The sequence below is a fragment of the Scyliorhinus torazame genome, chromosome 13 (genome assembly GCF_047496885.1).
Source record: "Scyliorhinus torazame isolate Kashiwa2021f chromosome 13, sScyTor2.1, whole genome shotgun sequence".
Taxonomy (NCBI): Eukaryota; Metazoa; Chordata; class Chondrichthyes; order Carcharhiniformes; family Scyliorhinidae; genus Scyliorhinus; species Scyliorhinus torazame.
In genome coordinates, this window is record NC_092719.1 from 29,333,332 (window position 1) to 29,446,352 (window position 113,021).

Sequence of the window (113,021 nt, forward strand, 5' to 3'; positions counted from 1 at the left end):
ACAAGCTCATCTACCTTGTTCCGTACACTGCGCGCATTTAAATATAGCACCTTTAATTCTCTATTGACCGTCCCTTTTTGTTTTCTTAGTGTGGTGGACCTTGGTTTACTGAGCCTTTCCATACACTGTGTCATATTTTGTGGGATGGGGACTATCGTAACCTCTCCTGAGTTTTGTCTTTTCGTGCTTTTTTGTATTCCTAAGCAGCTACGCTTCCCACTGATTACTTCACCTCTTGGTTCCCTGACTTTCTCTTCCCCCCCAATCTTTAGTTTAAAGTCCTATTGACCGCCCTATTTACTCTTTTCGCCAGAACACTGGTCCCAGCTCGGTTCAGGTGGAGACCATCCCAACGGTATAGGTCCCCCCCTGTCCCAAAACTGATGCCAGTGTCCTATGAAAAAGAACCCCTCTTTCCCACACCACTCTTTCAACCACGTGTTAACTTCCCTGATTCTTGCCTCCCTATGCGAATTTGCACGTGGCTCGGGCAGTAATCCGGAGATTATGACCCTTGAGGACCTGTTTTTTTTAAATTTGAATCCTAGCTCTTTATAATCTCTAAACAGGTCCTCTTTCCTAGACTTGCCCATGTTGTTGGTACCGACATGGACCACAACAACTGGATCCTCCCCCTCCCTCTCCAGTATCCTTTCAAGCCGGTCAGAGATGTCCCGCACCCTAGCACCGGGCAGGCAACATACCATGCGGGACTCTTTATCCTGCTCACAAAGGATACTATCTATCCCCCTGATAATAGAATACCCTACAACTACAACTTGCCTATTTACTCCCTCCCCTTGAATGGCCTGCTGAACCATGGTGCCTTGGTCAGCTGACTCATCCTTCCTGCAGCCCTGTTCGCCATCCACACAGGGAGCAAGTGCCTCATAGCTGTTGGACAGAGTCAAGGGCTGAGGCTCCTGAGTTCCTGACTGCTGGTTCCCTTTACCTGCCTGACTTGCAGTCACACCCTGACAGCTAGGACCCGCCCAGCCGCCGAGGTATCCGCCCACTAATTGGCCAGAATCAATGAGGGTGATCGTAACCCTATCGATCCATTGGATCTGGAGTTAGGACCGCCCAAAAGGGCGCGAAAGAGAAGAATGATAAGAAGCCCTGCACACTAGGTATCGGCCTCTTTTGGACCGGCCTGTGTGCGACCAATTGCAGCATATCAACCAGCCAAGTTCAAGGACCCGCGAACGCTACCTGAAGGACGAGCCCAGCCGAGACGAACCAGACGACTTCCAACCGACCCACATGGACACAGATAAAGGCCTTATCTCTCGCACAGAGCCGGTCACCCCGAAGTTAAGTAAAGGTCATCTTAATTATTAGGTCTAGTTTAGTGGGTAGCCGCGTGTATCATTGCATATAAAAATAAGTCTTGTGTTTGTTAATAAACTGTCTTTTGAACTAATATACTGGTTGTGTGGTCATTCGGTCAATATAAGAAACAGCTTGTGGTTAACATAGAAATAACCAACTGTCATGCAAGAGTGCCTCACGTCAGCCATTTTGCAGGTTTTAAGTTTCAGTTTAAAAGCAGTGTTTGTCTGTGTGTTTCCAGAGAGCTGCAAGTTTTGCAGTTTGGTTTTTCAGTTTTGAAAAGTGCCTGGCTGTTTTTGCTGAGAGCAGTTTAAAAGTGCCTGGCTGTTTTGCTGGAGCTGAAGGCAACCAAGCTAATATATCTCTGCCATGCTACAGAAAATATATATATGCTTTAACCCGCTGTGATACTGTTTAAAGGTGCTAAGTCTCTTGGAAGTCTGAAGGAACATTTTAAGGAGTTATTTCCTGGTGCAATATTTTCTGAGTCATCTTTGAAGTAAGGGGTGTTAAGAGATCCAATGTTTATTTCAGATGTTAAGTTGAGTTCATGGAATAAACAATGTTTTGTGATTAAAAACCCACGTGTCCATAATTGTAATATCACACAGAGGGAAAAAGCCGTGTGCTCGGAAAAACAACAAATACATTAAAGGGAGAGGTTGGTTGAACTCTATGATACATTTTGGGGTTCTGAAAACGCCTCGCCCATAACAATTGGGGGCTCGAGGTGGATAAAAGTCGATCTATTGGACTGGCTTTTGTGAACTTAAAGACAGTGAAGGATTGTTGCTTTTCCGGTGTGGTATTTTAGTTTAAGTGGGGAGAGTGTTGTGAACCATGGCTCTTTCAGAGACTCAGAGGTTTTTGGGGGTGGAGAATGTTACACGTAGTACCTTACGGACAGAAACAAAAAGCAGACTTTTAGATTTGGCAAGAACATTGCAGTTAACATTACCTGACAAAATGCGAAAATATGAGGTAATTATGGCGGTGGTTAAGCATTTAAAGTTGCCTGAGTTTGACTCATTGGAAATGGCAAAAATTCAGTTGCAAATTAAACAAATGGAACATGAGAAATAATTAAAGCGGCTGGCATACGAGAGTGAGAGAGAGGAAAGAGAAAGAGAGAGAGAGAGAGGAAAAAGAAAAGGAGAGAGAAGAAAGGAGAAAAGAAAGAATAGCCCGAGCAGGACAAAAAGAAAAAGAAAGGGATATCCAGATCAGGGAAAAAGATAAAGAGAGGGAGTTTGAACTTCAGAAAATGGCCATGAAACATGACAGTCAGTTAAAATTGGCAGACGTAAAGGCAAACGTACAGTTGGATGATAGTGATGAGGATAGTGAGAAAGAGCGTCATAGTCGAAGGCTTGGTGGGGATCTATTTAAATATGTCCAAGCATTACCAAGGTTTGACAAGAAGGAAGTGGAAGCCTTTTTCATTTCATTTGAGAAGGTAGCTAAACAAATGAAATGGCCACAGGACATGTGGGTGTTACTGATTCAAACAAAGCTGGTCGGTAGAGCTAGTGAAGTGTTTGCATCACTACCGAGGAGGAATCTGGAACGTATGAGGAGGTGAAGAAATTCATCTTAAGTGCATATAAGCTAGTGCCTGAAGGTTTAGAAATTTAAGGAAAGAATTTGGTCAAACATACATACAGTTTGAAAGGCTCAAACAGAGTAATTTTGATCGGTGGATTAGGGCTTTGAAAATAGACCAAACGTATGAAGCTCTCAGAGAAATTACACTTTTGGAGGAGTTTAAAAATTCAATTCCTGATGTAGTGAGAACTCATGTGGAAGAACAGAGGGTTAAAACTGCGAGATTAGCAGCGGAAATGGCAGATGATTATGAATTAGTTCATAAATCAAAGATTGGTTTCCAACATCAGTTTCAGCCGGTGAGGGATAGAAACTGGGGACATGAGAAATACTCAAGTGGTAAAGGTAAAGGTGATCTGATGGGAGACAATAAAGAGAGTGTACCTCAGATTAAAAAAGAAATCCAGGAGTGTGGAAAAGAAATGAAAAGTTTCAGATGTTTTCACTGTAATAAACTAGGCCATGTAAAGTCACAGTGTTGGTGGTTGAAGAAAAGCTCTGGGAAGGCTGATGTGGTAAAACAGGATAAGACAATGGGGTTTGGTAGAGTGGTAAAGGAAGGCCCAAGGGAAGCGAAGGAGGTGCAAACGATTGTACAGCATGTTCAAGAAGTAATCGTTAAAAAAGTGTCAAGTGTATTTAAAGAATTTACTTGTGTGGGTAAAATTTACTCATGTGCATCAGGAGGAGCAGGTAAAGAAGTCACAATTTTAAGAGATACAGGGGCTAGTCAATCTTTAATGGTAAGAGATGAGGAATTATGTAGTTTGGGAAGAATGTTGCCAGAAAAGGTGGTGATATGTGGAATTCAGGGTGAGAGGAGGAGCGTTCCATTATATAAGGTAAGGTTGGAAAGTCCAGTGAAGAGTGGTGAAGTGGTAGTAGGAATAACAGATAAACTATCTTGTCCAGGAATACAGTTTATCTTGGGTAATGATATAGCTGGATCGCAGGTGGGAGTGATGCCTACTGTGGTTGATGCCAGTGGAAAATCTGAAGGGTTGAAGGACGAATATCCTGGGATTTTTCCGGATTGTGTAGTAACAAGGTTGCAAAGTCACAGGTTAAGGCAAGAGGAGAAATCAAAGAGAGAAGTTGAAGTGCAATTATCAGAAACGATTTTTGATCAGATGGTTGAAAAAGAACAAGAACAGGTGGAGGATGAGGCGGATATCTTTAGTTGAGGAAAATTGGTAGAGTTTCAACAGAAAGATGTAGAAATCAAACAAATATATCAGAAAGCATATACGGAAGAGGAATCTGAGAGTATACCTGAGTGTTATTACCGTAAAAATGATGTCTTGATGAAAAAATGGAGACCTGTATATATATATGCAGGCGGATGAAAAGTGGGCAGAAGTTCATCAAGTAGTATTGCCGGTAGGGTATAGAAAGGAGGTGTTGTGAGTTGCACATGAGGTACCAGTGGGAGGTCATTTGGGAATAAGGAAAACTCAAGCTAAAATCCAGAAACATTTTTATTGGCCTGGACTACATATAGATGTAGTTAAATTTTGTCAGTCACGTCACACATGTCAAGTGATAGGGAAACCTCAAGCAGTGATAAACCCAGCGCCCTTAATACCCATTCCAGCATTTGAGGAACCTTTTACAATGGTCCTAATTGATTGTGTAGGACCGCTTCCGAAAACAAAAAGTGGGAATCAATATCTGTTGACTGTAATGGATGTGTCTACTAGGTTTCCAGAGGCCATTCCAGTACGAAATATTACAGCTAAAAGGATTGTGGAGGAGTTACTTAAATTCTTTACTAGATATGGACTACCCACAGAAATTTAATCGGATCAAGGATCAAATTTTACTTCAAAGTTATTCTAAGAAGTTATGGATAGCTTAGGAATAAAACAATTTAAATCAACTGCGTACCATCCAGAATCGCAGGGAGCATTAGAAAGGTGGCATCAAACATTAAAGACAATGTTGAGAGCGTATTGTCAAGATTATCCAGAGGATTGGGATAAAGGAATCCCATTCGTATTGTTTGCAATTAGTGATGCACCTAATGAGTCAACCAAATTTAGTCCTTTTGAAGTAATTTTTGGTCATGAGGTGAGAGGACCACTTAAATTGATTAAGGAAAAATTGGTGGATGAGAAATCGGAAATTACACTATTGGATTACGTGTCAAATTTTAGGGAACGATTAAATAGAGTTGGTGAATTGGCTAGACAACATTTGAAAGTTGCACAAAATGTTATGAAACGGGTAGCGGACAAGAAATCCAAAGTTCGTTGTTTTGCCAGTGGGGATAAAGTTTTAGTGTTGTTACCAGTGGTAGGTGAGCCTTTAAAAGCTAGGTTTTGTGGACCGTATCAGATTGAAAGGGAATTAAGTGAGGTGAATTATATGGTAAAAACACCAGATAGAAGGAAGACTCACCGAGTGTGACTCACCGAGTGTGTCATGTGAATATGCTTAAAAGGTACTTTGAAAGGGAAGGAGTGAAAAAGTAGGTTTTAATGATTCTAACTCAAAGTGACAAACCAAATCCAGATGACTGTGAATTTGACATACCTCAAATTAAATTGGAAAATGAGGCTGTTCTTAAAAATTGGGATGAATTGTTAAGTTACCTTCCAGAGGAAAAACGAACTGACCTGAAAGAGTTATTGATATCACATGGGCAAGTCTGTAGAGATAAATTGGGAAGTACTAAAATGGCTATACATGATGTAGATGTGGGAAATGCTGTTGCTATCAAACAACATCCATATAGACTTAATCCTTTAAAATTGGCACAGGTTAACAGAGAGATTGAGAGGATGCTGAAGAATGGCATAATTGAAGTGGGTTGCAGCCAATGGAGCTCACCCATAGTGATGGTACCTAAACCAGATGGTACCCAACGGTTGTGTGAGGACTACAGAAAGGTGAATGCAGTTACAAGAACGGACTCTTATCCTGTCCCACCATTGAAGGATTGCATGGAGAAAGTGGGACAATCTTTTATTTCCAACTTCCAGACATGGAAAGAACATTTAAAACATCGTATGGAGTTCTTCGATCGACTTCAGGAGGCGGGTTTGGTGATGAACCTTGCCGAAAGTGAATTTGGAGAAGCCCAAATCACTTTCCTTGCGGAGTTTCCGATACCCTCAAGACGAAGGAAAATAATGTGATTTCTTAGCATGAGTGGATTTGATCGAAGAGCTGTGCAAAAGTTTTGTGGTGTGATAACTCCACTGACGGAATTGCTGAAGAAATGTAAAAAAGTTCAATGGACAGGGGACTTTCAACAGGCATTTGACTACCTGAAAGCTGTGATCACCAATGTTCATGTATTGGAGAATTGCAAGGGACTCTGGGGTCAGATTGAATGAAGTTATCTGATTCTGAAGAGAAATGCCGAGGAGTAGAGGAATGGATGGTTCGTGCAGAGACTTTGTTCAAAGAGACTGTCAATCGAGAAGGATTTTGGTTGGAGGAGGAAGAACAAAGAAAAATGGACTACATTATTAAGCCTGTTTGCGTGTGTTTTTTTTGTGAAACGTAAAAGTATTTTTGTTGTGTACATTTCTTAGTGGATGTTGCAAATGTGAAAAATGAAACCATCTTGAAGTTGATGGGGTTTTTTTTTCTTGGGGGTAGGTGTCATGCAAGAGTGCCTTTAAGAAATGGATGTATAAGCAATGTACCTTTAAGAGAAGTGATGTCAGAGAGTAGGTGGAGCTCAGCTCAGGTCAGTCATTTTGCAGGTTTTTAGTTTCAGTTTAAAAGCAGTGTTTGTGTGTCTGTGTGTTTCCAGAGAGCTGCAGGTTTTGCAGTTTGGTTTTTCAGTTTTGAAAAGTGCCTGGCTGTTTTTGCTGAGAGCAGTTTAAAAGTGCCTGGCTCTTTTGCTGGAGCTGAAGGCAACCAAGCTAATATATCACTGCCATTCTCCAGAAAATATATATATCCTTTAATCTGATGTGATATTGTTTGAAGGGGTTAAGTCTCTTGGAAGTTTGAAGGAACATTTTAAGGAGTTACTTCCTGGTGCAATATTTTCTGAGTTATCTTTGAAGTAAGGGGTGTTAAGAGATCCAATGTTTATTTAAGATGTTAAGTTGAGTTCATGGAATAAACAGTGTTTTGTGTTTAAAAACCCACGTGTCCATAATTGTAATATCACACCTAGGGAAAAAGCTGTGTGCTCGGAAAAGCAACAAATACATTAAAGGGAGAGGTTGGTTGAACTCCCATGATACATTTTGGGGTTCTGAACATGCCTCGCCCATAACACAAGTCAACAGAAAGTTTGATACACACTAAGAAACAGGTGAGTGAGACCTATGAGCGCTACATGTTCATAAAACGTCTGTCTGCAATTAAGAGGAGAGTCAGTAGAATCCTTCACCACAGCTCTAAAGTTGTGAGCACAGTCCTGTAATTTTTCCTCCACCTCCAATTCTATGCTGCGTGATCAAATTGAGGTTTAGGATAAATGATGAATGTTTGCGTGAGAAAATGCCAAGACGTCCGGTTTTATCGCTTGAAAACGCGATACCATTCTGAAATAAGCAATACAAAGAACACCACAGTCACCACTCCTGTTCGGGTTCACTGAGGGAGAAATCAGAATGTCCAATTCACCTAACTCCATGGACTGGATTCTCTGCCGGCGGGATTCTCTGTTTTGCCGGCAGCTCGAGGGTTTCCCGACGGAGTGGGGCTGCCCCACAATGGGAAACCCCATTGACCAGCTGGCGAAATGGAGAATCCTGACGATGTGCTGAACCAGAAATCTGGCACGGCGGGACGGAGAATCCAGCCCCATGTCTTTCGGGACTTGCGGGCGGAAACCGGAGCACCCAGAGGAAACCCACGCCCACACGGGGAGAACGTGCAGTCTCCCCACAGACAGTGAACCAAGCCGGGAATCGAACCTGGGACCCTGGTGCTGTGAAGCAACAGTGCTAACCACTGTACCTCCGTGTCGCCCGGTGCTAGATGGAACACTTGAGCTCTGTCTTATTACTGGCCATATTTGGGTAGGAATCGGAAGAGTCTACTCCCAAAGGTCTGCTTTTAATTAGCTCTACTTGTAGTAAACGGTCCCTGTCCAACTGACGGGTCACAAGTTTGTCACTTTAAGCACAAACCCAGTGATAAATATTCTTTAGTACCTTCTACAAGGCCCGACAATTCCTGTTTCTCAATGAACCACCGACCACCGTTTGATCTTTGGTCACTTCACAGGTTTGTGTGGTCTACACTGCTGCCAGCAGAACACCTCACAACATGCTATGTTTTGTTTGGAAAGTGTTTAGGATTGTGTATGGTATATATTGTTGGTGTATATTTATATATGTGACTATATATTTGCACTGATATACATTCAGTATGCGTACATACATTGCAGCAGCCTCTGCCCCAGACCCACACCTACATATCAAACAGACCTGACACTGGTCAGAACACTGAATATGCAGACAATGAAGTGAAAGGAGCTTAACTGAAGCCAGAACATGCCTTCTGCCGGCAGCAGCTTCCCCATTTGATTCATCGGAGTAGCTGCTGTCTTCAAATTCATCATCTTCAAAATTCTCCTCCCCTGAGGAAATGAGTATTTCCTCTATATCTCCCGGAGGCAAAACATTCTCCCTCTCAATATTATATTGTGGAGGGCCCAGCAAACAATGATGATGATGTGGGGGTGGATTTACAATGAAACACACTGTGACCCGGAACAACAGCTGGGACTACAAAATCCAGGGATTTCTATCCATTTATGGCCAGTAATAAGACAGAGCTCAAGTGAGGACAGGAGTTGTTCCTCATGTTCCATCCAGCAACCAGAACAAAACCTTGTCGATAAGATGATAAATATCCGATTTCAACTTTACTGCGTGGTTAGGTTTCCTGCGAGTGGGACTCAAGTCGCACAATGTTTAGACCTTCAATCACCGTTTAGATCAAATAGAAATATCAAGAAAAAAGCTAAATTCAAAAAGACGGACCTTGGGTCATTGAGAAATTAGGAGGGGGAGGTAAAGTGTCCCTTCTCCTCGCCAGAGGTGTTGCTGCCTAATTGAGACAATGTGTAAACAGGGTGAATTCTAATAGACTCTGCTGTGCAAAATAAAACTCAAACAAGCTCCTTCAGGAATACCTGAGGATGGTAGTACCCCTTGCTGTGGTGCAGGTTGCTGACTGATCCCTCCCAGAGGCTAACACCGTGCAAGTTAAAAATTGGTAAAGTAAATGATTGATTGAGTTGGAAACTAAACACGGGCTTGTGAAACAATTGTTAGAACCAATCTGCATCAAGGTCTGTCAGCTTGCGATTTGCCAGCCGAGTCAGCTTTCCTTCAAACACTAAAATATTGGAAATAGAAATAAGTTTAAAGACCACGAAAGAACAGAGGAAAGAAGTGCAAGCAGAATCAAAGGAATAGAACAAAATAGGTTGTCAAATCACGGAAAGAGACGCAGTGGTGCCAAGTTGTTCTGCCCACTCTCCACCCCATTAGATTCTGGAGGAAAATTAACCATTTCAGCAGACAGTTGATTTGTTCTAAATCGCCCGAAATACCTACCTATGATTGTGTGTCGGTCTATGTTAATTTATGTAGATGTTTGTACAATTGTATTATACACATATATACACACTTGCTAAGGTTTATTTTCCCGGGGCATTAACCTTGAGCATTGAATTACAGGCCCTTTGGAAGATTAGAACAAAAACCACAAGGAGGCCTACGTAATTCATTTGGTCAAAGCACTGAAGTGTCACGTTCTCCTGTTGGTGTGTGTGTGGGGTAATATTTGTGCAGTAAAATTGAGCAAGTCACCTTAAAAAAAGTTGTCATTTAAGACAAATAACTGGCAACCAAAATGTTATTGCCTGGTATCAAATAGAAATGTTTGATGTTTTAAAGATGTTGAGAAGATATTTTATAACCGGTACCTTCCAAAATGAGCACAATTGAAGTGAAAGTGACATTTAACACAAGTTATTTGCAGAGTGAACTGGAAAAAGAAAACGGTAGATATTCTCCCTGCACAGCTACTCAAGGGTTAGGGAAAGAAAATGATCAGAATAATAATGGAACAAGGCGTGAACGAGTGAAATCTCACCCTGTGAAAACAAGAACCGTTATTATATGTAACTCACAAGTTGAAATTGATGCAGTGATGCGAGAATAATCCCTGGTACAAAGTGTCTACCTCTGTCAGATATCTACCTCCGTTGTGCTCAGGTAAATAAGTATTGAAACATTCAGCCTTGTGGATTAGTGCAGTTTAACTTGTGATACTGAAGGGAAGGGACATTGTTCAATCATTACTGCGTTTTGTAAGTTTAAATTACCTTTTGTAATTCTTCAGATCCTCAAGTTACTGAATGTAATTCATTACGGAATCACGTTCGATTTTATGCCGACTCTGTGTACTTTTAAAAGGTAAGAAACTCATTCCAAGTCAGCACAGAGAGAAGTAATAACCACCTTCCAATAAACCGGTGCGAAACATTGACAGCATATTGGCAAACATATTCCTCCCATTCTGACCAAATGGGAAAGGTGCGTGAAATAACACAAACAAACGTCAGAGGGATGGTCCCACAAGTAATTACATGTGCATCACAGATTGCTGGGTTTATTTGGTTTAATTTACTTGGTTTGGCACAAGATAGTGGACAATGGGAAGTTGTATCGAGACATGACCTTGACTAGTTAGACCACTCATGGACACCTTAAAACAATTAGGAATTAATCGCACCTCATTGGGGGAGGGCTGTGAGTTGTCTTCAGGTGGATAACTAAACAGGCACAAGCACATCGGGGGCGGGTTCAAGTGCAACAGAATCAGCCCTGTTACCTCGAGGAAATAGAAGTGATAAGATCAGAGAGAGAAATGACACAATTATAGAACCGAGTAATGACACCTGAATAACAGGACCTGTTCGGCACCTACAGTGATGAGTAGGCAAGAACCTAACGGCTGGTGCCGACCAGGTTATTCTGTTTAAAGTTTTCAGATGACCACTCGACGGGATGGGACGTCAGTGGCAGTGACTTTGGGGGCGCGTGATAATACTTGGCACCTCGAGACGACAGCGGGCACATATGAGTGCGATCCATCGCTGGAGTTACAACGGACACACAAAGAATATAATTACATAAACTATGGGGCTCTATATAATTTCACCGATGGGATATGTATCCCAGCAGTTAAAGAGTGGAGCAAGGACAGAACATATTTGAATGCATGGTTGCAGGTACATCGGGGAGGAGGAGGGGGGAGAGGGAGGGGGCAGGGTGTGTGCACAGTGTTCCACTGACACAAGGGTCAGCTGTGTTAGACAACGGAAACGTGGAGAGCCCAAGGTGTACATTTGGGATAAACTGTGCGCTCCCTGCTGGACCCCAGCCAGTACTTGTCATAATATGCACACAGGTATATGATGGTGCACAGTCGGGCAGTGATTGACACACAGGATGACCAGTGAACGCACGAACACAGCAGCCAATCACCAGACAGGACACAACCACTATAAAGCCAGAGGGCACTAGTTTTCCCGCTCTCTTGGGATCCAGCTTCTGAGACAGTCAGAGCCCATGAGCAGCAACTAGAACATACACCATGTGCTCGTAAGATAGTCTGGTCAGTACAGCCTCAGGTCTCCAGTCAAGTCAGCATAGTGTCAATCCACAGTTAAAGTATGTATGATAGTTAAGAGTTCAATAAAATCGAGTTGCATTTCTTCAAGTGTTGGAAACCTGTCTCTCTCACTGCTGCAGGAAACGCAGTCCTCGCAGACCCAGCATACCCAACATATCAGTACTCACCAAAAGGGAGAGGGAGAATGTGGCTATTATGAAGATATGGAAACAGCTGCTTTGTCTTTATATATCTGCTATCCCCCACTCCCGGCACCACGGCCCATGATAACAAGCAGCCGACCTGAGCAGTTGCCAGAACCTTGTGGCCTGTTTGGGTGGCCCCCAGGGAGTGAAATAGGACAGGGTGGCGGAACCGCGTGCCCTGTTTCAGTGACCCCCACGGGGAGGGAAATCTGAAGCTGTCGTAGAACAGCGTGCCCTGTTTCGGGCAGCCTGTTAGGGTGATTGAAAGTGGTCCTCGAACTGTGGACCATGGTGTTAAATGTTGAGAAGGCAAAAGCTGACAAGGTCGAACTTGACCAAATGAGGAAGGGGGGTGGGCAATGCCCCTTTTGCTTGCCCAAAAGCACTCAGATTGACAAAATGTAAAAACGGGATGAATTCCAACAAACACTCTGCTGTGCAGGAAAAAAAGGGCTGGAAAGCTCAATAAGCTTTTTAGAAATATCTGGGGATGGTAGATCGGCGAATCCACCCCTGGACCAGAGGCCCCTTTTCAAATGGAGGTGAAAGCCGTGCGCGAACCGAGCCAGATAAGGAATGCCAATACCGAGCCATTTACTGCCGCAGAAAGACAAATGTTATAACAAAATTGATAAAATAAAAAGTTAATCAAGTTGTAAATGAAATACAAGCTTGTGTTAAACAATTTTCAATCCAGTTCTGTGTCAAGGTCGGATATAAGCATGTAGTTTGGCACCAATCCAATTCAACTTTCAAACATTTGAATTAAAAAAAACTGTTAAAATATCTTTCAAACTTGGTTAAGTAACGAAATTGCAATCGGTTTATGGAAAATAAAAGGATTGAGGAAAATAAATAAAAGCAGAAAAATTAACTATTTCAGCAGCCGATTGATTTGTTTTTAAATTGTCCTAAAACTTGTGTGTCTATGATATATGTATCCAAATTACTTGATATATGTTTGATTGTGGATTCATGGGAACTCAATCACACCAGTTAAAAGTGGAAATTCTAAGCATACTCTGGAGGAATTTGGAACAAATGTGAGCACTTCATTGTGTTATCACATCAGCCCTTTTAAAAAATAAAAGGTTTGGATTCTCTGTAGCCCGATGCCGGAATCCTGATTGGCGATTGGGCGGAGTATGGGTTCCGATGCCGGAAGGGGGGCTGGCGCAGGTTTGACGCCGGTCCACCATGCTCCTCCTCCTCCAAACCGGCGTCATTGTGACGTGCGCCACGTGCAGTTGCAACGCTGTTGCCACGTCATCAGCCGGCCACGTGTGGTCCCAGCGGGCGGGAACCCGGGATGCCGGCTGCGGATAGTGTCCAGCGCCACCACACTTGTCTGGGATCCATGCCGGGGTGGGGGGAGGGAGGTGGGGGGGGAGGGGGTCACCTATGCTAGGGCTGGGAGGACTGGTGGGGCCTGGCCAGGGGATGGGCTGTGGGGATCCGGTTGGCGGGTTAGGGGTCATGCACGGCTGGCGCCATATTTTACGGCGCGACCGTTGCAGGTCGTCATTCTCCGACCATTTTCGCCATCATCCTCGGGGGTTTCACGGGGTGCCAGTGCTAGCCCCTGACCGGTACTGGAATCGATGGGGGATTCGCGCCGAATATCGTGTCGTGAACCTCTCACGGATTCTCCGTTCACGCCGGCACAGCCTCAGGAACGGAGAAACCAGCCCAAAGGTTTTGTAGGTTGCAATGTGTTTGGGCGAGAATGCTTTTCAGAAGTTAACAAAGAATAGGTGATGCCGTGAAATCAGTGGTTGGAAATTGGCTTAAATGGAACAAAAAAGGATCAATAAGTCAGATAAACAATTTAAGTTTTATCATGAAGGAGAATGGAAGATCTTGTTTATTATTTTAACCAAGAGATTGTGAGCCTGCAGTGCTCTATCTCTTTAATAATCTGTAGCCAGGAGAGAAAGCTGATGATTAACTGTTTGAAATTCATGTGCCGTGAGAATCTGTATTGTGTTTGTTTCATGTGGATGTTTGCAGATTTTTGTCAGCGTTGTTGTGGACTACACTTGTTATGGTTTATCTTTCTGGGGGAATTAATCTTGTCTGGAGTTTTTAACCACAGACACTCTGGAAGTTTACAACAAAACCACAAGGACTTAAGTAAAGAATTTTGGTCAGTGTTGTTTTAAAGAACATGATATATTTCACTGCTTTTGTATGAATGATATTCGGGTGTTGTCTGTTTCAAGCTTCAATGATACTGTGATTTTGAGATCATAGTTTAAATGATTTAAGTCAAACTCTCTAGGTGCAGAAATTATTGTCACTTTTTGTTCTTTCAGAAGGGGTGAAACTAGACACCGACAGGCCAATCAGTTTATCAACAATTGTGGGGTGGCAGCTGGGATCTGTCGCCAGGGACGCGGTGATAAGGTTGGAGGAATAGCAACTGATCAAAGAGAGATGAGAAAAACAACACTATGATCCTATTTGTATGGAACAGAAACTAGATCTGGTTTAATGATACAGTGGATGTGGAGCGGATGCTTCCTTTTCTGGGGCATTCTAGAACGAGAGGTCATAGTCTTGGGATAAGAAGTAGTAAAGTTAAAATAGAATTGAGAAGAAACTACTTCTCCCAAATGGTTGTGAATCTGTGGAATTCGCTACCCCAGAGTGCGGTGGATACTGGGACAGTGAGTAAATTTGAGGAGGAATTAGACAGATTTTTATTTGATAATGGGTTGAAGGGTCATGGGGAATGGGCAGGACGGTGGAGTTAGGCCCAGGATGGGATCAGCCATGATCGAATGGCGGAGAAAACTCGATGGGCCAAATGGCCTAATTCTGTCCCTACGTCTTCCTGGCTCTGCCATATTGTTCATTGTATTTGTGTTCAGTGTCTGAGGCACAGGGCACAGGTACAACGTATATTTGCTTCTGCTTGGCTCTGTATCCCCTCACTGGTAACTCTTTAATGGTGATTTAGTGATAATCGGCAGGCCTGGTCAGGCAGCATGATAACACAGTGGTTAGTACTGTTGCTTCACAGCGCCAGGGTCCCGGGTTTGATTCCTGGCTTGGGACACTGTCTGTGCATAGTCTGCACATTCTCCTGAGCACCACACTGCTGCTGATGTACATCAGGTGGAGGTAGGAACCCCCAGGTGAGACTGCAGACGGAGGGCTGCTGGATCCCAGAACCCAGCTCGGTCCTAGCCTGATGCTGAACCTGTGGTATAGAGTTACCCGGAGCTGATGGAGACGATAGGGAGCAGCCGGGACATTCAGAGGGAGATGCCAGAATTACTCCAGTAGATCCATAACCGTTTGGAGGAGTTCCAGAGGCTACAGGTGCAGGAGATGGCAGCGGCAATGCATGGCACTGAGGTCAATACTGCGAGGGTGGTGACCGCAGTGGAAAGCCTGGTGCACGACGTTGGCACCATTAGTTAAGGTGTCCAAGGCGTCGCGCACTCGGTGACGGCCGTGGCTGAGGGTCTCAGCAAAATGTCTGACTCGCGGGGGGATGTCACCAAGCACCAGGCTGACCTTGATGAGGTTCTGTGGCACATGTCCCGTTCTCAGATGGGCATGGCCAAGGCACTGCAGGGCATGACCAGTCAATGAGGATCATCGCCGAGGACATCGACATAATGAGTCTGGTGGATCCAGGGAGCCGGTCACCTGGCTCTCACCGGCCACACTGCGCCGAGGCGAGCTGCTATTCTGGGGCATCATGTTTTGATGCCACTCTCACCCTCAGCAGAGGAGTGGCCGTTTCTCTCGCTGGCCCACTGGAGGGCTCACTCCTTGAACTGAGAAAGGACTTTATACTCGTGTACTCGTGTATCCCTCCTCCCTGGGATCTCTCCCATTTATTCTGTGCCAACTTGTCCTGCAAGAGAGCAGATGGAGAGAGTGTAACCAGGATGCATGCCAGGACAGATGGTAAGGATGCCTTGCATCTGTGGTTGGTGAGCGGGTGCAGGGAGGTGATGAGCCACAGGGGAGATGAAGATGTGTGTGGGAGAGTGAGTGGTGGGATCGCTTCAGCTGGCAGTGAGTGAGCTCCCTGGGGATATGATGGGTGTGGGTGTGAAGAATGATGAGAAGAGTGACATACCCTGGCTGAATGGAGGAGATCATTAATCCTCTTCCTGCACTGGATGCCACACACTGCTGCAGGGAGCTAGCACTGACCAATGCAGCCACAGCCTCCCATGCGGGGTTGCTGACCTTACTCAAGTGTTTCCTCCTTATGCATGGGTACCGGAGCCAGCATCTGCCGAGAGATGCCTCCGCCAATTGAGGCGCTGATTTCTCTGCTGCCATCCTTGGACCATGAGGAAGTGGTTGGGAGGCCATTAAATGGAGCGTCCTGCCGATTGAACTGTGCAGCTGATGGCAGGGTGAGCGAATCAGAGGGTGCCCTCCATGCAGGTGGGGTGATACGTCTTGGAGAAATTATTTTTTCTTCCCAAGTAGCTAGAAATACGGCGCAGAAACCTGGCACCACCTCCAGCGGGCTAAACTGCTTTTCCTGCCCAAAACCACACTTTACCAAAAAAAGGGAAAATTCAGTCCATTTTGCGTCACTGTGAGCTTGGACTGGCTGTGTGTGAAATATTTTGCAAGGTGTTTTTGTAGTTAGAATGCCACCACATATGGTAACTAAGTGCCTGTGCCATCCCAGCGTGTGTGTCAACATTGCATGTCCTGCCACTCTAGGTACTTGTCTGGTGAGCCGTGCCCAGCTGATGAGGTGGAGGATTTCCCTCCGTGGCACCATGAGCCGTTGCTTGTGTAATATCAGACAGAGGGCTGTGTTTGTTGGCCGAGTGTTTGATCACAGCCAATCCGAGCCCTACATTGAGTTCCATTGTAGGAGTACAATCCTCACAGGTCATTGGACCGCTTCATCAGGATGAGCACACAGCTCGGACATCACACACCCATTCCCGTCTGGCAGACATTTCATATGTTACCGAGTTCAGCTAACCTCCATCGCTCAGTGTCTTGTACGGGAGAGTGGGACTAATAAAGGAGCAAGGTTCAGACTTAGACACAGAGGTGAAATAACATTGCAGGGAGGGATGGAAAGTGATTATGCTCAACGATGAATAATACTTTTACCAAAATCTCAGTCACAAAACAAAGGTCATTGCAAAATGCACTTGGGTGAAAAGACTCCCAACGTGGCAATGATTAAACTCCCCCGAGCTTCGCCGAATAGGAGATCCCTTGTTGAAGGGGCGGGGAATCCTCAACCATTTAAAGTTTCTGTATAAAGTCGGCCAGTTTGGGAACCGACGGCAGAGATCCGGCTGGGATCTTTCGTGCTGTGTAAATATAGTTATTGTAATAAACTTTCTTTCCCTTAACAACTCGGTGTGGACTCTTTCATGGTCTGAAAAGCAGAAGCAAATGGAACACAACAATTCAGACTTAGAAACGGAGGTGAAATAACGTTGCAGGGAGGGATGAAAAGTGATGGAGCTCGACGATGAATAATACTTTTACCAAAATCTCACAGTCAAAAATCAAAGGCAATAACTAATAGCACAGAGCAATACAGGGTGCATCGTTAAACCAGGTAAGTTTGAGTTACCTATAAACCGGATCACAGTATTGTTTTTGATGAAAATCCTGTCCTTTCCATTTTCTCTGTGACTTTGTTTTGACCTTTGCCTCCCTGTTAGCCAGAGGCAGATTCTGTCGAGCTGGCGGGACTCGGAGCCGCAAAGGGGTGGGTGAGACCTGGCGGAACTCCTGCACTTCGAAAGGATTAAGTTTGCCTTACGGGTAACGGAGAAGGGATCACCTGGAGGTGGAAGCATTTATTGACATCTTTAAAGTGAATTTAGCCATCAACAGCGACGGGGGGAGGGGGGGGGGGGGTTACTTTGTTTCTTTGTTTCGGGGTCGGAGAGGGGAGATAAGGGGGAAACAATAAGGGGATGGGGTGAGTTGCAGGGTTGTTATCATTGCCGTGGGCGGCTTGTATTTATGTGTCTGTTCTTTTCATTTTAAAAAAATATTTCTATGTATATATGCAAAGTACCTTTAATAAAAATATTTTTTAAAAAGAGAGTTCACAGTTGGAAGTGGTTGACTTGGGTCGTGCTTGTTTGCAGAATTTACAGTACAGAAGGAGGCCATTCGGCCCATCGAGTCTGCACCGGCTCTTGGAAAGAGCACTCTACCCAAGCCCACACCTCCACCCTATCCCCATAACCCAGTAACCCCACCCAACACTAAGGGCAATTTTGGACACTAAGGGCAATTTAGCTTGGCCAGTCCACCTAACCTGCACATCTTTGGACTGTGGGAGGAAACCGGAGCACCCGGAGGAAACCCACGCACACACGGGGAGAATGTGCAGACTCCACACAGACAGTGACCCAAGCCGGGAATCGAACCTGGGACCCTGAAGCTGTGAAGCAATTGTGCCAACCACTATGCTACCATGCTGTGGACGGATGAAAGGCGTCCTGCAAGGCGGTCACTCAGTCTGCGTTTAGTCTCTGCAATGTAGAGTAGACCCCACTGGAAGCAGCGAATGCAACAGCCCAGATTGAAGGCGGTGCATGTGAAACACTGACTCACCTAAAAATTGTGTTCAAGCCCTTGGATGGTTAGCAGGGAGGAGGTAAAGGGGCAGGTGTTACACCTTCTGAGATTGTATAGAAATGTGCCATGGGAAGAGGGTGAGGTGTTGGGGGTGGTGGAGGAGTGGTCCAGTGTATCCCGGAGGAAACGGTCCCTGCGGAATGCTGACGGGAGTGAGTGAAAGATGTGATTGGTGGTGACATGTCGGAGTTGGCCGAACTGGCGGAGGATAATTCTTTGAATGTAGAGGCTGATGGAGTGAAAAGTGAGGACAAGGGGGCCCCTATCCTGGTTCTGGGACGGAGGGGAAGGGGTGAGAGCAGAGGTGGGAGATAGGTCAGACACGGTTGAGAATCCAGTTAACCACAGTGGGTGGGAAGCCACGATTGAGGAAGAAGGAAGACACATCAGCAGCACCATTTTGGAAAGTGGCATCATCGAGACAGATGCGATGGAGGCGACGGAACTGGGAAAATGGGATGAAGTCCCAAAGGACGTGCTGTTAGGTAATTTGGACGTTCTGAATTCTCCCTCAGGGTACCCGAACAGGTGCCCGAATGTGGCGACTAGGGGCTTTTCACAGTAACTTCATTGCTGTGTTAATGTTAGCCTAATTGTAAGTCCCTACAGAATGTGGGGTCTGAAGAGCTGGCTTCGAGGTAACTGTGGGAGTCAATGGGCTTGTCATGGATATTAGTGGACTGTCTATTCCCTGAAATAGAGATAGAGAAGTCAAGGAAGGGAAGGGGTGTTGGAAATGTCCCATGTGAAGGCGATATGGGATGGAAATTGGAAGCGAGATTCATACATTTTTCCAGATCCAGTCAGGAACATGAAGCGACATGAAAACAGTCATCAACGTTCTGAATAAAGATTGTGGGAGGGGCTGGACTAGGACTGGAACTCGGAATGTTCCACATATCCCATAAAGAGACAGGCAAAACTAGGACCCACACCGGAATCCATAGCCATGCCTTTCGAGTGGAGGAAGTGAGACGAGTAGTTCATGCCTGATTAATCTAGTTGAGTTTTTTGAGGCCACAAACATGGTGGATAGGGGAGTGAATACAGATGATGTTGATATGGATACAGAGCAAAGGCAGATAAAAAGAGTTGATGTTCAGATCAGCTGATATCTAATAGAATAGTGGAACAGGTTTGCGGGACTGAATATCCTCGTCCTGATCTGATGTATTTGGAAGAGAACATCTTGAAACCAGTTCTAAGATGGGCGCATTGTGCAGTTCATAACACAAAACATTTCTGGGAACAGTTAACTTCTCCACAGACTTGATTCCAGTGACACAAATGGAGCAAACGCAAAGACTCACAGCACTGAGACCACCACCAGGCTCACTGGATACTGGGCTGTCAAGAACGGCAGGGACACCACTGAGAGCTCCACCAACAGTTTTTGATCAAAAGAAATGTCTGATCGTCTACAGTGGGAATGCGATTGAAACTCTAGGGGTATGTGACCTCGAAACATGGGTGCACAATCAAGTCACATCGTGCAATATTCCATTGTGGACACAGAGCGAGAGTCCATATTGGGAACGAAAGCATGCAAAGCCCTGAACCTCGTTAAGTGACTGTATGTGCCAGACAGTGTGAAGGCAGTGGAACTTTGTAACTGGCCACAAGATATGATACCACAGTCATCCGATGATGATAGTTAAGAAACAGATGATGAGCAAGAAGAAGAAGACTATTAAGGTCTATCTAGTTTATTTGCCAGGCGTGACGACGTGATCACAAGTAGCATACAAGCTGTGCAGCACAACGGGGAGACTGACAGATCTCAGCTGGACTGTATAGAGGCTGGCAATGAAAGTGCAGCAGTGAACAGATCAAGTCCGAGCACACCAATTGTGAACAGCCATCAAGAAAATTAAGACATCTTGGAAAAGTTGATTCCAGATGAGAAGCACGAAGAACTCAAAGAGACGTCAGATAATCCAAAGGGAAATGATAGTGGAATGTTCAAAGATGAATCAGGTAAGCCAAAAGGAACTGATCTTGAGTACACAAAGAGTAACAACAGAATTTACACACAGGTATGACCCAGAAACCAAAGAACAACTAACTAACGCATTGCAATTCAATGGAAACAAAGTGTAAATTTGCAGTCACACTTGACAAACTACGTGCATCGAAAGCAATACAGATAGCAAATGAGAACGGCACTGCAGGACATTGTTTAGAAAAAAAGCATCATTCCAACAAATTGGACGAGTTGGTATTTGCTCAAAGACCAGGAAACAAACCTGTTTTTCCGCAAAGGAGACAAGAAATCGACACCACAAGCACAGAAAAGACCACGTCAGGCAACAAAGGTGGATCAACCAGCCGAAAACCTGATCGATTGAACTGATGACTGTTTGGTAATGTACCACACTACCATAGTGGATCCTGACTACAAACGGAATTCATGAACCGTTAAAAGTTAATAACAGCATTGTTAACCAACCTTTTTAACTGTTGACATGCTGTGTGATAATCTGTATAATAAATGTATGGACATTCAACCTTGTATGTAAAACCATGGAACATTTTTGTTTCAAAGAAAGGGGGATGTGACATGATACAAATGTACAGCATGTGAAGAGTGAATGTTATGTTAAAGCTAGCCACTTGAGGGAGCTGAGGGACAGGACTATCAATTGCATTGACTCTTAGATTTCTGTGACAGTGAGCTGGAGAGTAGAGTAGAAGATGGTTAGGCATAGGAGACATCAGTTGTGTATTTGAGAGTTCTGTAGTTAGAGATAGCATAGTTTAATATAATCTTATACTTTAGGAATACGTATGAATCTTATTTAGTAGTGTTAATAAATTTGTTTTGTTGGCTAACAAAGCTTTTTGTTCTTTGTTCAACATGACACATCCAAGCTATGCAGGTGGCGCAAAGCAGAGAACAACACAGGTAAGAGCAAGGTATTCCCGGTGAAGCCAAATGGGGGAGGGATGGAGCTGGAGGGTCTATCATTCAAAGTAGCCCCAAACAAATTCCGCTACCTGGGGATTCAGATAAACCATGACTCGACACGGATCCACAATATGGGCGGCACGGTAGCACAGTGGTCAACACTCTTGCTTCACAGAGTCCGCGTTCCTGGTTCGATTCTCAGCTTGGGTCACTGTCTGTGCCGAGTCTGCACGTTCTCCTCGTGCCTGCGTGGGTTTCCTCCAGCTGCTCCGGTTTCCTCCCACGGTCCAAAGACGTGCTTGTTGGGTGTATTGGACATTCTGAATTCTCCCTCCGTGTACCCGAACAGGTACCTGAGTGTGGCGACTAGGGGCTTTTCACAGTAACTTCATTGCAGTGTTAATGTAAGCCTACTTGTGACACTAATAAAGTTTATAATTATTAATAATTTCTTCAATCCATTCATTTCCAGTCTGATTAATGGGGTTTGGAACATTGACTGCAGTTTCCATTCCTCACTGAGGAGTTACAGAGCCACGTTAAACAATCTCAGATGTGGTACAGGAAATATTTGAATATCTTCCAGTCCCTCCTGTTGGCTCTCAGACACCAATTGGTCAATAATTCATGTGACATCATTACTGATCCAGCCAATTGGATTTGATTTCAGTGGCTCCACTGCTCTTCAGGCTGCTCTATATATTCACAGTCACACTTGGAACCTCATCACATCAGACAACTGGGAAAGAGAGAGGTAGGAATGGGAGCAGGAGATTCCCACCTTTCATTGGAAATCTTGATGTTAATGTTGAATTGTTTTTGTATTTCAGGTTTGAGGAGAGGAACTTCAAGCCAGATATGATGCTGATTGGAGTTTTGCTGTTGGCTGCATTATTCAGCAGTGAGGTGGCAGGTAAACTGATTCTATTATCTGTGGAAATCAATGACTGTGAACAAAAAATAAAGATTAAAATTGGCAGCACAGGAGGTGTATCCGGATAATAGAATATGGGAATTTGGGACAATCAGACTGTCCGGGATGGCTACATCTGTCGGATGTGTCTCTTGCCTGAGACACAGCAGCTCAGAGTCATTGAGCTGAAGTGTGAGTTTGAGACTCTCCAACACGGGGGAGGAGGGGAAATACCCACACGGCTCTCTCCAGATCACAGTCACCTCATAGTGAAGCACATTGCAGGAAGAGGACGGTGTGTCTGTCAGGACACAAGAGGAGGTAGAGAAGGAGGCCCTTTGGATACTGAGAACCATAGAATTATTACAGTGCAGAAGGAGGCTATTCGGCTCATCGAATCTGCATTGACCCTCTGAAAGCGCACCCTACCTAGGCCCAAACCCCTGTCCTATCCCCGTAACCCCACCTAACCTGCACATCTTTGGACTGTGGGAGAAAACCAGAGCACACGGAGGAAATCCACGCAGACATGGAGAGAACATGCAGACTCCACACAGACAGTCACCCAGGACTAGAATTGAACCCAGGTCCCTGGCACTGTGAGGCAGCAGTGCTAACCATAGTGCCGCCATATTGCCTCTAGAACAATTCTAGAACTTCCTGCCTGTGAGGATAAGAATGGAGGCTGCAGGGTGAATACAATTACATAGGATATACAGCAGAGAAACAGGCCATTTGGCCCAATCAGTCCATGCTGGAGTTTATGCTTCACTAAATCCCTGCCCCATTTTCCTTGTCCAAATCTGTTATTGTAACTGTGGTAACTCAAGACAATAGACTGGAGACTTCCAGTAACAGCAGAGAGGGTTTATTAACACTAGGCAAAGACAACTATATACAGGCACAGAGCAACAATGGCTGTGGGAAAGATTTTACGCCGCATTGTACTTGAGCGAGAGATTGTGAGAGATCGGTTTGCAATCGAACTGGCCCGCTCCGGTTGACGTGATCAGATCCCGCCGCGACTTGGCTACAAACCAATAATCACCATTTAAAGCCAATCTCCATACAATTAACGAGGACGACCCTCTTTATACCAGCCTCCCGGGATCTAACCGCCTCCCAGCAAGTGGCCACGCGGGCACCGATTTGGACACCTTTTTAAAAACGTGAAGCTGGCAGAATGGCTGTTGTGGTGATCTGAGGAGGGGACAAGCCATCTTCACCCCCGGCCAATGAGCCCGGAAACACTGGGGTTGCTGCCCCACTGCCTGGGGAGGGGGGACTGAGAAAACCCCCAAGGGGAGCGGCCTGGGCCGGAAGGGCGGGGGGGGGGGGGGGGGGGGTGGGGGGAGGGGGGTTTCGGTCACAATTGGTGGAAGGGTCACCCCTGGGCTTGGGGGGGGGTGGGGGGGGGGGAAATGTGTCAGTGTCTCAAGGGCTAGGAGTCCGCCATGCCACTCCTGGATAGTGTGTATCCATAATGGGGGCAACCCCAGCACCTGCCTGTCTGTACCACTGACCACCTGTAACTACCACTGACCGTGGAGGCCCCTAGCCGTGTGGCTGAAGACTATTGCTAATGGGAGTTGGCAATCGTAGTTAAGTGAGCACCACACCTCCCAAGTGGATTCTCATGGGGGTCAGTGCCAGGGGGCCGGTGCCAACTCACCCGTGCAGCCCGGTGTCGGTCGTTGATCTCCTTACTGCGTGACGCTCCCCGAGCTGACAACCGCTACCACCTCCCAGGCGATACTGGCTGCCCTCTGGCTGACCCTCCGAGCCCCTCGGGGGAACATGACATCCTCTCTGGACTCGGCCGTGCCCAACAATCTGGCCAGACCAGCATTCCCGAATCGCGGGGCTGTGGTATGGCTGCGAGCTGCGTGGGGTTTGCTCTGCAGGATCGGTTTAAATGTCGCTCTCCCTTGTTGGCGGGGAGCTGGCAAGCGCAGTCCCGGTGAATCAGCTGGCGGGATCATTATTTGCGGCGTGAAGGCCCGTGGGGCGTGGTGAAGTGGACAGATTAATATTTGATACCAGTGACAGCCTCGCCAGGTTGAACACCGGGACGCTCACGGCAGTTCCCACATTGGAATCATTTCCGTTAGATTGTGTTCAATGTCTTAACTCTCTGGCTCCAAGGTCCCCACTGCCCAGGCCCCTGCTCCCAGGGCCCTTGTCCCTTGGGGGATTTTCTCTTCATTGGTCAGAGTTCACGCACTGCTGCATGATTAGCCCTGAGCCGGTCACATGAACTGCGAAGGCTCTCCCATTAAAGGGGCCACGCTACCACTCTTAAGGCCTTTAATTACATTTTGCAACGCGTGCTAGATAGATGTGTTAGATACATGTGAAATGGTCAAGAGACATAATGGAAAAGAATTATTCACCAAGTCTGTCAAAGGACACCTTTGAGTCCTTGTGGATCGCCTCAGTTCCCCAACCAGTACCTCTGATGTCATCTTGTTGTCCGCAGAAGGCGCCGGTCCAGGAGACTTCACCACTCCTGTAGGTCAAGTCCTTTCTCCAGCTCCCACCGGAGCTGCTGGCTGAGTCATCTCTGAATGTCTCGGCTCCCTCTGCCCAGGACAGCCTGTTTGATGTGTCTGCGTGAGAAACCACACCGGGCAGTCTGACTGCTGTTTCATAACATTATTAACATTTTGGTCGGCTGTTGCCGCCAATTCGTTTGACGTGGGTTGATCTTGAGCCATTTTGGTTTGTCGAATTCCATTGAATGAAGTGTTGGAATCCTCCCCAGCGAAAGGGGTGCCGATGTCAGAGACAATGGCTTCTAGGAGGCTGTGTATGGAAAATACCCAGCACAAGGCTTCTACTGTGGCACCAAGGTCATCACTCCCATCTCTTGGAGGGATAATCATTTGAAATGAGCATTTACCAAGATGAGGAACATCCTGCCCAAGAAAGGGCCTGCAATGTCTCCGTGCACTCCAGTTCATTCACGGCCCGGCCACTCGCAGGGGTGGAGGTTGGCTGTAGGAGACAATGACTGTTGTGTCTGACAGTGGATGCATTGGCACACTATGTTTTCAATATCTTTGGGCGCTATTTAATGGGGAAACTCTTAAGTACCGTAGCGGATGGGACTTCCCGGCAGCTTCCCGAAGATCGGGCTGGCGAGACCGCTGCCGGTATTTCATGGCATGTAGTACCGGAAATGATCCCCCACGGGCTCCACGCCAGAGCTGACTGTCTCACCAGCTAATCCGCTCGGACCGCATCCAGCGTCTCCCCCCCAGACAAGGGAGAATTGCTGATAAACGCTCCCTCCGAACACACTGCACTCAGCTCACGGCCATGACACCGCGTAGACCTGCTCCACGCTTTGGGGATACTGACCTGTCCAGGCTGTTGGATGCTATGGAGGTGAGACAGGGCCCACTGTTCCCCACAGGGGGAGTCGGAGGAGCAGCCACACGGCCGCCAATGCTACCTGGTAGTTAGTGGCAGTGGCCATCAGTTCGTCCAGTAACACGAGGCGGACCGCTGTCCAATGTTGTAATAAGGCAAGCGACCTCCACAGGACTCCCTGGCTAGCACCATGGCTGAGGGCCTTGGCAACATTTCCCAGTCTCTGAGCGACGTGTCCCAGACGCTACACAGGGCGTGTCCAGGGCACAGGTGGACATTGTTGTTGCTGTACAGGGGGTGTCCAGGGCACATGTGGACATTGTTGATGCTGCCCAGGGCGTGTCCAGGGCACATGTGGACATTGCTGATGCTGTACAGGGCGTGTCCAGGGCACAGGTGGACATTGCTGGTGCTGTACAGGGCATGTCCAGGGCACAGGTGGACATTGCTGATGCTGTACAGGGCGTGACCAGGGCACAGGTGGACATTGCTGATGCTGTACAGGGCGTGACCAGGGCACAGGTGGACATTGCTGATGCTGTACAGGGTGTGTCCAGGGCACAGGTGGACATTGTTGATGCTGTACAGGGCGTGTCCAGGGCACAGGTGGACATTGTTGATGCTGTACAGGGCGTGTCCAGGGCACAGGTGGACATTGTTGATGCTGTACAGGGTGTGTCCAGGGCACAGGTGGACATTGTTGATGCTGTACAGGGGGTGTCAGGGTACAGGTGGACATTGCTGATGGTATACAGGGCGTGTCCAGGGCACAGGTGGACATTGCTGATGCTGTACAGGGTGTGTCCAGGGCACAGGTGGACATTGCTGATGCTGTACAGGGGGTGTCCAGGGCACAGGTGGACATTGCTGATGGTATACAGGGCGTGTCCAGGGCACAGGTGGACATTGTTGATGCTGTACAGGGGGTGTCCACGGCACAGGTGGACATTGTTGATGCTGTACAGGGGGTGTCCAGGGCACATGTGGACATTGCTGATGCTGTACAGGGGGTGTCCAGGGCACAGGTGGACATTGCTGATGCTGTACAGGGGGTGTCCAGGGCACAGGTGGACATTGCTGATGCTGTACAGGGGGTGTCCAGGGCACAGGTGGACATTGCTGATGCTGTACAGGGGGTGTCCAGGCACAGGTGGACATTGCTGATGCTGTACAGGGCGTGTCCACGGCACAGGTGGACATTGTTGATGCTGTACAGGGCGTGTCCAGGGCACAGGTGGACATTGTTGATGCTGTACAGGGCGTGTCCAGGGCACTGGTGGACATTGTTGATGCTGTACAGGGCATGTCCAGGGCACAGGTGGACATTATTGATGCTGTACAGGGCGTGTCCACGGCACAGGTGGACATTGTTGATGCTGTACAGGGCGTGTCCAGGGCACAGGTGGACATTGCTGATGCTGTACAGGGGGTGTCCAGGGTACAGGTGGACATTATTGATGCTGTACAGGGCGTGTCCAGTGCACAGGTGGACATTGCAGATGCTGTACAGGGCGTGTCCCAGACGAAAGTGGACATTATTGATGCTGTACAGGGTGTGTCCAGGGTACAGGTGGACATTGTTGATTCTGTACAGGGCATGTCCAGGGCACAGGTGGACATTGCTGATGCTGTACAGGGGGTGTCCAGGGCACAGGTGGACATTGCTGATGCTGTACAGGGGGTGTCCAGGGCACAGGTGGACATTGCTGATGCTGTACAGGGGGTGTCCAGGGCACAGGTGGACATTGCTGATGCTGTACAGGGGGTGTCCAGGGCACAGGTGGACATTGCTGATGCTGTACAGGGCGTGTCCAGGGCACAGGTGGACATTGTTGATGCTGTACAGGGCGTGTCCAGGGCACAGGTGGACATTGTTGATGCTGTACAGGGCGTGTCCAGGGCACAGGTGGACATTGTTGATGCTGTACAGGGCGTGTCCACGGCACAGGTGGACATTGTTGATGCTGTACAGGGCGTGTCCACGGCACAGGTGGACATTGTTGATGCTGTACAGGGCGTGTCCAGGGCACAGGTGGACATTGCTGATGCTGTACAGGGCGTGTCCAGGGCACAGGTGGACATTGCTGATGCTGTACAGGGCGTGTCCAGGGCACAGGTGGACATTGCTGATGCTGTACAGGGCGTGTCCAGGGCACAGGTGGACATTGCAGATGCTGTACAGGGCGTGTCCAGGGTACAGGTGGACATTGTTGATGCTGTACAGGGCGTGTCCAGGGCACAGGTGGACATTGTTGATGCTGTACAGGGTGTGTCCAAGGCAAAGGTGGACATTGCTGATGCTGTACAGGGCGTGTCCCAGACGAAAGTGGACATTATTGATGCTGTACAGGGTGTGTCCAGGGTACAGGTGGACATTATTGATGCTGTACAGGGCGTGTCCAGGGCACAGGTGGACATTGTTGATGCTGTACAGGGCGTGTCCAGGGCACAGGTGGACATTGCTGATGCTGTACAGGGCGTGTCCCAGACGCAAGTGGACATTGCTGATGCTGTACAGGGGGTGTCCAGGGCACAGGTGGACATTGCTGATGCTGTACAGGGGGTGTCCAGGGCACAGGTGGACATTGTTGATGCTGTACAGGGCGTGTCCAGGGCACAGGTGGACATTGTTGATGCTGTACAGGGCGTGTCCCAGACGCAGGTGGACATTGCTGATGCTGCACAGGGCGTGTCCCAGACACAGGTGGACATTGTTGATGCTGTACAGGGCGTGTCCAGGGCACAGGTGGACATTGCTGATGCTTTACAGGGCGTGTCCAGGGCACAGGTGGACATTGTTGATGCTGCACAGGGCGTGTCCAGGGCACAGGTGGACATTGTTGATGCTGCACAGGGCGTGTCCAGGGTACAGGTGGACATTGTTGATGCTGTACAGGGCGTGTCCCAGACACAGGTGGACATTGTTGATGCTGTACAGGGCGTGTCCAGGGCACAGGTGGACATTGCTGATGCTGTACAGGGCGTGTCCAGGGCACAGGTGGACGTTGTTGATGCTGTACAGGGCGTGTCCAGGGCACAGGTGGACATTGCTGATGCTGTACAGGGCGTGTCCAGGGCACAGGTGGACATTGTTGATGCTGTACAGGGCGTGTCCAGGGCACAGGTGGACATTGCTGATGCTTTACAGGGCGTGTCCAGGGCACAGGTGGACATTGTTGATGCTGCCCAGGGCGTGTCCACGGCACAGGTGGACATTGCTGATGCTTTACAGGGCGTGTCCAGGGCACAGGTGGACATTGCTGATGCTGCACAGGGCGTGTCCACGGCACAGGTGGACATTGTTGATGCTGTACAGGGCGTGTCCAGGGCACAGGTGGACATTGTTGATGCTGTACAGGGCGTGTCCAGGGCACAGGTGGACATTGCTGATGCTTTACAGGGCGTGTCCAGGGCACAGGTGGACATTGTTGATGCTGCACAGGGCGTGTCCAGGGTACAGGTGGACATTGTTGATGCTGTACAGGGCGTGTCCCAGACACAGGTGGACATTGTTGATGCTGTACAGGGCGTGTCCAGGGCACAGGTGGACATTGCTGATGCTGTACAGGGCGTGTCCAGGGCACAGGTGGACGTTGTTGATGCTGTACAGGGGGTGTCCAGGGCACAGGTTGACATTGCTGATGCTGTACAGGGTGTCCAGGGCACAGGTTGACATTGCTGATGCTGTACAGGTTGTCCAGGGCACAGGTGGACATTGCTAATGCTGTACAGGGTGTGTCCAGGGCACAGGTGGACGTTGTTGAGGCACTGCAGAGAATGACCCAGTCACTGAGATGCATCGCTGAGGACGTCAGCACCACGCAGGCTATGGGGTGGGGGGGGGGGGGGGGATGCTATGGCTGGTGGCATTGTTAATTAGAGATAGTGTAACAGCTGCAGAAAGGCAGTTCGTGGAGTATCTGCCTACTGAGGTAGTATGGGTTGAAGTCAGAAATAGGAAAGGAGCAGTCACCTTGTTAGGAGTTTTCTATAGGCCGCCCAATAGTAGCAGCGATGTGGAGGAACCGATTGTGAAACAGATTTTGGAAATGTGCAGAAGTCACAAGGTAGTAGTCATGGGTGACTTTAACTTCCCAAACATTGAATGGAAACTCTTTAGATCAAATAGTTTGGATGGGGTGGTGTTTGTGTAGTGTGTCCAGAAAGCTTTTCTAACACAATATGTAGATTGTCCGACCAGAGAAGGGGCCATATTGGATTTGGTACTTGGTAATGAACCAGGGCAAGTGATAGATTTGTTAGTGGGGGAGCATTTTGGAGATAGTGACCACAATTCTGTGACTTTCAAGTGAAATGTGGAACTTGTTCAAGGAACAGATACTATGTGTCCTTGATACGTATGTCCCTGTCAGGCAGGGAAGAGATGGTCGAGTGAGGGAACCATGGTTGACAAGAGAGGTTGAATGTCTTGTTAAGGGAAAGAAGGAGATTTATGTAAGGCTGAGGACTCAAGGCTCAGACAGGGCACTGGAGGGATACAAGATAGCCAGGAGGGAACTAAAGAAAGGGATGAGGAGAGCGAAGAGAGGGCATGAACAATCTTTGGCGGGTAGGAACAAGGAAAACCCCAAGGTCTTTTACACATATGTGAGAAATATGAGAATGACTAGAGCGAGGGTAGGTCCGATCAAGGACAGTAGCGGGAGATTGTGTATTGAGTCTGAAGAGATAGGAGAGGTCTTGAATGAGTACTTTTCTTCTGTATTTACAAATGAGAGGGGCCATATTGTTGGAGAGGACAGTGTGAAACAGACTGGTAAGCTCAAGGAAATACTTGTTAGGAAGGAAGAGGTGTTGGGCATTTTGAAAAACTTGAGGATAGACAAGTCCCCCGGGCCTGACGGGATATATCCAAGGATTCTATGGGAAGCAAGAGATGAAATTGCAGAGCCGTTGGCAATGATCTTTTCGTCCTCACTGTCAACAGGGGTGGTACCAGGGGATTGGAGAGTGGCGAATGTCGTGCCCCTGTTCAAAAAAGGGAATAGGGATAACCCTGGGAATTACAGGGCAGTTAGTCTTACTTCGGTGGTAGGCAAAGTCATGGAAAGGGTACCGAAGGATAGGATTTCTGAGCATCTGGAATGATACTGCTTGATTAGGGATAGTCAGCACGGATTTGTGAGGGGTAGGTCTTGCCTTACAAGTCTTATTGAATTCTTTGAGGAGGTGACCAAGCATGTGGATGAAGGTAAAGCAGTGGATGTAGTGTACATGGATTTTAGTAAGGCATTTGATAAGGTTCCCCATGGTAGGCTTCTGCAGAAAGTAAGGAGGTATGGGATAGTGGGAAATTTGGCCAGTTGGATAACGAACTGGCTAACCGACAGAAGTCAGAGAGTGGTGGTGGATGGCAAATATTCAGCCTGGATCCAAGTTACCAGTGGCGTACCGCAGGGATCAGTTCTGGGTCCTCTGCTGTTTGATTTTCATTAATGACTTGGATGAGGGAGTTGAAGGGTGGGTCAGTAAATTTGCAGACGATACGAAGATTGGTGGAGTTGTGGATAGTGAGGAGGGCTGTTGTCAGCTGCAAAGAGACATAGATAGGATGCAGAGCTGGGCTGAGAAGTGGCAGATGGAGTTTAACCCTGAAAAGTGTGAGGTTGTCCATTTTGGAAGGACAAATATGAATGCGGAATACAGAGTTAACGGTAGAGTTCTTGGCAATGTGGAGGAGCAGAGAGATCTTGGGGTCTATGTTCATACATCTTTGAAAGTTGCCACTCAAGTGGATAGAGCTGTGAAGAAGGCCTATGGTGTGCTTGCGTTCATTAACAGAGGGGTTGAATTTAAGAGCCGTGAGGTGATGATGCAGCTGTACAAAACTTTGGTAAGGCCACATTTGGAGTACTGTGTACAGTTCTGGTTGCCTCATTTTAGGAAGGATGTGGAAGCTTTGGAAAAGGTGCAAAGGAGATTTACCAGAATGTTGCCTGGAATGGAGAGTAGGGCTTACGAGGAAAGGTTGAGGGTGCTAGGTCTTTTCTCATTAGAACGGAGAAGGATGAGGGGCGACTTGATAGAGGTTTATAAGATGATCAGGGGAATAGATAGAGTAGACAGTCAGAGACTTTTTCCCCGGGTGGAACAAACCATTACAAGGGGACATAAATTTTTAAGGTGAATGTTTGGAAGATATAGGGGGGATGTCAGAGGTAGGTTCTTTACCCAGAGAGTAGTGGGGCATGGAATGCACTGCCTGTGGAAGTAGTTGTCAGAAACATTAGGGACCTTCAAGCAGCTATTGGATAGGTACATGGATTACGGTAGCATGATATAGTGTAGATTAAGTTGTTCTTAAGGGCAGCACGGTGGCATTGTGTATAGCACAATTGCATAGTTCGATTCTGGCTTGGATCACTGTCTGTGCGGAGTCTGCAGTGTGTGTGTGTGTGTCGTAGGCATACTGGGGGTTCGCATGGAGCAACTGCACCCTCTCCACCAACGGGTCCGCCTTGTGGAGTCGGACGTGCCTACGGAGAAGGGCGGGTCCTGGAGCTGTGAGCCAAGTCGGGAGCGACACCCCGGATGTGGACTTCCTGGGGAAGGTGAAAAGACGTTCAGGAGGTGTTTTGTTAGTGGCGGTGCACAGTAGTGACCAAATGGAATGTAGTGCATCAGGGAGGACCTCCTGCCAGCGAGAGGCCGGGAGGTTCCTGGACCGTAGGGCCAGTTGGACGGCCCTCCATACCGTCCCGTTCTCCCTCTCTATCTGCCCGTTTCCCCGGGGGTTATAGCTTGTCGTCATGCTGGAGGCGATACCCCTGCTGAGCAGGAACTGACGTAGCTCATCACTCATGAATGAGGATCCCCTGTCACTGTGGATGTAGGCGGGTGTTATAACCTGCCTACTTACCATTGGCTGGGGACTAATGACTATCCCACAATCCTGTGGGAGTATGAGCTTCCCCAATGAGTCGGGCGGAGAAACTCCTAGTATAAATAAGCTGGCCAGTTCAGGAACCAGGAGGAAGGAGTATGTAGCAAGGGAAGTTACTGCTACTGTTATGTATATATGTTATATTAAATAAATGTTATTACTTTGTATCCTTAAAACTCGTGCTGGATTCTTTGTGGCCCTTACAAAACTGGCGACGAAGGTAAAAGTGAATAGCTGTCTACACTGCTGAAGCCACCTCCCTGGATTTTTGTTGGATACAGGTTGGAAGTTGTTTTCTATTTCACTGTGCCTCTGTCCGGACGTTTGGATGTTTTTGATGCTGCGCTGGAAAGCTGGCACCAGTACACACAACGGATGCATTACTATTTCCGGGCAAACAATATCACCAAAAAAGAGCGCCAGGTGGTCATATTGCTCACCGCCTGCGGCCCGCATACGTTTGGGGTGATTAGGAGCCTTACGTACCCAGCTGCGCCGGACACCAAAACGTTTGACGAACTTGTGAATATAGTGGGGCAACACTTTAACCCAACCCCGTCCACAATAGTCCAGCGTTACCGGTTTAATACCACTGAGTGGACCCCTGGAGAATCCCTTGCTGATTTTCTATCCAGGCTACGCAGGATTGCGGAGTACTGTGACTATGGTGAGACCTTGTCAGAAATGTTACACGACCGTTTGGTTTGCGGTATTAACAATGCGGCCACCCAGAGAAAGTTGTTAGCGGAGCCAACATTGACTTTTCAACAGGCCATTCAAATAGTCTTGTCCCGAGAGAGCGCAGAGCGAGGAGTACAGGAGCTACAGGGAATGGAAGTGCAAGCCTTGGGGCGCAACCCCTTCCGTCCGAAAACGTCCCCCCGCACTCCTGCGGTACCTTGGGCGAGGCAACGTCCGGACCGACGCCAGTGGCCACCGGACATTCCTCCCCGAAGGGAGCCTTCTCCAGAGCCAATGGATGAGGAGCCATGTCCGTGTCAGACTTGTAGGCGCCAGCCCCGTCGCGGACGGCAGTCCTGGGGACGCCAGAGGCGCTGTCGTATCGACCGAAACTGGGACCAGCCCAGGGGCCGTAACTGGGACCAGCCCAGAGGCCGTACCTTCCATGTGGATGAACCTGCGGCGACTACTCCTGAGGACGTGGAGACGGAGGACGACTGCCTGCAGCTGCATTGTGTGGCAGCTCCCCGTGTGGTCCCCATTAAGGTGACAGTACGGGTCAATGGCCACCCGCTTGAGATGGAGTTGGATACTGGCGCAGTGGTCTCCGTGATCGCCCAGAGGACATTCGACCGCATCAAGCAGGGTATACAGACCCTTACATTAACCGACTCATAGGCCAGGTTGGCCACCTACACGGGGGAACCACTGGACATTGCAGGAACTACAATGACCCCTGTTGTCTATGGACGCCAGGAGGGGCGTTTCCCACTTATCGTGGTGCGCGGCCATGGGCCCAGCCTGTTGGGTCGGGACTGGTTGCGCCATTTGCGGTTGCAATGGCAGCACATCCTCCAAACAGTTTCTGAAGGGTTGACTGAGGTGCTAGGACGATACCCAGATGTATTCCAGCCTGGTTTGGGGAAAATAAAAGGGGTCGTAGCCCGTATCCAAGTTGAACCAGGAGCCACGCCGCGCTATTTCCGGGCGCGCCCAGTGCCTTACGCCTTGCTCGAGAAGGTAGAAGGGGAGCTCACTCGTTTGGAGAGTTTGGGTATTATCAGGCCCGTCCGTTTTGCTGACTGGGCAGCACCAATTGTACCTGTAATGAAGCCAGATGCCACAGTTCACTTGTGTGGCGACTATAAACTTACAGTGAATACAGTTTCCCGACTTGACCGATATCCAATGCCTCGCATAGAGGATCTCTACGCGAAACTTGCAGGTGGACTCTCGTTCACAAAATTAGATATGAGTCACGCCTACCTGCAGTTGGAGCTCGACCCTGCCTCCCGACCGTATGTAACGATTAATACACACCGGGGCCTGTATGAATATACACGGTTGCCCTTTGGAGTATCCTCTGCCTGCGCAATTTTTCAACGTGTTAGGGCATTTTGAGAGGTTTACCACGTGTGGCTGTCTACCTAGATGACGTTTTGATTACAGGGACGTCGGAGCAAGAACATTTGGAAAATCTGGAGGCTGTCCTTAGACGCCTTTCGGAGGCTGGAGTCCGTTTACGTCGCACAAAGTGCGTATTTCAGGCAAAGGAAGTAGTTTACCTAGGTTATGGGGTGGACTGCGAAGGTCTGCACCCCGTCGCAGAGAAGGTGCGTGCAATTCAACATGCCCCCACCCCGACTGACACTTCGCATCTTCGTTCTTTTCTCGGTCTCGTAAACTATTACGGGAAGTTCCTCCCCAATCTGGCAACTACGCTGGCCCCTTTGCACCTTCTGCTAAAGAAAAATCACACCTGGGTTTGGGGTCAGCCGCAAGAAACTGCTTTCCGGCGGGTAAAGCAACAATTGTCGTTGTCTAGGTTACTAACCCACTATGATCCTGGAAAGCCTTTGCTCGTCACATGTGATGCATCCCTGTATGATATTGGGGCCGTCCTGTCCCACAAGATGGAGAACGGGGCCGAGCGACCGATAGCTTTCGCCCCCCGCACATTGACTGCAGCGGAGAAAAAGTACGCGCAGATCGAGAAGGAGGGCCTGGCAGTGGTTTTTGCGGTGAAACGCTTCCACCAGTACGTGTACGGCCGCCATTTCACTATCGGGACCGATCATAAGCCTCTGCTGGGACTTTTCAGAGAGGATAAGCCAATACCGCCCATTGCTTCTGCACGGATCCAGCGCTGGGCTTTGTTGCTTGCTGCATACGAGTATTCTCTGGAGCACAAACCAGGTACGCAGATAGCAAATGCCGACGCACTGAGCCGATTGCCTTTATCGACCGGCCCCATGTCGACCCCCATGAACAGTGAGGTGGTTGCAACCCTAAATTTTATGGACACCTTGCCTGTCACGGCATCACAGATCCGTGAGTGGACCCAGACGGAGCCAGTCCTGTCAAAGGTTCGGCACATAGTCCTGTATGGTGGGCAGCATAGACAGCGCCCAGGCGAGTTGCGGACTTTTTCCTCCAAGCTGTCAGAATTCAGCGTGGAAGACGGCATCCTCTTGTGGTGGACGTGTGTGATTGCCCCGGAAAAAGGCCAGGAGCTGATACTATCAGACTTGCACAATGGGCATCCAGGCGTGACCAAAATGAAAATGTTGGCCCGGAGTTATGTCTGGTGGCCAGGCCTCGACACCGACATTGAGAAGGTGGCCCAAAACTGCTCCATTTGCCAGGAGCATCAGAAGCTTCCGCCGGCCGCGCCCCTACATCACTGGGAATGGCCAGGGCGGCCTTGGGCACGCTTGCATGCAGATTTCGCAGGCCCTTTTCAAGGATCCATGTTCCTTCTACTAATTGACGCCCAGTCCAAATGGCTAGAGGTGCATAAGATGCAGGGGACAACGTCCTGCGCAACAATTGAAAAGATGCGTTTATCGTTTAGTACGCATTGCCTCCCCGAGGTGCTGGTCACGGATAATGGCACTCCATTCACGAGTGAGGAGTTTGCTAGGTTCACAAAGATGAACGGCATCCGCCATATCCGCACTGCCCCTTACCACCCGGCTTCAAATGGGTTGGCACAGCGCGCAGTGCAGACATTCAAAAGAGTCCTAAACAAGCAGTCTTCCGGATCAATGGACACGAGACTGGCTCGCTTTTTGTTTACGTACAGGACCACCCCCCATGCGGTGACTGGGGTAGCTCCCGCAGAACTCCTAATGGGCCGGAGACTTCGCACCCGCCTTAGTATGGTTTTCCCGGACATTGGCGCAAAAGTACGCCGCACACAGGAACGGCAGAGACAGGGATTTTCTCGGCATCGTCCGATTCGGCAGTTTGCGACGGTGACCCAGTATTCGTTTTGAATTTTGCTGGTGGTGACCAATGGGTTCCTGGTGTAATCTTTCGCCAAACGGGCCCTATATCTTACCAAGTGCAAGCCCAGGGTCGTCTCCAGCGAAAACATGTAGACCACGTCCGGTCCAGAAGATCATCCCCTCAAAAGATTCCCCGCCCCCGGAGCTCATTTCAACAGCCGCAGAGACCAGAGACAAGGGAAGGTATTCCTCACAATCTTCCACTGGTGCCTCACTCGAAGCCTGCGCAGGTCGTTACGGGACCGAATGGAGATAGAGACGCTGTCATGACGGAGGCAGCAGACTCTGACTCCGAGATGGAGACACAGGATGCATCAGAGGGGGAATCCTCGGGTCCACGGACCGTGGATGTACAACCGTTGCGCCGTTCATCACGGAAGCGCCGGTCTCCGTCTCGTTACACGCCGCCTGATCCAGCGCCGCGTGCAAATGGTGTCCGGTATGTGGCAAAGCGAGTCCGACGCCTTCTTTCGCCAGGGTCTTCGGTAGATTCCTTGGGCTTTGGGGGGGAGGGATGTTATAACCTGCCTACTTACCATTGGCTGGGGACTAATGACTATCCCACAATCCTGTGGGTGTATGAGCTTCCCCAATGAGGGGGGCGGAGAAAGGGAAGTTACTGCTACTGTTATGTATATATGTTATAGTAAATAAATGTTATTACTTTGTATCCTTAAAACCCGTGCTGGATTCTTCGTGGCCCTTACAAAAGCGGGGAAACCGAACAGAGCGAAGATTGTGTGACTTTGATGACAATGGCAGACGTCATGTCGGGGCATGGGATGGCGAAGGGGAATCTGAAGTAGGCATCGACCACAGTGAGAAAATACGTGTTACGGTTGGTGGAGGTGAGGGGCCCTTTGAAATCCACGCTGATCCGCTCAAAGGGCGGGAGGCCTTCACCAGGCGCGCGGGGTCCGGCTGGTAGAGGTGCGGCTTGCACTCTGCACAGACCTGGCAGTCCCTGGTGATTGTCCGTACTTCCTCGACGGAGTAGGGCAGATTGTGGGCCTTCATAAAATGGTACAACCGTGTGACTCCCAGGTGACAAAGGCTGTCGTGCAGGGCCCGGAGTCGGTCTACTTGTGCGCTGGCACATGTACCTCGGAATATGGCGTTTGCGGCTCGTTGAGCTTGCTGGGGCGATACAAAATCTCGTAATTGTAGGTGGAGAGCTCGATCCTCCACCTCAAGATCTTATCATTCTTGATCTTGCCCCGCTGTGTGTTATTGAACATAAAGGCTGCCGACTGTTGGTCAGTGAGGAGAGTGAATCTCCTGCCGGCCAGGTAATGCCTCCAATGCCGCACAGCTTCAACGATAGCTTGGGCCTCTTTTTCGACGGATGAGTGCCGAATTTCTGAGGCATGAAGGGTGCGGGAAAAGAATGCCACAGGCCTGCCTGCCTGATTGAGGGTGGCGGCTAGGGCGACGTCTGATGCGTCGCTCTCTACTTAAAAGGGCAGTGTCTCGTCTACTGCGTGCATCCCGGCCTTGGCGATATCGGCTCTGATACGGGCGAAGGCCTGCTGTGCTTCGGCCGTCAGGGGAAAATGGGTGGACTGCATGAGTGGGCGGGCCTTGTCCGCATAGTTTGGGACCCACTAGGCATAGTATGAAAAGAACCCCAGGCAGCGTTTGAGGGCCTAGGGGCAGTGGGGGAGGGGGAGCTCCATGAGGGGGCGCATGCGGTCGGGATCCGGCCCCAGAACACCGTTCTGGACCACATAGCCGAGGATGGCTCAGTGGTTCGTGCTAAACACGCACTTCTCCTTGTTGTAGGTGAGGTTTAGGAGAGTGGCGGTGTGGAGAAATTTGGCAAGGTTGGCATCGTGGTCCTGCTGATCATAGCCGCAGATGGTGACATTGTCTAGGTACGGAAAGGTGGCCCGCAAGCCGTACCGGTCGACCATTCGGTCCATCTCCCTTTGGAAGACCAAGACCCCATTGGTGATGCCGAAGGGAACACTGAGGAAGTGATAGAGGCGACCGTCTGCCTCGAAGGCAGTGTATGGACGGTCCGCTTTACAGATGAGGAGCTGGTGGTAGGCTCTACCGTTGAGAAGACCCGGTACTGTGCAATCTGATTGACCATATCAGATATGCGTGGGAGGGGGTACGCGTCGAGCTGCGTGTACCGATTGATGGCGGTGTAGAGATTCTGTGTTTCTCCCCAGTTTTAGCTCCTACCGCTTGGGCTCTCCAGGGGCTGTTGCTGGCCTCGATGATGCCTTCCCGAAGCAGCCGCTGGACCTCTGACCTGATGAAGGTCCTGTCCTGGGTGCTGTACCGTCTGCTCCTGGTGGCGACGGGTTTGCAATCCGGGGTTAGATTTGCGAAGAGGGAAGGTGGATCGACCTTCAGGGTCGCGAGGCCGCAGACAGTAAGGGGTGGTAGGGGCCCGCCGAATTTCAATGTCAGGCACGGGAGGTTCCACTGGAAGTCCAGGCCGAGTAGTAGGGCAGCGCAGAGGTTAGGGAGGACGTAGACGCGGAAGCCGCTGAATTCCACGCCCTGGACCGTGTGTGTGACTGTACGGTAACCCTGGATCACCACGGAGTGGGATCCGGAGGCCAGGGAGATTGTTTGATTGGCGGGGTGTACCGTGAGGGAGCAGCGCCTTACCGTATCCGGGTGTATGAAGCTTTCGGTGCTCCCAGAGTCCAGCAGGCAAGAGGTCATGTGTCCGTCGATTTTAACGCTGGTTGATGTGGTGGCCAGGTTGTGCGGACGAGACTGGTCGATGGTCACTGAGGCGAGTCGTGGTCGGTCGTCGCTGGTGTCGGATAATGGGGTGCCCGGGGGGCACGGGTCCTGGAACGCTGGTGGTGCCCAAGTGCCGTGGGAAGGACAAGATGGCGGCGCCTGAAGATCCTGGGGAGGACAAAATGGCGGCGCCCATGTTCCGTGGCCGTAACGGCCTGACAGTCACGTGGCGGCGGTTGAAAAAGATGGCGGTGCCCATGGGTCGCACGTGTTGCGCAGAGGGGAAGATGGCGGCACCCACTGGCCGCGCTTGGTCTGAGGGGGAGAAGATGGCGGCGCCCACTGGCCGCGCGTGGTCTGAGGGGGAGAAGATGGCGGCGCCCACTGGCCGCGCGTGGTCTGAGGGGGAGAAGATGGCGGCGCCCATTGTCTGTAAACGAGGGGGTGGGGGTGATAGCGGCTACTGCGCGAGTCTGGCTCACTGCGGCAAAGTGCCCCTTCTTACCGCAAGCCTTACAAGGGGCAGAGCGGGCCAGGCAACGTTGGCGGGGGTGTTTCTGCTGGCCGCAAAAGTAACATCGGGGACCCCCGGGGTTCGCTGGCTGGCGCGTGGAGCAGGCGTATTGGCTGGGTAGGGCCCCCGCTGGGGCGGCCGTCTATGGGGTCCACGATGCGTAGGAGGGGTGGGCCGCGTGGCTGGGGGTGCAGGCCTGGATATTGCGCAAGGCGATCGTCATGGAGAGTGCTAGCTTCTTTGTCTCTGTGAGATCGAGCGTGGCCCCCTCTAACAGTCGCTGGCGTATGAGGTCCGACCCAATGCCCGTAACAAAAGCGTCCCGCATCAGGAAGTTTGAATGTTCCGTGGTCGTAATGGCCTGACAGTCACAGTCCCGGACGGGTGGGATTAGGGCCCGCCAGAAGTCTTCTATGGACTCACCAGGGAGTTGAGAGCAAGTGGCGAGTCCGTATCTGGCGAAGAGCGTGTTCGTCTTCTGGGTGTAATTTTCTTTGAGTCGCATCATGGTTTTGGCGTAGTTCGGCGCCTCCTGGATCAGCGGGAAGACGTTGGAGCTCATCCTCGAGTACAGTATCTGTATTTTCTGAGCCTCCGGAACAGGGCTTGGCGCCGAGTTGATGTACGCCTCGAAACAAGCCAGCCAGTGCTGAAAGTCCTTTTTGGCGTCGCTTGATTGCGGATCCAGCTGCAGGCGGACTGGCTTGATTCGGAGGTCCATCCTCTGAAAATCTTAGAGCAATAAATTGATGCACGATCACTTGCACAAAGACGAGAGTTGACTACAGCTGAGGCTTTATTGCTCTAAGATGTGTGGCCTCCCACAGCAGCTTGCGAAATGGCTGCAGCATGGAGGACATGCATATTTACACTCCGCCTACTGGGTGGAGCCAGCAGGCAGGGACTACTGACTACCTGTAGTACAGGTCCTACCATACATCACATAATATAGGTGCAACAGTGGTTTACCACAGGGTTCTTTTCCTATTGCGCCCAGTGGCTCCCCAACTATGTGGACAAAGCCCGCCCACTAATCAAGGCCACCACCTTCCCACTGATGGCCGAGGACCGCCAGGCCTTCGGCTGCATCAAGGCGGACATTGCCAAAGCCGCGATGCACGCGGGGGACGTGTCCGTCACCTTCCCGGTGGAGAGCGACGCGTCAGAAGTTGCCTTCACTGCCACCCTTAACCAGGCGGGCACTCCAGGAGCATTTTTTTCACAAACCCTCAACGCCTCTGAAATCCGACACTCCTCAGTCGAAAAAGAAGCCCAAGCCATCGTGGAAGCCGTGCGGCGCTGGAGGCACTGCCTCGCTGGTCGGAGGTTTACCCTCGTCACCAACCAATGGCCGGTAGCCTTCATGTTTGATAATACACAGCGGGGCAAGATCAAGAATGATAAGATCTTGAGGTGGAGGATTGTACTCTCCACCTACATAATTGTATCGGCCCGGGAAGCTCAACGAGCCCCCAGATGCCCTGTCCCGCGGCACGTGCGCCAGTGTGCAAGATGACCGACTCCGGGCCATCCACGATTACCTCTGCCACCGGGGGTCACCCGGCTTCTCCACTATATCAAGGCCCTCAACCTGCCCTACTCCACCGAGGAGGTCAGAGCCATGACCAGGGCCTGCCCGATCTGCGCGGAGTGTAAGCCGCACTTCTATCGACCGGATAAGGCCCACCTGGTAAAGGCATCCCGGCCCTTTGAGCGCCTCAGTATCGATTTCAAAGGGCCCCTCCCCTCTACCAACCGCAACACGTATTTCCTCAATGTCGCTGACGAATTCTCCCGCTTCCCCTTTGCAATCCCTTGCCCCGACATGACCACAGCCACCGCCGTTAAAGCCCTACATAGTGTCTTCACCCTGTTCGGTTTCCCCACTTATGTCCACAGTGAGCGGGGCTCCTCATTTATGAGCGATGAACTGCGTCAGTACCTGCTCAGTAAGGGCATCGCCTCGAGCAGGACTACCGGTTATAACCCCCGGGGAAACGGGCAGGTGGAGAGGGAGAACGCGACGGTCTGGAAGACCGTCCTCCTGGCCCTCCGGTCTAGGAATCTCCCAGTTCGCCACTGGCAGGAGGTCCTCCCCGACGCACTCCACTCCAGTAGGTCCTCCTTTGCACAGCCACGAACGAGACCCCGCATGACCGCCTTTGTTTTCCCCAGGAAATCCACCTCCAGGGTCTCGCTTCCGTCCTGGCTGAAGACACCGGGGCCCGTCCTGCTCCGCAAACATGTCAGGAGCCAGAAGTCCGACCCCCTGGTCGAGAGGGTCCAGCTCCTTCACACGAACCCCCAGTACGCATACATAGAACACCCCGACGGCCGACAGGATACGGTTTCCCTCCGGGACCTAGCGCCCGCAGGCTCCACTACCACCGCCACCCCAACTTACCCCAGCCAACCTATGCCGCCCAGAGTCCCCACCCCTACATGGCACCCGCACCCCCTCCTCCCCCCTTCACCGACCCACAGGAATGAAGGTCCAGAAGACACGCTCCCGGAGTCCATGTCTGTGCCCACACCGGCGACTTCACTACCCACGCCCACACGGGTGAATTCGACACCCGGGCCAGCTGCGATACCAGAGCTTCGGCGATCACAGCGCACGATCCGGGCGCCGGACAGGCTGAACCTGTGAACCCTTCACCGCCGCCGGAATTCAATTTTTTAACAGGGGGTGAATGTGGTGAACGTATTGTATTAACCTTTCACCATGTATTTCACTGTATTACGCTGTTGCCCATGTGGGCTCCACCTATGGACCATTGTACGACATTACATAGAATGTATCATGTTGGTGCCCTTGTGGGCTCCGCCTTTTGAGTGGAGGTATAAAGAGCAGCAGCCCTGTAGGCGGCTCTCACCTGCAGAGCAGTCGCAGGCACGCACTGGTCTAAAGTCGATTAAAGCCACAGTTTACATCTACTCACTGTTTCGCGTGAAATGATGGTCACATCAGAGCTGAAAAATTAAGGCTGAAAGTGGAAGCATTTGTTTTCTGGGAATCAGGCCAGTGAAAACAGCGAAATTCCACAGACAGGTGAACCCTCCATCTGGTGGTAGAAAGGTGGAAGTACACCGACCTGAGCAGACTGTGTACAGCACGATCTGGTGGCCAGCCACAAGAACTGCATCGATCTGAACTCTTCGGACGAAGCTCCACCCAGTGGCTAAAGAGCAGAATCGCACCACTTGGTGGTCAAAGGAATTGCGCCAAGCTGAACCTTTCGAGTAAACCTATTCGCCAGAATTTGCAATCACTGTAGTGAAGACTTATCTCAGACCGACCTCTTGAATCCCTATTGTATTTTATTCCCAATAAGAAGTCTTACAACATCAGGTTAAAGTCCAACAGATTTGTTTTGAATCAGTAGCTTTCGGAGCACCGCTCCTTCCTCAGGTGAATCATGTTATACCGGTCGATCCTTACCCTGTGTCTGTCTTGTGTGTTTCTGGGTAGAGGGTGGGATGCAGTCTTGTGATTTTGGCAATTTGGTGTCCGGTTATCCTGTTATTTACTTATGTTCATATTTTCTCTTTTATTAATAAATAATTTGTTGCTATTTTACTTATAAATTTGGGTTCTGCAAATCTTTGGAGCAGTAAGGGGTTAAAGATCTTCGGAAAACGCGAAGTATTCACATCCGCTGGGACTCCGGGGCCTGTGGGGCTGGAAGTGACCGCGCAGTCGTCCGGGGTGTCGTCACAAAAGGACCCAAAGCTTTAAAGTCCAGGGCTGATGTGACCTTGACGGTCACCAGGAGCGGGTATCCACCTCCTCCATGGGGTAACAAGTCCGCAAATACATGTCAAAGTGCCGCACTGTCTCCTTGCTGCGGCGAAGTCTCCTGTGGCAGGCGCTGTTGTGGGAGTCAGTGTAATGAGGGTACGTGTGGGAGTCAGTGTAATGAGGATGTGTGTGGGAGTCAGTGTAATCAGGGTGTGTCTGGGAGTCAGTGTAATGAGGGTGTGTGGGAGTCAGTGTAATGAGGGTGTGTGTGGGGGTCAGTGTAATGAGGGTGTGTGGGAGTCAGTGTAATGAGGGTGTGTGGGAGTCAGTGTAATGAGAGTGTGTGTGGGAGTCAGTGTAATAAGGGTGTGTGTGGGAGTCAGTGTAATAAGGGTGTGTGTGGGAGTCAGTGTAATGAGGGTGTGTGTGGGAGTCAGTGTAATGAGGGTGTGTGGGATTCAGTGTAATGAGGGTGTGTGTGGGAGTCAGTGGAATGAGGGTGTGTGTGGGAGTCAGTGTAATGAGGGTGTGCGTGGGACTGCGTGGGAGTCAGTGTAATGAGGGTGTGTGTGGGACTCAGTGTAATGAGGGTGTGTAGGAGTCAGTGTAATGAGGGTGTGTGGGAGTCAGTGTAATGAGGGTGTGTGTGGGAGTCAGTGTAATGAGGGTGTGCGTGGGACTGCGTGGGAGTCAGTGTAATAAGGGTGTGTGTGGGAGTCAGTGTAATGAGGGTGTGTGTGGGACTCAGTGTAATGAGGGTTTGTGTGGGAGTCAGTGGAATGAGGGTGTGTGTGGGAGTCAGTGTAATGAGGGTGTGCGTGGGAGTCAGTGTAATGAGGGTGTGTGTGAGAGTCAGTGTAATGAGGGTGTGTGTGGGAGTCAGTGTAATGAGGGTGTGTAGGAGTCAGTGTAATGAGGGTGTGTGGGAGTTAGTGTAATGAGGGTGTGTGTGGGAGTCAGTGTAATGAGGGTGTGCGTGGGACTGCGTGGGAGTCAGTGTAATAAGGGTGTGTGTGGGAGTCAGTGTAATGAGGGTGTGTGTGGGTGTCAGTGTAATGAGGGTTTGTGTGGGAGTCAGTGTAATGTTGGTGTGTGTGGGAGTCAGTGTAATGAGAGTGTGTGGGGTTGTCAGTGTAATGAGGGCGTGTCTGGGAGTCAGTGTAATGAGGGCGTGTGTGGGAGTCAGTGTAATGAGGGTGTGTGTGGGAGTCAGTGTAATGAGGGTGTGTGTAGGGGTCAGTGTTCAGAGGGTGTGTGTGGGAGTCAGTGTAATGAGGGTGTGTGTGGGTGTCAGTGTAATGAGGGTGTGTGTGGGGGTCAGTGTAATGAGGGTGTGTGTGGGGGTCAGTGTAATGAGGTTGTGTGTGGGGGTCAGTGTGATGAGGGTGTGTGTGGGATTCAGTGTAATGAGGGTGTGTGTGGGAGTCAGTGTAATGAGGGTGTGTGTGGGAGTCAGTGTAATGAGGGTGTGTGTGGGAGTCAGTGTAATGAGGGTGTGTGTGGGGGTCAGTGTAATGAGGGTGTGTGTGGGAGTCAGTGTAATGAGGGTGTGTGTGGGAGTCAGTGTAATGAGGGTGTGTGGGAGTCAGTGTAATGAGAGTGTGTGGGAGTCAGTGTAATGCGAGTGTGTGTGGGAGTCAGTGTAATGAGGGTGTGTGTGGGAGTCAGTGTAATGCGGGTGTGTGTGGGAGTCAGAGTAATGAGGGTGTGTGTGGGAGTCAGTGTAATGAGGGTGTGTGTGGGAGTCAGTGTAATGAGGGTGTGTGTGGGAGTCAGTGTAATGAGGGTGTGTGTGGGAGTCAGTGTAATGAGGGTGTGTGTGGGAGTCAGTGTAATGAGGGTGTGTGTGGGAGTCAGAGTAATGAGGGTGTGTGTGGGAGTCAGTGTAATGAGGGTGTGTGTGGGAGTCAGTGTAATGCGGGTGTGTGTGGGAGTCAGAGTAATGAGGGTGTGTGTGGGAGTCAGTGTAATGAGGGTGTGTGTGGGAGTCAGTGTAATGAGGGTGTGTGTGGGAGTCAGTGTAATGAGAGTGTGTGTGGGAGTCAGTGTAATGAGGGTGTGTGTGGGAGTCAGTGTGATGAGGGTGTGTGTGGGAGTCAGTGTAATGAGGGAGTGTGTGGGAGTCAGTGTTCAGAGGGTGTGTGTGGGAGTCAGTGTTCAGAGGGTGTGTGTGGGAGTCAGTGTAATGAGGGTGTGTGTGGGAGTCGGTGTAATAAGGGTGTGTGTGGGAGTCAGTGTAATGAGGGTGTGCGTGGGACTGCGTGGGAGTCAGTGTAATGAGGGTGTGTGTGAGAGTCAGTGTAATGAGGGTGTGTGTGGGAGTCAGTGTAATGAGGGTGTGTAAGAGTCAGTGTAATGAGGGTGTGTGTGGGAGTCAGTGTAATAAGGGTGTGTGTGGGAGTCAGTGTAATAAGGGTGTGTGTGGGAGTCAGTGTAATGAGGGTGTGTGTGGGTGTCAGTGTAATGAGGGTTTGTGTGGGAGTCAGTGTAATGTTGGTGTGTGTGGGAGTCAGTGTAATGAGGGCGTGTCTGGGAGTCAGTGTAATGAGGGCGTGTGTGGGAGTCAGTGTAATGAGGGTGTGTGTGGGAGTCAGTGTAATGAGGGTGTGTGGGGGGGGTCAGTGTAATGAGGGTGTGTGTGGGAGTCAGTGTAATGAGGGTGTGTGTGGGAGTCAGTGTGATGAGGGTGTGTGTGGAAGTCAGTGTAATGAGGGTGTGTGTAGGGGTCAGTGTAATGAGGGTGTGTGTAGGGGTCAGTGTAATGAGGGTGTGTGTGGGTGTCAGTGTAATGAGGGTGTGTGTGGGGGTCAGTGTTCAGAGGGTGTGTGTGGGAGTCAGTGTAATGAGGGTGTGTGTAGGGGTCAGTGTTCAGAGGGTGTGTGTGGGAGTCAGTGTAATGAGGGTGTGTGTGGGTGTCAGTGTAATGAGGGTGTGTGTGGGGGTCAGTGTAATGAGGGTGTGTGTGGGAGTCAGTGTAATGAGGGTGTGTGTGGGAGTCAGTGTAATGAGGGTGTGTGTGGGAGTCAGTGTAATGAGGGTGTGTGTGGGAGTCAGTGTAATGAGGGTGTGTGTGGGAGTCAGTGTAATGAGGGTGTGTGGGAGTCAGTGTAATGAGAGTGTGTGTGGGAGTCAGTGTAATGCGGGTGTGTGTGGGAGTCAGTGTAATGAGGGTGTGTGTGGGAGTCAGTGTAATGCGGGTGTGTGTGGGAGTCAGAGTAATGAGGGTGTGTGTGGGAGTCAGTGTAATGAGGGTGTGTGTGGGAGTCAGTGTAATGAGGGTGTGTGTGGGAGCCAGTGTAATGAGGGTGTGTGTGGGAGTCAGTGTAATGAGGGTGTGTGTGGGAGTCAGTGTAATGAGGGTGTGTGTGGGAGTCAGAGTAATGAGGGTGTGTGTGGGAGTCAGTGTAATGAGGGTGTGTGTGGGAGTCAGTGTAATGCGGGTGTGTGTGGGAGTCAGAGTAATGAGGGTGTGTGTGGGAGTCAGTGTAATGAGGGTGTGTGTGGGAGTCAGTGTAATGAGGGTGTGTGTGGGAGTCAGTGTAATGAGAGTGTGTGTGGGAGTCAGTGTAATGAGGGTGTGTGTGGGAGTCAGTGTGATGAGGGTGTGTGTGGGAGTCAGTGTAATGAGGGAGTGTGTGGGAGTCAGTGTTCAGAGGGTGTGTGTGGGAGTCAGTGTTCAGAGGGTGTGTGTGGGAGTCAGTGTAATGAGGGTGTGTGTGGGAGTCGGTGTAATAAGGGTGTGTGTGGGAGTCAGTGTAATGAGGGTGTGCGTGGGACTGCGTGGGAGTCAGTGTAATGAGGGTGTGTGTGGGAGTCAGTGTGATGAGGGTGTGTGTGGGAGTCAGTGTAATGAGGGAGTGTGTGGGAGTCAGTGTTCAGAGGGTGTGTGTGGGAGTCAGTGTTCAGAGGGTGTGTGTGGGAGTCAGTGTAATGAGGGTGTGTGTGGGAGTCGGTGTAATAAGGGTGTGTGTGGGAGTTAGTGTAATGAGGGTGTGCGTGGGACTGCGTGGGAGTCAGTGTAATGAGGGTGTGTGTGAGAGTCAGTGTAATGAGGGTGTGTGTGGGAGTCAGTGTAATGAGGGTGTGTAAGAGTCAGTGTAATGAGGGTGTGTGTGGGAGTCAGTGTAATAAGGGTGTGTGTGGGAGTCAGTGTAATGAGGGTGTGTGTGGGAGTCAGTGTAATGAGGGTGTGTGTGGGAGTCAGTGTAATGAGGGTGTGTGGGGGGGGGGTCAGTGTAATGAGGGTGTGTGTGGGAGTCAGTGTAATGAGGGTGTGTGTGGGAGTCAGTGTGATGAGGGTGTGTGTGGGAGTCAGTGTAATGAGGGTGTGTGTAGGGGTCAGTGTAATGAGGGTGTGTGTAGGGGTCAGTGTAATGAGGGTGTGTGTGGGTGTCAGTGTAATGAGGGTGTGTGTGGGGGTCAGTGTTCAGAGGGTGTGTGTGGGAGTCAGTGTAATGAGGGTGTGTGTAGGGGTCAGTGTTCAGAGGGTGTGTGTGGGAGTCAGTGTAATGAGGGTGTGTGTGGGTGTCAGTGTAATGAGGGTGTGTGTGGGGGTCAGTGTAATGAGGGTGTGTGTGGGGGTCAGTGTAATGAGGGTGTGTGTGGGGGTCAGTGTGATGAGGGTGTGTGTGGGATTCAGTGTAATGAGGGTCTGTGTGGGAGTCAGTGTAATGAGGGTGTGTGTGGGAGTCAGTGTAATGAGGGTGTGTGTGGGAGTCAGTGTAATGAGGGTGTGTGTGGGGGTTAGTGTAATGAGGGTGTGTGTGGGAGTCAGTGTAATGAGGGTGTGTGTGGGAGTCAGTGTAATGAGGGTGTGTGGGAGCCAGTGTAATGAGAGTGTGTGTGGGAGTCAGTGTAATGCGGGTGTGTGTGGGAGTCAGTGTAATGAGGGTGTGTGTGGGAGTCAGTGTAATGCGGGTGTGTGTGGGAGTCAGAGTAATGAGGGTGTGTGTGGGAGTCAGTGTAATGAGGGTGTGTGTGGGAGTCAGTGTAATGAGGGTGTGTGTGGGAGTCAGTGTAATGAGGGTGTGTGTGGGAGTCAGTGTAATGAGGGTGTGTGTGGGAGTCAGTGTAATGCGGGTGTGTGTGGGAGTCAGAGTAATGAGGGTGTGTGTGGGAGTCAGTGTAATGAGGGTGTGTGTGGGAGTCAGTGTAATGAGGGTGTGTGTGGGAGTCAGTGTAATGAGAGTGTGTGTGGGAGTCAGTGTAATGAGGGTGTGTGTGGGAGTCAGTGTGATGAGGGTGTGTGTGGGAGTCAGTGTAATGAGGGAGTGTGTGGGAGTCAGTGTTCAGAGGGTGTCTGTGGGAGTCAGTGTTCAGAGGGTGTGTGTGGGAGTCAGTGTAATGAGGGTGTGTGTGGGAGTCGGTGTAATGAGGGTGTGTGTGGGAGTCGGTGTAATGAGGGTGTGTGTGGGAGTCTGTGTAATTAGGGTGTGTGTGGGAGTCAGTGTGATGAGGGTGTGTTTGGTAGTCAGTGTAATGAGGGTGTGTGTGGGAGTCAGTGTGATGAGGGTGTGTGTGGGAGTCAGTGTGATGAGGGTGTGTGTGGGAGTCAGTGTGATGAGGGTGTGTGTGGGAGTCAGTGTAATGAGGGTGTGTGTGGGAGTCAGTGTTATGAGGGTGTGTGTGGGAGTCAGTGTGATGAGGGTGTGTGTGGGAGTCAGTGTGATGAGGGTGTGTGTGGGAGTCAGTGTGATGAGGGTGTGTGTGGGAGTCAGTGTAATGAGGGTGTGTGTGTGAGTCAGTGTGATGAGGGTGTGTATGGGAGTCAGTGATCAGAGGGTGTGTGTGGGAGTCAGTGTAATGAGGGTGTGTGTGGGAGTCAGTGTGATGAGGGTGTGTGTGGGAGTCAGTGTAATGAGGGTGTGTGTGGGAGTCAGTGTAATGAGGGTGTGTGGAGTCAGTGTAATGAGGGTGTGTGAGGGAGTCAGTGTAATGAGGGTGTGTGTGGGAGTCACTGTAATGAGGGTGTGTGTGGGAGTCAGTGTAATGAGGGTGTGTGAGGGAGTCAGTGTAATGAGGGTGTGTGTGGGAGTCAGAGTAATGAGGGTGTGTGTGGGAGTCAGTGTGATGAGGGTGTGTGTGGGAGTCAGTGTAATGAGGGTGTATGTGGGAGTCAGTGTAATGAGGATGTGTGTGGGAGTCAGTGTAATGAGGGTGTGTGTGGGAGTCAGTGTAATGAGGGTGTGTGTGGGAGTCAGTGTAATGAGGGTGTGTGTGGGAGTCAGAGTAATGAGGGTGTGTGTGGGAGTCAGTGTAATGAGGGTGTGTGTGGGAGTCAGTGTAATGCGGGTGTGTGTGGGAGTCAGAGTAATGAGGGTGTGTGTGGGAGTCAGTGTAATGAGGGTGTGTGTGGGAGTCAGTGTAATGAGGGTGTGTGTGGGAGTCAGTGTAATGAGAGTGTGTGTGGGAGTCAGTGTAATGAGGGTGTGTGTGGGAGTCAGTGTGATGAGGGTGTGTGTGGGAGTCAGTGTAATGAGGGAGTGTGTGGGAGTCAGTGTTCAGAGGGTGTGTGTGGGAGTCAGTGTAATGAGGGTGTGTGTGGGTGTCAGTGTAATGAGGGTGTGTGTGGGGGTCAGTGTAATGAGGGTGTGTGTGGGGGTCAGTGTAATGAGGGTGTGTGTGGGGGTCAGTGTGATGAGGGTGTGTGTGGGATTCAGTGTAATGAGGGTGTGTGTGGGAGTCAGTGTAATGAGGGTGTGTGTGGGAGTCAGTGTAATGAGGGTGTGTGTGGGAGTCAGTGTAATGAGGGTGTGTGTGGGGGTCAGTGTAATGAGGGTGTGTGTGGGAGTCAGTGTAATGAGGGTGTGTGTGGGAGTCAGTGTAATGAGGGTGTGTGGGAGTCAGTGTAATGAGAGTGTGTGTGGGAGTCAGTGTAATGCGGGTGTGTGTGGGAGTCAGAGTAATGAGGGTGTGTGTGGGAGTCAGTGTAATGAGGGTGTGTGTGGGAGTCAGTGTAATGAGGGTGTGTGTGGGAGTCAGTGTAATGAGGGTGTGTGTGGGAGTCAGTGTAATGAGGGTGTGTGTGGGAGTCAGTGTAATGAGGGTGTGTGTGGGATTCAGAGTAATGAGGGTGTGTGTGGGAGTCAGTGTAATGAGGGTGTGTGTGGGAGTCAGTGTAATGCGGGTGTGTGTGGGAGTCAGAGTAATGAGGGTGTGTGTGGGAGTCAGTGTAATGAGGGTGTGTGTGGGAGTCAGTGTAATGAGGGTGTGTGTGGGAGTCAGTGTAATGAGAGTGTGTGTGGGAGTCAGTGTAATGAGGGTGTGTGTGGGAGTCAGTGTAATGAGGGTGTGTGTGGGAGTCAGTGTGATGAGGGTGTGTGTGGGAGTCAGTGTAATGAGGGAGTGTGTGGGAGTCAGTGTTCAGAGGGTGTGTGTGGGAGTCAGTGTTCAGAGGGTGTGTGTGGGAGTCAGTGTAATGAGGGTGTGTGTGGGAGTCGGTGTAATAAGGGTGTGTGTGGGAGTCAGTGTAATGAGTGTGTGCGTGGGACTGCGTGGGAGTCAGTGTAATGAGGGTGTGTGTGAGAGTCAGTGTAATGAGGGTGTGTGTGGGAGTCAGTGTAATGAGGGTGTGTAAGAGTCAGTGTAATGAGGGTGTGTGTGGGAGTCAGTGTAATAAGGGTGTGTGTGGGAGTCAGTGTAATAAGGGTGTGTGTGGGAGTCAGTGTAATGAGGGTGTGTGTGGGTGTCAGTGAAATGAGGGTTTGTGTGGGAGTCAGTGTAATGTTGGTGTGTGTGGGAGTCAGTGTAATGAGAGTGTGTGGGGCTGTCAGTGTAATGAGGGCGTGTGTGGGAGTCAGTGTAATGAGGGTGTGTGTGGGAGTCAGTGTAATGAGGGTGTGTGTGGGAGTCAGTGTAATGAGGGTGTGTGGGGGGGGGTCAGTGTAATGAGGGTGTGTGTGGGAGTCAGTGTGATGAGGGTGTGTGTGGGAGTCAGTGTAATGAGGGTGTGTGTAGGGGTCAGTGTAATGAGGGTGTGTGTAGGGGTCAGTATAATGAGGGTGTGTGTGGGTGTCAGTGTAATGAGGGTGTGTGTGGGGGTCAGTGTTCAGAGGGTGTGTGTGGGAGTCAGTGTAATGAGGGTGTGTGTAGGGGTCAGTGTTCAGAGGGTGTGTGTGGGAGTCAGTGTAATGAGGGTGTGTGTGGGTGTCAGTGTAATGAGGGTGTGTGTGGGGGTCAGTGTAATGAGGGTGTGTGTGGGGGTCAGTGTAATGAGGGTGTGTGTGGGGGTCAGTGTGATGAGGGTGTGTGTGGGATTCAGTGTAATGAGGGTGTGTGTGGGAGTCAGTGTAATGAGGGTGTGTGTGGGAGTCAGTGTAATGAGGGTGTGTGTGGGAGTCAGTGTAATGAGGGTGTGTGTGGGGGTTAGTGTAATGAGGGTGTGTGTGGGAGTCAGTGTAATGAGGGTGTGTGTGGGAGTCAGTGTAATGAGGGTGTGTGGGAGTCAGTGTAATGAGAGTGTGTGTGGGAGTCAGTGTAATGCGGGTGTGTGTGGGAGTCAGTGTAATGAGGGTGTGTGTGGGAGTCAGTGTAATGCGGGTGTGTGTGGGAGTCAGAGTAATGAGGGTTTGTGTGGGAGTCAGTGTAATGAGGGTGTGTGTGGGAGTCAGTGTGATGAGGGTGTGTGTGGGAGTCAGTGTAATGAGGGTGTGTGTGGGAGTCAGTGTCATGAGGGTGTGTGTGGGAGTCAGTGTAATGAGGGTGTGTGTGGGAGTCAGAGTAATGAGGGTGTGTGTGGGAGTCAGTGTAATGAGGGTGTGTGTGGGAGTCAGTGTAATGCGGGTGTGTGTGGGAGTCAGAGTAATGAGGGTGTGTGTGGGAGTCAGTGTAATGAGGGTGTGTGTGGGAGTCAGTGTAATGAGGGTGTGTGTGGGAGTCAGTGTAATGAGAGTGTGTGTGGGAGTCAGTGTAATGAGGGTGTGTGTGGGAGTCAGTGTGATGAGGGTGTGTGTGGGAGTCAGTGTAATGAGGGAGTGTGTGGGAGTCAGTGTTCAGAGGGTGTGTGTGGGAGTCAGTGTTCAGAGGGTGTGTGTGGGAGTCAGTGTAATGACGGTGTGTGTGGGAGTCGGTGTAATGAGGGTGTGTGTGGGAGTCGGTGTAATGAGGGTGTGTGTGGGAGTCTGTGTAATTAGGGTGTGTGTGGGAGTCAGTGTAATGAGGGTGTGTGTGGGAGTCAGTGTGATGAGAGTGTGTGTGGGAGTCAGTGTAATGAGGGTGTGTGTGGGAGTCAGTGTGATGAGGGTGTGTGTGGGAGTCAGTGTAATGAGGGAGTGTGTGGGAGTCAGTGTTCAGAGGGTGTGTGTGGGAGTCAGTGTAATGAGGGTGTGTGTGGGAGTCAGTGTAATGAGGGTGTGTGTGGGAGTCAGTGTAATGAGGGTGTGTGTGGGAGTCAGTGTAATGAGGGTGTGTGTGGGAGTCAGGGTAATGAGGGTGTGTGTGGGAGTCAGAGTAATGAGGGTGTGTGTGGGAGTCAGTGTAATGAGGGTGTGTGTGGGAGTCAGTGTAATGCGGGTGTGTGTGGGAGTCAGAGTAATGAGGGTGTGTGTGGGAGTCAGTGTAATGAGGGTGTGTGTGGGAGTCAGTGTAATGAGGGTGTGTGTGGGAGTCAGTGTAATGAGAGTGTGTGTGGGAGTCAGTGTAATGAGGGTGTGTGTGGGAGTCAGTGTGATGAGGGTGTGTGTGGGAGTCAGTGTAATGAGGGAGTGTGTGGGAGTCAGTGTTCAGAGGGTGTCTGTGGGAGTCAGTGTTCAGAGGGTGTGTGTGGGAGTCAGTGTAATGAGGGTGTGTGTGGGAGTCGGTGTAATGAGGGTGTGTGTGGGAGTCGGTGTAATGAGGGTGTGTGTGGGAGTCTGTGTAATTAGGGTGTGTGTGGGAGTCAGTGTGATGAGGGTGTGTTTGGTAGTCAGTGTAATGAGGGTGTGTGTGGGAGTCAGTGTGATGAGGGTGTGTGTGGGAGTCAGTGTGATGAGGGTGTGTGTGGGAGTCAGTGTGATGAGGGTGTGTGTGGGAGTCAGTGTGATGAGGGTGTGTGTGGGAGTCAGTGTAATGAGGGTGTGTGTGGGAGTCAGTGTTATGAGGGTGTGTGTGGGAGTCAGTGTGATGAGGGTGTGTGTGGGAGTCAGTGTGATGAGGGTGTGTGTGGGAGTCAGTGTGATGAGGGTGTGTGTGGGAGTCAGTGTAATGAGGGTGTGTGTGTGAGTCAGTGTGATGAGGGTGTGTATGGGAGTCAGTGATCAGAGGGTGTGTGTGGGAGTCAGTGTAATGAGGGTGTGTGTGGGAGTCAGTGTGATGAGGGTGTGTGTGGGAGTCAGTGTAATGAGGGTGTGTGTGGGAGTCAGTGTAATGAGGGTGTGTGGAGTCAGTGTAATGAGGGTGTGTGAGGGAGTCAGTGTAATGAGGGTGTGTGTGGGAGTCACTGTAATGAGGGTGTGTGTGGGAGTCAGTGTAATGAGGGTGTGTGAGGGAGTCAGTGTAATGAGGGTGTGTGTGGGAGTCAGAGTAATGAGGGTGTGTGTGGGAGTCAGTGTGATGAGGGTGTGTGTGGGAGTCAGTGTAATGAGGGTGTGTGTGGGAGTCAGTGTAATGAGGATGTGTGTGGGAGTCAGTGTAATGAGGGTGTGTGTGGGAGTCAGTGTAATGAGGGTGTGTGTGGGAGTCAGTGTAATGAGGGTGTGTGTGGGAGTCAGAGTAATGAGGGTGTGTGTGGGAGTCAGTGTAATGAGGGTGTGTGTGGGAGTCAGTGTAATGCGGGTGTGTGTGGGAGTCAGAGTAATGAGGGTGTGTGTGGGAGTCAGTGTAATGAGGGTGTGTGTGGGAGTCAGTGTAATGAGGGTGTGTGTGGGAGTCAGTGTAATGAGAGTGTGTGTGGGAGTCAGTGTAATGAGGGTGTGTGTGGGAGTCAGTGTGATGAGGGTGTGTGTGGGAGTCAGTGTAATGAGGGAGTGTGTGGGAGTCAGTGTTCAGAGGGTGTGTGTGGGAGTCAGTGTAATGAGGGTATGTGTGGGTGTCAGTGTAATGAGGGTGTGTGTGGGGGTCAGTGTAATGAGGGTGTGTGTGGGGGTCAGTGTAATGAGGGTGTGTGTGGGGGTCAGTGTGATGAGGGTGTGTGTGGGATTCAGTGTAATGAGGGTGTGTGTGGGAGTCAGTGTAATGAGGGTGTGTGTGGGAGTCAGTGTAATGAGGGTGTGTGTGGGAGTCAGTGTAATGAGGGTGTGTGTGGGGGTCAGTGTAATGAGGGTGTGTGTGGGAGTCAGTGTAATGAGGGTGTGTGTGGGAGTCAGTGTAATGAGGGTGTGTGGGAGTCAGTGTAATGAGAGTGTGTGTGGGAGTCAGTGTAATGCGGGTGTGTGTGGGAGTCAGAGTAATGAGGGTGTGTGTGGGAGTCAGTGTAATGAGGGTGTGTGTGGGAGTCAGTGTAATGAGGGTGTGTGTGGGAGTCAGTGTAATGAGGGTGTGTGTGGGAGTCAGTGTAATGAGGGTGTGTGTGGGAGTCAGTGTAATGAGGGTGTGTGTGGGATTCAGAGTAATGAGGGTGTGTGTGGGAGTCAGTGTAATGAGGGTGTGTGTGGGAGTCAGTGTAATGCGGGTGTGTGTGGGAGTCAGAGTAATGAGGGTGTGTGTGGGAGTCAGTGTAATGAGGGTGTGTGTGGGAGTCAGTGTAATGAGGGTGTGTGTGGGAGTCAGTGTAATGAGAGTGTGTGTGGGAGTCAGTGTAATGAGGGTGTGTGTGGGAGTCAGTGTAATGAGGGTGTGTGTGGGAGTCAGTGTGATGAGGGAGTGTGTGGGAGTCAGTGTAATGAGGGTGTGTGTGGGAGTCAGTGTTCAGAGGGTGTGTGTGGGAGTCAGTGTAATGAGGGTGTGTGTGGGAGTCGGTGTAATAAGGGTGTGTGTGGGAGTCAGTGTAATGAGTGTGTGCGTGGGACTGCGTGGGAGTCAGTGTAATGAGGGTGTGTGTGAGAGTCAGTGTAATGAGGGTGTGTGTGGGAGTCAGTGTAATGAGGGTGTGTAAGAGTCAGTGTAATGAGGGTGTGTGGGGGGGGGTCAGTGTAATGAGGGTGTGTGTGGGAGTCAGTGTAATGAGGGTGTGTGTGGGAGTCAGTGTGATGAGGGTGTGTGTGGGAGTCAGTGTAATGAGGGTGTGTGTAGGGGTCAGTGTAATGAGGGTGTGTGTAGGGGTCAGTGTAATGAGGGTGTGTGTGGGTGTCAGTGTAATGAGGGTGTGTGTGGGGGTCAGTGTTCAGAGGGTGTGTGTGGGAGTCAGTGTAATGAGGGTGTGTGTAGGGGTCAGTGTTCAGAGGGTGTGTGTGGGAGTCAGTGTAATGAGGGTGTGTGTGGGTGTCAGTGTAATGAGGGTGTGTGTGGGGGTCAGTGTAATGAGGGTGTGTGTGGGGGTCAGTGTAATGAGGGTGTGTGTGGGGGTCAGTGTGATGAGGGTGTGTGTGGGATTCAGTGTAATGAGGGTGTGTGTGGGAGTCAGTGTAATGAGGGTGTGTGTGTGAGTCAGTGTGATGAGGGTGTGTGTGGGAGTCAGTGATCAGAGGGTGTGTGTGGGAGTCAGTGTAATGAGGGTGTGTGTGGGAGTCAGTGTAATGAGGGTGTGTGGAGTCAGTGTAATGAGGGTGTGTGAGGGAGTCAGTGTAATGAGGGTGTGTGTTTGAGTCACTGTAATGAGGGTGTGTGTGGGAGTCAGTGTAATGAGGGTGTGTGAGGGAGTCAGTGTAATGAGGGTGTGTGTGGGAGTCAGTGTAATAAGGGTGTGTGTGGGAGTCAGTGTAATAAGGGTGTGTGTGGGAGTCAGTGTAATGAGGGTGTGTGTGGGTGTCAGTGAAATGAGGGTTTGTGTGGGAGTCAGTGTAATGTTGGTGTGTGTGGGAGTCAGTGTAATGAGAGTGTGTGGGGCTGTCAGTGTAATGAGGGCGTGTGTGGGAGTCAGTGTAATGAGGGTGTGTGTGGGAGTCAGTGTAATGAGGGTGTGTGTGGGAGTCAGTGTAATGAGGGTGTGTGGGGGGGGGTCAGTGTAATGAGGGTGTGTGTGGGAGTCAGTGTAATGAGGGTGTGTGTGGGAGTCAGTGTGATGAGGGTGTGTGTGGGAGTCAGTGTAATGAGGGTGTGTGTAGGGGTCAGTGTAATGAGGGTGTGTGTAGGGGTCAGTGTAATGAGGGTGTGTGTGGGTGTCAGTGTAATGAGGGTGTGTGTGGGGGTCAGTGTTCAGAGGGTGTGTGTGGGAGTCAGTGTAATGAGGGTGTGTGTAGGGGTCAGTGTTCAGAGGGTGTGTGTGGGAGTCAGTGTAATGAGGGTGTGTGTGGGTGTCAGTGTAATGAGGGTGTGTGTGGGGGTCAGTGTAATGAGGGTGTGTGTGGGGGTCAGTGTAATGAGGGTGTGTGTGGGGGTCAGTGTGATGAGGGTGTGTGTGGGATTCAGTGTAATGAGGGTGTGTGTGGGAGTCAGTGTAATGAGGGTGTGTGTGGGAGTCAGTGTAATGAGGGTGTGTGTGGGGGTTAGTGTAATGAGGGTGTGTGTGGGAGTCAGTGAAATGAGGGTGTGTGTGGGAGTCAGTGTAATGAGGGTGTGTGGGAGTCAGTGTAATGAGAGTGTGTGTGGGAGTCAGTGTAATGCGGGTGTGTGTGGGAGTCAGTGTAATGAGGGTGTGTGTGGGAGTCAGTGTAATGCGGGTGTGTGTGGGAGTCAGAGTAATGAGGGTTTGTGTGGGAGTCAGTGTAATGAGGGTGTGTGTGGGAGTCAGTGTGATGAGGGTGTGTGTGGGAGTCAGTGTAATGAGGGTGTGTGTGGGAGTCAGTGTAATGAGGGTGTGTGTGGGAGTCAGTGTAATGAGGGTGTGTGTGGGAGTCAGAGTAATGAAGGTGTGTGTGGGAGTCAGTGTAATGAGGGTGTGTGTGGGAGTCAGTGTAATGCGGGTGTGTGTGGGAGTCAGAGTAATGAGGGTGTGTGTGGGAGTCAGTGTAATGAGGGTGTGTGTGGGAGTCATTGTAATGAGGGTGTGTGTGGGAGTCAGTGTAATGAGAGTGTGTGTGGGAGTCAGTGTAATGAGGGTGTGTGTGGGAGTCAGTGTGATGAGGGTGTGTGTGGGAGTCAGTGTAATGAGGGAGTGTGTGGGAGTCAGTGTTCAGAGGGTGTGTGTGGGAGTCAGTGTTCAGAGGGTGTGTGTGGGAGTCAGTGTAATGACGGTGTGTGTGGGAGTCGGTGTAATGAGGGTGTGTGTGGGAGTCGGTGTAATGAGGGTGTGTGTGGGAGTCTGTGTAATTAGGGTGTGTGTGGGAGTCAGTGTGATGAGGGTGTGTGTGGGAGTCAGTGTAATGTTGGTGTGTGTGGGAGTCAGTGTGATGAGGGTGTGTGTGGGAGTCAGTGTGATGAGGGTGTGTGTGGGAGTCAGTGTAATGAGAGTGTGTGTGGGAGTCAGTGTAATGAGGGTGTGTGTGGGAGTCAGTGTGATGAGGGTGTGTGTGGGAGTCAGTGTAATGAGGGAGTGTGTGGGAGTCAGTGTTCAGAGGGTGTGTGTGGGAGTCAGTGTAATGAGGGTGTGTGTGGGTGTCAGTGTAATGAGGGTGTGTGTGGGGGTCAGTGTAATGAGGGTGTGTGTGGGGGTCAGTGTAATGAGGGTGTGTGTGGGGGTCAGTGTGATGAGGGTGTGTGTGGGATTCAGTGTAATGAGGGTGTGTGTGGGAGTCAGTGTAATGAGGGTGTGTGTGGGAGTCAGTGTAATGAGGGTGTGTGTGGGAGTCAGTGTAATGAGGGTGTGTGTGGGGGTCAGTGTAATGAGGGTGTGTGTGGGAGTCAGTGTAATGAGGGTGTGTGTGGGAGTCAGTGTAATGAGGGTGTGTGGGAGTCAGTGTAATGAGAGTGTGTGTGGGAGTCAGTGTAATGCGGGTGTGTGTGGGAGTCAGAGTAATGAGGGTGTGTGTGGGAGTCAGTGTAATGAGGGTGTGTGTGGGAGTCAGTGTAATGAGGGTGTGTGTGGGAGTCAGTGTAATGAGGGTGTGTGTGGGAGTCAGTGTAATGAGGGTGTGTGTGGGAGTCAGTGTAATGAGGGTGTGTGTGGGATTCAGAGTAATGAGGGTGTGTGTGGGAGTCAGTGTAATGAGGGTGTGTGTGGGAGTCAGTGTAATGCGGGTGTGTGTGGGAGTCAGAGTAATGAGGGTGTGTGTGGGAGTCAGTGTAATGAGGGTGTGTGTGGGAGTCAGTGTAATGAGGGTGTGTGTGGGAGTCAGTGTAATGAGAGTGTGTGTGGGAGTCAGTGTAATGAGGGTGTGTGTGGGAGTCAGTGTAATGAGGGTGTGTGTGGGAGTCAGTGTGATGAGGGAGTGTGTGGGAGTCAGTGTAATGAGGGTGTGTGTGGGAGTCAGTGTTCAGAGGGTGTGTGTGGGAGTCAGTGTAATGAGGGTGTGTGTGGGAGTCGGTGTAATAAGGGTGTGTGTGGGAGTCAGTGTAATGAGTGTGTGCGTGGGACTGCGTGGGAGTCAGTGTAATGAGGGTGTGTGTGAGAGTCAGTGTAATGAGGGTGTGTGTGGGAGTCAGTGTAATGAGGGTGTGTAAGAGTCAGTGTAATGAGGGTGTGTGGGGGGGGGTCAGTGTAATGAGGGTGTGTGTGGGAGTCAGTGTAATGAGGGTGTGTGTGGGAGTCAGTGTGATGAGGGTGTGTGTGGGAGTCAGTGTAATGAGGGTGTGTGTAGGGGTCAGTGTAATGAGGGTGTGTGTAGGGGTCAGTGTAATGAGGGTGTGTGTGGGTGTCAGTGTAATGAGGGTGTGTGTGGGGGTCAGTGTTCAGAGGGTGTGTGTGGGAGTCAGTGTAATGAGGGTGTGTGTAGGGGTCAGTGTTCAGAGGGTGTGTGTGGGAGTCAGTGTAATGAGGGTGTGTGTGGGTGTCAGTGTAATGAGGGTGTGTGTGGGGGTCAGTGTAATGAGGGTGTGTGTGGGGGTCAGTGTAATGAGGGTGTGTGTGGGGGTCAGTGTGATGAGGGTGTGTGTGGGATTCAGTGTAATGAGGGTGTGTGTGGGAGTCAGTGTAATGAGGGTGTGTGTGTGAGTCAGTGTGATGAGGGTGTGTGTGGGAGTCAGTGATCAGAGGGTGTGTGTGGGAGTCAGTGTAATGAGGGTGTGTGTGGGAGTCAGTGTAATGAGGGTGTGTGGAGTCAGTGTAATGAGGGTGTGTGAGGGAGTCAGTGTAATGAGGGTGTGTGTTTGAGTCACTGTAATGAGGGTGTGTGTGGGAGTCAGTGTAATGAGGGTGTGTGAGGGAGTCAGTGTAATGAGGGTGTGTGTGGGAGTCAGTGTAATAAGGGTGTGTGTGGGAGTCAGTGTAATAAGGGTGTGTGTGGGAGTCAGTGTAATGAGGGTGTGTGTGGGTGTCAGTGAAATGAGGGTTTGTGTGGGAGTCAGTGTAATGTTGGTGTGTGTGGGAGTCAGTGTAATGAGAGTGTGTGGGGCTGTCAGTGTAATGAGGGCGTGTGTGGGAGTCAGTGTAATGAGGGTGTGTGTGGGAGTCAGTGTAATGAGGGTGTGTGTGGGAGTCAGTGTAATGAGGGTGTGTGGGGGGGGGTCAGTGTAATGAGGGTGTGTGTGGGAGTCAGTGTAATGAGGGTGTGTGTGGGAGTCAGTGTGATGAGGGTGTGTGTGGGAGTCAGTGTAATGAGGGTGTGTGTAGGGGTCAGTGTAATGAGGGTGTGTGTAGGGGTCAGTGTAATGAGGGTGTGTGTGGGTGTCAGTGTAATGAGGGTGTGTGTGGGGGTCAGTGTTCAGAGGGTGTGTGTGGGAGTCAGTGTAATGAGGGTGTGTGTAGGGGTCAGTGTTCAGAGGGTGTGTGTGGGAGTCAGTGTAATGAGGGTGTGTGTGGGTGTCAGTGTAATGAGGGTGTGTGTGGGGGTCAGTGTAATGAGGGTGTGTGTGGGGGTCAGTGTAATGAGGGTGTGTGTGGGGGTCAGTGTGATGAGGGTGTGTGTGGGATTCAGTGTAATGAGGGTGTGTGTGGGAGTCAGTGTAATGAGGGTGTGTGTGGGAGTCAGTGTAATGAGGGTGTGTGTGGGAGTCAGTGTAATGAGGGTGTGTGTGGGGGTTAGTGTAATGAGGGTGTGTGTGGGAGTCAGTGAAATGAGGGTGTGTGTGGGAGTCAGTGTAATGAGGGTGTGTGGGAGTCAGTGTAATGAGAGTGTGTGTGGGAGTCAGTGTAATGCGGGTGTGTGTGGGAGTCAGTGTAATGAGGGTGTGTGTGGGAGTCAGTGTAATGCGGGTGTGTGTGGGAGTCAGAGTAATGAGGGTTTGTGTGGGAGTCAGTGTAATGAGGGTGTGTGTGGGAGTCAGTGTGATGAGGGTGTGTGTGGGAGTCAGTGTAATGAGGGTGTGTGTGGGAGTCAGTGTAATGAGGGTGTGTGTGGGAGTCAGTGTAATGAGGGTGTGTGTGGGAGTCAGAGTAATGAGGGTGTGTGTGGGAGTCAGTGTAATGAGGGTGTGTGTGGGAGTCAGTGTAATGCGGGTGTGTGTGGGAGTCAGAGTAATGAGGGTGTGTGTGGGAGTCAGTGTAATGAGGGTGTGTGTGGGAGTCATTGTAATGAGGGTGTGTGTGGGAGTCAGTGTAATGAGAGTGTGTGTGGGAGTCAGTGTAATGAGGGTGTGTGTGGGAGTCAGTGTGATGAGGGTGTGTGTGGGAGTCAGTGTAATGAGGGAGTGTGTGGGAGTCAGTGTTCAGAGGGTGTGTGTGGGAGTCAGTGTTCAGAGGGTGTGTGTGGGAGTCAGTGTAATGACGGTGTGTGTGGGAGTCGGTGTAATGAGGGTGTGTGTGGGAGTCGGTGTAATGAGGGTGTGTGTGGGAGTCTGTGTAATTAGGGTGTGTGTGGGAGTCAGTGTGATGAGGGTGTGTGTGGGAGTCAGTGTAATGAGGGTGTGTGTGGGAGTCAGTGTGATGAGGGTGTGTGTGGGAGTCAGTGTGATGAGGGTGTGTGTGGGAGTCAGTGTAATGAGGGTGTGTGTGGGAGTCAGTGTGATGAGGGTGTGTGTGGGAGTCAGTGTGATGAGGGTGTGTGTGGGAGTCAGTGTGATGAGGGTGTGTGTGGGAGTCAGTGTAATGAGGGTGTGTGTGGGAGTCAGTGTAATGAGGGTGTGTGTGGGAGTCAGTGTAATGAGGGTGTGTGGAGTCAGTGTAATGAGGGTGTGTGAGGGAGTCAGTGTAATGAGGGTGTGTGTTTGAGTCACTGTAATGAGGGTGTGTGTGGGAGTCAGTGTAATGAGGGTGTGTGAGGGAGTCAGTGTAATGAGGGTGTGTGTGGGAGTCAGTGTAATGAGGGTGTGTGTGGGAGTCAGTGTAATGAGGGTGTGTGTGGGAGTCAGAGTAATGAGGGTGTGTGTGGGAGTCAGTGTGATGAGGGTGTGTGAGGGAGTCAGTGTAATGAGGGTGTGTGTTTGAGTCACTGTAATGAGGGTGTGTGTGGGAGTCAGTGTAATGAGGGTGTGTGAGGGAGTCAGTGTAATGAGGGTGTGTGTGGGAGTCAGTGTAATGAGGGTGTGTGTGGGAGTCAGAGTAATGAGGGTGTGTGTGGGAGTCAGTGTGATGAGGGTGTGTGTGGTGGTCAGTGATCTGAGGGTGTGTGTGGGAATCAATATAATAATCATAATCGCTTATTGTGACAAGTAGGCTTCAATGAAGTTACTGTGAAAAGCCCCTAGTCGCCACATTCCGGCGCCTGTTCAGGGAGGTTGGCGCCGGATTGATTCACCTGAGGAAGGAGCAGTGCTCCGAAAGCTAATGATGTGAAACAAACCTTTTGGACTTTAACCTGGTGTCGTAAGTCCTCTTACTCTGCTCACCCCATCTCCACATCATAATTAAAATTACAAACCTGTGACTGTTTAGTGGCGCAAACAAGGAACTTGGGTATTTTAAGTAAAATCCAGTCTGACTTGTGTTGTGACTCTGGGTCAAGCGGGGCTGGAATTGATCGCGCACTAGGCCATGGTTGACGTGACACTGACTCTTGTTAAACTTTGTGTCTGAATCACCATTCTTCCTGACCGCGATCGTCGGCGCAAAATCGACCCTTCGGTGTGTGAGTAGAGGGTTAATTTCTCGCTCCATGAATGAGAAATGAACCAAGAATGTTGTCCTTATTACAGCTTGTTTTAATCTGCAGCTCATGTGCTTCTGAAAAGTGATGTGGAGAAATGGACACACCATCATGTTGATGAGCAATTGGAAAAACAATTGTGTCCGAATGGCCTGGTTTCTTTTGGCCATTGCTTCCTATTTGTCCCTGTGAAATTGAATTGGAGCAATGCTGAGGTAATGTTCATCATTTATTCAAGTACCTGTTCCTCGATGTTTCTGAACATGACTAAACGCAGAAATAAACAATCTTCTTGTTTGTACCTGGACAGTTTTGATTCACTCCGTGTGCTCCATCACCTGGGTAATATGATCCACACTGTCTTAGACTCATAGATTCCCTCCGGTGCAGAAGGAGTCTGTGGTGATATGCATCACTGTAAATACACAAGGGGTTAATTATCATAGAATTTACAGTGCAGAAGGAGGCCATTCGGCCCATCGAGTCTGCACCGGCTCTTGGAAAGAGCACCCTACACAAGGTCAACACCTCCACCCTATCCCCATAACCCAGTAACCCCACTCAACACTAAGGGCAATTTTGGACACTATGGGCAATTTAGCATGGCCAATCCACCTAACCTGCACATCTTGGGACTGCGGGGGGAAACCGGAGCACCCGGAGGAAACCAACGCTCACACGGCGAGGATGTGCAGACTCTGCACAGACAGTGACCCAAGCCGGAATCGAACCTGGGACCCTGGAGCTGTGAAGCAATTGTGCTATCCACAATGCTACCGTGCTGCCCACTTAATGTAAATGCACTTAGACTAAATAAACACTAGAGGGCGCACCAGAGACATCATGACACACAGACATTCAACCAATAGATCAGTAAGATAGGACACGACCAATGGGCAGTCAAGACACACACACAGAGGTGACACTACCACAAGTGGGCTATCCATATAAAAGGACAATGCTCTTTCTCGTCCATAGGCGACACTCAGAGAGACAGGGGCAGATCAGAGCATCACACCCACCGCATGGATTAGAGCAGACTGGTTAGTTAGATATAGTTACTATAATTAGACTAGCAAGAGAGTCGAACTGAAGTCGGAGAATTGTTAAAGGTTCAATAAATGTGTGAAAGCTATCTCCAAGTCTGAACCTTCCTTTGTCAGAGTGGACATCAAGGAAGCAGCTGATGCTACGTCAGGAAGCAGAACACAACAGAGTCCATTCGACCTAGCGAGTCTACGCTGACCCTCCAAAAGACCACTCGAACTGGGTCCAGTTCCCCGTCCCCCCGGCCTTATCCCTGTAACCTCAGCTGAACTGCACATCCCCAGACAATAATTGAACATGGCCAATCCACCTAACCTGCACATCTTTGGAGTGTGGGAGGAGACTGGAGCACCCGGAGGATACCCACGTAAACATGCGGAGAAGGTGCACACTCCATTCACGCAGTCACCCCAAGCTGGAATCAAACTCGGCAGCAGCGTTAATGACTGAAGTGAATTATAACCCTCAGCCCTTTTGGTATTACCGTAGAATGGGAGCCCTCCTTCAATAATCACCCGAACTTCAGTTCAAAACAACCACATCACACAGACACTTGTTTTTGGGCCTGAGCAAGTGAAACTCTTAGTCTCAAGTTAGAACACTATCATGAGATATTACATTCTTCCAGATAGTCTTTTAAATAATTCGCAGCTCGGTTGCAGTGATTATTACTTTCTGGTTATTTATTCATGGGATGTGGATGTCAGTGGCTGGGCCAGCCTTTATTGCTCATTCTCTGACTGCCTCTGAGGAGGTGGAGGTGAGCTGCCCATTTGGTATAGATCCACCCACAGTGAAGGTAGGGAGAGGGATCCAGGATATTGACTCAGCACCAGTGAAGCAATGGGAACATATTTCCACGTCAGGATGGTGAGTGTCTTGGAGGTGACTGCCAGGGGGTGATGTTTCCATGAGACTGCTGCCCTTGTCTTTCTGGATGGCAGTGGTCATGGATTTAGATGATGCTGCCCAAGGAGTCTTGGTGAGTTCCTGCAGTGCATGTTGTCGATAGCACACACTGCTGCTACTGTGCGTCAGTGATGGAGGGGGTGAATGTTTTCATGGATGGGATGCCAATCAAGCCGGCTACTTTGTCCTGAATTGTGACAATCTGTGAAGATTCTTCAGTTCTGTTGGAGCTGCTCTCATCCAGGAACTGGAGGGTACTCCATCACCATTCTGACTGGTGCCTGGTACATGGTGGACAGGCTTTGGAGAGTCAGGAGGTGAGTTACTCACCACAGGATTCCCAGTTCCCGACCTGCTCTCGTAGCCACAGTATTTATGTGGCTAGTTCAGTTCAGTTTCGGGTCAATGGTAAGATAAGATTAGATTCTCGCCTCTTGGAGATGGCCATTGCCTGGCACTCGTGTGGCGTGAACGTTACTTGGCAGAAGCACGAGAAGATCCATAGATACAACCAACATGGGTAACATTGTCGGTCTTTAAATTAAGAGCTTTTTAAAATTAATTTCAGGTGTTGTCCATGTATTTGTGAAAAAGCTTTTGGGTAAAAGAATTAGTGAGTGACTCGGAAAGACGGAAGCAGCACAGGTTAAAATGTGCGCAGCACAGGAATTTGGCAAAGTTAAAAGGTATATATGTAAATCAGGAACCAAGTAAATGAAGCCGGTGAGCTGAGGGCAGACACGTGGCAGCATGATATCATCGTTGTCATAGAAACCTGGCTTAAGGAGGGGCAAAAACAGCAGCAAACATCCCAGGATATAGGGCGGAATTTTCCAATATTTAGGCAGAGTGGCGTGATGAGCGGGAAAAACAGCGGACGTCCCGTCTCCAAGGACAGCTTTGTCCGCTCCGCCGTATTGTTCGGGCCTTGTATAGAAATCGTTAAGAGCGGGTCCCACACGTCCTGCTGGCAGAGCGGGCGCTGAGTGAGGCCGCCCGGTCACAAACTTCATTTTTAAAGATCGGGGCGTCCTTTACCCGCTGCTAATCCCGCACCCTGAGAACAGGAGGGGAAAATCCTCCCCATCGAGTTTTCAGGCAGGATAGGAAGGGGGATAAAAATGGTGGGAGTGTAACATCATTATAAAGAATCAATTACAGCTGTGAGGAGGGATGATATATCAAATGAAGCATCAAATGAAGCCTTTCGGGTTGAGCTCAGAAATAACAAAAGGGGCAGCCACATTGCTAGGACTGGACTGTAGACCCCCAAATAGTGGAAGGGAGTGAGACGAGCAAACATTTAGACAGATTTCGGAGTGCAAAAACAATAGGGCAGTAATTGTTGGCGGCTTCAACTACCCTAATATCGATTGGCGAATGAACAATGTGATGGGAATAATAATTTTTTTAAAGCTATTTTATCCCAATCATTTTCAACATCGCAACACCACCTTAACTTCCAACAGAGTATACAGTTTGTATATTTTCCCCATTTACTGCCCCCCCCCCCCCCCCCTCCCCACCGCCACGCCATGCCACGATACACATCTCCTCAAATATAGTCACAAACGGCCTCCAACATACCTTAAAACCCTCCTCTGACCTCATCAGGGCAAATTTGATTTTCTCCAACATGAGAGACTCGTACAAGTCTCCCAACTAAGCCGCAACTCCCTGAAGGCGTGGTCCACCCCAAATTCAGAAGTATCTGTCGCCTGGCGATAAGAGAGGCAAAGGCCACAACATCGGCCCCCATCCCCTCCAGCAGCCCCAGCACCTCCAACACCCCAAAGGCCGGCATAGGGTTCAGCTTCATCACAAACCCTACAATTCTCGATATGTTACTAAACATCACCTCCCAAAGATTCTCCAACTCCACACACTCCCAGAACATACGGGCGTGGATTGCCAGCCGGCCCCCGCACCTCTCGCATCCTCCCATTACCACCGGGAAAAACGCACTCATCCGGGCCCGAGTCATGAGGACCCTATGAACCACCTTAAATTGTATTAGACTCATCCTCGTGCAGGAGGAGATTGAGTTCACTCGGCGCCATGGCTCGCACCAAAGTCTCCAACCTAGCTCCCTCCTCATCTCCTCCTCCCATTTCCACATGATCCTTTTCACTGAGGTTATGCCCTTCACTCCCAACCACCGAATATATGTCCTGACTGCTACCATTCCTCCCTTCATCCGGGAGCAACATTTTCTCCAAAATCTTATCTTCCGGTACCTGAGGGAATGAGGGCAGCTTATTGCGCGCGAAGTCCCCCACCTGCCAATATCTGAACTCACTCCTCCATGGTAGCTCGAGCTTCTCCACAGTTCCTGTAGCCCGGCAAACATAACCTCTGCAAACATGTCCCTGACCCACACTAACCCTTCCTCCCGCCATTTCCTGTACATCCCATCCTTCCCTCCCCACACCCCCCCCCCCCCCCACCCCCCGCCCCCGGCACAAACCTATGATTCCCACACAGTGGAGTCATCACCAACATGTGCCCCAGTATAAAGTGCCTCTTCAGCTGGCTCCAAATTCTTTTTGATGACTTCACCACGGGGCTACCCATGTACTTACTCATGGTGAACGGCAGTGGGGCCGACACAGGGGCCCTCATTCGCTGCCCAATAGTAATGCAGCAAATCTGGACCATCAGTACCCTTCCCGCCTCTGGCTATGCGATAGAGTCCGACTACCCTCAGCAACCCTCCCACACAAATTCCCAGATTAGCGCATCTACCTTCTGAAAAAAAGCCTTGGGGTGGAAAATTGGGAGGGACTGAAAAGCAAACAGGAATCTTGCCACTCTGTGCATCTTTACCACCTGTACCCTCCCCACCAATGTCAAATGCAGAGTATGCCACTGTTTAATCCCCTATGCATCATGGCCCACTCACGCGTTACCTGGAACCCAAAATACCGGAAACTCTCCCTTGCCACCTTAAATGGCAGAACCCCCAGATTCGCACTGCCCCGAAACGTTTGCTGGGAAGACCTCGCTTTTTCCAACATTCAATTTATAGCCCGCGAAAAGCATAGAAAGCATCCTATCTGGCTGCATCACAGCCTGGTATGGCAACTGCTCGGCCCAAGACCACAAGAAACTACAGAGAGTTGTGAACACAACCCAGTCCATCACGCGAACCCACCTCCCATCCATTGACTCTGTCTACACCTCCCACTGCCTTGGGAAAGTGGGCAGCGTCATCAAAGACCCCTCCCACCCGGGTTATTCTCTCTTCCAACCTCTTCCATCTGGCAGGAGATACAAAAGTCTGAGAACACGCACCAACAAATTCAAAAACAGCTTCTACCTCGCTGACACCAGACTCCTGAATGACCCTCTTCTGGACTGAACTGATCTCTCCACACATCTTCTCTACTGAGCAGCACTACACTCTGTATGCTTCATCCAATGTCTGTGTCTAAGTATTTACATTGTGTATTTATGTCCTACTATGTTTTTCACGTATGGACCGATCTGCCTGGACTGTACGCAGAACAACACTTTTCATTGTTTCCATGTAAAGGCTGGATGGTCATGAATGCATAACGCCGCTACTGCGTGCCCCCCCCCCCCCCCCCCACCCCCACGCCCTGGGACCAAGGCCATCACACAGCCCATTCATTTGGGAAAGTCTGATGTGTGGCTTCATGGAGGCAGGAGCAGATCCCTGAGAATGAAGGCGTGGCTGGGCCTGCTCACCTGCTGGAGGCTGGGCACTGAGAGTGGTCGCTCGGAGGTGATGTCATCAGGCCAGAGTTTACACACTGGCTGATATTCTTTGAGATGAGCGAGAACCAGTGCAGGAGGAGATTCCAAATGGCCAGGTACATGGTCATTCAACTTTGCCAAGTTCTCTAGGAGTTGGTGCCACAGGAACTCAAAGGCCAGCTACTGCCGGTTGTCCTGAAGGTCACAACTGCCCTAAATTTCTACGCCAGTGGCTCCTTTCAGAGTTCCACAGGTGATCTTTGTGGCATCTTCAGGCCTCTGCACATAAATGTATCAGAGAGGTCACGGATGCCACCCTTCCTGAGGGAGCATCATTACACAAACCTTGTATTGACCAGGCGAGCCAGGTCACCAGAGCCATTGTGCGACCTTGTTACAAACCGGAAAAATCCCAGGATATTCGTCCTCCAACAACTCAGTTGTTTGATTTTCCACTGGTTTTCAACCACAATAGGCATCACTCCCACCTGCGATCCAGCTATATCATGACCCAAAATTAACTGTATTCCTGGACAAGATAGTTTCTCTATTACCCCTACTACCACTTCACCACTCTTCACTGGACTCTCCAACCTCACCTTATCTAACGGAACACTACTCTTCTCACCCTGAATTCCACTTTATACCACCTTATCTGGCAATATTCCTCCCAAACTGCCTAACTCCTCATCTCTTACCAACAAAGATTGACTAGCTCCCGTATTTCTTAAAATTCTGACTTCTTTACCTACTCCTCCTGGTACACATGAGTAAACTTTACCCACACAAGTAAATTCTTTAAAAATATCTGGCACCTTCTTCGCAATCACCACTAGATCAGGATGTACATTCTTTTGCACCTCCTTCGTTTCAATTGGGATTTCCTTTACCACTTTAACAAACCCTACTGGCTTATCCTGTTTTACCACATCAGCCTTCCCAGTGCTCTTCTTAAACCTCCAACACTGTGACTTTACATGGTCTACTTTATTACAGTAAAAACATCTGAAACTTTTCATTTCTCTTCAAACCTCCTGGATTTCTTTTTTAATCTGAGGTACACTCTCCTTATTATCTCCCATCAGATCTCCTTTACCATTACCACCTGAGTATTTCTCTTTTCTCCAGTTTCTATCCCTCACAGGCTGAAACTGACATCGGAAACCAAACTTTGATTATGAACTAATTTATAATCATCTGCCATTTCTGCTGCTAATCTTTCAGTTCTAATCCTCTGCTCTTCCACATGAGTTCTCATTACATCAGGAATTGAATTTTTAAACTCCTCCAAAATTATCATTTCTCCAAGTGCTTTATACGTTTGGTCTATTTTCAAAGCCCTTATCCACCTATCTTTCTCCTTCTGCAGTCCAAAGCAGTTAAACTGAAACGGAAACCTAAAAAAAAAACCTCTCACCTGACAGCCACATCCCAATGTGCTACAAGTCACATGATGAGACTGAACCTTTCTCAAAGGGACACTCACATGACACCTCTCAGGCCTCAGCTCAACCCGGACCCACACGCAACCCACCGCCGGACCCATGAGCAGCAACCCACCCCCCAACCTGTTAGTGAGTAATCCCCCTGAACCCACAAGAAACGCCCCTTTCCTGAACTGGTGGGCCCCCCCACAGACCCAGAAACCATCCCTCTCCCCCCAGTCCCGCACTCAACCCCGCCAGAACTACACTCAATGCCCTGCCCGGACTCACAAGCAAACCTGCTGAACCCGTAATTCTGTAATATGGGTGTCACTCCCCCCCCCCCCCCCCTCTCCCCACCAAACCAGGCTCTCTGATGCTCTCTCTCCCATGGACTAGCTGGTAGATATTGGCGACCTTCCCACTCACTGCCGAACTCCCCCTTAGAGCTGAGGCCAGGTTTGTGAAAACCTGATGTAAACTGGTTCATATACACAATGGGAGGAGGCGGTGATGATGGGACTGTCTTCTAATCAGACGTTACTGTATTGAAATGAGGTTCCCAACCCTCCTGAGCAGGAACCTCATTACGTCATTGGAGCAGGTCGGGAACAATATGAAATCTCAATCTTGCCGGCGAGAATCTCCTTTTTTTCAGTCTCGGGATATTTTCCACCCACATCGTTGTTTGCGCTCGTGGTGAACGCTTACGCAAACTCGCGACCAGAGCGTTTGAGCTCAAACCCAGCCCAATTTCAGCTGATACACAGAACCTACTGGAATTTCAATCTAATGGTTTGAAACTACGATTGGTTCCAAGTAATCAGTGTGAGTGTGTCCCCATTCACTGACGTTTGGAATCAGTGCCCATCAGGAGATCCTGGGACACAGAGCAGGAGGTTGTAGTTTTAATCTTCACATTCTGCAAAAGGACGTTTCAGCTTTAAACATATGGGTCAAAACAATTGAATATGTTCATTGTAAAAAGGTAACGAGCAATAAAATTATCTTTTTTTTAAAGCGGTATTGCCAACACCTGGCCCAACCCAGCCACCTTGCCTCCATACACTCCATGAGGCAGAGTTACGTCATTCACAGAATCCCGTCTGAATTGAATGGAAATAATACCCACTTTTGGATTGGTTTGAATGACATCGAGAAGGTACGGTTTCTTGAATTGCTCTGTCACATTGTTTAGGGTGAACAAGTTATACATTTTAAAAGATGTGATTTTTTATTTCCACAGGAGAGGGCTTTCGAATGGAGTGATGGATCTCCTGTACAGTATACAAAATGGCATCAGTCTGAACCCAGTAACAATGGAGATGAGGATTGTGTGGAGGTTGCGCACTGTAAGTTGCTGTTGTGTGATATTGGGCGCGATCTAATGGAAACGTTTCTCAGTGTGGTAGCGGGCGGGAATTACCCGGTGCTTCCCGATGGCTGAACGGGCGAGACCGCCACCGGTATCTAGCGTCAATTAGGGAGGGTAATGATGCCCCACGGGCCTCACAATGGAACTGACTGTCCCACCAGCTGATTCATCTAAACCGCCTGCTCGAGACGGGACACCCTGTTCCCTCAAGATGGCTGGAGGGTCAGCCACAGGTCAGCCGTTGCCGCCCGGGAGACAGTTTCAGCGGCCGCCAGTTCGGGGAGAGTAACCTGGAGCACAGACATCCAGTGTGGGAGGAAGCTCAATGTCCTCCACTGGGCCACACAGGTGAGTTGGCATCGGCCCCCTGGCACCGATCACACTTCCCCCCCCCCCCCGCCCCGACCCCCCCCCCCCCACCCTGCCACTCCCAACCTCGCACCCGCTTCTCTCAGCCTCTCTTCCCCTCCCCCCCCCCCCCCCCCCCCACCCGCCACTCCAGGCCCCCAGCACATCAGCATGCCTGTGCGGCAGCACCCACTAGCACAATGCAACCATGCCCAGCAGCACCCCCCTCACGATGCATCAAGCATGCGACTCACAATGCCCTCTCCCTATCTCCGCACGAGAGGTTAGCACACAATCAGCAGGAGAGGGCCCAGACAGGCAGCAGGTTGCTGGACATCAGAGTCCTTATCCCTGACCAGAACCGGGTCGTGGGGGTGACCGGGGACAGAGCAGTCACTGACGTTGAGGTTGGTCTGCACCGCAGGGATGAGGGCCGACCACCCCTCTCCCCGCCCCACCTAAATGACCTGTCTCACCTGAGTTGTGCCTGTCAGCCAACATGTTCCTTCCCTCTCACTGACCACACGTCCATTCTCCCGCAGGATCGCCATCCGATGGTTTCGGCCCATCCGGCGTGGCCCCCACCGTCGATGCGTCACAGCTGTCATCCCCACCCTCACCAGCGCAGAGAAACACACCTCGGTAGGCTTCAGTACTGGAGTGCACCACCAGAGTGGTCGAGGCATCAAAACCGTATCCGGAGCATTCCGAAGCACCGCCCAATGACAGCACAGGTGGCCACATGGGGCTGGTTATACCGGGTCTCCACATCGGTCTGCAGCCTCTATACTGGCTTCATTAACCAGCTCCTCAGTGGGAACCCCTTCTCCCCAAGAGCCAATCTGCCATCTTGGGGTGTTCCTCGAAGATACCGGAGATTTCTGACAGCTCTTGGATGTAGTTGTTGTCCCTGGGAAGCGTGCACACACGTGGCTGATCCTGAGGCGGTGGTGACACACATGGTGGACATTCAGGGAGTGGAAACCCTTCCTGTTAATGAAGGGCACTCCCTGATGCCCCAGTGCAGAGAAGGAGACAGGCATGCCATCTATTACACCCCTGGACCTGGGGATTCTCAGCAATGAAGGAGCATCCTGCTGTTGATCATCTTTTTGCTTGGTCCAGGTCAAAGTTTATATAGTCTGATGCCCGGGCAAACAGGGTACCTGGGAGCCTCCTCCTCGCAAAGTAACAAGTCTGCAAAGACATGATACAGGTGCGGCACCATCCCCTTGTTGAGGCAGAGTCTCCTGTGACATGCGCTCTCTGACACATCCTCGAAAGACCTACGATTCCTGTACACTGCTGGCCTCTCCCTCTGGTCCCTCCCTGGCCTGATGGACGGCCGGGTCCTCAGGGTGTGGGGCGGACCCTGCACTTGGGCTGCCCACTCGAGCCTCCGTCGGCTCTGTTTCCTCTGCCTTCACCGGCGTCTGGCCGCCTGGCCTGCCATCAGAACCGGAGGGCAACTGCTTTGGGGTCACAATATCATCCAGAATAGATATCTGTAAGGAATGGGAAAGGGTGAGAGACCAACAATCGTTTATCCTTCAATCCCAGGACCCTCATATCCCCAATCACAACCCCCCCCCCCCCAATCCCCTGATCCTCGCCTTCTCTCAGGGTGCCATTCGACAGGCCAGACTGGGCCCTGGTTAACCCCCCCCCCTCCACCCACACACACTCACCCTCTGCTCACAGGGAGCTCCCCAGTGCTGCAGCCCAGCTCTTGGGTGTGATTGTCGGCTGCCGTCGCTGTTGGATTGATGCCCCCAGGGTTCAGACAGAGTGTCCAGGCCTCCTCATCGGGATGCGAGGCAATAGCACTTGCCTGCGGCGTGGCACAGTACCCACAGGATTCCGCCTGTGAACTGTGAAGTGCTCAGCTACCTAACATTGCCATTTCCCTATCGGCAATAACCCTCAGCTGTGCACCGAGCGGTCGCCATGGTCAGAGGGATGTTAAAGTGACTCCGCATACTACCACAGACAGGGCCCTGGCCTGGGGGTGGTCGGTGGGACAGACAGGCAGCTGTGGTTGCCCCTGCTATGGTATGTACAAACCAGGGAGTGGCCTGTTGGACTCTCCGGGCACTGAGTCCCCCGGCCCAGGGGCGACCCCCATCAATGGTGTCCCAGGCTCATGATCAGGAGCGTCTTTTCTGTGGGTTCCCCCGTCCCCCCGCCATGCACCCAGGAACTGGGGCAGCATCTCTGGAGCCCCTGGGCTGCATGGCCAATTTCAAAGATGGCTACTCTCCTCCTCCGACCCCCTCATTGGCCACTGTCCCAGTACAGTCTACTCCCGACGTCAGCACGCTGTCCCAGTACCGTCTCCTCCTGACGTCAGCACGCTGTCCCAGTACCGTCTCCTCCGGACGTCAGCGCGCTGTCCCAGTACCGTCTCCTCCTGACGTCAGACACTGTCCCAGGGCCATCTCCTCCTGACATTAGCGCGCTGTCCCAGTACCGTCTCCTCCTGACGTCAACGCGCTGTCCCAGTACCATCTCCTCCTGCCGTCAGCGCGCTGTCCAAGTACCGTCTCCTCCTGATGTCAGACGCTGTCCCAGGACTGCCTCCTCCTGACATCAACGCGCTGTGCCAGTACTGTCTCCTCCTCATGTCAGCACGCTGACCCAGTACCATCTCCTCCTGATGTCAGTGCGCTGTGTCAGTACCGTCTCCTCCTGACATCAGTGCGCTGTCCCAGTACCGTCTCCTCCTGACGTCAGCGCACTCTCCCAGTACCGTCTCCTCCTGACATCAGTGCGCTGTCCCAGTACCATCTCCTCCTGACATCAATGCGCTGTCCCAGTACCATCTCCTCCTGACGTCAGTGCGCTGTCCCAGTACCGTCTCATCCTGACGTCAGTGCGCTGTCACAGTACCGTCTCCTCCTGACGTCAGTGCGCTGTCACAGTACCGTCTCCTCCTGACGTCAGCGCACTCTCCCAGTACCGTCTCCTCCTGACGTCAGTGCGCTGTCCCAGTACCATCTCCTCCTGACGTCAGTGCGCTGTCACAGTCCTGTCTCCTCCTGACATCAGTGCGCTGTCACAGTACCGTCTCCTCCTGATGTCAGTGCGCTGTCACAGTCCCGTCTCCTCCTGACATCAGCGTGCTGTGCCAAAACCTGTCACGATATACAAACATGCAACCAATAAACACAGAGAAAAGGACACAACCAATGGGCAGTCAGGACACTCAGAAGTGGCATCACCACAAAGGGGCATGACATAAACACTATCAAAGGGATGAGGCACTCACACCCTGCCTCTTTCCACAGGCAGACACCCAGAGAGTTAGACAGGGTTGATCAGCAGCATCACACCCCAGCACGTGGCTTAGAGCAAGCTGGGACAGTTGGACTTACTCCAGTTAGATTAGCAGAGAGTCAAACTCATTTGAGAACTGTTAATAGTTCAATAAACATGTTGAACTCATTTCAGAGTCTGGAGCATCCTTTAGTTAAGACTGCATCAAGCAGCAGCCTGTGTTATCCTGAAGCAGCATAAGACAACATGATACCAGGTGTGACTGTTCAATCTATTTAGTTCAACTCCACAAGATCCGTGACAACCAGCTACTGAATACAGGCACAATGGGCAAGGTTCAGGCATCTCACCAGCTCAGGATCACCAGCAATCTTAGTGCCAACTGGCGATCATTCAAGCAGAAATTTCAACTATACGTGGAAGCATCCAACTTCAATGGCGCAACCGATGCTCGGAAGATAGCTCTTCTTCTCACCACTGCGGGTGACCATGCGATAGAGATCTTCAACTCCTTTCACTTTTCCGAAGGGCAGGACAAAACAAAGTACCAAACCATCCTGGACAAATTCGACAGCCACTGCGAGGTGGACACCAACAAAATCTTTGAGCGCTACATCTTCAAGCAGAGGATGCAAGGTAAAGACGAAGCCTACAACTCCTATCTAACTAACCTTGGACTGCTCGTGCAATCCTGCAACTTCGGTGATATCACTGACTCCATGATCAGAGACCAAATCGTTTTTGGAGTCCACTCTGATTCTCTGCGAGAGCAATTGTTGAAAATCAAACACCTGACCCTGCCAGTTGCGATTGAAACGTGTACTGTGCATGAGCACTCTAAAAATCGCTATTCACAGTACAAAATGGCAGAAAGTGAACAACAAGCCTGCCACGAGATGGAGAGTGTTCAGGCCATCTCCGGGATGCAGCGCCTCTACATTGACGAAAGCGGCCATTTCGCGCGCTCTTCCCCGGGCCCAACGCATGCACAATGCGATCGGGAACACAAAGTGGCCGAAAACCGCACTGCGCAGGTGCAGACGTCCGAGACCCGCACCGCGCATGCGCAACGACGCACTGAGCGACATGACGCCGAGGGCATGACGTGTGCGAACTGCGGCACCGCCCATTTTTAAAAAAACTACCCTGCAAGAGGCAAACGCTGTTTAAACTGGGAAACCAAACCACCATGCAGCCCTGTGCAGATCTACAGCACCAGTCAGGAGCCAGCGCTCCCAATTCCGACAGCGGCGCATTAGAAGTGTGCAACACTGAATGCATGACTCTGATCCAGGCAGTGTGACGGATCCAGATGATGAATGCCCGGACAACACTTACCGAGTGGGCATTATTACAAAGTGCGAATACGCCACACCGGACACATCGCAAGTCCAATCAATCCTGGCCGTGGATTCTGAGGACGGATGGCATGCGGTGATGAAGGTCACCCACTGCCCCACCCAGTTCAAACTGGACACAGGTGCCTCCGCCAACCTGATTTCGCAGGTGGACTTGAAGAGAATCAAGAAGCCCCCCACAATCCTTCCAGCTGCCTGCAAACTTCTGGAATACAATGGAGTGCTGAATTTGGTGCATTTGAGTGCTACAGTTAGAGTTTGGTGACTGAGGGAGTATAAGGCTCCATTTTATCTAAAGTCTAGTCTTTCTTTTATTTAGTTAATTAACTTAAAAGTTGGTGTTTGGTTTAGAAGAAGGTGAATTTTCAATCAGCTTTAAACAAAGGTTCTACTTGTAGGTACTTGCAGCTGGAGCTTGTTAATTAGTGAATTCGATTAGGCCAGTTTTCAGAGGCTAGATTCACAGTATAAAAGTGATCCCCTACAGTACAGACTTTGTTTGCACTGAGTGCTGAATTTGGTGCATTTGAGTGCTATAGTGAGAGTTTGGTGACTGAGGGAGTTAGGTGAGGGGGGAGTAAGGCGCTCCTTTCATTTTGTTTCCTACATTTCCGCAAAGAGCAAGAAGGGAGCCAGGAGTTTACAGAGAGTGCAGCTGACTGGGAACGGAGTCGGAGAACGGAGGTTCAGTTGGTCCACAGGGCAGCTATATTCTGTAAGGTAAGAGAGGATGGAGGCTAGGCCAGTTGCATGCAACTCCTGTAGGATGTGGGTGGTGAGGGATACCACCGGTGTCCCCGCTGACTATACCTGCGGGAAGTGCACCCAACTCCAGCTCCTCAAAGACCGTGTTAGGGAACTGGAGCTGAAGCTGGATGAACTTCGGATCCCTCCAACCGGATGCCACTTGGCATCATCTCGGCATCAGAGATTTTCCAAATGCATCATGGAACAGATGATGGAGCGAATAGAAGGGGTTCATGTCTACGTTGACGATATCATAATCTGGTACACAACCCCAGAGGAATATGTGTCGCGACTCAAGAAAGTATTCTGACGCATACATGAACATGGCCTCAAGCTAAACAGGTCCAAGTGCTGTTTTGGGACATCCATGCTGAAGCTCCTGGGCGATCAGATTTCGCAGCATGGTGTGCGCCCCGACACAGACAAAATTAAAGCCACCGAGGCAATCAAAGTCCCCGAGGACAAGAAGGCAGAACTGCGCTTCCTGGGAATGGTCAATTTCCTTGGCAAGTTCTGTCCCAGTACCGTCTCCTCCTGACGTCAGTACGCCGTCCCAGTACCGTCTCCTCCTGACTTCAGCGCTGTCCCACTACCGTCTGCTCCTGACGTCAGCGCGCTGTCCCAGTACCGTCTCCTCCTGATGTCAGCGTGCTGTCCCAGTACCGCCTCCTCCTGACGTCAGCGTGCTGTCCCAGTACCGTCTCCTCCTGATGTCAGCGCGCTGTCCCAGTACCGCCTCCTCCTGACGTCTGTGTGTTGTCCCAGTACCGTCTCCTCCTGATGTCAGTGCGCTGTCCCAGTACTGTCTCCTCCTGACATCAGCGCGCTTTCCCTCTCCCGTCTTCTCCTGACGTCAGTGCGCTGTCCCAGTATCGTCTCCTCCTGACGTCAGTGCGCTGTCACAGTACCGTCTCCTCCTGTCGGCCGCGCGCTGTCCCAGTACCATCTCCTCCTGACATCAGCGCGCTGCTTCAGTGCCATCTCCTCCTGACGTTAGCGCGATGTTCCAGTACCGTCTGCCCCTGATGTCAGCGCGCTGTCCCAGTACCGTCTCCTCCTGACGTTAGCGCGATGTCCCAGTACCGTCTGCCCTGATGTAAGCGCGCTGTCCCAGTACCGTTTGCTCCTGATGTCAGTGCGCTGTCCCAGTACCGTCTCCTCCTGACATCAGTGCGCTGTCCCAGTTCTGTCTCCTCCTGACGTCAGCGTGCTGTCCCAGTACCGTTTGCTCCTGATGTCAGTGCGCTGTCCCAGTACCGTCTCCTCCTGACGTCAGTGCGCTGTCCCAGTTCTGTCTCCTCCTGACGTCAGCGCGCTGTCCCAGTACCGTTTGCTCCTGACGTCAGCGCGCTGTCCCAGTACCGTTTGCTCCTGATGTCAGTGTGCTGTCACAGTACCATCTCCTCCTGACGTCAGCGTGCTGTCCCAGTACCGTTTGCTCCTGATGTCAGTGCGCTGTCCCAGTACCGTCTCCTCCTGACGTTAGCGCGATGTTCCAGTACCGTCTGCCCCTGATGTCAGCGCGCTGTCCCAGTACCGTCTCCTCCTGACGTTAGCGCGATGTCCCAGTACCGTCTGCCCCTGATGTAAGCGCGCTGTCCCAGTACCGTCTGCTCCTGATGTCAGCAGCGCTGTCCCACTACCATCTCCTCCTGCCATCAGTGTGCTGTCCAAGTACCGTCTCCTCCTGATGGCAGCGCGCTGTCCCAGTACCGTCTCCTCCTGATGTCAGCGCGCTGACCCAGTACCGTCTCCTCCTGATGTCAGCACGCTGTCCCAGTTCCGTCTCCTCCTGATGGCAGCACGATGTCCCAGTTCCGTCTCCTCCTGATGTCAGCGCGCTGCCCCAGTACCGTCTCCTCCTGATGTCAGCGTGCTGTCCCAGTACCGTCTCCTCCTGATGTCAGCGCGCTGTCCCAGTACCGCCTCCTCCTGTCGTCCACGCGCTGTCCCAGTACCGTCTCCTCCTGACGTCAGTGCGCTGTCCCAGTACTGTCTCCTCCTGACGTCAGCGCGCTTTCCCTCTCCCGTCTTCTCCTGACGTCAGTGCGCTGTCCCAGTACCGTCTCCTCCTGACGTCAGTGCGCTGTCCCAGTACCGTCCCCTCCTGACGTCCACGCGCTGTCCCAGTACCGTCTCCTCCTGTCGTCCGCGCACTGTCCCAGTACCGTCTCCTCCTGACGTCCGCGCGCTGTCCCAGTACCGTCTCCTCCTGACGTCCGCGCGCTGTCCCAGTACCGTCTCCTCCTGTCGTCCACGTACTGTCCCAGTACCGTCTCCTCCTGACGTCTGCGCGCTTTCCCAGTACCGTCTCCTCCTGACGTCAGTGCGCTGTCCCAGTGCCGTCTGTCATAATATACACCAGTATATTCAGGTGCAGACACACACACACACTGATGGGCATGCAGTGGGACCAATCAGCATACACAACACCGCAGCCACTCACCAGTGAGAGCACACGCCCTATAAAGACAGGGGAGAGGAGAGTTCCCGCTCATTCTAGTAGCAGCCAGCTCGGAACTCAGAGCTCACAGCCTGCAACACAGACATTCACCATGCGCTGAGTGCATCACCTGGTTAGGACTAGGCAAGGGTCAACAGTTAATGCTGGTGTTTCATTTACCCACAGTTCAAGTATGTTAATATAGTTAACCTTATAATAAAAGAGAGTTGCACCACTTCCAGCGTTGGTGACCTGTTTGTGATCCAGAACACCCAACACATCACCGTCTCCTCCTGATATCAGTGCGCTGTCCCTGTACCAACTGCTCCTGATTCAGTGCGCTGTCCCTATACCGTCTCCTCCTGACGTCAGTGCGCTGTCCCAGTAACCCCTGCTCCTAATGTTCTGCGCCGTCCCAGTACCGTCTCCTCCTGATGTCAGCGTGCTGTCCCAGTACCGCCTCCTCCTGACGTCAGCGTGCTGTCCCTGTACCGCCTGCTCCTGATGTCACTGCGCTGTCCCGGTACCGTCTCCTCCTGACGTCAGCGCGCTGTCCCAGTACCGTCCCCTCCTGACGTCAGCGCGCTGTCCCAGTACCGTGTCCTCCTGACGTCAGCGCGCTGTCCCAGTACCGCCTCCTCCTGACGTCAGTGTGCTGTCCCAGTACCGTCCCCTCCTGACGTCAGCGCGCTGTCCCAGTACCGTCTCCTCCTGACGTCAGCGCGCTGTCCCAGTACCGCCTCCTCCTGACGTCAGTGTGCTGTCCCAGTACCGCCTGCTCCTGATGTCACTGCGCTGTCCCAGGACCGTCTCCTCCTGATGTCAGCGCGCTGTCCCAGTACTGCCTGCTCCTGATACAGTGCGCTGTCCCAGTACCGTCTCCTCCTGACGTCCGCGCGTTGTCTCAGTACCGTCTCCTCCTGTCGTCCACGTACTGTCCCAGTACCGTCTCCTCCTGACGTCCGCGCGCTTTCCCAGTACCGTCTCCTCCTGACGTCAGTGCGCTGTCCCAGTGCCGTCTGTCATAATATATACCAGTATATTCAGGTGCAGACACACACACACACTGATGGGCATGCAGTGGGACCAATCAGCATACACAACACCGCAGCCAATCACCAGTGAGAGCACACGCCCTATAAAGACAGGGGACAGGAGAGTTCCCGCTCATTCTAGTAGCAGCCAGCTCGGAACTCAGAGCTCACAGCCTGCAACACAGACATTCACCTTGTGCTGAGTGCATCACCTGGTTAGGACTAGGCAAGGGTCAACAGTTAATGCTGGTGTTTCATTTACCCACAGTTCAAGTATGTTAATATAGTTAACCTTATAATAAAATAGAGTTGCACCACTTCCAGTGTTGGTGACCTGTTTCTGATCCAGAACACCCAACACATCACCATCTCCTCCTGATGTCAGTGCGTTGTCCCTGTACCATCTGCTCCTGATTCAGTGCGCTGTCCCAGTACCGTCTCCTCCTGATGTCAGCGTGCTGTCCCAGCACCGCCTGCTCCTGATGTCACTGCGCTGTCCCGGTACCGTCTCCTCCTGATGTCAGCGTGCTGTCCCAGTACTGCCTGCCCCTGATTCAGTGCGCTGTCCCAGTACCGTCTCCTCCTGACGTCAACGTGCTGTCCCTGTACCGCCTGCTCCTGATGTCACTGCGCTGTCCCAGTACCGTCTCCTCCTGATGTCAGCGTGCTGTCCCAGTACTGCCTGCTCCTGATTCAGTGCGCTGTCCCAGTACCGTCTCCTCCTGACGTCAGCGTGCTGTTCCAGTACCTCCTGCTCCTGATGTCACTGCGCTGTCCCAGTACCGTCTCCTCCTGATGTCAGCGTGCTGTCCCAGTACAGCCTGCTCCTGATTCAGTGCGCTGTCCCAGTACCGTCTCCTCCTGACGTCAGCGTGCTATCCCTGTACCGTCTCCTCCTGACGTCAGCGTGCTGTCCCAGGACCGCCTGCTCCTGATGCCAGTGCGCTGTCCCAGTACCATCTCCTCCTGACGTCAGTGCGCTGTCCCTGTACCGCCTGCTCCTGACATCAGTGCGATGTCCCTGTACCGTCTCCTCCTGACGTTAGTGCGCTGTCCCAGTATCGTCTCCTCCTGACATCAGTGCGCTGTCCCTGTACCGCCTGCTCCTGACGTCAGTGCGCTGTCCCTGTACCGTCTCCTCCTGATGTCAGTGCGCTGTCCCTGTACCGCCTGCTCCTGACGTCAGTGCGCTGTCCCAGTACCGTCTGCTCCTGATGTCAGTGCGATGTCCCTGTACCGTCTGCTCCTGATGTCAGTGCGATGTCCCTGTGCCGTCTCCTCCTGATGTCAGTGCGATGTCCCTGTGCCGTCTCCTCCTGATTCAGTGCGCTGTCCCTGTACCGTCTGCTCCTGATGTCAGTGCGATGTCCCAGTACCGCCTGCTCCTGACGTCAGTGCGCTGTCCCAGTACCGTCTGCTCCTGATGTCAGTGCGATGTCCCTGTACCGTCTGCTCCTGATGTCAGTGCGATGTCCCTGTGCCGTCTCCTCCTGATGTCAGTGCGATGTCCCTGTGCCGTCTCCTCCTGATTCAGTGCGCTGTCCCTGTACCGTCTGCTCCTGATGTCAGTGCGCTGTCCCAGTACCGTCTCCTCCTGTCGTCCGCGCGCAGTCCCAGTACCGTCTCCTCCTGTCGTCCGCGCACTGTCCCAGTACCGTCACCTCCTGACGTCAGTGCGCTGTCCCAGTACCGTCTCCTCCTGACGTCAGCGTGCTGTCCCAGTACCGTCTCCTCCTGACTTCAGCGTGCTGTCCCAGTACCGTCTCCTCCTGACGTCCGCGCGATGTCCCAGTACCGTCTCCTCCTGACGTCAGTGCGCTGTCCCAGTACTGTCTCCTCCTGACGTCAGCGCGCTTTCCCTCTCCCGTCTTCATCCTGACGGCAGTGCGCTGTCCCAGTACCGTCTCCTCCTGACGTCAGTGCGCTGTCCCAGTACCGTCTCCTCCTGACGTCCACGCGCTGTCCCAGTACCGTCTCCTCCTGTCGTCCGCGCACTGTCCCAGTACCGTCTCCTCCTGACGTCCGCGCGCTGTCCCAGTACCGTCTCCTCCTGTCGTCCGCGCACTGTCCCAGTACTGTCTCCTCCTGACGTCCGCGCGCTGTCCCAGTACCGTCTCCTCCTGACGTCCGCGCGCTTTCCCAGTACCATCTCCTCCTGACGTCAGTGCGCTGTCCCAGTGCCGTCTGTCATAATATATACCAGTATATTCAGGTGCAGACACACACACACACTGATGGGCATGCAGTGGGACCAATCAGCATACACAACACCGCAGCCAATCACCAGTGAGAGCACACGCCCAATAAAGACAGGGGAGAGGAGAGTTCCCGCTCATTCTAGTAGCAGCCAGTTCGGAACTCAGAGCTCACAGCCTGCAACACAGACGTTCACCATGCGCTGAGTGCATCACCTGGTTAGGACTAGGCAAGGGTCAACAGTTAACGCTGGTGTTTCATTTACCCACAGTTCAAGTATGTTAATGTAGTTAACCTTATAATAAAATAGAGTTGCACCACTTCCAGTGTTGGTGACCTGTTTGTGATCCAGAACACCCAACACATCACCGTCTCCTCCTGATGTCAGTGCGTTGTCCCTGTACCATCTGCTCCTGATTCAGTGCGCTGTCCCTGTACCGTTTCCTCCTGACGTCAGTGCGCTGTCCCAGTAACGCCTGCTCCTAATGTTCTGCGCTGTCCCAGTACCGTCTCCTCCTGATGTCAGCGTGCTGTCCCAGTACCGCCTCCTCCTGACGTCAGCGTGCTGTCCCTGTACTGCCTGCTCCTGATGTCACTGCGCTGTCCCGGTACCGTCTCCTCCTGATGTCAGCGTGCTGTCCCAGTACTGCCTGCTCTTGATTCAGTGCGCTGTCCCAGTACCGTCTCCTCCTGACATCAGCGTGCTGTCCCTGTACCGCCTGCTCCTGATGTCACTGCGCTGTCCCAGTACCGTCTCCTCCTGATGTCAGCGTGCTGTCCCAGTACTGCCTGCTCCTGATTCAGTGCGCTGTCCCAGTACCGTCTCCTCCTGACGTCCGCGCGCTGTCCCAGTACCGTCTCCTCCTGTCGTCCACGTACTGTCCCAGTACCGTCTCCTCCTGACGTCCGCGCGCTTTCCCAGTACCGTCTCCTCCTGACGTCAGTGCGCTGTCCCAGTGCCGTCTGTCATAATATACACCAGTATATTCAGGTGCAGACACACACACACACTGATGGGCATGCAGTGGGACCTCCTGATTCACCCCCACATCGCACTGATTCACCCCCACCCTAAGGCCCGTCCCCTGGTCAACCACCGCTTCTCCCACTCCCTCGGACCCCCCTACCCACGACCAGCCATGTCAGCGGCAGGAGCGGAAGCCCACAGCCGTGCCTCTGTGTGTCCGACCTCCCCCCCTCTCCCTCATTGGCCACGGTGCCTGTTTCCAGATTTTTAAAAGCACAAGTGAAACATGCCGTCAGTAAATCCTCGGCTCAGGCCCGCTGGTGCTATGCCGACGGTGTTTACCGTATGTGCGGAGTAGAACACATTGACCCTGCTGTCATGGCACCGCAGCATGGCGGTCTGTCAGGCGCCCGGCGCTGGCCATCAGTCTGGCCTCACCACCAATTCTCCGCCCAATTACCTTTCCCAACTCCAGCGTTGGTCGACGGAGAATCCCACCCTGCACCTTCACTCAGGAACTGTCCCCCAAGTGAATAGCAGCAGGTTTTCAGATTCACTGACACACACTGACCGGAAAGGGGGTCACAACAGGAAATATCTCCGGTTATTTACAAAGATCCTCACGGATTAAGAGATGGGGAAAATGAAAAGATCATTGACGCTCTCAAAGCAGAAAGAATGAACTACTTAGAACAATAGCTGCTCACTTCACTGAATTCAATCTTTCTTTCTTTCTCCAGGGAGTAGAATTGGCTGGAATGATGCAAATTGTTCGAACAAAATAAATTTCATTTGCTCCCGCAAACTGATCTATGATTAGAGGAATCTGGTGATGCTCCGTGATCCTGTCCGGGACTGGATTCAGTGTTTGATTTGTTTGTGACACAGTTACTGCCTCTGTGACTGTTCTTAGTCTCTCAGTCAATAATAAATACAATTGCATCATGAGCTGTGTGTTTGATGCTGTGTGAGTCTAGTTTATAGCAGCCTTCCTGTCCCACTGTCGCTTCCTACCCACCTCTTCACTCAATACCACATTGGGGAGGAAGACAGCACAGACTTGGATGTGTTTTTAATTAATTCATGTGAAGTGAGCATTGCTGGCAAGATCCAAATGTATTCCTCTTTGAGAAGGTGCTGATGGTGAGGCACCTTCTTCAACTACTGAAGTCCATCTGGCGATAGGGAGGAAATTCTGGGGTTTTGATCCAGTGACAGTGAAGCAACAACATCTTATAGATGGTGGACATGTGATTCTGGTGGAGGAAGTGTCAATCAAGTTGGCTATTTTGTCCTGGATGGTTCCGAGCTTCTTGAGTGTTATTGTAGCCTCACTCATCCAGGCCAGTGGGGAGTATTCCATCACACTCCTGACTTGTGCCTTGTAAATGTTGGACAGGTTTTTGAAGTCAGGAGGTGAATTAGTCACTGCATAATTTCCGGCCTCTGACCAGAGGTGGATTTACACTTTGTGAGGCCCCACACTCACCATCATGTCTGCCCCACCCCACTCCCCATGGCTGCCTCTGACCCCGACCAGCAAGCTCACCACGTGGCTCCCATCCAGTGCCTCATGTCTCACGCCTCTGGCGTCCTCTCGCTGTTGCTGCCTTCCACAGCCCTGGGTGACGAGACGCCCCTCGCCTGCTCTCCTCACTGCTCAATGGCTGCTGGTCAGCTGATTCGGCCCAAACACAATGCGGCGAACCCCCCACCCCACCCCCACCCCTCCACCCCCACCCCGGTGCCCCTGGCGGTGGGATCGTGGTTCACGCCCACGGGCCAGCCGGAGAATGTAAATGAATGCAGATGGATCTTACTGACCCATTTGCATCCACACAGAGCATCTGCCGACCAAAATCTCAAAGGCCCTGAATCTGGGGCCACGGGGTACGTCAAGATTTAATTACACTGAAGGTGGGTCATCCCCGACGATGATCTTCACTCGAAAAAAATAAACGCATACGTTCAGTATATTCCGAACAGACGTCGGTACCTGAGTTGAACGCCTCAAGCTTCCCATAGTGTGACACATCGGCGGCCGATGAAGCAACTTCCAGCGGCCTATTGAAATGCTGCTGAGTGCTGAGGACATGGCACCATCTGCAACTCCACTTGTCCCTTGTCGCCAGTCTTAGATCCAAGGAAGATGTGGTGATATACATCACTGTAAGTACACAAAGGGTTAATGTACATACACTACACCTAGCTAGGCACTAGAGGGAACACCAGAGACATGACACACAGTCAGTCAACCAATAGGTCAGTAAGATAGGACACGACCAATGGGCAGACACGATACACACAGAGGTGACACTACCACAGGAGGGCATTACACCAACCCATATAAAAGGACACATCACACATGCTCAGTCTCTTTCCAGTGGAGAGTCTCAGTGAGTACAGACACAGGGTTGATTGAACACCACTCCCACCACGTGGATTGTAGCAGACTGGTTAGTCAGTCTGAGTAGCTATGGCAGGAGTAATAGCAGCGTCGAATCCAAGTAGGAGAATTGTTAATAGTTCAATAAACGTGTTGAAGTTATCTCCAAGTCTGAACCTTCCTTTGTCAGAGTGCACATCAAGGAAGCAGCTTATGCTACGTCAAGAGCATAACAAAACATGTTTCCAGGAGTGAACTGTTAAATCCATTTAGTTGCAACTCAGCGAACAGTGACAACCAGCAACGACAGCCAGGCAAGATGATGTTCGGGATTCCGGTTCCACAACCGCTCAGGTACCAAGGCAATCTCAGTGAAAACTGGCGTTAGTTCAGGCAGAGATTCGAGATCTACCTGGTAGCGTCTGACTTAGATGGCGTGGCGGATGCAGAAAAAATAAAGCTTCTATTTACAGGTCCAGAAGCAGCTGAAATCTTCCAGACCTTCAAATACTCTGGGCAAAACAAGAGCGACTTCCAGGCAGTCCTGGACAAATTCCAAGAATTCTGCGAGGAACGTACAAGAAGAAAAGGTAAAAGAGGTGCCAAAACTCACCGCGAGGTAGGCTTGCAGCAACGAACGGCAGTTTTGAATTGCAGCCATCTTGGGAAAGGTGCTGCACATGCGCAGTTGCGCGAAGAGCGCACAGGACGGGAAGGTCCGTTTGCGCATGCGCGAGAAGCCGTGCATGCGCAATAGCGAAAAAGGCCCCAAGTAAAGGAATCGCGATATGTGCATGCGCAATCGCTTCCTACGCACTATGCCACAAGCGTCGTGACATCAGAGGCCCCGGACCACGCCCACTTAAAGGGGAAATGTCACAAAACACACAAAAAAAATTTAAAGCCTCAAAACCACATTCTTTCACCTGGAACGACAGCTGTCGTGGAAATCATAATAAAGACAAATTCCTCGAGGTTCGATTTAAGGAAATTTATTTCCACAAATATACTTGTGGAGAGAGAGTGTTTCAGCTGCAAAGCCAAGGCACTGCACTCTGAGTTATGCAGTCAAAAACCATTATATTTATAGGTTGAAATAGACAACTTTGAAGAGATAAAGCTTGGGAACATACGCAAGAGGAAATATGAATGTGTTGCCCTTGGTTTAAAAACAATTCGAGTACGCATTTTGTTGTCCTTCGGATAAACAACTTATTATCATAATAAGGCCAGTACCACATACTAAGCAGTATTTGGTTTACATTACTTGACCTCTTTATTTTCACTCAAAAGCAGTGTTAAATTATAGTTAATATTTCCAGCATGCTTGGTAACTCATTAACTTCCCTTCCACAATTCCCTCCTTGTTGATCTTTTGATCAACACCTTTTAGTAAATTATCGTTTCCTCCATAGAGAAGGGTGGTTTATAATGTAAGGAGAATGGACGTATGACAGTTCCCTGCGTGTTATGAGCTGGTAGCAAGGAGGCAAGGCGGCTTGGGCTGTTCTCCCGTGTTAGTACAATAAAAATATCTTGCGCAACATTAAAACAGTAACCATACGACAATCAAGATTACAATGGCGATTATAATCCAGAACACAATCCTCTGTCCTGACGATCCTACCATCCAAAGCCAAAGTCCCATCCCTCATTTTCATGTAATCCTGTTACCTCTCTACGAATGTGACCCACCAGATTATCAATTTTTCTGAGTTATCAGGGATGTATGTGCAACAGTCACTTCCAATCAGGGCACAAATGCCTCCCTTTTCAGCTAACAAGAAACCAAGAGCCATTCTATTCTGCAGGACAACCGCTCTTACAGCAACCATTTCAGTTTCTATCTGGTTAACAGCTTCTGCAGTGTCATTACCTACCTGCTCTAGGATGTCTCGTAGTTCGCGTAGTTCGTATGCATTAGTGGCTATTCCTAATGGTGGTATAATTATTCCCAGCATTTGTGCCCATGTCATAACACTTTGTGTCGTCCTGTGATGGGGATGATCCTGCAATTGCTGAATGTGATGCACATAAGGGACTACCTATCCCAAATAGCAGGAGCCTTCCCAATTTTCTGGTATGGCCACAGAAAAAATATGTGCCGTTATATGCGGTCAGGTTTCCTTTACTATCAGTCATCATTAGTCTAATCGGATCCCCTTCCCAGGAGCCTCCACTAGTTTGATTTTCAACTCCTGACCAACCAAAGATGAATAGTCCTTTAGCTGTAAGGTGGAACATAGGGGGTTGCCAATTCAAGGTCTGGTCGCACTGACTTGTGCCGGCTGGGTAGGTCCCATATGTTTTATGTTTCCTAAAGTATATGCTACCATTTGGGACTCCAGTATAATTGGGAAGGATCAAACAGGGTGTTTGACGTGTTACATTAAACCTAGGCCCCCACCATTCCTCAAACCTATTCATATCGTATCCAGCTAATCTCCAATCGAAAATATTCTGTGTATCTTCTCCACGTCCTGTACTATTTTGTCTTAGAGCCCATTCTGCTATCTCTTTACTGGCGAATGGGATAGGTCGCACAGGGAAGCCCTCCTCCAAGCTTCTGGGAATTTGTGTACAAACCCAACAACTGAATTTATTTACCCTCTCTGCGTGTGAGTGGGACATGTATATTAAGGTGTTGGTATGCAGTTTACCCTCTACATGATGTTGGATTAATATGATAATATAAAACATCAAAGCCGTCATTCTCTCCAGGTCAGCGTTTCGCTAGTACTCTCAAAGTTCCGTATGATGTAGTTTACACGAGTTGCGTGGATCCCATCTGGCTTTTCTTTTACTTTAACGGCTGTTCGGGTTGTTAGCAGCACTTGGTAGGGTCCATTCCACCTGGGAGAAAAATAATCTTTGTTTAGTGCTTTCACATACACTTGATCTCCAGGTTTAAAGGGTGTGTATTTCCCTCTTTTGGATGCATCTGAGCCTGTTGCACCTTTTCATGTTTTTGTTTTTTTCATTTTTTCCCAGCGGTTTCACACATGTCCTGGGAATATTTTAGTGATGCCTCACCTGCCCATATTAAGGCTACTGCCGCTGGAGTCATTGGGGGCTTAGTTCCAGTTTTCATGGGACGTTCCATTAATATCTCATACGGGGTTAAACCGTATTACGATTTCTCTGATTTCTCACGGCATACATTACTCTGGGTATGGCATCCAGCCACAGCAGCCCATTTTGTTGACACACTTTTGTAACTGCAGTTTTAATTATTCCATCCGCCCTTTCCACCATTCCTGAGGATTGTGACTGATATGGGATATGCAATTTCCAATCAAATCCCATGGCTTCTGTTAGGGCTTCGGTCAATTTGCTAGTGAAATGAGTTCCCCTGTCACTGTTAATACCCATTGGTATCCCAATCCTAGGATATTCGTCCTTCAACACTTCAGTTGTCTGATTTTCCACTGGCTTATCAACCACAGTAGGCATCACTCCCACCTGCGATCCTGCTATATCATTACCCAAGATAAAACTGTATTCCTGGACAAGATAATTTCTCTATTACTCCTACTACCACTTCACCACTCTTCGCTGGACTTTCCAACCTTACCTTATATAATGGAACACTACTCCTCTCACCCTGAATTCCACATATTACCACCTTTTCTGGCAACATTCTTCCCAGAGTACATAACTCCGCATCTCTTACCATCAAAGATTGACTAGCTCCCGTATCTCTTAAAATTGTGACTTCTTTACATACTCCTCCTGATACACATGAGTAAACTTTACCCACACAAGTAAATTCTTTAAAAAGATCTGGCACCTCCTTATCAATCACCTCTTGATCAGGCTGTACAATTTTTTGCACCTCCTTTCCTTCACTTGGGCTTTCCTTTACCGCTTTAACAAACCCCACTGTCTTATCCTGTTTTACCACATCAGCCTTCCCAGTGCTTTTCTTCAACCACCAACACTGTGACTTTACATGGCCTAGTTTATTGCAGTGAAAACATTTGAAACTTTTCAATTCTTTTCCACCCTCCTTATTATCTCCCATCAGATCACCTTTACCTTTACCACTTGAGTATTTCTCATGTCCCCAGTTTCTATCCGTCACGGGCTGCAACTGATGTCAGAAACCAAGCTTTGATTTATGAACTAATTCACAATCATCTGCCATTTCCGCTGCTAATCTCGCAGTTTTAACCCTCTGCTCTTCCACATGAGTTCTCACTACATCAGAATTGCATAATTTCTCTGAGCTTCATACATTTGGTCTATTTTCAAAGCCCTTATCCAACTATCAAAATTACTCTGTTTGAGCCTTTCCTACTCCATGTATGTTTGACCAAATTCTTTCCTTAAATTCCTCATTGTCGTGATATCATGGTTGTGTTGAAATTCACTGACTGGCCACTCGGAGTCTCATTGGTAATTGCAAGAACATGGGGCGGGATTCTCTGATCCTGGGGCTAAGTGTTGACGCCATCGTAAATGCCGGAGCGTTTTGGGACAGCGTCAGCTGGCCCCTAGGATCAGCGATCCTGCGCTGCACTGGGGGCCAGCACAGCACTGAAGTGCTTCACGCAGCTCCAGCTGCCGATACGGGTGTCAGCACGGGGGCCGCAGGTCCACGTATGCGCGCCACAGCCGTCGTGACTTCGCCCATGCGCGCCACTGCCAATGCAAGTTTGCGCATGCGCGTGGGTTGCCATATCCACGCCGGCCCCGATGCAACATGGCGGAGAGCTACAGGGGCCCGGCGCAGAGGAACATAGGCACCCACCAGGATAAGCCCGCCCGCCGATCGGTAGGTCCCGATCGTGAGCCAGGCCACCGTGGAGGCCCCGCCCGGGGTCGGATCCATCCCCCCCAACCCCCCCAACCAGGCCACACCCCGCAGCATGAACGCCGAGGTCCCGCCGGGTAGGCCCACACGAGAACGATGCCGACGGGACTCGGCCTAACTCAGCGGGCACTCGGCCCATCGCGCGGGAGAATCGGCGGGGGGGGGGGGCCACGTTGAGCGGCCCCCGACCGGTGCTGCGCTAATCGCGCAGGCGCCAATGGTGCCGATTCTCCAGCGCGTGGTCGGAGAATCCCGCCCGCTCTTTCTCAGATGAGGAGACCAAGACTGCACACGATATTCCAGGTGTGGCCTCACCAAGGCCCTGTATAATTGCAGCAAGACATCCCTGCATTCTTTACCGCCGGCTGCACCTGCATGCTTACCTTCAGTGACTGGTGTATGAGGACAACCAGGTTTCGTTGCACATTCCTCTCTGCTAATTTCTGGACATTCAGATAATAGCCTTGCCTCCTCATTTTCGCTACCAAAGTGGATAACCTCGCATTTCTCCAAATTATAGTGTATCTGCCATTAATTGGCCCACTCACTCAACTTGTCCTAATTATAATAATCTTTATTGTCACAAGTCGGCTTACATTAACACTGCAATTAAGTTACTGTGAAAAGCCCCGAGTCGCCACATTCCGGCGCCTGTTCGGGTACACAGAGGGAGAATTCAGAATGTCCAAATTACCTAACAACATGTCTTTCGGGACTTGTGCGAGGAAACCGGAGCACCCGGAGCAAACCCACGCAGACATAGGAAGAATGTGCAGGTTCCGCACAGACAGTGACCCAAGCCGGGAATCGAACCTGGGACCCTGGTGCTGTGAAGCAATAGTGCTAACCACTGTGCTTCCACGCTGCCAAATAACACTGAAGGATCATTGCATACTTCTCACAGCTCACCCTCCCACCCAGCTTGGTGTCATCTGCAAATTTGGAGATATTACATTTTGTTCCCTCATCTAATCATTCATATATATTGTGACCAGCTGGGGTCCTAGCACTGACCCATGCCGTACCTCATTAGTAACTGCCTGCCAATTAGGAAAAGACCTGTTAATTCCTACTTTTGTTTCCTGTCTGTCAACCATCTCAATTTACTACCCCTAATCCCATGCGCTTTAATTTTACACTCTAATCCTGAGGCGGGACTTTGTCAAAAGCCTTCAAAGTTCAAATATACCCCATCCACTGGCTCCCCCTCATCAACTCTACTAGTTACATTCTCAAAGAATTCCAGTAGATTTGTCAAGCATGATTTCCCCTTCATAAACCCACGCTGACTCTGTCCGATCCTGCTCCTGGTTTCTAATGCTCTGCGATAAAATCTTTGATAATGGACTCTCGAATTTTCCCACTTCTGATGTCAGGCTTCCCGGTCTATAATTCCCTGTTTTCTCTCTACCTACCTTTTTAAATAGTGCAGTCACATTAGCTACCCTCCAATCTGCAGGAACTGTTCCAGAGTATAGAATCCTGGAAGATGACCTTCAATGACCTCCACTATTTCTAGATCCACTTCCTTAAGTACTCTGGAATGTAGATTATCAGGCCTTGGTGATTGATCAGCCTTCCCAAAAGCCATTTATCTATTAATACTGATCTCCTTCAGTTCCTCCCTCTCACTAAATCCTGCGTTTCCCAACATTTCTGGTATCTGATTTGTGTCATCATTTGTGAAGACGAACCAAAGGATGTATTTAGTTGTTCAGCCATTTTTTTGTCTTCTATTATACACTCCCCTGTTTCTGACTGTAAGGGACCTGCATTTGTCTTCACCAATCTTTTTCTCTTTACATACCTATAGAAACTTTTACAGTCCCTGTAAGCTTAATCTTGTATTCTATTTATAATAATAATAATCACTTATTGTCACAAGTAGGCTTCAATGAAGTTACTATGAAAAGCTCCTAGTCACCACATTCCGGCACCTGTTCGGGAAGGCTGGAACGGGAATTGAACCCATGCTGCTGGTCTTGTTCTGCATTACAAGCCAGCTGTCTTAGCCCACTGTGCTGAACCAGCCTCTTAATCAATCCCTTGTTCCTTCTTTGCTGAATTCTAAACTGCTCCCAATCCTCAGACCTGTTGTTTTTCTTGGCCAATTTGTTTGCTTCTTCCTTGGATCGAATACTATCTCTAATTTCCCATGTGAGACATGGATTGACCACGTTCCCATTTTACTTTTGCCCCAGACATGAATAAACAATTCTTGCAGTTCCCCATGCGCTCCTTAAATGTTTGCCATTAGCAATCCACTGTCATCCCTTTAAGTAACGCCCCTCAATAGATCAAAACCAACTCATGCCTCATGTCATCGTAGTTTCCTTTATTAAGATTCAGGACCCTAATCTCAGAATCAACCACTTCACTCTCCATTTTGATGAAAATTTCTAGCATATTATGGTCGCTCATCCCCAAGGGGTCTCGGAAAACTAGATTGACAATGATTCCGTTGTCAGTACACAATAGGATGGCCTATTCTCTTGTTGGTTCCACAACGTATTGGTCCAGAAAACCATCCCATATATACTACAGAAATTCCTCCTCTACGGCAATGTGGCTAATTTTGTTTGCCCAATCTATATGCAGATTAAAATTACCCACAATTACAGATGTTCCTTTATCGTATGCATCCCCAGCTTCCTGTTTAATGTCACACCCAACATCACCACCGCAGTTTAGACATCTATATATGATGGCCACTCATGTTTTTTTGCTCCTTGCTGTTTCTGAGCTCTACACATGCAAATTCCACATCGTAAGGGCTAATATCCTTCCTCACTATTGTGTTAATTTCCTCTTTAACCAGCAATACAATCCCACCACCTTTTTGTTTCTGTCTGTCCTTCCTAAATACTGAATACCCCTGGACATTCAGTTCCCATACTTGGTCACCCTGCAGCCATGTCTCTGTAATCCTGGTTAGATCATACCTGTTTACATCTATATGCACGATTAGTTCATCCGCTTTACTATGAATGCTCCGCACGTTAAGTCACAAAGCCTATAAGCTTGTCTTTTTAACATTACTTGTCTCGTTCCCAATATTTTTCACTGTGGCGTTATTTGAATCTGGTCCTTAATTTTCTATCTATCACTTTACTTATTCCTCTTTACGTCTTTTGTTTTTGCCCTATTTTCCTCCTCCTCTGACTCCTTGCATAAGTTCCCATCCTCCTGCCATGACTAAACACTTTAAATTAAAAATTTTAGATGACATTTGAATTTAAACAAGAATCAATCACCTGAGTCCCTACCCCTGCTAAAACAATTATCTACAATCTCATATAGTTTGAAAAATATCCACAAGGACTGACTCACCAATCAGCTGCGCTCTTCGGTCCCATGTCACTTTCTGCAATGTGACGGCACCTCTGAAAACCACTGTCGGTGGCCCCGATGGGGCCCATCGCAAGGCTGCTGCTCGACTTTGAGGACAGGTAGAAAATGAAAGGAGCACCTTGATCCCTCCTCACTGAACTCCCTCAGTCACAAACTTAACACCTTTAACCTAATAAAAACATTCCAAGCTGCCTGACTGCAGCATCATTATTGTGAAGAGCCTCTGTCTGAGTCGCTGAAAATTCTCAGTCTGTTCCTGCGATGATGCTCAATCTGTGCTCCTTCACTGTGACTTTACCAACATCCTTTTCAGTGAAGACAGAGGCAAAGTATTCATTTTGTATCTCAGTCACACGCTCTGATTCCACAACATCTCCTTTTCCCCCTCAGACTGCTCCGTCATTCCATTCCCGCTCCTTTGTCTAATCGGTGTTTTTCAAACTTTGGTTCCCGTATGTGTTACCCACCAATCAATTTTTATACTTTCCATTTGTCCCTCTATTCTTTCTCTGCTGTACTCTGTATTCATCTTGCCTCTCTCCTGAACTCTGAATACAACGTTTATCAGAAATCTCCCTTTTGTGTTTCATTTTAATCTCTATATCTTTAGTTATACAGGGAGCTGCAGCATTAGATTCCTTTCCTTTTCCCCTTGTAGCTGGGTATCTGGTCTGTACACAAACCAGCTCCACTTTGGAGCCTTCCCATTGCTCATTGACTGTTTCACCAGGCAATCCAACTGGGTCAGATTTCTTCCCCATTCACTGAAATGAGCCCTCCTCCAGGGGAGGATCATCCTGGCAAAGATTGAGGATTATTGGAAGTGATGGATGGGATGAGTTTGGTGAAACATTGTATTCACTGAGAGCCTGCCTCATTAGCGAGGTTGATCTGAACTTGGGGAGGGGGCTGGGTGTGGGTTTAGTTGAGGTGGCTGTTGGGATCATGGCCTGTGGATACTTTAATTCCACAGGCAGAATGGATTTGATTGGATAAATCTCCTGTCAATCACACCTGAAGGCTGCATCTCTGTCCGAGCTGGGATTGATTTCACGCAAGTTATTCATCTGTAGCTATCCTCCACTCACTGTATTTTACTGAAGTTTAAACCTGCCTTTATTGGGTGAGGTTGCTGCTGATTTTTGAGCTGCTTTTTTAAGTAGATTCTGTGGACTGTTTTCTGCAATGTGCCGTTTAAATATTCCAGTGAGATGGACTCGACCAATGTAACAACAAAATCAGCAGTATTGAATCATGGATATCTATCTCCTGTGGTCTAATAGTGATCATTGTTACAGACTCCAGTCAGTGTGTTGGTTTCCTCCAGTGGCCTTTCTAACAAGTATGGATAACCAGTCCTTGCACTAATGTCCTGACTGCAAGCTGGTGCCATGACCAATGTGCTGGGAAAATGGAGCATTGTGGAGTCTGTGCTGCTTCCACACCTCGATGTTGCCATTGATTCTTGGAGCCTGTATCCATTGGGCCATGTGTCTGTATGGATCAGATGTAAGTCAAGACCATTGACACCACACCACAACACCTAATTTTAAAGGACAGTTGCCTGAATGTGCACCATTAGAGAAGAAGTCATACTCGCTCATTGTGCATTATGATGTTCTCTGTTGTGTCTATCAGGATGTCTTGAGAACGTAGTGTTACACAAAGAATATCAAACTGAGTTACTGAACAAAGCTGATTTATTCACACTACGTCAGTAAGATTCAAACAAGTCACAAGGAATAAATTATTAAATTCAACTATAGAATATCTCTAACTACAGAACTCTACACGGTACAGGGCAGCACGGTAGCACAAGTGGATAGCACTGTGGCTTCACAGCGCCAGGGTCCCAGGTTCAATTCCCCGCTGGGTCACTGTCTGTGCAGAGTCTGCAAGTTCTCCCCGTGTCTGTGTGTGTTTCCTCCGGATGTTCCGGTTTCCTCCCACAGTTCAAAGACGTGCAGGTTAGGTGGATTGCCCATGATAAATTGCCCTCAGTGATAAAAAAGGTTAGGAGGGGTTATTGGGTTACGAGGATAGGGTGGACGTGAGGGCTTAAGTGGGCCTGTGCAGACTCGATGGGCTGAATGGCCTCCTTCGGCACCGGATGTTCTATGTACACTGTGAAACTAATCTATCTCACGCCTTAACACCTTCTCCCAGAATCCCAGGGGTCACATGATATTTATATGACTGCTCCTTGTCTCCATCCGGTGGTGAGAAGTATTAACATCAAATTGTTAACCCTTTGTATTCCTTACAATATACATATTGTTACATGCATGAATCACTCAAGTCCAATATTCGACTGAACTATGCTCTCTATGATTTGACCAAGACAATTATAGGTCACCCCTTCAATCAGTAAAGATTTGCTGTGCTGAACTTCTCCCACACACCCACACACCCAGAGACCCCCACCCCGGTTTTTCGAAGCTTGAATTTTGAACTGGGTCATTGGAAGGTCAAGTCGAAAACAATGGCTTGGATTCCCGCTCACATTGTTATTGGGCGGGAATGGCGACAGGAATGGAAAATCTTGCAAGAGGCCCAAATCGCGTTTTATGTCAGCAGGAAGTTTAATTGCGATTGTCCCCACTCCTTGCCAGAGACGTAAAGGGTTTCCCCATCTCGCAACGTCAGGCACCACCTTTCCACTCATTTGCATCTCATTATGGGGCCTCCCCATAGCAATTATTTCCCCCCCCCCCCCCCCATGCTGAAAAGTCCGTCCATGGCAGTGTGACATCACAATGGCGTAATTCACAATTGCTTCCAAAATACAGGCATTGGGTGAGCTGCCCTGAGAGAGGAGTTTGTAGGTGAATGTGCAGCTCACCACGGGACACTACTGACTCAGAGAGGAGAGAGGGCAACTGCATGGGTGAGGGGGAAGTGGCAGAGGGGTGAGGAGTGAACCAGAGAAGGGGTGAGGGAATGAACTGGTGAAGGGTGAGGGAGTGAACCGGCAGAGGACTTGTGATGTAGCAGCTAGAGCAAGTGGGGTAGTGAAATCATAGAATCCCGACAGTGTAGAAGGAGGCCTTTCAGCCCATCAAGTCTGTACTGACCCTCTGCAAGAGTACCCTAACCAGGCTCCCACCCTATCCCTGCTACCCGGTAACCACACTTAACCTGCATATCCCTCGACATTAAGGGGCAATTTATCATGGCCAATCCACCTAACCTGCACATCTTTGAACTGTAGGAGGAAACCGGGTCACCCGGAAGAATCCCACACGGACACGGAGAGGAGGTGCAAACTCCACATACAGTCACCCGAGGCCGGAATTGAACTAGCGTGCCTGTCGCGGTGAGGCCACAGTGCTAACCACTGTGCCACCGTGTCGCCAGTGGCAGAGACATCAATGTCAGAAGGGGCCAATTCACTGGCCCTGAATGTGGGAGACACCAGGGCTGAAGGCACAGGGGCTACAGGGGCATTGGAACTGGTACAAAGGGGCAAAGGGTGTGAGAGGTGGGTCCAGAGGACGGGAGGACTCAGCGTCAGAAGAGGAAGAAGTCACGTTCTTAAAGTGACCCTTCCTGAAGCTGCATTTTTCTGCTGCTGGCCCTCTGCCTTCCTGGACGGCCTTAACACTGGGAAGTGAAGACTGGGCTAGTGTGTTGGGCAGGTGGACAGTCATCACGGATGGACAGATCCACTCCTATGTGGAGCTGCGGGTGTTGGGTGATTGGGGGAGCAATGGTCTGTGTGCTTGTGAGCTTATTCCTGACAAGGGCAGAGAAATGGCAAATGGAATTCAATCCAGAAAGATTTGAGGTAATGCACTTGGGGAGGACTAACAAGGGAAAGGATTACATTATGAATTATAGGACCCTGGAGAGTACTGAAGATCAGAGGGACCTTGGAGTGCATATCGACAGATCTCTGAATGTGGAAGGGCAGGGAGATAAGGTGGTTCAGAAGGCATATAGGATGGAACATAGAACATCGAACAGTACAGCACAGAACAGGCCCTTCGGCCCTCGATTGTCCGAAACCAAGATAAAGCTATCCCACTCCCTGACATTCTGGTGTGCTCCATGTGCCTATCCAATAACCGCTTGAGAGTTCCTTAAGTGTCCGAATCCACTATCACAGCAGGCAGTCCATTCCGCACCCTAACCACTCTCTGAGTAAAGAACCTACCTCGGACATCCCTCCTATATCTCCCACCCTGAACCTTATAGTTATGCCCCCTTGTAACAGCTACATCCACCCGAGGAAATAGTCTCTGAACGTCCACTCTATCTATCCCCCTCATTATCTTATAAACCTCTATTAAGTCGCCTCTCATCCTCCTCTGCTCCAAAGAGAAAAGCCCTAGCTCCCTCAGCCGTTCCTCATAAGACCTATCATGCAAATCAGGCAGCATCCTGGTAAATCTCCTTTGCACCCTTTCCAATGCTTCCACATCCTTCCTATAATGAGGTGACCAGAACTGCACACAATACTCCAAATGTGGTCTCACCAGGGTCATGTATAGTTGCAGCATAACCCCGTGGCTCTTAAATTCAAGCCCCCTGTTAATAAACGCTAACAAACTATAAGCCTTCTTCACGGCTCTGTCCACTTGAGTGGCAACATTCAGAGATCTGTGGACATGAACCCCAAGATCTCTCTGTTCCTCCACATTCCTCAGAATCCTGCCGTTGACCCTGTAAACCGCATTCAAATTATTTCTACCAAACTGAATCACCTCGCACTTATCAGGGTTAAACTCCATCTGCCATTTTTCGTCCCAGCTCTGCATCTGATCAATGTCTCTTTGCAGCCTACAACAGCCCTCCACCTCATCCACTACTCCACCAATCTTGGTGTCATCAGCAAATTTACTGATCCACCCTTCAGCCCCCTCCTCCAAGTCATTGATAAAAATCACAAATAGAAGAGGACTCAGCACTGATCCCGGTGATACACCGCTGGTAACTGGTCTCCAGTCTGAAAATTTTCCATCCACCACCACCCTCTGTCTTCTATGTGACAGCCAGTTACTTATCCAATTGGCCAAATTTCCCTCTATCCCACACCTCCTTACTTTCTTCATGAGCCGACCAAGAGGAACCTTATCAAACGCCTTACTAAAATCCATGTATACGACATAAACTGCTCTACCTTCATCTACACACTTAGTTACCTCCTCAAAGAATTCAATCAAATTTGTGAGGCAAGACCTACCCTTCAAGAATCCGTGTTGACTATCCCGGATTAAGCTGCATCTTTCCAAATGCTCATAAATCCTATCCTTCAGGACCTTTTCCATTATCTTCCCGACCACCGAAGTAAGACTAACTGGCCTATAATTACCAGAGTCATTCCTATTCCCTTTCTTGAACAAAGGAACAACATTTGCCATTCTCCAGTCCTCTGGCACTGTCTCCGTGGACAGCGAGGACCCAAAGATCAAAGCCAAAGGCTCTGCAATCTTATCCCTTGCCTCCCAAAGAATCCTTGGGTATATCCCATCTGGCCCAGGGGACTTGTCGACCCTCAGGTTTTTCCAAATTGCTAATACACCCTTCCTCAGAACATCTACTTCCTCCAGCCTACCCGCCTGATTCACACTCTCATCCTCAAAAACATGGCCCCACTCCTTTGTGAACACTGAAGAAAAGTATTCATTCAACGCCTCTCCTATTTCTTCTGACTCCATGCACAAGTTCCCACTACTGTCCTTGACCGGCCCTACCCTCACCCTGGTCATTCTTTTATTTCTCACATAAGAGTAAAAAGCCTTGGGGTTTTCCTTGATCCGACCCTCCAAGGACTTCTCATGCCTCCTCCTAGCTCTCCTAAGCCCTTTTTTCAGCTCATTCCTTGCTACCTAGTAACCCTCAAGTAACCCTACTGAACCTTGTTTTCTCATCCTTACATACTCTTCCTTTTTCCTCTTGACAAGACATTCAACCTCTTTTGTGAAGCATGGTTCCCTCTCACAGTCATTTCCTCCCTGCCTGACAAGGACATGCCTATCAAGGACATGCAGTATTTGTTCCTTGAACAAGCTCCACTTTTCATTTGTGCCTTTCCCTGACAGTTTCTGTTCCCATCTTCTTGCCTAATCGCATCATAATTACCCCTCCCCCAATTATAAACCTTGTCCTGCCGTATGGCCCTATCCCTCTCCATTGCAATAGTGAAAGACACCGAATTGTGGTCACTATCTCCAAAGTGCTCTCCCACAAACAAATCTAACACTCGGCCCGGTTCATTACCCAGTACCAAATCCAATGTGGCCCTCCCTCTTGTCGGCCTATCCACATATTGTGTCAGGAAACCCTCCTGCACACACTGTACAAAAACTACCCCATCCGAACTGTTCGACCTATAGAGGTTGCAATCAATATTTGGAAAGTAAAAGTCACCCATAACAATTACCCTGAGACCTCCACACCTATCCATAATCTGTTTTGCAATTGCTTCCTCCACATCTCTATTACTATTTGGGGGCCTATAGAAAACTCCTAACAATGTGACCGCTCCTTTCCTATTTCTAACTTCGGCCCATATTGCCTCAGTCGGCAGATCCCCTTCAAACTGCCTTTCTGCAGCCGTTAAACTATCCTTGATTAACAATGCTACTCCGCCACCTCTTTTATCACCTTCCCTACTCTTACTGAAACATCTATACCCCGGAACTTCCAACAACCATTCCTGTCCCTGTTCTAACCATGTCTCCGTAATGGCCACACCATCGTAGTCCCAAGTACGAATCCACGCTCCAAGTTCACCTACCTTATACCAGATGCTCCTTGCATTGAAGTAGACACACTTCAACACACCTTTCTGTCTGCCGGTACACTCCTGCGACCTTGATACCCTCCTCAGTACCTCACTGCTCTCAACACTGGCTTCTGGACTACAGCTCGTTTTCCCAGCCCCCTGACAAATTAGTTTAAACCCCCTGAAGAGCCGTAGCAAATTTCCCTCCCAGGATATTGGTGCCCCTCTGGTTCAGGTGCAAACCGTCCTGTCTGTACAGGTCCCACCTTCCCCGGAATGTGCTCCAATTATCCACATACCTGAAACCCTCCCTCCTACACCATCCCTGCAGCCACGTGTTTATCTGCACTCTCTCCCTGTTCCTCACCTCACTCGCAAGTGCCACCGGCAACAAACCAGAGATGGCAACATGGTTTGCCCTGGCTCTCAGCTTCCACCCTAGCTCCCTAAATTCCTGTTTTAAATCCCCGTCCCTTCTCTAACCTATGTCGTTGGTACCGATGTGTACCACGACTTGTGACTGCTCCCCCTCCCCTTTAAGGATTCTGAAAACACGGCCCGAGACATCACGGACCCTGGCACCATCCGTGAGTCTCTTTCGCTGCCACAGAACCGTCTATCTGTCCCTCTAACTATCGAGTCCCCAATAACTATTGCTCTCCTGCACTCCCTCCTTCCCTTCTGAGCCACAGGGATGGACTCAGTGCTGGAGATCCGTTCACCGTGGCTTACCCCTGGTCGGTCGTCCCCCTCAACAGTATCCAAAACGGTATACTTGTTACTGAGGGGAACGACCACAGAGGATCCCTGCACTGACTGCTTCCTCCCAGCCCCTCTCACCGTCACCCATCTACCTTGATTCTTCGGAGTAACTACATCCCTGAAGCTACTATCAATGACCACCTCTGCCTCCCGAATGATCCGAAGTTCATCCAGCTCCAGTTCCTTAACGCGGTTTCTGAGGAGCTGGAGATGGATGCACTGCCCACAGGTAAAATCAGCAGGGACACTGACGGCGTCCCTCACCTCAAACATTCTGCAGGAGGAACATTGCACTGCCTTCCCTGCCATCCCCTCTGGATAAAAAAAAACAAGAAAGAAAGAGCTTACCTGTTATTCACTCTACCCCTTAGGTTAAAGGAGGTGGAAGGGTGGGGGACACTACGTGTAGTGTCTAGGGTTTCGAAACTGCCCAACTTAAATACAGGTAAAAATAAAACACTTAACCAGCAGCCACTGCGCCCCACACGAAAACAGCAATCAGCTGTTATGGGCCTGCGCAAACAATTTAAATCTTTACTACTTACCCAGCAGTCACTCTGTCCTCACTCCAACTGGATTCAGCTGGAAACTCCCATCAGTAAGTTTTTCAAAAAATTTACTCCCCTTCTCAGCAAGCACTCACTCAGCAACCACTGCGCGCCGCACGATAACACCTCAGGGAAAAGAAAAACTACTTAGCAGTCACCAGCCAATCACTTACCTGCAGGCTGTGACGTCACGGTTCAGCTTCTTTCTAATTCTACCTGCCCTCGAGTCTCCCTCTTGATCTTTACTCGGCTGGGATCCTTACAGTGATTGTCTTTTTTTTTGGTTAGAGGAGGTAGGGAGGCAAACATTGACGAAGTGTTTGGGGTTTAACTGTCACTTGACAACAGCTCCTCCACAAACCACCTTCAACATACGGTGACCGCAATGCACTGATGCAAATTTTCCCCACAACAGCCAATCAGCAGCTCTGCTCTACTGCCCTCTGCTGGATGCTTGCCTTCACTTGAACACCTAGGGTGTCTTGCTCAGGTACACTTTCTGGACGCAGTGACCGCAATGCACTGATGCAAATTTTCCCCGCAACAGCCAATCAGCAACTCCGCTCTACTGCCCTCTGCTGGATGCTTGCCTTCACTTGAACACCTAGGGTGTCTTGCTCAGGTACACTTTCTGGATGCAGTGACCGCAATGAACTGATGCAAATTTTCCTCGCAACAGTCAATCAGCAGCTCCGCTCTACTGCCCTCTGCTGGATACTTGCCTTTATTAGCCGAGGCATAGAACACACGAGCAGGGAGGTGATGCTAGAACTGTCTAAAATGCTGGTTAGGTCACAGCTGGAATACTGCATGCAGTTCTGGTCATCACATTATTGGAAGGATGTGATTGCACTGGAGAGGGTGCAGAGGAGATTCACCAGGGTGCTGCCTGGGCTGGAGGGACTGAGCTCTGAGGAAAGGTTGCGTAGGTTGGGCCTGTTTTCCTTGGAGCAGCAAAGGTTGAGAGGGGACCTGCCAGAGGTGTATAAGATTATGAGGGGCATCGACTGGGTGGATAGGAAGGTATTTTTTTCATTAGTAGAGGGGTCAATAACCAAGGGACATAAATGTAAGAGGTAAGAGGTAGAAGACTAAGGGGGGAGTTGAGGAGAAACCTGTTCACTCAGAAGGTGCTGAGAGTCTGGAACTCACTGCCTGAAAGGGTGGTTGAGTCAGAAACTCTCATAACATTTAAGAAGTATTTAGATATTCACTTGCGCTGCCATAACCTTGGCCCTGCTATGGGCCAAGGGCGTGAAAATGGGATGAGTACAGTCAGATCCTTGTTGACCAGCATGGATGCAATGGACCAAATTACCTTCTTCTTTGCTGTAAATTGCTTTGAATCTATGAATCAGATGGTGAAGCAGGTCAGTAATGGAAATTCCTTTGCAGTTGAGATTGTTCAGCGAGAAGTCAATTAATATTCCTGCAGTCTGACTGTGAACCCAATTCTGCCCACGGAATTGCCACTGAGATGTGTGACTGCCACTGATCGCTGCTCAGCAGTTAACCTTTGGTGCCCTGCACTCCACATTCAGGGAATGCTATGGTTTCCCTGTACCATTGGCCAAGTGGGAAAGCACATTCACCGCATTTGACAGTGAGCAAGGGCACACTGGCTGAGGAGAACACTCCGATCCTTCAGATGTGTGCGCTGGTGCGCCTTCACAGGAGCTCTCCCATTGGCCGCGTTGCACGTAAGGCTTTGGAGTGAAGCTTGGAACAACATCTGCACCTTACATGAGAGCTCAGGATGCAGAACAGCGGTCAAAGCTGTGGCCACTCGACTTCCGGTTGCGGCGAGGATGAGCTAGCCACACGTTTCGGCGGCTCCAGCTCCGACGGATCTTCGGGCTCTTTTAAGAGCCCCAACGGGAGATTTTGCCGGCCGAATAACCCGGTATGGGGCGTGTGGGAAGGGAGTCCCCCCCCGAACGACGAAAGGAAAAACCGGCGGCGGCGGCTGCAGCCCGAAGAATCTTCGACCACAAGGTCAGAGGGAGTGGAGAACAAAATGGCGGCGGAGAAATCGCAGGCGACATGGGGGCCTGAGCAGGATGAAGTAGTGAGACGGTGCATGGACCTGCTGAAGAAGGAGGTACTGACCCCGATGTTGCAGGCAATTGAGGGGCTTAAGGAGACTTTAAAGACCCAGGAGACTGAGCTCCGCGTGGTGGAGCAGAAGGTGTCAGATATTGAGGACGAGGTCCTGGGCCTGGCGGTTCAGACCCGGACGCACGAGGCACTTCATAAAAAGTGTGCTGACAGGATTGAGGCCCTTGAAAACGGAGCGCGAAGGAAGAACCTTAGGATACTAGGTCTCCCTGAGGGTGTGGAAGGAGTGGACTGTGGAGCGTACGCAAGTAAGATGCTGAGCTCACCAATGGGTGCTGAGGCCCCTGCGGGCCCCATGGAGGTGGAGTGGGCAAATCGGATCCCGGCGAGAAGACCAAAAGCGGGAGAACCACCGAGGGCGATAATCGTGCAATTCTACCGCCTTAAGGACAGAGAAGAGGTCCTGAGATGGGCTAAAAAGGTGCGGAGTAGCAGATGGGAGAATGCTGTTGTACGGATATACCAGGATTGGAGTGCGGAGGTGGCGAGAAGGAGGGCGAGCTTCAACCGAGCCAAAGAGGTTTTGCACAAAAGGAAGGTGAAGTTTGGGATGCTGCAGCCGGCAAGACTATGGGTCACGTATCAGGAGAGACACTATTACTTCGAGACGGCGGAGGAAGCATGGTCCTTCATCAAAGAAGAGAAACTGGACCGGAACTGAGGGACTGATGCTGCAGGGAATTGTTATTGTTATTGTTTTTGATAATGTTATGGTGAAAGTTATTTGAGAAGTAAACAGGGAAGGGGGGAGACACTGGGGAAATGTGGGCGCCGGTGAGGGGGGAAAGGCGGGACATAGTTGGAGAATGGGGAAGGGGAGGGGGAGAGGAAAGGGAGCTGCGCCATAAGAGGCGGGTCAGGTAAAGGGATGTTCCCGCGCCAGAAAGAATAAGGCGGGAAAACAGGCGCAAGGCGGATGGGAGTTCCCTCACACCGGGGGGGTCGAGGAATGAGCAGGAGTAGCCGGGGTCAGTTGAAGTCAGCTGACTTACGGAAGTGATATGGGGGGAGCAATCAAGCTAGATAGGGATCTAGCGGGGGGGGGGGGACAACTGGGTTGCTGCTGCGGAAATCCAAAAGGAAATGGCTAAAGAGTGGGTGGTCGGGGACGGTGTGCGAAGCTGGGGGAGCGAGCGGGAGCGCGGAGGTGGGATATGGGACTGGCCTAGAGAAGGTAATGGCTAATCGACATGGGAGGGGGGGCAGGTAGCCCCCTAGTGAGGCTGATCACGTGGAACGTGAGAGGCCTGAATGGACCGATAAAAAGGGCCCGAGCGCTCGCGCATTTGAAAGGACTAAGGGCAGACGTGGTTATGCTCCAAGAGACGCACCTAAAGGTGGCGGACCAAGTGAGGCTAAGGAAAGGATGGGTGGGACAGGTGTTCCACTCAGGACTGGACGCAAAGAACAGAGGGGTGGCCATTTTGGTGGGGAAACGGGTAGCATTTGAAGCAAAGAACATCGTAGCAGATAGCGGAGGTAGATATGTAATGGTGAGTGGCAGGCTGGAGGGAATGGAGGTCGTGTTGGTTAATGTGTATGCCCCAAATTGGGACGATGCGGGATTCATGAGACGGATGCTGGGGCGCATACCGGACCTGGAGGCAGGAAATTTGATTTTAGGAGGGGACTTCAATACGGTGCTGGACCCGGGGCTAGATAGATCCAGCTCAAGGACCGGAAGAAGGCCGGCAGCGGCCAAGATACTTAAGGGGTTTATGGACCAAATGGGGGGAGTGAATCCATGGCGATTTCTTAGGCCTAGGGCTAGGGAGTATTCCTTCTTCTCCCATGTCCATAAAGTGTACTCCCGGATAGATTTTTTTGTTTTAGGAAGGTCGTTGATTTCTAGGGTGGAAGAAGCTGAATACTCAGCCATAGCGGTTTCGGATCATGCCCCACATTGGGTGGAACTGGAAGTAGGACAGGACAGGGAGCAGAGAACACTCTGGCGATTAGATGTGGGACTGATGGCGGATGAGGGAGTGTGTGCAAGAGTGAGGGGGTGTATTGAGAGATACCTGGAGGTCAATGACGATGGCGAGGTCCCTGTGGGAGTGGTCTGGGAAGCACTAAAAGCGGTGGTCAGAGGAGAGCTGATCTCTATTGGGGCCCACAAAAGGAAAACAGAGGCCAAAGAAAGGGATAGACTACTGGGGGAGATTTTAAGGGTGGACAGGGAATTTGCAGAGACCCCGGAGGAGGAGCTGTACAGGGAGAGGAGACGACTCCAGACCGAGTTTGACCTTCTGACCACCAGAAAGGCGGAGGTACTGTGGAGGAAGGCACAGGGGAGGAGGTATGAATATGGGGAAAAGGCTAGTCGCCTGTTGGCGCACCAACTGCGAAAGAGGGCAGCAGCGAGGGAGATAGGAGGAATTAGGGATGAAAGGGGAGACACTGTGCGAAGGGCAGGAAAGATAAATGAGGTGTTTAAGACCTTTTATGAGGAACTGTATAGGTCTCAACCCCCAGAGGGAGAGGAGGGGATGCGGCAGTTCCTGGACCAATTGAGGTTCCCGAAAGTGGAGGAGCAGGAGGTGGCAGGCCTGGGGGCGCCGATTGAGGTGGACAAGGTTATTAAGGGACTGGGAAGTATGCAAGCAGGGAAGGCTCCGGGGCCGGACAGGTTCCCGGTGGAATACTACAGAAAATATGTGGACTTGTTGGCCCCGTTGATAGCGAGGACGTTCAATGAGGCCAGGGAAGGGGGGCTCTACCCCCGACGATGTCGGAGGCGACGATATCTCTAATTTTGAAGAGAGACAAAGATCCGTTGCAGTGCGGGTCTTATAGGCCTATTTCACTATTGAACGTGGACGCCAAGTTGCTGGCAAAGGTACTGGCATCGAGGATAGAGGACTGTGTCCCGGGGGTGGTGCACGAAGACCAGACAGGGTTCGTAAAAGGGAGACAACTGAATGTTAACGTGCGACGACTATTAGGGGTGATAATGATGCCCCCAGTGGAGGGGGAGGCAGAGATAGTGGCGGCAATGGACGCAGAGAAGGCATTTGATAGGGTGGAGTGGGAGTATTTATGGGACGTGTTAAGGAGGTTTGGGTTTGGGAACAGGTTTATTCACTGGGTTAGACTTCTTTATGGGGCACCAACGGCAAGCGTAGTTACAGGTCGACCTAGATCGGAGTATTTCCGATTATATAGGGGAACAAGACAGGGATGCCCGCTGTCTCCATTGTTGTTTGCGTTGGCAATTGAACCTCTGGCCATGGCGTTGAGAGACTCCAGGAAATGGAGAGGGGTGATTAGAGGGGGAGAAGAACACCGAGTCTCGTTATACGTGGATGACCTACTGTTATACGTGTCGGACCCAGCGGGGGGGGATGATAGAGGTTATGCGAATTTTGAGGATGTTCGGGGAATTCTCGGGGTATAGGCTAAACATGGGGAAGAGTGAATTATTTGTGATACATCCAGGGGACCAGAGTAGAGAGATAGAAGGCTTACCGCTAAGGAAAGTGGAAAGAAACTTCCGATACCTGGGGATTCAGATCGCTAGGAGCTGGGGAACCTTGCACAGACTTAATCTGACACGGCTGGTAGAACAAATGGAGGACTTCAAGAGGTGGGACATGCAGCCTTTATCGCTGGCGGGCAGGGTGCAAGCTATTAAGATGATGGTCCTCCCGAGGTTCTTATTTGTATTTCAATGTCTCCCTATATTAATCACCAGGACCTTTTTTAATAAAATAGATAGGAGCATCACGAGCTTTGTGTGGGCAGGGAAAGTTCCGAGAGTAAGGAGGGGGTTCCTTCAGCGTAGTAGGGATAGAGGAGGACTGGCACTACCGAACTTGGGAGATTATTATTGGGCCGCCAATGTGGCAATGCTACGTAGATGGATGATGGGGGGTGAGGGAGCGGCGTGGAAAAGACTGGAGAGAAAGTCCTGTAAAGGGACGAGTTTAGAGGCGCTGGTGACGGCACCGCTACCGCTCTCACCTAAAAGGTTTACCACGAACCCGGTGGTGGCGGCAACACTGAACATATGGGGACAGTGGAGGCGACAGAGAGGGGTGCGGGGAGCCCTGGTGGGGTCCCCTATCAGGAACAACCATAGGTTCGCCCCAGGAAGAATGGATGGAGGATTTCAGAGCTGGTACCAGTTGGGAATTAGGAAGGTGGGAGATTTATTCATAGATGGGACTTTTGCGAGCTTGGGAGCATTGGAGGAAAAGTATAAGTTACCCCGGGGAAATTTCTTGAGATATATGCAGGTGAGGGCGTTTACTAGACAACAGGTGAGGGAATTTCCGTTGCTCCCGACACAGGGGATACAGGACAGGGTGCTTTCAGGGGTGTGGGACGGAGAGGGCAAGGTGTCAGAGATTTATAGAGAGATGAGGGAAGAGGGGGAGGAGTCGGTGGGAGAACTAAAGGGAAAGTAGGAAGAAGAATTAGGGGAGGAGGTAGAAGAGGGTATGTGGGCTGATGCCCTAAGCAGGGTAAACTCCTCTTCCTCATGCGCCAGGCTTAGCCTGATTCAATTTAAGGTGCTACATAGAGCACACATAACGGGGGCAAGATTGAGCAAGTTCTTTGGAGTGGAGAACAGATGTGGGAGGTGTGGCGGGAGCCCGGCAAACCACGCACATATGTTTTGGGCGTGCACGGCACTGGAAGGATATTGGAAGGGAGTGACGGGAGTGATCTCGCAGGTGGTGAATGCCCGGGTCAAACCAAGCTGGGGGTTAGCTCTATTTGGAGTTGCGGAAGAGCCGGGAGTGCAGGAGGCGAAAGAGGCCGATGTCGTGGCCTTTGCGTCCCTAGTAGCCCGGCGCAGGATCCTACTTATGTGGAAGGAGGCGAAACCCCCCGGACTGGAGGCCTGGGTAAACGATATGGCGGGGTTTATTAAACTGGAGCAGATAAAGTTTGCCCTGAGAGGATCGGCTCAAGGGTTCACCAGGCGGTGGCAGCCATTTCTCGACTACCTAGGGGAACGTTAGAGGGAAGACAGATGACCAGCAGCAGCAACCCAGGGGGAAGGGGGGGGGGGGAGGGGGGAGGGGGGGGGGGGTTAGTTTAGTATAGGTCAATAGATAATGGGGTTTTGTTACTTGTGTACTGTTAAAAATTTCTATTTTGTTATCGTTCCGTTTGTTTTGTAAGAGGGAAAAATGTTGTTTAGAAAAATTTTTCAATAAAATATATTTTAAAAAAAAAGCTGTGGCCACTCAGTCAAGCTGAATCGGGCAAGGTTGGTGTTGGGTCTTGTCCATTCTGGGAGGTGATGAGAGCAGCTCCTCAATGTGGTGGCCAACTCATGGGGTCACTGACCCGCAAGACACAGCTACTGAAGCTGAATGGGCAAAGGATGACCAAATTCAACAAGGCTCATGCTGCTCTTCGCACTTTGGTGGAGCTGATCATCGGGATGCTGAATATGATGTTCCTGCGCCTGCACCTGTCTGGTCGAGCCCTGCAGTACAGTCGGCAGAGGTGGTACATGTCCTGGCTGTCTGCTGTGCCCTTCACAACCTGGCATTTCATCAGGGGGTGGCACTGCTGAAAGAGCAGATGGAGGAGCGACCCATTTCCTCGGATGAGGGGGACATCGAGCTGGGCAACAAAGTGGAGGTCCTGGATGGCAAGAATGTCGGCAGTGATGATGGACAGGTACGGCAGATGATGTGCTCATAGCTGCCTGATTCATGGAGATGATGATGCAACTCACTGAGCATATCCCATCATCCTCACATCCCTTCTATGATCACAACATCTGACTGCTAGCAGCTCACACCCTCATTGATAAGGCTTGTGTTGTGGGAAGGGAGTAGTTGCTCTTAGTCTGTACATTTCAGGAGGCTGATGATGACTTGCCATGGGGACAGTGCACCTGACTCCTGTCTGGCTGATGGCAGCTCGCTTGCTCTCAGTGACCAGGGTCATATCATGGCAATGATAATAATATTTGCTTATTGTCACAAGTATACTTCAATGAGGTTACTGTGAAAAGCCCCATGGTGATGCTGAATGGAGAATTTCACCTCTCCTGATCTATGGCCACCTTTGGGGTTCAATGTCACCGAGGCTGAGGCTAACTTTCTATTGGGTCAAAAAATAGCAGGGCAACATGTGCAAGGAGCACACGTTAACCAGCAGGGCAGCATGTGCAGGGAGCACACATTAAACAGCAGGGCAGCATGTGCAGGGAGCACACGTTAACCAGCAGGGCAGCATGTGCAGGGAGCACATATTAAACAGCAGGGCAGCATGTGCAGGGAGCACATATTAACCAGCAGGGCAGCATGTGCAGGGAGCACATTTTAACCAGCAGGGCAGCATGTGCAGGGAGCACACATTAACCAGCAGGACAGCATGTGCAGGGAGCACACATTAACCAACAGGGCAGCATGTGCAGGGAGCACAGATTAACCAGCAGGGCAGCATGTGCAGGGAGCACACGTTAACCAGCAGAGCAGCATGTGCAGGGAGCACACGTTAATCAGCAGGGCAGCATGTGCAGGGAGCACACGTTAACCAGCAGGGCAGCATGTGCAGGGAGCACACATTAACCAGCAGGGCAGCATGTGCAGGGAGCACACGTTAACCAGCAAGGCAGCATGTGCAGGGAGCACACATTAACCAGCAGGGCAGCATGTGCAGGGAGCACATATTAACCAGCAGGACAACATGTGCAGGGAGCACACATTAACCAGCAAGGCAGCATGTGCAGGGAGCACACATTAATCAGCAGGGCAGCATGTGCAGTGAGCACACGTTAACCAGCAGGGCAGCATGTGCAGGGAGCACACGTTAACCAGCAGGGCAGCATGTGCAGGGAACACACGTTAACCAGCAAGGCAGCATGTGCAGGGAGCACACCTTAACCAGCAGGGCAGCATGTGCAGGGAGCACACGTTAACCAGCAGGGCAGCATGTGCAGGGAGCACACGTTAACCAGCAAGGCAGCATGTGCAGGGAGCACATCTTAACCAGCAGGACAGCATGTGCAGCGAGCACACATTAACCAGCAAGGCAGCATGTGCAGGGAGCACACATCAACCAGCAGGGCAGCATGTGCAGGGAGCACACATTAACCAGCAGGGCAGCATGTGCAGGGAGCACACATTAACCAGCAGGACAGCATGTGCAGGGAGCACACATTAACCAACAGGGCAGCATGTGCAGGGAGCACAGATTAACCAGCAGGGCAGCATGTGCAGGGAGCACACGTTAACCAGCAGAGCAGCATGTGCAGGGAGCACACGTTAATCAGCAGGGCAGCATGTGCAGGGAGCACACATTAACCAGCAGGGCAGGATGTGCAGGGAGCACACGTTAACCAGCAGGGCAGCATGTGCAGGGAGCACACATTAACCAGCAGGGCAGCATGTGCAGGGAGCACACGTTAACCAGCAAGGCAGCATGTGCAGGGAGCACACATTAACCAGCAGGGCAGCATGTGCAGGGAGCACATATTAACCAGCAGGACAACATGTGCAGGGAGCACACATTAACCAGCAAGGCAGCATGTGCAGGGAGCACACATTAATCAGCAGGGCAGCATGTGCAGTGAGCACACGTTAACCAGCAGGGCAGCATGTGCAGGGAGCACACGTTAACCAGCAGGGCAGCATGTGCAGGGAACACACGTTAACCAGCAAGGCAGCATGTGCAGGGAGCACACCTTAACCAGCAGGGCAGCATGTGCAGGGAGCACACGTTAACCAGCAGGGCAGCATGTGCAGGGAGCACACGTTAACCAGCAAGGCAGCATGTGCAGGGAGCACATCTTAACCAGCAGGACAGCATGTGCAGCGAGCACACATTAACCAGCAAGGCAGCATGTGCAGGGAGGACACGTTAACCAGCAGGGCAGCATGTGCAGGGAGCACATCTTAACCAGCAGGACAGCATGTGCAGGGAGCACACATCAACCAGCAGGGCAGCATGTGCAGGGAGCACACGTTAACCAGCAGGACAGCATGTGCAGGGAGCACATCTTAACCAGCAGGGCAGCATGTGCAGGGAGCACACATTAACCAGCAAGGCAGCATGTGCAGGGAGCACACATCAACCAGCAGGACAGCATGTGCAGGGAGCACACATTAACCAGCAGGACAGCATGTGCAGGGAGCACACGTTAACCAGCAGGGCAGCATGTGCAGGGAGCACACATTAACCAGCAGGACTGCATTTGCAGGGAGCACACGTAAACCAGCAGGGCAGCATGTGCAGGGAGCACACATTAATCAGCAAGGCAGCATGTGCAGGAAGAACACATTAACCAGCAGAACAGCATGTGCAGGGAGCACACATTAATCAGCAGGGCAGCACATGCAGGGAGCACACGTTAACCAGCAGGGCAGCATGTGCAGGGAGCACACGTTAACCAGCAGGGCAGCACATGCAGGGAGCACACCTTAACCAGCAAGGCAGCATGTGCAGGGAGCACACATTAACCAGCAGGGCAGCATGTGCAGGGAGCACACCTTAACCAGCAGGGCAGCATGTGCAGGGAGCACACGTTAACCAGCAGGGCAGCATGTGCAGGGAGCACACATTAACCAGCAGGGCAGCATGTGCAGGGAGAACACATTAACCAGCAGAGCAGCATGTGCAGGGAGCACACATTAATCAGCAGGGCAGCATGTGCAGGGAGCACACATTAACCAGCAGGACAGCATGTGCAGGGAGCACACGTTAACCAGCAGAGCAGCATGTGCAGGGAGCACACATTAACCAGCAAGGCAGCATGTGCAGGGAGCACACATTAACCAGCAAGGCAGCACGTGCAGGGAGCACACGTTAACCAGCAGAGCAGCAAGTGCAGGGAGCACACGTTAACCAGCAAGGCAGCATGTGCAGGGAGCACACGTTAATCAGCAGGACAGCATGTGCAGGGAGCACACATTAACCAGCAGGACAGCATGTGCAGGGAGCACACATTAACCAGCAGGGCAGCATGTGCAGGGAGCACACGTTAACCAGCAGGGCAGCAAGTGCAGGGAGCACACGTTAACCAGCATGGCAGCATGTGCAGGGA

The 113,021-nt window shown here is 50.6% G+C and overlaps 1 protein-coding gene across 4 annotated transcripts; it reads left to right on the top strand.

The window, feature by feature from the left end:
* Positions 1 to 10,091: 10,091 nt before the first annotated feature.
* On the top strand, positions 10,092 to 84,245 carry LOC140387918 (echinoidin-like). 4 transcript variants are annotated; one of them, XM_072471230.1, is made up of 8 exons: positions 10,092 to 10,139; positions 10,267 to 10,340; positions 21,225 to 21,258; positions 22,092 to 22,174; positions 62,520 to 62,668; positions 70,575 to 70,715; positions 70,800 to 70,905; positions 84,038 to 84,245. In XM_072471230.1, the coding sequence occupies exons 3-8, from the start codon at positions 21,227 to 21,229 to the stop codon at positions 84,115 to 84,117; spliced, it is 591 nt and encodes a 196-aa protein (XP_072327331.1). In that variant the 5' UTR covers positions 10,092 to 10,139; positions 10,267 to 10,340; positions 21,225 to 21,226; the 3' UTR covers positions 84,118 to 84,245. The 4 variants fall into 4 exon arrangements, with proteins under 4 accessions (XP_072327331.1, XP_072327330.1, XP_072327333.1 ...); XM_072471229.1 differs by lacking the exons at positions 10,092 to 10,139; positions 10,267 to 10,340 and adding an exon at positions 17,020 to 17,316; XM_072471231.1 differs by lacking the exons at positions 10,092 to 10,139; positions 10,267 to 10,340 and adding an exon at positions 17,532 to 17,550.
* Positions 84,246 to 113,021: the final 28,776 nt, after the last annotated feature.

What these genes read in the sequence shown, in the direction of transcription:
- LOC140387918 (XM_072471230.1), top strand. Translation starts at nt 21,227, where the DNA reads ATGCAGGTGGCGCAAAGCAGAGAACAACACAG. An exon ending in ATTCAGCAGTGAGGTGGCAG is followed by an intron (nt 22,175 to 62,519) that starts GTAAACTGATTC and finishes TTTAATCTGCAG; the next exon opens with CTCATGTGCTTCTGAAAAGT. An exon ending in TGAATTGGAGCAATGCTGAG is followed by an intron (nt 62,669 to 70,574) that starts GTAATGTTCATC and finishes TTTTTTTTAAAG; the next exon opens with CGGTATTGCCAACACCTGGC.